The sequence below is a fragment of the Myiozetetes cayanensis genome, unplaced genomic scaffold (genome assembly GCF_022539395.1).
Source record: "Myiozetetes cayanensis isolate MyiCay16 unplaced genomic scaffold, myiCay2020 scf10, whole genome shotgun sequence".
In the NCBI taxonomy this organism is placed as follows: Eukaryota; Metazoa; Chordata; class Aves; order Passeriformes; family Tyrannidae; genus Myiozetetes; species Myiozetetes cayanensis.
The window spans coordinates 33,740,949-33,880,789 of record NW_026086605.1 but is presented as its reverse complement, the minus strand read 5'-3'; the positions used below and the strand labels follow the sequence as shown (position 1 = coordinate 33,880,789).

Below are 139,841 nucleotides of genomic sequence, written 5' to 3'. Positions count from 1 at the left end.
GCAGAAGCAGCACAGCAGCCACCGACCCGCCCTGCCCCGTCTCGTCTCGTCTCCCTCAGCGCACCCTCACGGCTTCCCAGTGATCCTTCAGGACACCCTTTTCACCCTGCGTCCCTCGCAGCTCCTCAGAATCAGAGAATCAAAGAATAGATTGGGTTGGAAAAGACCTCCAAGATCATCGAGTCCAACCCCTGATCCAACTCCAATTACTATATCATGGCACTAAGGGCCACGTCCAATCTCTGTTTAAAAACCTCCAGGGATGGTGGATCCACCACCTCTCTGGGCAGGCCGTTCCAATGCCTGATTATCCTCTCTGTAGAGAATTTCTTCCTAACATCTAACCTAAACCTCCCCTGGTAGAGCTTGAGCCCATGTCCTCTTGTCCTATTGTTGGTTGCCTGGGAGAAGAGACCAACCCCCACCTGGCTATAACCTCCCTTCAGGTAGTTGAAGAGAGTGATGAGGTCACCTCTAAGCCTTCTCTTCTCGAGACTAAATCTATCTTGGCATTATTCTCCTTTCCTAAATAAAGTGTAATATATAATCTCACAATATTTGAAGGTTTGAAGGTTAACTAAATTATATTATTTTTGCAAATTAGTAAAATTTTCTGAGCAAAAAGGCATTTCAGTTCAAGGAAATGTATTCTGATTTTTCTGTTCCTTTCATATAATGATCCGTTCAATTTAGCTGGAGGGGTAAGACACCCTTTACTAGGAATGGAGAAGTGAAACACCCTCGTTCAGAACGAGCAGGACAAGAGAAACAAGGAGTTTCATCTTCCTACTGAATGTTCTTTAGGCCTCAGAAAAAACTATCTGCAGTCAGTCTTTATTCAGCACGGTTCATTGTGTAAAGCAAACCCCATTATTTGTCATACAAATATTTCAATCTTAACATCTGGTTTTTGTGCTTACGTTAACCATTTATTGTTAACCACGTTCCTTTGCATAGTAATAAAAATGCTGTTTCGAACACAGCACTGTGGTTCTAAATGTTCATTCTATCTTCTTTCCCACAATACTTAGAGAGAAACAATTTTATGTTTTTAAGAAAGCCAGTCAGGGCAGTTTTATATACATGATAAAAAAAATTATTTTAAAATAGGACTGTAGTTTCATATTACATTGAAAACTGTTTGGCATTTCACATCAACATTTAAAATTGGTCGTGCAGTGATGCTATGAATGTTTACATGACACCCAGAAGTGAATAAATTATGGGTAACCCCCAAAACCCCCAACCATCTGCAGGGTGTTTGGAGGAAAACTATCAGATTAAAAATAATCATCTCTTTTCCATCTTAAAAATGAAGTGGTCAGACCTGAGATGAGCAAGTACTCTGAAACACTGTGCATTCTGCTGTCATTGCTTCTCTGCTTTGTGTTCCTGACACCATCCAGGAGGTCTCATAGGCAGCAGCCAGTGCTGTAAATGGAGTAAATAAATATTCCTGTAACTTCCCTTTGCTGCTATGTAACTTCCATGCTTGTGAACAACTCATTTCAGCCTCTTGCTGGACTCATCCATCACCTAATTTGATGTTTGCTGCCTTCCTACCTGCTCACTTCCCTGTGCTCTGACCACACAAGGACTTGAAGGATTAATTATTCTTGACTGACCAACAGTTTGATAACAGTTACCCTTTATTTCATTTTAGTGTTAAGATGGAGTAACAGGAACTCGATGCACTAATGGAAAGGCTTTAATATTTGGAAAAAAACCCAAAACACTTCTGTAGCAGTCTGCAATGGCCCATCCCGCTTTTAAAAGTTTTTAAAGAAATGTAAGAGTATTCTCATTTTTTTTCGTTAAAAAAACAAAGGGAATTACCTACAAAAAAATGTAGTCATACAGCTTTATAGTAGAGTTTTGAATCCAAAGCCAGGGATTTCACAAAGCATTAACTCTACCTCCTATGTAATAAAAAGTCACATGACATCATATAACACTGCATAATCAGGCATTAATTGGCAGAGCAAACATTTTTTTTTTTTCCAACTAGATTAAGAAAACCAAGTAGGCAGGAAATTATTTTCATATTTTCTGGAAAAGTTCCACTTGAAAATGTATCTTAGAAGAACAAAACCAGAAAAGCTTTCAGAAAACAAAGCCCCAGAACAGAAGTATAAAAGATACACAAAAAACATCCAACCTTCTTCACCTGTTAGAAGAGACACGTATGAAATTTCGAGCTAGGTGTTAATGCAAATATTTATCAATATGTATTAACACTTGTGATCACACCAAAGTTTTAATACCATTACAGATATTTATAGAAGATCAGCTCTAAGCTCTTAATAACATTTTATTTGTGCAGTTTCTAGAACCTTGATGCATGTTTTCAGACTTGAAAATTTCTCTTGTAACTCCATGTGGTACATGTAAGAAGAGTTGTATCTGAAATAAATTCTGAGGTAAAATTTAGCTGCTTTTAAAAGCACGTCGATTTCCAAGCTTGAAAGCTGCACTGATGTAGTTTTTGGCACACAATAAAGAATGACTTACCAGGTAAAAAGAGCTCTCTGAAGGTGGCATTCATTAACCTTGCAAAATCTGGAGTAAGATTATCCTCTACTGCATAACACTGGAGGATGGGAGGAAAGTTCAAGAATTTTCCTCAGTCTTCAGCAGGTGTTTCTTGAAGGATGTTTACGCTATCTTCTTGAAGCCTTGTGTTATTGTCTGACTTTCTAGGTTGTTTTGGTTTGATGGATCCAGAAAGGAGAACTCTTCAGTGAACTCCAATTACAGGACAGTCAATTTTGTTTTGTCAAAAGCTACTTTAAAGATAACTATAATGATTAGGTTATTAAAATACTACAAATGTGCCTTCAAGTGCAGTAGCATTAAAAAAAAAAAAATCAGAAATCTTAGTATGAAAAAAAAAAAGCCATCTGTTTTTAACCAGACTTATAAAGAAAAGAGCTTTTCTCTTCATCCTGTCCTCTGACAATACATGTGGCAATCCCCCCCCCGAAAATTTGGTACAGCTACTAACCATGACTTAATTTTCAATTTTTTTGCCAATTATAATTCCTTTAAATTATGCTTCTAAACACACAAAGCCTAATGGTGACAATATTACGTACCTGCAGTATTAAAGAGCACACAAAACTCAAATTCCTGGAAATAAATCTATTCCTGAATTTTTTTATTAGCAAAATGTCTAGAAGTAAACTAGAACGAACAGGTAGGTGGCATCAATTAAGTCATGTCTTCTGCTAAATCAGCAGATTTAGAATTCATGTTAAATTGTATCACACTTGGAAAAAGCATATTAAATGCTACACATTAGAAATCTTTTCATTTTCTCAATTATAATAAACCACTTGACCACTTTTATTTGTTATCCTTTTTGGCAGCTGGAGTTTCTCTCTCGTGGAAGGACGGAACACTTTTTTGGCCTCCAGTAACACTTAAGTCATAATAACATAAATGTATTCTCCTGGAAGTGGAAAAGATGGGTTGTACTTTAGGGCAACAAATACTCCAAAATCTTTAGAACAATTTAATAGCTGAAAGAATGTGATGCAACAAAACTCGACACCAGACCTCAGGGAGGGTAGAGGTGACTTTACCTAACTTGCTCATCGAGTTGATTCTACCCTCTCACTTTCATATCCACTTACTCAGAAACACCGAGCAAAGAGTGCCAAACTCAAAGGCTTGTGTCTGATAGAGAGGACAGAAGGTTTCAGCTGTCACAGCCTCACTGTGTCTGAGTGTGATATTTTATGAGTTCTTATGCTTCCCAAAGACAAACTGTCCTTCAGACAAGTCTTTTACAACTCACCTTAAATTTTGTGACTGATGGATTACTACTATATGTAAAGAATCAGGTATGGGCTGTTACACTGAGATGACAATTACTATGTACAAAAGCAAACATTTTAATTTCCTTTTAATCCAGGTTGGAACATAATGCATTGTTTTAATAGAATCTGCATGTCATGCAAGGGAGAGACTAAAACTGGCAAAAGGGCAGCATCTAGAAAAAATGTTCATCTTTCTGTTCTGAGAATGTCAATTAGGAGCAGGTGTTTCTGAAACAGAAGAAAAAAAAAAAAAGATAAATGGATATTCCAAGGGTGTGAATATAATCACTCAGCCATTCTGAAGACCAAGTGTTTAAAAAGGTAAGATCTCTGAACTATCATTATTCCCATTTTAGAAAAGAGTTGTCAGAAGACATTGCAAGGCCACAGGCCTGCAAAGTAGTAAATACGCTAAAGTGAGTCCTGAAGCAGAGTTACAATAAAGAGGCAGAACATATTTCACACAGATTTTTGCTTCTTTTACTACAGGCTGACACCAGGATGATTTTTTTTTCTGAACACTGAAAATTCTAAATATTAACACCTTTCATGTCAGTTGCATTGCCAAATTTAATTTGTTTCTTGGTGGCCACACTTTTCTCTTTGTTCTTCAAATCTTTTGGTGTTGGTCTCAGCAACAGAAACCTATCCCCCTATTTTAAGCTGTTTAGATATATCTTTTTCCATTTGGAAAAACTCAGCCAACCGCATTCTAAAGGAAGTTAAATACATAAATTTTTATTTCACCTTAGACCTGTTGAATCTCCCAAGTGCTTCTAGCAGTTTTACAACTTGTATTCTTGTATCTTCTTCCCAGAAGAAAATCCATGAGGAGTTCCTACCATAGGTAACAGCACAGCTAAAAACAGAAATTAAAATTTTACTAACAAAGCGGCTAATGAACAAAATGACAAATTCAAGGCACATTCCCCAGATATAAGTACTTTGCAATCAATTATTCATATGCATTTGTATCAGAAATGGTATTTAATGCTTTTCTCTCACACTTCAGAGCTCAGCTAGAAATTCAGGCAGAGAAATGTCTGGAGAGACAGGATAGCAGGTGGGTGAAAGGCAAAGGGAAAACACCAGAGTGGTCCCCACAAAAGAATTACTGCACACAATAAGGGTATTGTGTCATAAGACATCCACTGATTACATCTTCTGAACTTACATACTTTGCCCTACTTCATTTGTGCCCTAGAACTAAAAATTAAGAATTGTCCTAACTGGCCATAAGAGGCCTCCTTAAAAATTCTGACAACTACAGAACTGAGGAAAACTGAAAACAGTTTTCTGATCCAAATGCATCTTATATCACAATTACAGGCATCACCAGCTGTTGCAGAATGGGTTAAACTCTCTCCTTCCTTTATTGGCCATTGAGAAAACAAAACAGTAAAAGCCTCAATATACTTCTAAACTACTCCATGTCTTCATTTGCCAAAAGCAGTAAGTGAAAGAGTAGACACAAAAAAAATCCATGTTCCAGAAGTATTAAGATGGAAATACTGTTACTTAAAATAGCTTTCTCTGATTTAACTAATAGAAAATTTCTTTGGAAAACCAAAAAAAAAAAAAAAAAAGTAGAGTAAGAAAGTGAAAATATAAGGTTGCAACTCTCATTTGAAAACTTTACTTCTGAAAAAAAGAGGTCTGAATAATTAATATATATGTATATTCTTGGTTACAAAAAAATTCTCAAAATAACTGGCATTCATTACACTTACTCTCTCATCAATGGCAATATTGTCCATGCACCTTCATGCCTGTCCATCTGATGAATAAGCAGAACCGTAGGGAATTCCTTTAAGAAAAATAAAAATATTCCCATTAAACTGGAATTATATGTATTTTTTTCCTAAATATCAACTAATCTTAAAAAATCATTACTCTGGAATGACTTTCACTGTTTTTGACTGGCAAGTAGCCTTGAAGAACAGACAACTTTAGACGGCATGAAACAAGGTGATCTGCAGTTTAGGGGACATGCTTCTTCCTTAATTCCTTAATTCTCTGTTAGTTCCAAAGGTGACAGACTTCAAATTAAATGCTTTGAATAGGTCCCAGGTGATTAATATATCACAGGAATTTCTTTACCATACCATTAAATCCCATACTGTAAAGAAACACCAAGAAACACGGTAGGTTATCCTACAAAGGCTTCCACTGGACAATCCTGTTACAAACAGCTTATGCTATTTGGAATGACCCAAACTGAAGAGAAACAACATCAAAGCTCTAATCAAAAATATCTAACAAGATGTGCACTTGCATGTCAACTATCAGCGTTTCTGATTTACAGTTCCAGTTCAAGCCAAACTATCAAATATGTTTCTGCTTACTTTCAATTCACTGCAAAACCAAAGAAGTCCAGAGGTTTGTTTTGGAAGAGGCAAATCTTAGTCAAAGTATGCTCAATATCTGCTGCTTGACTAAAATGTAGCCACTTCAAGGTAAAATCAAAAAATTACGTCTGCTTATGGGATTGCAGATACACACATAAAAAAAACAGACCTCTGTCTTTACGAGAACATATTTTTTTACAAGCATATAAAGCCTTCAGTTATGCTAGTATTTGTAGGTAGCCATGTATTTCATGTACAATAGGATTCAGACAAAGAAAAATAGTTAATAATAATAATAATAATATATTCAGTGTATCTATCACACTAAAGGCTGAAGGTAGGCTAATTTCAGATGAAATAAGCACTTGCCCATGCAAAAGGTACAAAGTAAATGACATAATCTAAGTAGCTGTAACATATGCTCAGGTATCTCTTTAACAAAAAATGCCCACCTATTTCCTTTGAGAAGATCAAAGGAGTGATTATAAAGAAAAAGCACTCTTTCTTGAGCTAATCCAATGCTTTTAGAAGGTATCTTTTTTTCTCTTTGGCATTCTCATAAGCCCGGTCTTTTTCTCTACCCAACTTCCTCAAAAACACGAAAACACATGTCCTTCATGTTCCTTAACAGCCACTAAGTATTATTTATGAAAGCTGAAGTATGAAGATGCTGGTGGCACACTCCGTTTCACAGCAAATCATCAACAGAACTGCAATCAAACTCTGGCCCTTGAATCTAAACATTGGAAGTCCTCGTCATTAAAATGAAAAACCTCAGGGGAATAGCATATCCAATAAAGAAAATATAATTCAGAATAAAAGAATTCTTAACAACTAATTAAGAGACTTGCTAACCCCAAACAAGTCTATGTATTATTTCTGCACTACCTGCAATTTCATATTAATCCACCAAACCCTATATGAGAAAGGCACAGTTTGCAGAGAACAAAACAGCACGGTGTAAAAACAAAGGTTTCATGGACTAAAGGGCTAAAATGACCCTCTGTAAGCAACTGGGATGGCAGAGATCACCCCCATTTAAAACAGGGTTTCTAGAGCCACAGCTAGGTCATGTCCTCTATGACCCACTAACACATCTGTCCTTGCTTTGTTTTCCTACAGAACAGAGTCCACTGAGTTTCATCTGAGCACAACTAAACCTTGCAGTAAGTGCATTGTTTCATGAGAACATGCTTTATTAGAACAGAATTCAAACTACTCAGCACTATTCATTATATGTCCTATGTGACATGGAAGAAGAACATAAAAACACACATGGAACTGTGGTGAAATGCAAAACATTGCAGTAATATTTTTGTTGTTGTATTACTGAGTCACCAGCTCAGAGCAATTGGCAATCTTGTAACACATTATAGAGAAACACAGATATCAGAGAATCAAGTCCAAAAATTCAGGACAAAATATGATTTCGATATACCCATTCCAATAAAACCCACAGATGATTTAAAGCACTATTTTACAATACAACTGTAACAAAAGAACTTTGCTTCTGTTTAACAATCAGTCATTTGGGATCTTCCCTGAAGCTGCCTTGTACAATTTTAATCCCTTTATTTCTCCCTTTAGCTGTCTCAAAAACTTATAATTATCACTGATCTAAGTTTTTCACATAGGAAAGATGCTGGCAGCCACCCACTTTTTATTTTCCTGGGTTGTTCTTCAACAGTAGTGGGAGTAAATTTCAGCAACACTGCTGGTTCCTAACGTGCTGCCTAGACTTCCAACAGCTGGAAAATCAGTAGAAGGCCTAGTAAGGTTTTTGTGATCCAGAAATAATTCACCTGTACTCAGCAGTAATCAGAGTTAATTTGATTTGCACTATGTTGATTTGGCATCACAAGATTTTCCTCATCTACTGGTACAAACAATAAAAATTGTAGTTTTGGAAGAAGAAACTTAATCAGTATGAAAGTTATCACCAATTTAGTCTGCTTTTAATTTTATCTTTCGTCCTCTAGGATCCCCCATCTTCCCCCTAGATATCCCATATCTTCCCTCTGCTGTTCTCCTGAGAGCTAGTGATCACCAGTATCCCAAATTAAATCTTATTTTGCAACAAGCCACATAAAAAAGATGTGGGAAATTATCTGGAAATGTTTTGAGTGCTTATTGTAATAAATGCTACCACAGATGTGTATAATTAGACAGTAGGCTAGAATGGCAACAATACATTGCAGTAAAGTGCCCTTTGTTTGCTTTTCACTGGTGTGAATAAAAAGCAGTGAGGGATAGTACCTTCACAGCTCACACTTCACAAGAATTCTAAATAAATGCAATCACACAAAAATACAGATGTGGTATAAAGCACATTTCTATTATTCACAAAAGTAAGAACTAATGGCGAGCCACTATAATTATGCTGCCAACTGATCTGAGTAAGATTCTTTTTTTAGAACGTGTGTAAGGTAGGATTTTAGTGTTGTGAAGTGAGTTTTTACTTAAAAGTAAAACCCTTCTCAATCAGAACTAATGAATTAAAAACATTTCAGGCTGGATATTAGGAAAGATTTCTTCGCTGAAAAAGGCAGTTACAACGTATTTGTGCTCTACGATGTGTAAGGTAGGGCTGAAAGGAGCCCATTTAGCCCTACTAAAACATTTAAAAGATCTCACTAGTGCAGAATTATCTGACTTCTACCAATTCCTTCAAATCTGCTGGGTATCTATGACAGGGAAATGATCCTGTTCACCTTCCAGCACTACAGTGTAGGTAACTTTTACAGTTTCAATAGTTAACGAGCTAGACATCAATTTTGCTGCTAATAAAGCCTGTCAGTTGTCAAAAGGACGCCAGTACCTCTGCAGAATGAGAAGCAAGGGCATCTCACAAAGTCAGAGTTCAAACAGTTAAAACAAAAAGCTGAGAGAACAGGAGGGGGAAAGCAAAGATAAAACCAAAGTCAGCCAAATCTGTAAAGCCCTGCCAGACAATTCAAGCCCTCGAAAACATTCAAGAAAGACAACTCTGAAATAAGTTTTCAAAACTGAACAATGGCTTTCTGCACTTTTCCTGGAATACTTTCAAAAGGCTGTACTTTGAAGGCACCTCACCCTTCAGCAGAACAGAGTTCAGGTGCATTTCAGAACTTGGGCACCCAAATACCGAGGCCCCTGAATGAGCAGTTGCATTAAAACATTTTGCAGACAAACTACGGACTCAACAGGAAAGAAAATTGCTAGAACATGGTGATATTAGACAATGCATGTAAGTAGAATAAGTAACACAAGATAAAACAAACAAAGGTATTAATATGGATAAAAAAGTGGAAACAGGAACTTCATAGACTGACCACTTAAATGGGGTTTTATACTGCAAGCGCTGCCCACATAATAGAAGTGAAGTTTTAGAGACAGATTTGAAAAAATAAATGTAAATATTAAAGTTTTAGATGGTGTTACAAACACAAGTCAGGCAAAACAAAAGCAAAGCAAGGGGAGAAGAAAGACTGGATAAAATTAAGTTCCCGCTATAGAGTAATCTGAAAATGAGGCCATCTGAAACGCTAAATTAATCCACCAATTTGTTTTCTCTACTTTAAACAAGAAATCTAAATTCTACAAGGTATAGCTATGCAAGTTTAGGAAAAAAATTCAACTAGTACAGCAGTATTTATGTGTTGTCTAAATGAGAAATGCTGGTTTAAGGGGGGGGGACAATGGGACAGGAGGAAGAAATCTTGTTTCCAGACTTTCCTACTCATAAACCAAAGATGATACAGGGATTTTAGTAGTTCATGGTAGGATAACATGACTTAAGCAATACAGAGAGAAAATAAAAACATCACAGGAGCAACAACACATAAGAGGTACCCAAAACTTCTGGACAAAGGTTTGTGTGGTTTCAGGAAAATGATGGAAAGCTAAAGGAGAGGATATGCCAAAACACCTTGTCAACAAAAACAGTTCAGTGCCAGGCGAGATAAACTCTTCCATCTTAAGGAATAAGCACTTAAGAACTGAGCTGAGAAGCACATTCCGTGAGGCTACAGGATTTATTTACAGGAGTAAATTCTTGCAGAAGAAAGGAAAACTGTTGCGAAGAAGGAAAGAGAGGGCACACTAACATTTCACAAAAAAAAAAAAAAAGGGGACTTGATCAAATAACACTGAGAAATCAAACAATTTAACAATTTAAAGCTCTTGATGTTACAATACACCTGTTTTAATTTAAAAAATGAGGTTGATCTAGATATTGTGGCAAATCTTGCCGCAAAGACAAACCATGGAAGATGTGGAGATGGACGGGCAAGTCAGAATGTAGCCCAACACTTCACTTAAATATAATATTAATATATAATAAATTAAGCCTTGTTAAAACTGCAATATCCAAAAATGAATCATCTGATCAGTCCCAGATGAAAAGCAGCTTCTGTGCAATAAGAAGGCATTAAAGGAGGCAGAGGAGGAAACAAAGTTTTTATCCTAGAATCCAGAGTTTGAGTGAGTGATCTGAAAGTTGAAACTACAGGTATATGATGGATTGCATTGCATTTATGGCATTAATTATGAAAGGTCTCAAGCAAGTTATGTCTACAGATGTCTTATCTAAATATATAGATTGGTTTAAAAGCAACTCAGTTGTTGTGAAAAAGCTATTTTCCCACTCTATTTTATAACAACATTATTAACTTGCATGTGAATTTTACAATAAGGTCTACAATTCCCTGAGAGTAGTCTCCCACAGATGGCCAAAACATCAGCAGGAAAAATTGCCTGCTTTCCACAGGAGACTCAGAGGCATTCCCAGAGCAGGACATGGCAGCACTGTTTATCCAGCCTCCCTCTCTCTAGGCCCGTGCCCCGAGCACTTTTCAACCCTGCATAAAGAAGAGTAAATGAATTTACCTTAATGAATGGTAAACCCAGCCTACAACTCCCTCTTCCTTTATCCGAGCTCAAAGCGTTGCTGACACGCGCCGATTTGGAAGGGGCAAGCGGACAAAAGTTTTTAATTTGTTACTCCAGGCTTCAATGGGGAAGTTAAGGATTTTCCAGACAAAAGACTAAGACTCAGCTAACCCCAGCTGAATGCCCTCTTTCTGTTGGTTTGCCTTTTGTGCTGGAACTGCTAACAGGGCTAAAAGAAAGAGCCCGATGACTGACGTGCCCCTTCATTCCCGTTACACAGATCTGTGCTCGGAAACGCAGGCAGGATCAGCTGAGCTCCGGGCAAAGCTGCAGAGCAAAACAACATCTTTCCTCTGCAGAGCTCTGTTTGCCACCACTCCCAGCCCGGCTTTGGGAGGTGAAAAACCTTTCCAAAAGCATTTGTGGATTATATGCTTTGTTTGCAACCCACACTGCCTGGAAAACATAAAACCAGCTAGACACGTAAGAGCCAGAACTAACCAGACTGTGAGCACAGAGGACAGATCTCAGTCAGTTTGAGTGTGAGATTTGGGGCTGCACCCTCAGTAAGTTTGCAGGAAACAATCAAGCTGGGTGGGAGTGTTGATGTGCTGGGGGGCAGGAAGGGTCTGCACAGGGATCTGCACAGGCTGGGTCTGTGGGCTGAGCTCCAACAAGGCCCAGTGCCGGGTCCTGCCCTTGGGTCACACCAAGCCCCGCAGCTCCAGGCTGGGCCAGAGGGGCTGGAAAGCTGGGAAAGGCCCTGGGGGTGCTGGGGACAGGGGCTGGACATGAGCCCGGCTGTGCCCAGGGGGGCAAGAAGGCCAAGGGTCCCTGGGCTGTGCCAGCCACGGGGTGGGCACAGGCCCAGAGCAGGGATTGTCCCTGTGCTGGCACCGCTGAGGGACCCCCAGGGCTGTGCCCAGTTCTGGGCCCTCAACAGGAGGGACCCAGAGGGGCTGGAGCGTGTGCAGGGAAGGGAACGGAGCTGGGAAGGGGTTGGAGCAGCAGGAGGGGCTGAGGGAGCTGGGGGAGCTCAGCCTGGAGAAAAGGAGGCTCAGGGGGGACCTTCTGGCTCTGCAACTCCCTGACAGGAGGGGGGAGCCGGGGGGGGCCGGGCTCTGCTCCCAGGGAACAGGGACAGGAGGAGAGGGAACGGCCTCAAGCTGTGCCAGGAGAGGGGCAGGGTGGACATCAGATGGAATTTCTTGCTGGAAAGGGTGGTCAGGCCTTGGCAGGGGCTGCCCAGGTAGGTTTGGAGTCCCCACCCCTGGAGGTGCCCAAGGCAGGCCTGGCTGTGGCACTCAGTGCTCTGGGCTGGGGGACAAGGTGGGCATCGGGCACAGGGGGGATCCATGGGCTGGGAGGGCTTTTCCAGCCTAAAGGATTCTGGGATTTTGTGACAACTGGTATGGACTGCCCTCGCTACCATAACCATGATGTACTTTTGGCATGGCTGCAGACTTTGGGGAGGACAGAACAAGCACCTGTCTTCAATTTAGCACCAAAGGGACTAGGAGTTCATAGTTGATATTTGCTTCTCCTCTTGTGTGAGGGTATTAGCAAGTACAGTAATTTCTTTGGCTTCCTAATGCCTCACCATCTCTCAGATCTAGAGGAGATGAAAGGTAAGCTTCACAAAACAAGGCAGTGAAGAGCACACAGAAAAGAGAAGTGAGCCAGCAGTGAGTTGTTACCTCCCATAGAAAAAATGAAGTGGCAAAGTTAACTAGTCTAGATAAGAAAGAAATTTTGAATGGCATTTAAATTGCCTCTAAACTTCTTAAAATAAATATCTATAAGACAGACTCTTACATCCATTGGCAGATAAAAGTTAAGGTGGCCTTGGTTTTTCTAAGGATAATGTGGGTGATCAACACTTTTTTTTTTAAAGAAAATAAAAACTCTGAGCAGCAATAAAAAATGCCGAAGGAATTGAAAAGCAGCATCACAAGGATAATTTTCTGCCTTAGGATTAGGACAAATGTTACCAGACAACATTTTATTTACTGAATCTATTAAAAAGGTGCCTTGGTCATGAAGAAAATCTGTCTTAGATGACTGCTGTAATTTTAGAAAGCTGCTGACCAGCCGTGACTGTACATCTGCTGAATAACTTGGCGAACTGCCCCCGTTTCCAGTTCTTCACCCGGAATGATTTAACAAGATGTGGCTTTGAATGCAGTGTGATACAGTTGGGTTTGTTTCATGCCAACTCCTGACACCGAGTTTTTCCAAAGCTCTTTCAGAGCTCTTTTCCTGCGGGGGATGGATGGATGGATGGCCCTGGCCATGGAAGTCACGCTATCGGCGTTGTCACTACGACAGCCCTGTTGTCTTGGGTAAGAAGCTTGGGCATAAAAGCAGGCTTGAACCTCTGGCTGGAAGCAGAAGAGGAGAACAGGGCACAGGACTAAAAGCCTCCTGTCTCACCGAGCTCAGTATCTCCCATCAGCGGCAGGCAAACCACCTCCACCCTCTCACTGAGGAAGTTTATCATCTTGCCAAGCTTACCTTGAGGCCAGCTGGGTCATTTACTGCTGGAAGGCTCTTCCCAAAGCTGCCCTGTGCAGATGAGAATCTTCCTCCTGTCCAGCCCGTGTTCACTCATGGCCAGTTTGCACCCACCTGAGTGCCCTCTTGTGAACTGTGCAGTGCCCCAGCAGCGCTTCCCTGCGATCCTGCACTTGGGTGGATGTGGCTGTGGCTGTGGGTGCCCATGCTGTGACCGGGGCAGTGCCACAGTGGGGAGCGTTAATCTCTCCCTGTCTCGACTGATAATGTCCTCCCTGGTAAACCTCAGCCCATCTCTGGGTCACTGCTGAGCTTTGTGCTGTCAGCAGACTCAGTTATTATGGCCTTTTTTTGGCCGTCCAAGCCCGAACCCAGTCTGACAGAAGCATACCAAAAAGAATGCCACTGGACCGAATTAATTACTCTGGTCAGTTCGTGGGATCCCAAAATCATTTAGATTGGAAAAGATCTCCCTGTGCCCGATGCCCACCTTGTCCCCCAGCCCAGAGCACTGAGTGCCACAGCCAGGCCTGCCTTGGACACCTCCAGGGGTGGGGACTCCACCACTCCCTGGGCAGCCCCTGCCAAGGCCTGACCACCCTTTCCAGTGCAGAAATTCCTCCTGATGTCCAACCTGACCCTGCCCTGGTGCCACCTGAAGCCATTTGCTCTTGTCCTGTCCAGTTCTTTCACTGTTCTGACTAGTGCCTTGCACTGAACATGTTCAAATCTTTGAGTTTCTTTCTGCCCGTTATGTGGTGAAAATACAACCCAGAAATTTTCCTTTTCCATATACAAAGCACACGTTCACACTGTGTAGCTTCTGTCCTCCTCTTACTTACCTGGAAAAAGAAACCGTCATGATTTATTTTTACTCTTGGAAAACCCGGTTTGGCTGGATTTTGAGGCTTTCCGAATTTATCTCTGCATTTTTGACACTCCAAGCTGTTCTACAGCCTGACTGTTTTGCTATGTGGGGTCACACTGCTCGAGAACTGGAAGGGCCTGACGTGCTCCAGAAAGGCAACCACATAATTATGGGGTGGCCAGGCCGACAGAGTTGCCCACGCAGGGCGAAGCCACACTGCAAGACCAGAAACTCTGCTTGCAAAGAGGCCAAACCACTTGGGATCCCCAAAGGCTTCCGTGTTTTCTGGGAGAACAAGGCATGTGACACACGGCCTCCTCAGGACACGGCTGTGACAGCAATCAGGGGGTGGCTCTGCCCTCAGCGCAGACCACTTCTGAAGAAGCAGCAGGGACCTGGCAGTGTCCCCAGATCAAAGCAGTTTTGCACCCAGGGTACAAAAGCAAAGCCTCAAAGCGAGTCCCACTCTGCTGACGTGGCCTTGCACCGGAGAGCTGAGATGTGATGCCAACTGACAGAGGATCAACAGCCTGGCTTTCTGGATGCCACCATCTCGCCCACCAGCAGCTCAGCTGTGCTTGCTGAGCGCAAACAGAGGCTGCTGCGTGTGAGCCAGAGAAGTTCACGGGGAAAAGGGTGAAATACCCTCCTCGTGGGAGAAATAAAAGCAGCTCAGTTATTGATGCTATGAAGCACACAAGGAACTCCCGAAGCTGCTGTGCTGGTGCATCACCTCCAAGTGTGAAGGCGTGACCCTAAAGCAGGCTGAGTTGCTCCAAGCCCACACCCTCCACCTCCTCTGAGTCTCCACCACACCCCTCTGTCTTTCTGCCCCTCTTTGTGCCAGATCAGTCTGCCATCAGCTCGCCTCTGCCCTGCCCCACCCCTCCTGCCCAGGCCCAGAGCCAGAGCAGTGACACCCTCACGGAGATCACTCCTGGGCTGCTGGCTGGGCCGCAGAGGGAGCAGCCCTGGGGAGAAGGCCCTGGGGGTGCTGGTGGGGGAGAGGCTGGACCTGCCCCCAGCCCAGAAACCCCCCGTGCCCTGGGCTGATCCCACAGCGTGGGCAGCAGAGGAGGGGGGGATTCTGCCCCTCTGCCCCTCAGGGTACACCCCCCCTGCAGAGCTGCTCCAGCCCTGGGGAACAGCACAGCAAGGACATGGAGCTGCTGCAACAGAGTCCAGAGGAGGCACCAAGAGGATAAGAGGATGGAGCAGCTCTGCTGGCAGGAAAGGCTGGGAGAGTTGAGATTGTTCAGCCTGGAGAGGAGAAGCTTTGGGGTGACCGAACTGCAGACAATAAAATTACCTTCCAGGACCTGAAGGGAGCCTGCAAGAAAGATGGAGAGAGACTATTTCCAAGGGCCTGGAGTGCCAGGACAAGGGGGAATGGCTTCCCCTGACAGAGGGCAGGGTTAGATGGGATATTGGGAAGAAATTCTTCCCTGTGAGGGTGGGCAGGCCCTGGCACAGGTTGCCCAGAGAAGCTGTGACTGCCCCTGGGTCCCTGGAAGTGTCCAAGGCCAGGTTGGACAGGGCTTGGAGCAACCTGGGCTGGTGGAAGGTGTCACTGCCCGTGGTAGGGGGTGGGACTGGATGAGCTTTAAGGTCCCTCCCAACCTAGGCCATTCTATGATTCTATAATTATTTCTTCTCCTAAAGGAATGGGGTTGCATGGGAAAGAAAGCAGAACACAGAATTAGAGGGCAACACCTTTTCCTCCCTGGACCACGTAATTGATATCATTGGGTTTAAAAGAATTATACAGAGAGCTGAAACCTAGAACCATTCCTGACTGTTACAGCTGCAGGCAGGGAGTTCTGTATGATGGGAATTACCCCAAGGCTCGGACTGGCCACGGGAGCAGCTTCTTCACTCCTGAAAAGACCAGGTAATAGCAGACACTCAGCTGGGGATGCATTGAAATATCTTTTTTCTGCCCTTTGACTGCTGAAGAAATACATTACCATTAATTGCAATTACAGGCCAGCAAAGCACTGAGGAGCAGGAAGGATTGATAAGAAAAAAAAGGTGCTTTCATAAGAGGTTGGTGCATTAACTTGCTCGGTCATTTGGAATGTAGCTTGGTTGGAAAGTTGAGGCAACCCTCTGGAAAATCCAGAGACGAAGCAGAAATAAAGGATTTGTTCAGGGCAGGACTAATTTGACTGCACTGCAAGAGAACAAAAAAATGCTACTGAATGGAAACGTGAGTCATGAAATAACCCCCCTCAAGATCACCACACTTGAAAATGGAAAGAAACAAAAAAGAGAAAGGAGAAAGGGAGAGAGAACAATCTGATAATGTTGCATTTGCAAACAGGCATGTTTGTAAATGCTTTAGGCTTCTCATTTAAACACAAAGAAGGCACAACAAGATCAAAAAAGAACATGACAGTACTTGTGGAGGATGAAAATGGCAACGTGGCTGTTGTGTAAATGCTTTGTCTGTAGTTTTGGGATGTGAACTGGAGCTGCCGTGGCTCCTCGTGGAGTGATATTTTATTAATGAGATTATCCAGGTCTTAACAGATACACAGGAAAAAAATACCGTGAAACCCTTCAAAATACAGAACTGAACAATTTAATGTTCAAACCACCTTAAGACAGTATTTTCTGAAAACTGCACTGTTGGCAGTTCCACCCTGGTTTTGTTATAAAAGATGATGTGCTAGAAATTATTGTGGTAGATGTGCATAATATAAACTGTGGAATTACGTTGAAGTTTTTGCATGTTATCCCCTCAGGACCTGTGTTCAACCTGAAATCCAAATTCCTTCTCTGTGCTGGTTTTGAAACGCTTACTTAACCAATTTAGTCCGGCCTTGTAAAATTATAAAGCCCGCTGGAACAATTTGTGAGGAACCTTTTGAATCTAAAAGAGCCACACTAAACAAATGATAAAACCAGGTTGGTTTGTCTCACCGATCCTGAATTATCACTGTTTTATAGCAGTGTCCTCTCTTATAAAACAATTTTTAGCCTCCCCTTTGTGCAGAAACTGCTGTTTAATCTGAGCTCCATGACCACTGAAATGCATGTGCAGCCATTAAGGGTTTGTTTACCTGCTCAACAGTGCTGGCAATTAAAACGAGGTGCCCTGGGGTTTCCACCTCTGCACTGGGGAGGTTGTCCCCTGAGTCACCGTGGAATTGCTCCCTCTTCCTTCACACCCTTCAGCATGGCTCACACACAGGGGTCTTGGTGACACAGGCAGTGACAGAAGCCCCAGCAGAACAGCTGAGCGCGTCACCTGTCAAGAGAGATCGATTTGAGGTCAGCTGGTGGCATTCAGAGATCACAAAACCAACCCTGTATTATCTTCATGGAACAAACAGCACAAAATCCCCACTGTCCACAATTTTTGCTCCATGCCCTGAAAGCTGCCGTTCTGCTTGGTAAGATGTAACCTTTCACAAAAGCCAAAGCCTCCTAGAAGATCATTTAGTTTGCAGCCCCTACTTCTCCTTTCCCAAAGCCAGCAGGAAACGTGCCAAGCAGCCCTGCACGGTATCACTGGGAGACAGCTAAGTCTGCTTAGCCTTGAGAGCCCATAACTTTGCCCAGAAGCTTTTAAACACTTACTTATTCCCATATTTTCAACCATGAAAATTTATTTATTCAGTGAAAGCTGTCAACTGTATAAAGCAACAGCCTGACTGTGTAGGCAGGGAGTAAAATCTGACTGCATGAAAACATAGTTCTCCCCAGGACATCCTGAGGGCCAAAAGCTAAGCCTTTCTCATGAGACTGGAGATGTTTTTGTTAACAACAAGCCTTGCTTTTTGCTACAGATGCCTCTGTTTCCTTAGCTACAAACTGTTACCTATTTAGCAGTGAGGGTTTAGGTGAAAACGGGTGTAATCAGCACCGGGGATGTTTTGCTTCTGCTTTTGCCCAAATCGTTTCATAACCTGATGTGTCACCAGTGTGCTCAGGCTTTTCCACGGGATGACTCTTTTTTTTATTCTTTGCTTTTCTAAGCCTTTCTGAGCTTTTCTGGATAGATTATTACAATGCCTTCATTCCACGCTGCCAGCTATGCCAGCGGGGTGGGACTGAGCATCCGAAGGGAGGGTGCCAAGAGGATGGCCCAGGCTCTGCTCGGGGAGGCCCAGCAGTGGCACAAGAGGAACGGGCAGGAACTGATGCCCAGGAAGCTCCACCTGCACAGGAGGAAGAATCTGTGCAATGACCAAGCACTGATCAGGCTGCCCAGAGAGGGTGTGGAGTCTCCTCACTGGAGATATTCCAGAGCTGTCTGGACACACTCCTGTGCCGTGTGTTCTGGGATGGCCCTGCTGGAGCAGGGAGGTGGGAGCAGATCCCCACTGTGGTCCCTTCCAGCCTGACCCAGGCTGTGATCCTGTGATTATTACCAATACTGGTGGCTCTCTGGATGCCTCTTCTGGCTGGAAGCATCCCTGGCTGCAAACTTTGCGCTCCCCCTCGTTTTTCCACTGCTCCATATTTCCACCTGTTCCTGCTGGGAACACAAAAACCGTGTTAAAAGGAGTTGGACTCCTCTGAGGAGGCTCAGGGGTGTGTCTTATCACCCTCTGCAACTCCCTGACACGAGGGTGGAGTTCCTTGTTCCCCTGTTCCCTGGGAGCAGAGCACAAGGGACAGGACAAGAGGAAACAGCCTCAAGCTGTGCCAGGGGAGGGTCAGGTTGGACATCAGGAGAAATTTCTTGCTGGAAAGGGTGGTCAGGCCTCGGCAGGGGCTGCCCAGGGAGGTGGTGGAGTCCCCAGCCCTGGAGGTGTCCAAGGAAGGACTGGACATGGCACTCAAGTGCTCTGGGCTGGGGGACAACGGGGGGATCAGGCACAGGTTGGTGCCTGAGACCACTCGATGGTCTGAGAGGTCTTTTCCAACTTAAATGATTCTGTGATGCAATGATCCAAGTGGATCCCTTCCAACTCAGGATATTCAACAATTCTATTGAAAAAGCCACATGTCCCAACCCCTGCAGCACTGACCCACAGTCCCCTCACAGCATCACATTTTGAGTGGAATTTGGCTGCTTTTTGGCAAAAAAGGGGCCAAAACCACCTTTGAAACGCCCTTCTGGAGTTATCTTACCCATGTTGGAGGACAAAGCAGGCTATAAGGGGAGCTGCAGCCTCCAGCAGCATTCCTGGTTTGGGATGAATTTTTGTCATGGAAAAGCACAAAGAAAGGGAGCGTGCTGACATTTTAAAAATCTATCTAAGCCCGAGGCTTCTCTGATGCTGGAGATAGGCACATCATATCTCAAGTTTTCACAGAGCTCTGAGAAACAGAGATAGCTCTAAAGTTCACTTCCACATCCCCACTTGCCCGATTTCCAGCATGGCCTAAGCCAGGATTTTGACTGAAGCTTATGTCTTAATATTTAGCTAATTTAAATGCTAGTTAGACTAATTTGTTGAATAAAACGTGGTAGGGATTCCTTTACAAGTTTCTGCTACTGCTTTACATCTACAGAGAGATTTTCTAAAACAGGACACCAGGGACAACAGCACATCTGTTGCCAGTCAAAAAAGTTGGATTTTTTCTTAACACTAAACCTTTGAGTTGGTCATATATTGCAAACTGCAGTGAAGATGCAGGAGCAGTGTTAAATTTCTGAGATCTAGCACATCTGGGACACAGGAGCCCATCTGAGGGCTCACGTTCATAAGGTTTGCTCTGAGTTTTATACGCAGACAAAGAAAACATACCTTTTCTCTGCCTCTCGTTCCTTACTGCAGTCCATGTTCTGCCTGGCGTTATTGGCGCCTTGCACAGGGAAAATAAACCTTTCCTCTCACGTCTGATACGTCGGGTAAACCTTTATGGGTTTATGGAGCTCTGTGCAGTTCGGGAGGCTCCACAGAGGCAAAGGAGGTGCAAAAACAGGCCTGAGGGCTCATGGCTCCCCTCAGGGTTCCCCGCCACACCCTCGCCGGGTGCGGGTGCCCCGGGCTGAGGCGGGCGAGGCCGTGAGGGGGCAGCTCCGGACGAGACCCTGGGCTGAGGGGCGGCTCCTGAGGCGGGTGAAGCCGGGAGGCGGGCGGCTCTGCTTCGCTCCGCCTCGGTACGATACCCCCGAACTGAGGCGTACAAAACCCTGAGGAGGCGGTTCCTTCACCTGGCTACGAGTGTCCCGGGCCGGGGCGGTCCCGGGGGAGGGTGCAGCCGTGAGGGGCGGCTCCGCTGCTCCCGGCTATAAGAGCCCCGGGCTGGGGCGGCGCCCCCGGCGGGTGAAGCCGTGAGGAGGCGCCGCCGCTCCGCCTCTTCCTGCGGCAGCCGCGCAGTTGCCGCCATGGCGCCGTGCGGGCCGGTCTGCTCTCTCCTCCTGCTGCTCCTCGTCCTGCCGCCGGCGAGCGCGGGCTTGAGCGGCTACTTCGGCACCAAGTCCCGCTACGAGGAGGTGAACCCGCACCTGGTGCGCGACCCGCTGTCGCTGGGTCCCGGCGCGGGCGAGTCGCCGCCCGCCACCTGCACTCCGCTGCAGCTCCGCGCCGTGCTCCGCCACGGCACCCGCTACCCCACGGCCGGGCAGGTCCGCCGGCTGGGCGAGCTGCACGCCCGGCTGCTCCGCCGGCCCGCGGAGCCCACAGCCTGCCCCGCCGCCGCCGCGCTGGCCGCCTGGCCCATGTGGTACGAGGAGAGCCTGGACGGGCGGCTGGCGCCGCAGGGCCGGCGGGACATGGAGCAGCTGGCCCGCCGCCTGGCCGCCCGCTTCCCCGCGCTCTTCGCCGCCCGCCGCCGCCTGGCGCTGGCCAGCAGCTCCAAGCACCGCTGCCTGCAGAGCGGGGCCGCCTTCCGCCGCGGGCTCGGGCCCGACCTCAGTCTCGGCGGCGACGGTGAGTCCGGCACACCCGACCCCCCTTCCCTACGGGAGCCCCGCGCCCTCCCTGGGGGAGTGCCGTGCCCTCCTAGAAGGGTAAGGGAATCCCACGCCCTCCCTGAGGGATTCGCAGCTCTCCTGAAGCGGTTGAGGGTCTCCTGTGGCCTCCCTGAAGGAGCTCCCGCTGCTCGCTGAGGGGCTGAGGGAGACCCCTGCCCTGACCGAGGGATTCCCGTGTCCTCCCCGTGGGGCTGGGGAAGACCCCGGGAGGCCTTCCCTGAGGGATTCCCGTCTCTCCCCGAGGGGATGGGGGTGTCCCATACTCTCCCTGAGGACTCGAAGAGGGGCTGGCGGAGTCCTGTGCCCACCCTGAGGGAGCTGCGTGCCCTCCCCCCTCCGAGAAACTCCCAAGCCCTCCCTGCAGGATTCCCGGTTCTGCCAAAGGGGCTGGAGGAGCCCCACGCCCTCCCCGCTGGCCCGTGGCTGAGGGAAGCCACAAGACCAGTCCCATGTCCCCCTTGCCCAGGCTGAGGGGGACCCTGTATCTGCATCCCCTCCCTGGGGACACCGCAGCGGTGGCCGGACCGTCCCCAGGAGGGTGTCGGGGTGGCCGGGCTTTGCTCCCCGTGGGGCTGGCGGTGCTTCTCCTGATGCCCACGTTTGCTTTCAGAGGTGGAGGTCCAAGTGAATGATTCCCTGATGCGGTTTTTTGATCACTGCGCCAAGTTTGTAGCCCTGGTGGAGGAGAACGACGCGGCCATGTGCCAGGTGAGCGCCTTCAAAGAAGGGCCCGAGATGAAGAAGGTCTTGGAGAAGGTGGCGAGTGCCTTGTGTTTGCCAGTGGAGGAGTTAAATGCAGGTAAGTAGTTGCTGTTACAGGTGACTTTGGCTCCAAGTCTGGCTGAGAACAACTTCCAAGACTTGTAGTTATGCAGAGTAGGTAATTTAGAGTGTGCTGTAGGTTGGAGATGCAGTCTCTAAATGCATCAAGCTGTAAGTGTATGTTGGTGTTGCAGTAATGAATGTTAGTTAGTTCCTGGTCAGAAGAAGATGATGTTTGAAAATATATCTCCTTTAGACTAAAGCAACTTTACCTTTGTTTGGAGGGATTTGAGTGTTATTCTTTTAACTCCACTTTCTGGAGTGGGTAGGTTGAGAGTAGGTTGCTACTTGTGTAGCAGTACTTTCTTTATCTTTTGCTTGTTTGTTGGATTTATTGCAGATCTTGTTCAAGTGGCTTTTCTCACCTGCTCTTATGAGTTGGCTATAAAAAATGTGACCTCCCCATGGTGTTCACTCTTCACTGAAGAAGATGCCAAGGTATGTGGGGCTCAGAGCAACCTGGAATAGTGGAAGTTGTCTCTGCCCGTGGCAGGGTGTTGGAATTAGATGACCTTTAAGGTTCTTTCCAACCCAAACCATTCTGCAGTGTGCTAAAAGGGAGAGATATTTGAGAAACCTTCAGAAGATGCCATAATGTCTAGATTTAACTCTCTTTGCACAGTCAGAAGGTGTGTTTTGTTAAATCAGGAGGCACAAAACTTACTCTGTTCTCCAAAGAGCTCTGTATTAATCAAGCAGCAGGACTGAAATATCCTTTATTCAGACTTGAGTGCTGGTGCAGTCTTGATTTGCCCTGGCATAAATTGTCTTTTCCTCATGTGCTTAATTCATATAATACTTATTTCTGTAACATCTGGACAGCCTTCATATGATAAAATCATATGATAAGATTTATTTCAGAGGACATAAAATGAGGTCCTCTAGGGTCTCTAAGACTCTTTTTATGTGGTTTTGAGGATTATCAAGATACCTAAACCTGTTATTATTAACCCAGATAAATGAGACAAATGTTTGTTCTTCCTCTTTGAAAAAGTGTTTGATGTACTCTTTGATGTTCTGGAAGGCTTTCCTGAGGCTGTTTAGGAAATTTCCACCCTTAGGAAAGAGGGGAGACTTGTGCATGGGTAGGTGGCTGGCTAAAGTCTGTTAAATGTGTTTATAAATAACTCAGCAGCGAGGTGAGAAACAACTTTGATGGCAGGAACAGAGGACAAGGAGAGCAGCACGTGCTCTTGCATAAATCCAAGGCACAGTTGTGTCTGTTTCAGGTTGATTTTGTGTCAGATTTGTCCATCTCTTTCAGTGTGTGGCAACATCTGGGGGGCTTATTTTGCCTTTGAGCTCACAGGTTTTTATCATTGCACTACCTTTAGGTCCTGGAGTACCTGAATGACCTGAAGCAGTACTGGAAGAGAGGATATGGCTATGACATCAATAGTCGCTCCAGCTGCATTTTATTCCAAGATATCTTCCAGCATTTGGACAAAGCGGTGGAAGAGAGCAAAAGGTAAATCGAAAGGCTTCAGTGCTTTGGGGTTGAGTTTTCAAATTGGTTGTGGTCAATCCTGAGCTGGATTTCACGTGAATAGAAGCTCAGTACTTTAGTTCCAAACAGGACAATATTAGGAAAGTTGGAGCCAGGTGAATTCTTAATGGAAAAATGTTACTTTAAAAGAGTACATGCAGTTTTTTTATTGATGCTCTTGTGCCCAGCTAATGGAATTCCTTCTTTTTAACTTGCTGATCCACACAGGCCCTTGGGGACAGCCAGCTGCTGTCTGCTAGTGGTGTTCTCTTCCTGCACAGTTTGAGAAGAGACCACTGGGTGAAAACAGTGTCTCGTAAGAACAGGAAAAAGACAATTCCCCTGAAATTGTTGTAAATGGCTTCATTTGTCACGTGATTCAGTGGTTCAGCCCATCAGTCGGGTCAGACCCCTGCCTAGGATGTTTAGTTTCCCACTGTTTAGGATGTTTACTTCCCATCCTTTCACAGCAAAGGCATAATTTGGGAGCTGTTAGGAAGATTATTAGGCTCTACAGGTAACTATTAGGAGACTTGAAGGTGCAGTACCCAGGTGCCCTCAAAGGGTGGTGCCCTAATAAAGTCATTTGTCTTGGATTATTCCTGGGACTTGACAAGTCACTCTGTGTCAGTGGAAGAACAGCAGCAGTGGCACTCCAGGTGCTGTGTTGTGCAGTCCTCAAAACTGCCTTTGTAGTGTCAGGGATGTGCTATTTTTGGGTGGTGTTTACTCCTCTGAGCCTGCAGCAGTTGGGGTTTGGGAGCTGCTTGGTGTTGCTCTTGTCTTGTGTGGATTGGTTTGATGGGGAGAAGTAAAACAGGGATAGAACTGGGATCAGTTTTGATTCAGTTACAGGTTGGGATGTTTGTGGCACAGAATCACCTGCATTTGCTGTCATGTGCTGATGACTTTTTTTCTTTTTTGAGAGAGGTGCTTTAAGTGGTAATTTACAATCTATGTGCACGTCCCTCTTGCAAACTGAACAATTACAAATTCATAGTTCAGTGATCAGTCACACGAATGAATACCTTGGCAGATTAGTATGGAAATGTTTTTAAAATGTACATGATATCAAGGATATGACCATTAGATTGTATAAATACTGTGCCATTAAATGCTCGCTATAAATCAGTGTACAAGTAACTTGAACTTGCAACCAGCAAATTCAGCTTTGGTGTTGATAACTAAGCCCTCTAGAGCCAAGCTGGGTTGAGGAATTGTGCTGTGGTGTGTGGGAGCGGTGAAACCTTTGTGGTAATGGTGGAGTTAAAGCAGTGGTTGTGCTACACCACTGTTGATTTAAACTTCTTAGTCCTTTCTTCAGCCTCCTGGAAGAGCTGAGGGGAAAATCCATTAGGGCAGGGGGCCATTAACACCCTGCTGGGAACAGAGGGTTGCTGTGCCTGTCAGGATGGTCGGGAAGGAGTGCAGGTTAACAGATAACAGAGAAGGAAGGCACTTAGAACTGCTCTGTCCTTCTGAAATCTGAAAAAAAAACCCCACAAAACCAACCGTGAATCACAGACCTGTGCTACGTTAGGAGCTGGGAAGAGAGCAGGTGTTTGAGGTACCCAAGGGAACGCTGTAACCTCATCCCGCCTTCCAGCCTTGGCCGTGGAATTTCACTTGCAATCCCCGGGGCTCTCGCCGTGTTTTGCCACCCCAGAGGGGCGCGGGCAGTGAGTGTGAAGGGTGGGGACCGTAAATCCTGTGGCATTCGGAGCCGGGTGAGCGGGATGAGCATCATCCCGAGCGGGAAGGGAAGGGGAGCTCGCCGGGCGCTGAAGGAGCGCGTGTGACTCCGCTCCGCAAACGGAAGGTGGCGGTCGTGGAGCACCGGAGACACCGGGAATAGCCTGGATTGGGTATCCCTGCAGAGGAGGTGGGGAATCTGCCGCGGTACTGGAGCAGCTCGTGTCTCTCGGGAGCTACGGAGCGGAGGTGCGGCCAATCCTTTCCCGTCTGGGAGAGACACTTAGCCCAGATGCCGTGGCCGTGTGAGAGTACAAATGAAAACAAAACATGCAACGCCAGTGTTAATAACAGAAAATATTTGGGCGTGAGTGCCTCTTCTTTCTCTTCATGGTGGTGTTCAGCTTCAGGGCAACGGGTTAAATATTTTTGCAGCGATTCCTCACTCAGAAAATGGACTTTTGTGGCGACGAAATGTCTCTTAGTGGGATGTTGTTCCCATTTAACGGTGTTTAACATTGATTTGTGTCTGGCTGCTTGCTCTAAAAACTTAAGAACAGGAAATTTACTTCCAATTGCCCCAAGATCTCTTTTCTTTCCGGAAAGCTTAGGTTGGCCTATCCAAAAGTAGAAAGAGAAGCATTTGTGTTCCAGCAAGAAGCTGAGGGATCTGAGTTATCTGTTCAGCTCCAGGCTTGGCAGCAGAGAACAGTGTTGGCAGTGCTGTGTTTTTGTGGAATACTTTATGTATTTCTGCTGAATAGCTTTGTCCTGTTTTCATTCCCAGTTACAAGGAAATTAAAAAGAGCAACCTGGCTTTTATTGTAACCCTTTTTCTTCCATGAAGTGATTCCTGACCTTGCAGCCTGCTCACCTTCTTACCAGCTCTGTAAGGAAGTGTCATGAGCCCGTTTTTTGGGAGAGGTTGGGGAGCAGGACTCTCTTCCCTACAAATCTTCTTACACTGAATTAATTTCTTTGTATTTATCACAAGATTTGCACATAGAATGAAACCAGGTGATTTGCTGTGCTGAAATGGCATTCTTGGGCAGTTATCTCAGTCCATAAAGCACTTTTATTTTTGTGAAGGCGTAAGAACTGTGGTTTTTCCCAGATCTTCCTCCTAGGGATAGAAAATAGTCAGGCTATGCAACTATGTGGCAAAGAAGCTGACTGGGAATTCTGCTTCACTGTTGGTTTTCCCAGCAGTTTAGTGAAGAGTATTCTGCCAACAGTGTGTGTTGATGAGAAATCTGTGTGTTTTGGTAGTTAGTGTAATATGAAGCTGGTAATCTGATTTTTTTTAAAAGCCTTTGCAGCCACACGCTTGGGCAAGGGTGGATTTGCAGATTGGTTGTGGCACACTTTAAGCATCTCAGCTATTCGCTGTAACTGTTTTAAATTTTTTCTTTTTCCCCTTATAGCTTCAAATATTTAACAATTCTGCCTTTCTTGCTCGTGAAAGAATATTAAATCCCAGTTATTATGGATTACCTGCCATAAGGCTCTGGAAATTGGGAGGCATGCTTTGGGCAGCCTTCTCAGTATTTATAGCGTGGATGGAAAATACCAACCAGGCTACACACAGACATTGCAAAATATTCGGGGGTTTCCTCTGAGTGACAGCAGGTTCAAGCTGCTTAAAAAGAAAAAAGGCTCATTTGGATGTAGTTCAAGATGAAGTGAAGATGATCTTTGTGAGTTCTACCAGGCTAAGCTGTAAGGTAAACAGACTAATTTGGCAATTTACTGGTAGTTTTTATAGTCCCCTGTAATTTGCCATCCTCTTTGTGGGTCACTTCCTGACACAATTGGTTTGAAGCCTTATTAGCTGAGTGATTAACTCTTTCAGGACTAGATAAGAGCTGTCGCCTTTTAATTGGGGGTTTTTAATGAGTTTTGTGTAGTCCCTTCAGCCTTTGTCATGAATGAGCCCATGTGTGGCCTGGTTGGAGAAGAAGAAATCTTTTACCTTGTCAGTGTTTGTGGTGGCTCTGAGCAACACCACTTTTTAATGTTTCTGCTGCCCTCTGAGTCCCACCACTGCCACTGCATTCCCTGATCTCTGCTGTTTCCTTGCAGGTTTAAGGTTCCTCCAGCTGTTTTTCCCAGAAGTAAATCCCAGGGAGGGGGGGAAGGATGAATTTATCCTATGGCTGAAAACAGGTTTTGGAGTCCTTAGTCCTGGCTAAAAAGGACAGAATGTGATCTAAGCTTGCTTGTTAAACGGGTGTTAAAACTTACATTCTTTGGAGTCCTTGGAGGATTTTTACATGAGGTTTGTAGGTTTTGCTGTAGAAAATGTTTTCTTAACCCACTATTTCATGGGTTTTGTGTTATCTCTAACTGAAAGTCACGTCAGGAAATACAGTTTGGTTAAAAGAAATATCACTTTGGATATGGAGCAAGTGAACTGTCAGTGGTCCTGGGAAGGGTGGGGATGATCTGCTGCTGAGGATGGGTGAGCTGGTGCAGAAGATTCCAGCTTAAACCTGAATCTACTGGGATTGAGGAGAACTAGAACTTGCCTGGATGATAAATCCCACTCTCTGCTTCTCCACCAAGCCTTATTTTTTTATTTTTTTTTTCCCCATGGTGAGACTTGGCTTTTGGGGTCATGCCGATGAATTGTTCAGCTCTGGTCAGATTGACTTAAAAGGTAAAAATAACCTCTAAAAACCCCAGTGTGGGTGGTTCAGTAGCTGGAGCAGCCACACGTCTGCGGTGAACCCTGAGCTCTGCCCTCGACAGCCGCTGCTGCTGATCTTGCAAGTGCCCCGTGCGATGGGGACAAAATCAACCTGCAGCAATCACCTTTACACAAGCTCTTAATGTTTTATGGCAGAGCTTTGTGCAACTCCATTCAAAGGTGGAGGTTTATTCAGTGGGCTTTCCCCCACTGAGCTCCCAGAAGTGAATTGTAACACCGGTGGCAGCTGCCGGAGGTGTCGAGAACTTTGAAGCTTCCAGCGCGACGCTGAGTCATGACTTGATTGGGAAGCAGATGCAGTGTGGAAACATCAGGCCTTCCCTTTAATGTTTTATTACCATGTGCTACTGTTAGAGGAGTTTTATCAGTGGTTTGTGGCTTGTCCTGCCTTTATCAGAAATGTAGGGGCAGTGGTAACCTTTGCCTGGGTGCATCCTCTGAAGAGGCCGTCTGTCACTGTCCCCATAACTAAAAATATTGCTACTTTAACCTTGATGGCCACTTTTATTGTCATCATTAGATGATACGAAACCACATCTGAACTGGAGTCCTGACCCCAGACACTGAACAGGGAGTGCTTGAGTAGTCTGGGAAATGAGACACCAAGCATGCTGTGTTAGAGCTATTGAAGACTCAGGAGTGTGTCAGATCAGGAAACAGTTCTAATCCTCATGAAAATCATCCAGTGGGACACCTGTGACTGGGAAAAGTTTATTTTGCCTCCCAGGACAGTTTGTCCTCTCAGCATGAGCATTTCGTGACACTAAAGCCAGTGAAGTAAAAACTCCAGTTACAGTGAGAATGAGTGCCCTGTTTAGTCCTTCTTTTGTCTTCAGGAGCTTTTCTATTCTTGTTCTCATAAACCTCTCTGTGTGTATATGTTATAATTTGTTTCCTGCTTTGGAAACCTATGTCTTGCTGGTTTTTTAACTCAGATATTCACCATCTTTTTTGGTGATTTGCTTCCATTTCAACATTCCTGCTAACTGGAAAACAGAGCCAAACTTTGCTTAAAGCCAGCACTGATAGCCAGAATGTTAATTTTAATTTTTTGGGTGGTGGTTTTTTTTTTTGGTCTTAGTATTTCTGAAACATTTTTTGGAGGGGTGGGATATGAAATCCACTCCCTGTGGAATGAATAATGTCTATGTAATGCTGGATTTGGAGTCTTCAGCTGCATATTTACACTACTGGCTTCCTTGCTTAGTAAACTATAAATCTAAAAAGACCACCATGCAGCTGGGAGGAGGTGAAAATGTGCCAAGTTGCTAGAGCTGGGTGATGTTACCCCTAGAGTGCTAAAAACCTGAAGGAAATAGCTGAAATAAGAGCCAAGAAGCTTCTGGGGCCTGGCAGATGTGATGATTTAAATACAAATAATTAAATAAAGGGAAAATTCAGAAAGCAGCTCCAGGAGAGAGTCAGAATTAAGGGCCATTCTTGTAGAAATAAAGCCCGAAACTACTTTTGGTGAGCTCATCGATGAACATGAGTAGTGTCAGTGAAAGGAAAATGTGGCTCTTGGAGCTCTTAGGAAGGATCAGTGAGTGTAAAATCTGGGAGCCACAGTCATGATTTCCAGACATCTTCCAACAGGTTTCCTTATCTAAAGAAATCCTGTGGGTGGGGTTAAAGGGGAAAGGTCCTTAAGTGGGTAGAAATGAATAAAATTCCAAGAAATGGAGGGTAGGGACAGCTGATGGATTTCTTTTCCTAGCAGAGATGAATGTGGAGGGATTTGCATGTGGTACATGACCCAGTAAAAAGGAGGTGAGAAGTTCAGTGGCACTGCAAATATGGCAGCTCTAATCAAGATAAAAAGGATGAGTTGTTTCTGCTGGGAAGGTTGTAAAGGACCTGGTGAGACCAACTGGGCTGGGAAACTGCAGAGCAGTCAAGTAATCCCCACAGGAAAAAATGATCTTATCACCCGTCAGGTAGAATCTGGGAAAAGTTACTGCTCAGGAGTCGAGTTTTGAGGTCACTGTAGCTGGAAAGAATATTATTGCAAAGCTGTGAGTAGAAAGGATTAAATGGGCCACGGCCTCTACAAAGAGAACAAATTGAGAGCAGTGTGTGGAGCTGTGCAGCTCCTTGCCATGGGATGGTGAGAAACATGTGTGGCTTTGAGGGGAGATTTGGCAAAGGAAAGATTTATTAGATGGATGAACCTGGAGACCTCTGAGCTGGAAATTGCAGGGGATCAAAGGAGCAGCCTCTTGTCTCCTTCTGTGTTTTGCTGCTGCTCCTCTTGGTTGACTGACAGAAGGGAGGTGAACGTGTCCTAAAACCGAAAAATACTTCCCTGCAGGTGTGTGTGGAGGGGCAGGATATCCAGGAATTAGTCAAGTGAGCAGGAGAGGTGAACAAGGAACAGAGAGGGAAGGGAAGAGGAAGGCACTGAAGGATCCAAAAGCTTGACAATTTTAAAATGAGTGAAGGGAGTCATAAAGAGCTGGGGGAGAGAACACAGGGAGAAACGCTCATTTTGGAGAAGCAGGAAGAGGAGCTGTGGTAAACGCGCAGCTCCTGGTGCACCAGAGGAAAAACAGAATGTCCTCCAGACAGAACTGCTCTGTGTTCTGAATGCTGCTTCTTTTGGAGGGGAAGCAGAGGCAGGGTTGGGATTTCTCTTGTAAGGGATGGGAGGAGGATGAGGCTCTGGCCTGAGGGGGGAGTCTGTGCACGTGTGTACACGCGTGTCTGAGGAGTGGAGGCACAAGGGCCCGGGTTCCCCAGGAGCAGCACGGTGCAGGGTGTGTCAGACTCTCCAACCATGGCTATGTGGAACTGGTGGGACCCATCCTGTGCCAACACTGAATTCCTGCTTATCTGATCGAACTCCCAATCCACAGGCAAATTTCCCAGTTAACCGCTCTGGCGTTGAGTTGGAGCGGAGGAAACGCCTCCTTTTCAGGCCAAGTGGGGCGTGTCTCCCGAAAGCTGAACGTGTATTTCCACGTGCTGGATCAAGGCACGTGGGCTCCTTGTGCCACTTGGAAATGCTCCCCAAAAGCCATCCTCTTTCTCTGGAACAAGGGTCAGATTTTCCTCTTGGCTGGTGCTTCCTGGCACAGCAGGCCAGCTCTTATCTTCCCTTGGGCTGAGCAGTGTGTGAGCTTTTGTTGCACAAACTCTCCTCGGTGTTCAGGCTTTGTTCTTGGTACGGATCAGTGGCTTAATTGGCTGTCCCGTGTGCTGAGTGTCCTTCTTGACTAGCTGGAATCCTGCTTATAATTTGGACTTATAAATTAGGGAGGGACAACTGTTTTCCTCTAATGGCTGGGCTGCTGTCTTCAATCTAAATTTGGGAAATGGTGGTGGTGATTGGAAGAGGACTCTTACATTTTATGGAGGGCTTGACTCTCTATGTTAACAAAGCCTTGCTTTGTGATCTGCTGCCCTTATCTACTTCCTGATGGGAGGAGCCACTGCTATCTAAAAATCTTACGTCTAATCCAAACCTGTTCTTGGCTGTTGCTTGGTCAGTGGATCATCCCATGGCTGGGAAGAGCACAAGTGAGTGGGTTCACACCAGGAGTCAGAGATGTGCTGAGTATATGGATGCAAACCATTAGTGTATTTCTTACTTTTGTTAATCATATGAGGCTCCAGCTGTAGCCCAACTACATTTATTACAATTTAGAATCATGGAATCATTCAGACTGGGAAAGGCCTTTGACACCACAGAGTCCACTCTGTGCCCCATCCCCACCTTGTCCCCAGCCCAGAGCACTGAGTGACACAGCCAGTCCTTCCTTGGACACCTCCAGGGGTGGGGACTCCAAACCTCCCTGGGCAGCCCCTGCCAAGGCCTGAACACCCTTTCCAGCGAAAATTCCTCTTGATGTCCAACCTGACCCTCCCCTGGCACAGCTGGAGGCCATTCCCTCTCCTCCTGTCCCTGTTCCCTGGGAGCAGAGCCCAACCCCCCCTGGCTCCCCTCTCCTGGCAGGGAGTGCACTGAGGGTGCACTCTCTACAGTTTCTGTAAGAATCGATGCCTTAAACTGGGACAAAATTTAGGAAGCTGCCTTTCAAACTGTCTGTCATGCAGTGATATTCCCAAGCAGGATTTTCTCTGTACCAAAGCAAGCCGAAGGTGTCCCTGAGCCTCGGCTGCCGTGTGTGGCGTCGGTGTGTTTGTTCTAAAGCTCGGGCTCTCGCTCATCCCTTCCGCTCTTTTCTTTTGTAGTTCAAAACCCATTTCTTCACCTCTGATTGTCCAAGTTGGGCATGCAGAGACACTGCAGCCCCTGCTTGCCCTGATGGGTTTCTTCAAAGATGAGGAACCTCTCCTGGCCAGCAATTTCGCCAGGCAAACACACCGGAAATTCCGCAGCGGCCGGATCGTGCCTTACGCGGCCAACCTGGTGTTCGTGCTCTACCACTGCGACCACGTGAACGCCTCCAGGGAGGAGTATCAGGTGCAGATGCTGCTGAATGAGAGACCCATGTCCTTCCATCACTCCAACGAGACCATCTCCACGTACGCTGACCTGAAGGACTACTACAGGGACCTGCTGGAGAACTGCCACTTCAAGGAGGAGTGCGAGCTGCCCAAAGTGAACGTCACTGCTGTGGACGAGCTGTGAGGCTGCTCCGCGTGTCGGTCTCAGTTTGGTTCGACAGGCCTTGTAAATGAGCACTTTGGATGATTTGCTGCTGCTGTGTTGACTTTCCAGACTTGCAGATTTGGTGGGTTGTCTCAGCTCGGTGTGCTGGTTCTCTGTTGCGTAAGCAGAACTACAAAAACAAACGCTGTAACAGGGAAGTTGCCGAGCATTTGTAAAAAGTCTGTGATGCAAGATGAGTCCCCGTGTGTTTGTGTGTACAAATAAGCTGAGTTCATTGGTCAGTCCCTCTATGAATGTGCCACAGATGGATTTAAGAGCTGGGGCAGCTTCTCTTTTATCAGAGCTGCAGGTGGTTGGACTGATTCAGTATTGCTTTGCACTGCCTTTGTTGTTTGCTGCTGTCTTCCTGTGCCAGGCATGAAATACTTCAAACCTGTGAGCTTTTTTTACTCTTTCTCCTGAGCTTGTAGAAGGGAAAGAGTGCACAGTCTTTCTTCACAGCTGCACAACTTCTGCCTGGACAGCACCATCTCTTTTTTGGGCATTTTAAAGCAGGAGGATTTGCAGCGTTCCTGCATGCATTACCTACCTGAAAAGGGGTGAGGAGGTAGAAATCTTAAAAGTCCTCACTGACCCATCCCACATACCAACTTAGCCTCTGGGGTAAGTAAATCATCTTTAAAAAGAAGGAGTAAAAATAAACATAAAGAAGTGAGGGAGTGGGAAGTAGCCATTCTTCCTTTAAGTTGCTCTGGGAGATGCAGCAGTTGTTCTCTAAAATTATCTGGGCTGTTCTTTCCCTGTCACCCTTCATTTCTGGTGTTGAAGGTTTGGGCTGGGACATTTAGGGTGAGCTCTGCTATGACTCTGAACAGCCTTTGGTCCTGTCTAGGTGCTGGCAGTATTCCCAGCAGCTCTGGATGGAAGGGATGTCTGGATGTCTCCAGCCCTCCTGCTGGAAATGGGATTGTTGCTAGCCCGAAATCCAGGTGGATTTTGGACTGTATAAAGATCTGGGTGAGGTTTGACTCCTGCTGCCTTTAAGCCACCACGTTTGGTGCCACTTACATAGGCCTTACATGTTTGATGTGCCACCTTGGTTTTGAAGTGCAGCTGGTTTTAAAGAGATGAATTGCATAGAAGGACTGGTGATCTTTCGAAGCAGCTGCACTTAAAGTAGGTTCACTTATGACTGAAAGCTGGCAAGTATTTCAGAGCTCTGCAGCGTGGCAGAGAGAGGAAAACCGAAGAGATGTGTCTGAAATGCAGGGAGTCAGATAAAATTCCTTCACCACCTGGAAGGGAATGGCTGTGTGAGCAAGTTGCCCTGAAGCAAGTGAAGGTTTGGATTTATGGTGCTGGTAAATCCTGAAGTGTGTTCTCTCAGCCCACAGCTGAGTGTTCCAGAGCTCAGCCCCTAAAGTGAGGTGTGTTCTGCTGTGTTACCTGGGGAGGAGGTGAAAGGTTGGAATAAGCGATTACCACAGCATATCAGGAGCACTGTAGGTTTATACCCTTCATTTGCTGAGGACTAAGTTCCTCTTGTAGGCTCCCCTTCAGAACTGGGAACTTCACTGCTGCAGAAACAAAATCAGAGAAGAGAAAGCCCAACCGCCTCGAAGCTGAGGAGTTAAACTTAGTGTGTGATTTATTTTAATCTTTCTTGAGGACTTACTTAGGCTTCTGTCACTTCTTTTTAATATGGCTTGTGGAAAAGCCCTTTAGATTGACATACCTGTGAGTTAAGGAGCCACTGAACACCTGTTTTTTACTGTTCTTGGAGTTGAGGGTTTTTCTCCCCCTGGGCACACAGGGCCCTGTTTCATTGGTTCACCAGTAGAGATTACTGAATATACTGGCTAAATCTGGTGGGTATTCCAGCATGAACATCCCAGTGAAACACTCGGCCTGTGTTGGCTCTTGCAGCTCCCTCTGCAAGGTGGTGAAAGGGCTGGGGAGGAGTTCAGGGCTGACACCAACGCAGGGATGTAGGTCAGGATGATTGTCAGCCCCCGCATCTCACTTTACTGCTCTGTAAGCTCTGCATGGCTCCTTTTTCACATGATCCCACCTTGAGACCAAATCATCTGATGGTAATTGCTGTGACTGGTGCCAGTTAGGGACTCGGTTGCAACACTGGCAGCGAGCTGCAAAGAAATGAACCTTTGTTTAAAGGCAGTTGACTTTGGAAACAGCAGATACCCGGAGTGAGAAAATCCACCTCTGAACAAATATTTTTTTTTTTCGGTGAGTCAGTCACCCTGTGATGATTCATGGACAGAAGGGATGAAAGCCTGACTATGGGAGATGAATGGAGGATTCTGTTGTCGGTTCAGCAAGACTGATTTTGAGGCATCACATTTGTTAAAAGGTACATCCTTCTTCCTTGTGGAGAGGGGAGCACGTTGCACTTGATGGCTTTTCTGACCGTGTGCCAGGTGAGGTGGAGGGACCAAAAAATCCCTTTCTGCAGCGGGGTATCATGTACTTCTGCCCAGGATGGTTCCTCAGGGGTTATTCCCTGTTTTACCTTGGGGTGCAGGTCCATCATACCTCCAGCCAAGCAGATCTGGCTTCAGCGGTGTCAGCAGTTAACTGGAAAGGGGAATGTGCTGCTCTGGGTGTAGAGGATGCTCTGACTCACCCCTTCAGCACAATTAGAGGCTCAGTGTGGAAACTTTGCACCATTAGAAGTGTTGGGACATGTAAATACTCTGGGCACTTAAATTGACTCTTACCACTGGGCAGGTGACTTCTTCACTCTGACCCTTTCATCTGGTCAACACAGACACTTGTTCAGATACTGAAGTGGGTTAAAATATTCCTATCCAGTGTGAGCAGGGCTTGAAGAGGCTGCCACATCTCCTGGCATGGCACATTCCCACATCCTGCAAGGAAAAGAATGCTTTCTCCTCCTTCACCTGGCCTCTGGGTGCCTCATCTCAGTCTTCTGTCAAGGACTCTTTGCAACCTTTCTCAAACTGGAAGCTTTCACCGATGGAAAATACTGACAGTGTTCTTGGCCACTGGCCTTAAATATGTGTGAAATGTGGTGTAGTTTGTTAAATGTCTAATCTTTGTCGAGCTGGCCAATGCCAATTTGTAATAATAATAATAATAATAATGGCACTAACTGGATGAATTTTGAGAACTTACTGTGGATTTGTAGTGAAATAAAACTGCACCCTTCTTTCATCTCTGATGATCTTCAGTATCATGACTGTGTTCTACTTCAAAATACATTCGGTGAGTTGATACTGCTCGTGTTGGTGTCTCTGATTATTTTAAGTCTTCAATGGTTAATAGAAAATGCCTTAATTGGGTTTTTACTCTCTCATGTTTTGAGGGAAGTGTAAAGATTTCCTCTTGTTTCCAGGAGCCCTGATTTAAAAAAAACAGCAGCGATTTCCTGACAAGGATTTTGCAGATGCAGAAAGGATGTGGTGACTGAACAGCATCTTTGATCCTGTGCTGTTTCTGCATTTTCTGTGAAGATGTATTAGTCTGCAAGCTGGAAACAGAAAATAATTGAGGCTGTCTTGTTTAAAACAAAGAAACCCCCCAAACTCTCTAGGAAAAGGAGTGAAATGCCTCAAAAACTGAGACCCCAAAATCATTTAGAGCCTTCAGGGGGGAGGAACACCAAAGCCCTGAGAGCCAGGGGAAGCTCAGAACATCCAGACTCTTAGGAAGGCTCTTTCTTCCCACCTTTCCTCCTCCTCTGGATCTGCTGCCTTGAGGCCACCCTTGGCTTTGTGTGTCGTGGCTTCCTTGGGTTTAAAAGCCCTGCCCGTGTCTGGTGTTGCTCTGACTGATGGGGGTGTGGGTGTGTTTTGCCACCTTCAGATTCATCTTCAGCAAGAAGACTCAGCCAACTCCTTGGTGTCCAGTTCAGCTGCTGTGAGTGCTGTTTGTCTGCCTGGTTGCTCAGGATTTGGGGGCCAGTAAGTAGAAAGCTGTTTCTAAATTGCTCTGTTTCTGATGGTGATAATGTTTTTGAAGAAGGTTTTTTATTCTTCTGGCTGTGGAATAATACATGCCAGGCCAGAGCTGGGTTCTGCTTCCAGATCTGATACAGGGATGTGTTTGTAAAGGCCCTCTGACTTTATTGCTCTCCCTTGTTTGCCTTCCACAAGTGGAAAATGAAGATTATATAGAGACAGTTAGGTTTATAGCTAATTTTATTTCCACCCAGCTTGCTTCAATACCTTTAAAGAGTTATCTTTATGTAAAATCAAGATAGGGGAGGTTCAGGCTGACACCATATGGAGTTTATGGTGATGGATTCAATCATTTATTTATTTTAACAATCCCTTTGAGAAAGGGTTTAAAGGGAGCATTGTTTTTCTGACATTCTGGTGAAAGGTTTGAGCACACCTCTTACTGTGTTCAGTTAACAGAAACAAATCCCTGCTCTTCAGGGAAGGGATTATTGTTGAAGGAGCTGAATTCCTTATTTATTCAGGGGTCAGAGGAGCTCTTGCAGAACTTTTCCACACCAATAACCTGTAGCTCTCAAATGGCTCCCTGGATGTGATAACGCTGGGTATGATAACAGGTCTTCCAGAAATGGAAGGTGCCCAGCTGATCCCAGGAAGAGGAACCAGGTTGGATCAGGCTGCAGGTCCTTTAGCCTGCCGACCTCTGGCTTTTGGTAGGATGTGGTGGCTGAGCAGATGTGTAGGGATGGAGCAAATATTTCCCACACACTGCTGACTTGTGGCCATGGGGTTTTCCTTGAGTTAAGGACAGTGCATTTGTGTTCAGCTTTATGTATTTCTCATAAGGAATTCCTCTTATGCACAGCTCTCCTGGGGCTCTCCCAACTCAAAGCTGGGATCCTGCCCCTCTCAGGGGACACCCCCCCTGCAGAGCTGCTCCAGCCCTGGGGAACAGCACAGCAAGGACAGGGAGCTGCTGCAGAGAGTCCAGAGGATCAGAGGATGGAGCAGCTCTGCTGGCAGGAAAGGCTGGGAGAGTTGGGGTTGTTCAGCCTGGAGAGGAGAAGCTTTGGGGTGTGACCTGATTGTGGCCTTTCAGAGCCTGAAGAAGCTGACAGGAAAGATGGGAAGAGAATATTTCTAAGGGCCTGAAGGGACAGGATAAGGGGGAATGTCTTCCCACTGCCAGAGGGCAGGATTGGGTGGGATATGGCGAAGAAATTCTTCCCTGTGAGGGTGGGCAGGCCCTGGCACAGGTTGCCCAGAGAAGATGTGGCTGCCCCTGGATCCCTGGAAGTGGCCAAGGCCAGGTTGGACGGGGCTTGGAGCAACCTGGGCTGGTGGAAGGTGTCCCTGCCCATGGCAGGGGGTGGGACTGGATGATCTCTGAGCTCCCTCCCAACCCAAACCCATCTGTGGTTCTGTGATTTGCTTTGCAGTGGGATGTGGATGCTGGAGCTCAGCTGTAGCTTTGGGCAAGTGCATCAGCTCCTTCCATCTGAGCCTCCTGCTGGGCTGGAATTTCAGCCCCGTTTTCAGGAGCTGTGATTTTTTAGAACAGCAATAGCTTGCAGCATACTCAATTAGCAGAGTTGATTACCACATGCAAATGGGAAAGCTAAAGCTTGGCAGGTGTTCTGGAGCAGTTCTTGTGATACAGATCTTGTTTCAGTGTTGTGTTTTCCTCAACACCAGCAATCCATCTGATTCCTTGGAGCACTTCTCTTTGCATCCCACCTGTGCTACTTGGGACTTGTGGGTTTGCTTTTTTTTTTCCCAGCTGGGAGTGGCTCATCTTGCTGATTTGTTCCTTGTGCTGAAATCACTCTGTTATCATTGGCACCTTAATTTTTGGCTTGGTGTTACCCTGTGCCTATAAATACTTTTCCTGGGCCAGACTTGCACACACTGTTCAAGGTGAGGCTTCACTGTCAGCTTGAAAAGGGGTGAAATGACAATTCCTGTGGAAAATTTTCGAGGTTTTTATTTCACACTTCCCCCACACCAAATAGCATCCCAAAAAAAACCCCTCTGTATGATGTATTCCTCCTCCTTGCTATTAGAGGCTATTTACTGCTCCCTGAGGATTTTGGTTATGTAAAAATACCTGTACAAATTGGAACAGCTTTTTATCCTGATGTTTACCAACCTATGACACTGTATAACTATGGTATTTTGAAAGGAATAATTGGGGTTTTTTTAAATAAACAGCCAAGGGCTGAACAGTAGAGGGAATAATTCTGGCCAAAGCCCAGGGAGGTGGCTCTTAATCCTCTCTGATCAAACCTTTGCTTGATGAGCCCAGGGCACAGTTGGCTCTCTGGGGCTGCCAGCACACATGGCCAGGTCAGGTCCAGCCTCTCACCCACCCAGCAATTTAAAACCCCAACCATTGAAGCTCCAGTTCCCGGTGTACCTGCCAGAAGGCAGCTTTGAAAACCTTTGTGGTTTGATGTTCAGCCTGGAACTTTATCCTTGGCCTCTGCCTTCCCAGTTCTATGTTTGGACATACAGTCATTGAGCTGCCTGATCCCCCTGGAGATGCCACTTGGCCTCTGATTTCAGTCTTTGCTTTGCCAGATCTGATTAGTCAGTCCCTCTTCATCTCCCCTCCTCACCTGACTTATTTCTCCTGTGTGCTGGCTCTCGTTTCACTTCAGTTCTTTTGAACTTAAATACCCACAACTGTAACTTGGTTTTCCAGAGGAGGTCCTGCTGGCAGGGACACTTCCCCACCTTCCCTCTTGGGAAAGGTTAATCATTATGCAAGTGGGGTTTTTTTGTGTTCATTTGCTTGCCTGTTTTTCTGTGGCAATGGGAAGGTTTTGTGCTCTGGCTCCCATCTTCTGGCACAGAACCTTTTCACCAGGTGTCACAGGTCATTTCTTGCCCCTTGATCAACGTAGAACAAAGTTTTCTCATAATATAAAGAGCATTACTAATTATGCTCTGCATGTCTGCTGCCTTTATGATCCAGTCCCTGGGGCCTTGTACTTGCAGCCCTCTCATGCATGAAGCACATGCAAAGTCCTGCTGTGACTTGGCTTTGCAGGGAAGCCTTTGGGACTCAGATCTTATTTCACAAAACCCAGAACTGAGAGGGCTGTTCCTCAGCCCTCATAGGCCTTGGTGTGGCAAAGAATGGCACATCTTCCCTCTCTAGGGAATTCAGGCTCTGCCCTGAACCCACCAGCCTGGATGTCTGGGTTTACAGGGGTTGATTATCCCTGGGGATAATCAGAAGGTTCTTCCTTTGCCTTTCTTTTGCTGGGTTTGAGGTCAGATGAGATGGATTCTCCAGCTCTGCCCTGCAGATCTCCCCTGTCTCCATCTCCAGGCCTTCCATGCAGAATTGGTAGCAAATATCATTCCCAGTGTGCTGTGGCCTGACCAGGTGAGAGGTAAATCAAACAGGTTCTTGATAAGTTTAAGTTCTTTTCTTTTCTTCTTCCCCAGAAGGTTCTGCTGCTCCAAACCAGCTTTTGGCACAGGGGCTGGAGTTGGGTGCCAAAGCCAAATCTGGGGGTGTTGCTTCGAGCCTCAGAAGCTTCCAGCTGGATGAGGCAACACAAGGAACATGAGCAGAGGCTCATGTGACCTGCTCCTTAAAGCTTGCAGCCTGCAGAGCAGAGACCTGGAGACAGTTCTCAGGGTGAATGAGGAATTGCTTCCTTCCTGGATGGCCATGGAGAGCTTTCAGGGTGTTTTTAACTGTCATGGTTAATGAGCCACTTTGCCCAGAGAAGCTGTGGCTGCCCCTGGATCCCTGGAAGTGTCCAAGGCCAGGTTGGACGGGGCTTGGAGCAACCTGGGATAGTGGGAGGTGTCCCTTCCCATGGCAGGGGGTGGAATGAGATGATTTTTAAGGTCCGTTCCAACCCAAACCCTTCTGGGATTCTGTGGAAATCAGTGTTCGGATAAAGCACCCAACAGGTGTCACAACTAGTAAATGACAACCTGACTTTTAAGGCTTATCACCTCTAATTAAGAGTGGCTTTTCTAGAAGAGTGGTAAAAAAGGCTTCTCTGGATTATTCTAAAAATTGCAAATTAAAGTTCCTGCAGCCTGGAGAAGTTTCCCCTTCACGTGGTTTCCTGCAGGAACAGTCAGTAACCTGTGTGACAAATCCTGCTAGGAAATGGTAGGGAGGGAGAAGTGCTAAAATCCAGCAGTGTCTTCCAGATCTGAAATCTGTCCCTGCACAGGATTGCAGACAGGTGGAAACACGGGGGGGGACTGTGGGGTTGTTCACTGTGCTGGCTGGAAAAGTGCCTGGTGCTGGAGAGCTCCTGTTCCCACCTGCCTGGAGTATGGGGATGGAGGGAGTGACAGCTGGGGGCTTTGTGAAAGGATTAGGAAGAAGTTAAACTTCAAAAAATGGGACAGGAGATGATTTTTTTCCACCTGCCTGTGCTCTTTTCTAGCTCCAACACTGCCCATCCATGGATAGGCTGGATTTTTCCTTGGCCTTTCCTTAGCCTCTATGAATTCTCCTTCCATTGTGACTGCTCTGGCATCACTTTTGTCTGCAGAGGTCCCAGAATGGCCATTTTATGCCTCTTTCTCTGTTAACCTGCTTTTGGAAGAAGATCTACATGGTTTCTGAGTTCCTGGTCTGGAGCAGCCTGTAGGGAAGGGAGTCTGAAAATTTCAGGAACTGAGATCTTTATTCCAGTATTATAAAAGGAACAGGGTAGGGATATGGGTCAAAGTCTGTGATAGGGATAAGAAATCACACAGGGCAAAGGCAATGGACCTGTAGTAGATAATTACACTCAATAAATAAATAAATATCTTTACTGCAATATGATACACCACAAAAACGATAAGAATTTTTGCTTTGCTTCTAAAGAAAGAGATCTGTGAAGTCAATACTCCTTTCTTTGGAGAGTATTGTCCAAGCCTCGGTAGGAGCATATTTGACATATTTTTAGATGTTGAAGCTGTGGTGGGAGGTCTGTCTTGCAAACAGGAGCTGGGATTGCTCCGGCCTCGGCAGGGAAATCTCAAAGGCACTGGAGGTTTGTAAAGGCAGGCAAAGTAAAAAAAAAAAAAAAAAAAAGAGAAATGAGAACAAAGAGGTGAGTGAGAAAAATAAAAAGACCCCTGTTAGTTTACAGATCTGGGGGGCACAAACATGAAGTTCCACCTGAATGTGAGGACAGGACAGGATCGTCCCCGGGGGAGCAGTAGTGGCTGTGTCACCGGGGCACTAAACCCACCCTGGCAATGCCACACGAGGCTCCTTCCCAGCGAGCTCTGCAGCGCTGAGAGACCCACGGAGGTGCAAAGCTTGTTATTGTGAAATCATCTTGGCAAACTGGTTTTTGAGCTCGGTTTCTGGCTGGCTGTGGCAGTCCCCAACAGCAGTGGGAGGTGCCAGCGCTGGAGGTTTCAGTGGCTGATTTGTTGTCCCTTCTGGAGCTCGTGTTTCTCTCCAGCAGCTTTCTTGTAAGTTAGGGATGATCCCACATGTTTGAATTGTAGAACAAGGAAAGGAAAAAAGTTTCCTGCTCTCATTAGAGTCCTAATTGCTTATGCCAGGAGGTAGTGCCTTACCAACCTGTGTCTGTCTGGGTGCTTCTATTAATCCGTGCTTTGTTTTTGTCATTCATTTCTAATTTGTTATCTCACCAGTGAGGTTTTAGGGCTGCAGATCCAGACTTGACTTACACACAACATTTAGAACTCTTTTTGTGAAAGGCCCTGGGTGAAAGGTGAGGTAGATAAGCTGGAACTGCTTGTTGGGGCAGTTCAGTATCGCTGTATCTCTGCGGGCCGATGCCAGAGCTATTATGTGTGTTCACTGTGGAATATTTAGGGTTAGGTTTCAGAGGCACTGGCCTTAATGCATTTGGGGTTGGATGAGCAGAATTTTACACTCCTGGTGACTGGAGGATGCTCCTGTCACTGGGGTGACAGCCTCTTCACGTAGGGGAACAAACAAAGCCAGAGAATCTGACAGAAAGTGGTGCCGAAGATGGCAACTGTGTCTCCATCACTTGGAAAACTAAGCAAGGTGCTGAACCTTCATCTGCAGGTTCCCCAGTTCTAGGAAAGCAAATAAACCAGAGCAGAGACTCTTGTAGTGGAGTAGTTTGAGTGCAGGGTGGATCTCTCATCTGGCAGTATAGCCCTGGAACACTGGGAAAGCTTGGCCATCCCTCTCTGCTTCCTCCACCCTTTGCTCCTGCTTTGCCAAGCGTACAACAGGGAGCAGGCAGGGACTGTGGAGGGAATGGTGTCACCTGTCACTTTACAGCTGGGCTCTGGGCTCCTTCTCCAGAGGTTCGATGCTCATTTGGGTGGTGCTTTTCCAGCAAGGCGTCATCGAGGTGAGGCAATTCCTGCAAGGATTCAGGAGAACATGACTGTGCCAAGTCAGGGACAATGACCTTCCCCTTTATAACTTCCCTGTGGGAGAACACTGCAGGGGACACCCCTCTCCTCCCATGACACCTTCCCAAAGAATGCAGCACCTGGGGTTGATACCACAGAGCAAAAAGGATGTGTGGCCTTTTTTAACATCCACCTGGTGAAGTTGTTGGGCGTGTTGAGGTGGGTGCTGAGGAGACCAGCGCTCGTGCTTGGCTCTGTAAACACTCACAGGAGTGCTGGCACTTTGGGGTGATTTCTAGGGTTCTGCTGGGACAGGAATTGTGATTAAGAAGGTGATTTGGAACAGGAAGGTGGCTGTAGCAAAGGCCTCCCATGCAGCTGGGCCTGTGGTGGAGTCACACGCAGGCTTTGCTCTCTGGGGGTCCTGTTGGTGGAACAGGTTTGCACCTTAAGAGAGCTTTTTTGTCAAGGGATTTGTTGTCTCTCTGAGATCAGGGGGTCAGGACAGTACAGACTTCCCAGTCCACAGGAACAAGGGCAGGTACCCAGAGCATCACTTTCTTCTGTCCCTCCCTGTAAGGAAAGGAACAATCTCCCATCCTGTAAGCGTGGCGAGAATCCCCACAGATAAAAAAATTCCCTGGAATCATAGAATGGTTTGGGTTGGGAGGGAGCTAAGAGCTCACCCAGTTCCTCCTAGCTGTGTCAGCTGAAGTTCTTAGAGCCTGTTCAAAAGCCCAAAAAGTTCTTCCATGAAAACTGAGTGTCACTAATTTATGTCTCCTGAGGCAAGCAACTGGATTTTCTTCTTTTTTTTTTGCTTAATTTCTGATTCTGTTTCATCAATTATTTCCTTGAAAAGCCCCTACAAATTAAAACTTGAGGCAATAGCCACATATATTTAATTATGAGAGGTTTATGTTACAGAAGTTCATACAATTTTTTTTTTTGCATTATACTTGGGAAAAATAGGGGAGAAAAGCCCCTTTAATCTTTTGTGCCCAAAGTACTGATTGTTCCCATTCCTAGGCAGGTTGTGAGCAGTCAATTTAATTCCTAGAAGGGAAAGAATTTTGAAGTTAGAAATGAGGAATGATGCAACAAATGGAGATAATGTTGACTCATTTTTCTGTCTGATAGATATCTAAGGGGAACATGGAGGTGTTACATGGGTTTGATGCTAATTTTTCTGTTATATTAGTGACACAAGTTTCCTTGTCTTTCCCCTGACCTTTCCACTGCTTATTTTTAGCGAGAACTGCTTTTCCTTCCAAAGTGCCCTCACTGGAACCCGTTGTGTGTCAGGCTGGAATGGTTTAGAGTGGTCAGTGGTTAGAGAGGCCCCTCTCTCTGACTTGTCCTCACAGACACCTTCTTGCTGCCCCTTGTTCTTGTGTAAATGTATTTCCCCCCTTGCTTTGCTCGTTTTACTGAAGGCACACAGAGGCAAAGTGACACAGAAAGGCTGTAAAGACGTGAATTTCAAATTCATCCCACAGAAGCAGAATATTAAATGGGTTTTTTATCCAACTAAACAAAACAAAAACCTTAAAAATAGTACTTTTAGGAAGCAAAATGAATAATTGACTCGTCAGAGATGACTTTCAGTCATTTAATTTGTCTTTCTCCTGGTGGGTGAGATGTAGCCTGTGTTTTGTCCAGGCAATGGTTGGGGGAGGGTTCCTTGTGCCAGGATGTGCTTTTCCAATGGATATTGTGCTGGGGCTTCTTTCCTGTTCTTCCAACTTTGCTGTATTGATTTAATGGCAGAAACTTTAATCTGCCCTTAATGGAAAAAGAAAAAAAAAAAAACCAAACCAACAACCCAATGTAAGGAAAAGCACGAAATGAGTGATGCTTTTTAGCGACCCTGGTATTATTTAGCTGAGCTAATCCCGAATGTAATGCCGTGGGTTTAACTGGAATTACACTGGGGATTAGTCCAGTTGATAGCTGATTGCACTCTAATAGCTGCCTGGCTCCAGGAGTTGGTTGAGTAGATGCTGCTTGCCTCCTTCCAGCCCCATTCTTTCACTTCCACATTTCCCCTGCTCCCACAGTGGGGCCTTGTTCTTCCTCCAGCAGGACCTTTACTGCTGGAATGAAGGACAGGGGTGGAACAGGAGTGTTTTTGTGGAGAGGGACACGCATGGCTGGTGGTGGTGTGCTGAACAGGTACAAGGAGCAGCCCAGGGTAGGTTCAGCACGTTGGACCCGTCTGATAGATATCTTAAGAGCACTTGCTGTTCTGGGCACGATGAGAAGTGAGTTATCTCCTCCTAGAGGAGAGGCAGCACAGTGTGCACAGCCATCCTGATAGCCCTGGGCTGGATGCATGGATGGATGGGTATGGATCAGGAGACAGTGGTCACAGGACACGTGCCATGCTGGAGCAGGCTGTGCATCCCCAGGTGCAGACTTACAGACCCACGGGGATCATTTCTTCCTGTCGCTGGCTCCCGTGCCATCCCAAGGATGTGCCGTGCTTTCCCTGTCCTCTGGTTCAGCAGCATCCTGGGATTTGAGCGTGGTGCTTCAGCTTCCCCTCACCTGCCGAGCTTTGTGTGCCGGTAGACTCCTCTGTGTTTCAGCTTTCTTCGGCATTTTGGCCAAACACTCGGGGACCATCCTCCAGCACTGCTTTGGCTTTAGACATCATCCTCATATTATCATTATCATCATCTTCAAGAGGTGACTTCCCGAGCCGCTTCGTGCAGGCTCCTGTTCCTCCTCTCCCTCCTGGAGGCCGGGCGGGTCGGAGCTGATTTTTTAGGGCAGCTTTCGGGCGATCCGGGAGGGTTCGGCGCGCCGTGCCCGCCGTGCCTCGCCCCTGGCGGGTGGGTGACCCGTCCCCCCCCGGTGCTGGAGCGCCCTGCCCGCTGCCCCGGGAGGGGAGGGGAGGGGAGGCCGGGCCGGAGGAGGAGGCGGGGGCGGGCGCAGGGCGAGAGGGGCCGGCCCAGGGCCGCGCTACGTGTCGCGGAGCCCTTATAGCCCCGGCCCGCCCGGCCCTCCGCGCCGCCCGCACCATGTCGAGCCCGGAGCACACGGTAGGGACGCGCCGGGGAGCGGTCGGGGACAGGGGTCCCTGCAGAGCCCCTCTCCGTCCCGGAGCCCCCGGAGGGACGCGGGATCCCCGTGGGCATCCGGCGCGGGGAGGGGACGGGCAGAGCATCAACCCTCGAGGGGTGGGGAGGATGGCAGGACGCTCTTGGCACCGGGCAGGGGCGTGCCCGGCAGTGCCGCGCATCCCTCCGCAGGTGTCCCGCACCTGCCCCGCTGTGCCCGAGCTGCTCACTGCCATTCCCGCCGGAGCTCGAAGGTCGGGGCAGGAGCGAAGGCTTGAGCCTCGCTCGTTGGGTGGCTCTTTTGGGCGTCCTCTGCCCCGGTCCCACCCAGGGGAAGGAGCCCGGCGAGAGCCGCTCGCCGCCGCCACCGATGGGCTCCCAGAGCCCTGCGGAGCCGGCGCTTTTAAAAATAAATATAACGCGCGCGGAGCGATGAAAAATAAGCACAGGCAGAGCAGAGTTCAGTTAGAAATTAAAATTGCAAATCGCAGTCGCAGCCAGAAGTCGCTTTCCGCTTGCCAGCTGCCCTCCCGTACTTGTTGGATTTGGGATGGGAGCCCCGGGTCCCTCCGGCTGCGCCGTACGTTTTCCAGGTTTTAAATCGGAACCAGAAGAAATCTTGACGTTAAAGTCTTTCAGGCTGCTGTTGCCTGTTGATTTTTCTTTCTTTTTCCTTTCTTTCTTTCTTTTTTTTTTTTTTCATCCTACTTTTTTCAGATGCATTTTGAGCACCCTGGTGATGTGTGCGGGGTGCAGGAACGCAACCAAAACCACGCGGAACAAAGCGCGCCTGTGCGGCCGGGTGTTCTTGGGAACGCGAAAACCTGTGGTTTAGGGATTATTTCAGGGAGGGGAGGTGCAAGCCCTGAGCTGTGCACGGGAGTTCTGTTTATTGCCGTGTGACAGGAGGGAGGCATTACTGAACTTCCAGAATAATCCCTCTCCTTTGCCTCCACCCTGGGCTGAAAAAATGACCTTTATAAGCAAGTTCGTGGCCGACCTTTGTTCGGTGACTGTCAGAACAGGTGCTATCCAGGTGAGCGTTGTGGGTGGATTTTCACGTGCTTATCTGCCAGGTGTCTGATGGACTGAGAAAAGGTGAGATTTCACTAATTAGCAGAGGTTTTGGGAAGGGTGATGAAGTGGTGATGTCCCATTAGCGATCTTCCTGTCAGTCCCGGGCAGATGTGTTGCACTGAGCGCGGGGGGAAGTTCTCTTTCCTCACTCAACCTCAGCGGTTTCTCGGTTTCAGCCACCCCCAGCTGATAGCAAAGGCACGGGATGAGGATGAGGAATTTCCCTTCGATAGGGATCCTTTGATCAGCACGATTATTTATGTGTGCACGATTTCTCCTGATACCTTTTTGTAGCTGCACCCAAGGCAGTTCCATCAGAAAATGAAGATGGGGCACGCAATAATTTGTCCTATTAAGATGGGTGCAGAACTAGGGACTGCCCCCTTCTTAATCCCCGTTCTTCATTCTCCCAGTTACACGAATCCTTATTACCCCCAAAAATCCTCGTTACTAAGAAAATCTCAGTTTTACCACGTTTTCATGACGTGGGTGGTGTGTTCAATCTTTCTCCCACAGACCAGGTTTTGTGAGGCTGGATGTTAGCAGTGTTTTTTCCCCAGCTGAGAGTGTGTCAGAGCTGGGATTTGCAGGTGATGTTGATCAGCTGTCAGCTCTTGAGAGGCATAGCAGTGCCACCTGTGGCAAGATGGACAGCTGTGTTATTTGACTGTGCTCCCGCTTTTGGAAACTGAATCATTAGAAGCCCAGGATCTAAATCCGAAATTCAGCCTGAATGCCCTCTGGAGTTAGAGGATGGTTTGATTTGCATTTATTAATAGAAGCTTCGGGTAGGGTGTAGAGAAGAAAACTTAATTTTTTTTTTGCTTCTGCACGTGTTGTCCTTAAAAATGAACGTGGCTCCTTAATTCTGCCTTGTCTGAGGACCCAAAACTTGGTGTGCAGGAATCTCTCTGGCCGGTTAGTGTGGAAACGCTCTCTGCTCTCTTTGTTTCTGCTCATGAAGTCCTCTGTGTGCCAGGCAGTGCCCTCCCGTTCCCAGACCTCACTGACAGAAAACATTTATTACTGGCCTGTTTCGGGACTGACTTTTGGGGGAGAAGAACGTTCTTTGACGATGACCTTAAAGACTTCACGTTCCTCACACAGCCCTCCTGTGTGCTCGGCGGCAAAATCCAGCTCTCGGGAGCGAAGGAGCTGCAGCGAGGAAGGTGGAGCTGTGGGACTGCCCTTGTTTATTGTGTGGGCTCCTGCACAGCGTGGCATTCAGGGCTGAGGGGTTCTTTTAGCTCTGTCCAGACAGCAGCCTGTTCTCCCTCCACCTGCGGCGTCCCTGGTATTTCCGCAGCTCGGCGCGTCTCCCCGCCGGGCAGCGTTTCCAGGAGGACACAGATGGTGCAGTGTGCTCCAGGCAGGTTTGCCACGGAGCCCAAAGCCACAGGCACGGCCTGGGAAGGGCTGGCCCCTCGCTGGGGTGACTGCCTGCGTGGCTTTGTGTCCCCGTGGGTGCGTGGAAAGTGCAGCCCGATGCGTCTCGTGGGATGGAGGCGTTGGGAGTCCTGCCCCTGGCAGGGGAACGTCCCGAGTTTCTCTTATTTCTTAGGGCAGAATGAGAGCCTGGTGCTGAAGCTGCCCTTTTCAGGGTAAGTGTCCCAGCTTTGTCACCCCCCTGCTCTGGTCACGGCGTCTCCAGGAATCCAGCTGGGGCGGCGTGTGGCATCCCTGGCTTCCACCAGGGAGCTGCTGCTGGAGCCTGATGGGTCACAAAGCTGTAATTTCGGCTGGTTCACTTCTGTTTGTGCAGGGCTTCCGTGCAAATGATGTGGGCTTATTGAAATTTATTTAAAGAGAAGGGAAAAAACCCACAAGCTCAGATGACAGCCCTGAAGAAAGAGGCTTAGTTTCTTTGCCTAAAAAAAAAAAATACTCTCGTGTTGAAAAAACTGGAGCCACGGGGCAGAGTTCAGATGGACTGATATCCCAGAGCAGTAGCATATGTACAGCTTCATGGATTCAGTTGCTAAGCAATATGGAAGAAAAAGCTTATTAAAAAACCCAGACCGTCCATTTATCTCCTCTCACGCTTCCTCTAAACTATTGCCTTGAACACAAAGAGGAAAAGACTTTTAAAGGTGTTTATTTTCCAAGCAGTTAAGAATAGCTCAGGTATTCACTGCCACTCGTCCAGGTGACAGTGCACCCTGATTTCAGGGGATTAGTGTGGGTTGAATTACTCAAGAAAGCGTTTCTCCTGTTTTATCCAGCCAGTCACAAGCCTTGTTCTTACAGCATGATTTATTTTGTGAAACACAGTGCCCAACTCATTGCACCACGACAGTCAAAGGGGATTGTTTTCCTGCTGCTCATCCCATGCTCGGGATTTCTTGGTTTATATTCTATTACTTTGTTTTGCTTTATATCTCTTTTCCTCGGAGATCAATGAAAGGTGAGGTGATTAGTTTGTTAACTGTAGCGCTCTCCACTTTTCTCCCTGTTTCTTTTGAAGCCCCTTGCTATTAACAAGTTCCTTTTCCAGTCTGTTGCCCACACTTTGCTGTTTCATTCGCTTGGGCTGCCCCAAGACCCTGTTTAGTAAGAACATTCTGCTCTGTTGGGGAATTTGAGGGAAGAAAAGCCAGGAAACGCTGCAGGCTTCTAAATAGGAATGCCTTTTTCTTTCCATGGCTGAGCCCTGCAGGGGTTGGGGAGTTAAAGAACCCCCTTGGTGAGGACCTTGGGGGACCTTCCCCAAGTGCAGGAGGGCTTGTCTGGTGCTCCCAGGCAGTGTGGTGGCAGCAAGAGCAGCAGGGCATGTTTTTCCAAGTTGCTGCACAGACAGACCATCTACCAGGATTGTAGAAGGACGTGCAGATGGAAAAGTGGAAGGGTTTTTCTGCTGGGATGGGCAGTTCCTGCCTGAACCACCCCTTCCCCTCTGAGGAGGGAGGCAGACAGGGCAGGCCTGATCCCTGCAGGTGAGCTCGGAGGTTAATCCTTTGCTTTCCCAAGAGGAGCAGTGGCTCTTCGGGCTGTCTCCATCTCCCAGGGGTCACCAGCTGAGCTGCTGCTGCTGCTGCCATCTGGGGTGGTGGCTTTGAGTCAGTATGTCCCTCCTGTCCTGCTCCTGGATAAACACAGACTGCAGCCTCATCTGCTTCTCAGGGTGCACAGATGAAGTCACAGCCAGGTACAAATCCGTGTCAAAACCTGTGACACAGGCAGGGGTTTCCATCCATGCCCTCCCTGGGCAGCCCCTACAAGAGCTTTGAGGCAAGATAAATGATGTTGAAGACCCCACACTACCCAGACATGTGCACTGCAGCTGCAGCTTAGATTTAGGCCATGGGGATTTTGTTTTTCTGGAGGGTTTTCAAGAGAAACACTGGCATACTTGCCTTTACTTTTTTTTTTTTCTTTCTTTATTTTTACTGGGCTGATGTTGATCCTGGAGGGTGTCTCGAAATAGAAATGGAAAGACCTTGCCTATCTGAAACCAGGTGTTTTAGATAAACTTCCAGCTGTATGTGCCTCCCCCACACCCCCAAAGATAAGTGGCGTGCAGGGCCTGTGTTAATGCTGCCCACGATATGCCCTGCCTTGAACTTGCACTTTGGTCACGCTGCCCGTACGCTTTGGTATCTCAAAAAGCCCATTAAGAGAGAGGCTGTGGGGTTCAGGTGTGCATTTACGAATTTACCAGCATCGTGACTAATGGTTATCGTCTCTGACTGGGCTCTGAATCACAGCTGGGGGAAGTGAGAAGTAGTTCCTTAATGGTTTCGCGGCTTAATAATTTCCAAGGGCGAATTTACCCCCGAGTGGATCATTAACAGAAGGAGGGATGCGACAAGCCCGGCCGAGGAGGCGTTCAGTGCCGGCCCCCCCGTCACAAAACGGGACGTTGGGAAGTTGGGAATTGCCTGTGGGGCCGGTAGTTCCTTGCTGGCCCTGCCTCCCGTCCCTCACAGAGCGGTCCTCGCTCCTCTCCTTGCAGCTTGGCTGGGATCCAACCGTGTGTCAAAAGCTTTGTTTGCTGACGCGGCGCCAAAACGAGCTGGAGAAAGGAGTTGGTTTACGTGGGTTGGATTGGATTTGATTTTTTTTAGATGCAGCACTGCGGGGTTTGTCGGGATGAGCTTTTTTTAGGGCATTGCTGGAAAACAATCGTCTCTACCTACATTTCCAGGGCTTTCTGACCTCGAGGTCTTCGCGGCCTCTCTGGCAGGACAAAGTGTTTTCTTCGATATCGAAGCGATTTTCAGCTTCCCCTTGTGATGCAAAAAAGTGTGTTGGGTGGGAGGTCATTTTTCAGACCTGCCCTGCCCTTCTGGTGGGAAGATCATTAGGCTGTGCTGCCAGAGAGTGTGGGAAGAGGGGGGAAAAAAAACCACCCTTGTTTTAGAGGGGCTTTTTAGAGTGTTAGTGTGGGGATCTGAGATGCTTTTTTGCCTCTGGGAATGATGTGGATGAGTCCCCACCACCGTGGCTGGGGCAGCTCGTTGCATCTGCCCCTCACCCCTGTAAAGCTGGTCTGGGACTGTGGGGATGGATGTGAGGAGCAGCCTGAAGTCCAGGGGAGCTGCCCAAACCTGTGTCACTTTTATGTCTTAAATATTGTGTGGGATCTCAAGTCTTCATCTGCTGTTGGCCTTACTCTCCGCTGCTGTGAAATTGGGGATGATGCCACCCTTAGAGGGATACTGGGAGTTTTCATGACCTTCTGAGGGACCAATCAACAATAATCTCCAAGGAAAACGAGTAACTGCCCTTCAGCAAGCCTTGGAGCAGCGTGGAATGACGAAGATCTGTGCCTACACCTGGTTTAGGGAGGGATGATGGAAATGCCAGGCAGCCACTCGTTCAGGAAAGGGTACAGTGTTCTTGGTGCTGCCTTAGGCCAGGCTCTAGGCAACCCCCTGTGCACTCATGTAATTAAAAGCCCATCTTGCAGCTCGTGGGGGTCGGATGCACGGGGAGATGGGGAGGGAAACCTTCATCCTGCTGCCTCTGAACCTGAGTCCTCAACTCGGACGTGTGTCCTGCAGCTCGTTGTGCAGGGTGGCACATCCAGTGGTGTGACAATGGAAACAACCCTGTCTTCATCCAGCAGGAACTCCAAGGGGACTGAGTGAGGGAGGGGTACTGAGTGACAGGGAGGTTTGTTTGGCTCCATCTGCTGATTCCAACAGCAGCCAAGAGTGGGAGCCAGGCGAGACTTCATGTCTGGGACACCACAGTTCATTGTCCCCCCTTCCACTGATTTATGACCCCAGATACCAGAGGCCGTGCCTTTCTTCCTGATAGCATTTGATGAACTTTCCTTCCATGAATTCATCGTAACGATTTTTTCCCAGCCAAGTGAACTTTTGCCCTCCCCGTTTAACCGTGTCCTCTGTGGTGGTTCTGGACAGGCTTCCCTGTGCTCCTTTCTGCTGCTGCTTTTGCACTTTGCAGACCTTCACAGAGAACTGCTGAGGTGGAGAGAGGTCTCCTGTTGCCTGCTGGTGGCCACCCACCATTGCAGAGTCAAGCACACGGGGTTCAAGATGTGAGGTTCAAGACCTGAGTGTCCAAGCTGGGGCAGGGAGAGGCACTGAGACCCAGTCTGGCCTTGAGTCCGGCTTCTTCCTCTCATCAGGCTGCTGAGATGTCCTGCAGAGGAGAAGTGGTTCAGGAGGAATAGTTCTTTTACAGAATCATGGAATCATTTAGGTTGGAAAAGACCTCTGAGATCGAGTCCCCCCTGTGCCCGATGCCCACCTTGTCCCAGAGCACAGAGTGCCCAGTGCCATGTCCTGGCCTTCTGGGACACATCTAGGGGTGGGGACTCCACCACCTCCCTGCCAATGTCTAATCAGCCCTTCTGTGGAGAAATTCCTTCTGAAGTCCAACCTGACCCTCCCCTGGTGCAGCTTAAGGCCTCTTCCTCTCATCCTGTTGCTGATTGCCTGGGAGAAGAGACCAATTCCCCCCCAGCTTCCCCCTCCTGTCAGGGAGTTGCAGAGCCAGAAGGTCCCCCCTGAGCCTCCTTTTCTCCAGGCTGAGCCCCCCCAGCTCCCTCAGCCCCTCCTGCTGCTCCAGCCCCTTCCCCAGCTTTACCCTTCTCTGGATTTGGGAATATGTGTATTTTAAAACCTGATGAAGCTGCTTGAAGTCTTGATCCTCTGTAGCACCCTTTGCTTATGAAACCACTAGAGCCTCTCTGAAGGTGCAGGATTTCTCTCCTGAGAGGGATATGTTGGACATGTTAAAAATGGGTGTCTTATCCCCATATCATTTAGAGCTGAGCTGGGTCCAACCTGTGCTAGCTCAGAGGGTGGAAGGAGATTCTGCTTTCGTCTCTCTGGACTCACACTGCGTTTCTGATCAGCAGAGTTTCTGGTTGTTCAGCTGGTGGTCTCCTGGCACTGCACTGCCAGTTCTCTTTGCATGGTACTTGGAACAGGAATCCTGGCATGTTTTCAGGGATAGGGTGCCCGTCCTGCCACGGCAGGAGGTGGGACATGTACAGGGGCGTGTTTACCACAGAGAGCCACAACCCAGTAATTAAATTCCTCAATCTCAGGTTCAAGTGGAAAAAAAAGAATCGATTACCTGTGGATGCAACTCCTACCTGGAAACCTCTTCGACAGCAAAGTTAATGTGTAGTCAAAATCTGCACCTTTGTCCTCCTTCCCTCTTCTCCGTGGAGTCTGAGGGACTGATCCTCAATTTACCCTTCCCAGAGCTGGATTTGCCAACAGGCACGGGGGGAATTTCGCGTTGAAATCGTTGTTTTTGACGTGAGGGCTTTGTTTGTCGGATATTTTGTTGCCTGCCCCTGCAGCTGTTCCCTTGGGATGCCAGGAATGAAGATGGGGAAGGTTGTTTTTATAACAGCTGGCCTGGCCTTGCAGATTCATCCCGAAAATGCAGGAGCACAGGCTGACTCACGAGTTTTTCTGTGAGGAAATGAGAGTAGTGACATCATCTAATTCCGAGATAAGGGAACGCCTGAGCTGGGAGCCTTCGGAGAGGCAGATTTTAAGGCCCAGCCTGCTGATTTAGACTCACACAGAGTAGAAATCACTGCCTGATTTGCAAAGTGAGCCTGGAACATGAGCCTGATTTTGTTGATTTTTAATTTTATAAAAAAATTATTTATTTATTTATTTATTTGTACCAAGGCTGTATAAAACTTGATTGCGGCGATCCAAGCCACGCAGATTTACGCCAAAAGAAAAAAATACTTGAGTAGCCATCAAAAAACAAAGTCTTGCCAAGAGCTCAGAAATTCTTGTGGCTTAAGAAAAAAAAAAACCAAAAACAAAAAACCCAACAAAAATCACAACGACTTTAGCTGACAGCAGCTTGAAAATCCCGTGTGGTAGCGACGCTTGGCATCTCCAACCGTCTGTCTCCCAGCTGAAAGGCTGCTTGTTTCGGGGAACTGGGGTGGCCCTGCTGCTCTCCTGAAGGTCTCCTGTGTTACAGCCCTGGCAGTGCCCGGGGGTTGAGGTGCTGCCAGAAGGAACGGGCAGCAGAGGTGGCGGGTGCCAAGGAGCAAGCCGGGTCTGCTGGGGTTTATTCCCAGTGCTGGATGAAGAAAGGAAGCCCAGTCCTGCTTCCAGCTTGGGAATTGGGAGTGCTGGCAACCCCTCAGCCTCAGCGGGGTGTTTGGTGACGCGTCCCTGTGTGCTCGGCTCAGGCTGGAAGGAAAACACAGCATCATTCCTGCTCGTGTCCAGGCGGTGGGAGGGGAGACATCCTGAGTGCAGGGAACAGGGGGAACCGCCAGGATGGGAAGGAGGAAGGTGGATACCATGATGGGAACACCAGGATGGGAAGCAGGAAGGTGGATTGCATGGCAGAAGGTCCCACTTCCCTGTCTGGATCTGCACCCTGAGAAGTTAAACAGGCAAAATTTCCTTCTTGGTGGGGTTTTCCCCTGGGAAAGAATGGGGCTGATTTTGAAGTGTTTACTGCCTTAGTCCGTGAAATGGATATTTGGGAAAATCCAGAGGTTTAGGGTTACAAGAGCTAAATCGAGACTCAAGAGATGCTGAGGTTTCTCCATCTTCAGTATGGTCATAATTAAATCTTTGTTTCCACAAGCAAAACCCTCCCTTTTTTTCCTCTCTTGCTCCTTCTGACTATAATCATTTTGCTCTTCTTCATCAGATGTCTCTTTTATGGAAGTTTTTTTCCCCATTGTTGGTGATGGATTACAGCATCACCCTCTTGCCAGAGCACCCAGTGGGAGCTACCCTGGTAGAAGAAATTAATTTTTACCAAGAAACCCCATAAACTTAATTTTTGTGCCTCAAATTCAACTGGTAGGACAAAAGATCTTTTAAACTTGGTGGGTTTGGTTTTTTTGGTTTTTCTTTTGTTGTTGTTGTTGGTGGTGGTTTTTTGGGTTTTTTTGGTTCGAGATGGCAGGATTTGGGAGGGGATTTTTAACAATAAGTTAGATCCATCTCCAGAGGCTGAAGCAAGTGTTTTATTTCAAACTCATGGAGTCACAGAATCTCCTGGAGCTGGAAGGATCCTGGAGTCCAAGTCCTGGCCCCAACAATCCCATCGTGTGCCTGTGCAAGTGAAAGCTTTTTTGATCAGTTGAAAAGCTCCATTTTGCCATTTGCAAATAGGATCAGCTGAAAACCTTTTGAGAGCCTCTGTTTTTATTTTGACCTTATTTTTTTTTCCTTCCTGGAGACACGTCCAGGCTGCAGGACCCGAATAGGGCGTGTATGAAATGCTTGACTGGAAAGAAATGAATCATAATCCTGGTGCACTGAGCTAGCCCTATAAATAAAAACGCAGCTGGGGGGAGTCCTGACCCTCCCCTGGCTGGTGGGTCAGGGTTTCCCTGGGGCCGTGAGCGCTGCCAGCTTCCAGCTGGATGCTCGGAGGAGGAGCCGGAGGTGTGACTGATGTGCCCTTAATAGCCCTCCTCGGCTGGCTTTGTTCTGCTCCGTGTTTTCAGGAGGGAGTCCCTGTCCAGAGCAGGATGCTGCTGCAGCCTGACATGAGCTGAGGCTCCTGGACAGCTTCCAGCACCCTGCCTGGGTCAGCTCCAGCGGGCAGAGGTGCTGCTGTGGCGGCAGGGGGTGAATTGAGGGCACAACGAGGACGTCGCAATGACCAGCGCGGCTTTCTCGTGGCAAAACTTCTCCTTCTGCAGCATCACCGAGTGGCTGCAGAGCAGCCAGGCAGGAAGGGACCTGGGAGTTTGGATGGAGAGAAAACTGAACAGGAGCCAGCAGTGTGCCCAGGTGGCCAAGGAGGCAAATTGATCCTGGCCTGGATTGGGAATTGTGTGGCAGCAGGAGCAGGGCAGTGATTCTGCCCCTGGACTCAGCGCTGGGGAGGCCACCCCTGGAGTGCTGTGTCCAGCTCTGGGCCCCTCAGCTCAGGAAGGACATGGAGGGGCTGGAGCAGGGGCAGAGAAGAACAACGAGGCTGGGGAAGGATCTGGAGCACAAGTGCTGTGAGGAGAGGCTGAGGGAGCTGGGGTTGTTGAGCCTGGAGAGGATGAGGCTCAGGGGAGAGACTTGATCACTCTCTCCAACTCCCTGACAGGAGGGTGTACCCAGGTGGGAGTTGGTCTCTTCTCCCAGTCACCGTCCCTGGAAGTGTTCAAGAAAAAATGGGCACTTGAGGATGTGGTTTGATGGTGCTGAGTTGACGGTTGGACCTGATAATCTTAAACTTCTTTTCCAGCCTTAGCAGTTCTACAATTCTGTGATTGTAAGCATTGTTTGTTTGGTGCATTTCCTGTTATTCGTGCAGCGGTTCTACTCCCAACAAACATCAGCAGTGGCTGGGAGAGGTCCCCCAGACCTTGTCACCTGGTGTCTCCCAGTTTGCCAACCTCATGGAAGGGTTCAGTAGGAGGGAAGACCAAAAGCAGAGTTCAGATTTGGTTTCTTGGGCCCCTGCAGCCTCAGTTACAAGGTTTGGAGTGATGTCTTTATTTTTCCCCAGTTTCCTGGATGAGCTAAGATGGGGTGGGCTGAGCACTGACATCATCCAGACAGGGCCAAGCAGATTTCCAAGGAGAGGAGAGAGTGTGGCAGTGTCCTCTTTAACCCTCTGTCTGGCAGAGGCTGCACAGCTCTTCTCTGGGGACTCTGCTGGGTCATTTATTGCCTTGTTTGGGGCTGAATTATAGATAAGAAGTTCCTGTTCCAAACCTCACTTCCTTGAGCTGGACTATTCCAAGCCATGCTGACCAGTGTCTCTAAACTGTCCCTGCTGCAAGGCCCAAAATCCAGGTGTAAGTGTTGTGATGATGATTGGGTTAATTATTTAAATATGTTTGATTTACGATGGCAAGGTTAAAACCCTGAGAATAAAATCAGTAGGACAGCCCTGCATCTGATTAAAACCCTATCCATCCCTTCTCTCTGCCTCCCAACCACCTTGCAGGACATGCCCTTCCTAGATGAAATCTCTCCAGGATTTGCTCTCAGGCCACTGCTGCTCATTTTTCCCGGTGCCTTCAGTCCCTGCCGTCTTTTTCCAGCTCTGGCTTCCCAAACCACATCCAGGCTGCTGGATTATGAAATGGGAAGTCCATGTTTCCCACTGAACAGCCCATTCCCAGCCAAACAAAAGCCTCCAGCCCAGTTGCTCGGGGTTAGGAGGAGTTTCCCAGGAAGATGATTAACAAAAAATCTGAGGGTTTGGTACCCCCTGGAGCTGCCGGCGGGGAGGGGAGGTCTGATGGTGTTGCTGAACTGCAGAACTGCCCTCAGTGATGCCACCCCAAGCTCCCAAAAGATGCCAGTGTGCAAAATAGCAGCTCTGGGATGCACTCCCAGCACGGGTTTGTGGCACAGCAACAAGTACTTGCAGCAATCTCCTTACGTCAGCCCCGGAGGGATGTGTCAGATCCCACCCCTTCCCCAGGCACGCAGGATATCAGGGGCTCATCAGCACATCAGCACTGTGCAAAGGCTGGAGTCCCTGCTGATGCAGAAGAGAGATTTGAAGTGTGCAGGTTCGCTTCTCCACACAGAAATGTCAGTCCTGGTCGTCCCTGTCCGTCATTCGGTCTCGCTGCTGGAGCCTGAACCGCAGGGACAGGTGAAAATTAAACCGTGGTGTTGCTGGCTCAAAAAATGTTCCAAGTTTTGGCAACCCCCCTGCAAAAAAAAAAACAAACCGTGAAAGCAACAAAACAGAACAAACCACAAAAACCAGATCTTGAGCTGCTTATCTTTTATTCTCTGAGTCACAGGATGTGTAGTGTTCGCTCGCTTCTTCAGGGGCAGGTCTGGAGGTGGTTTAAGTTTTTCATGGAATCACAGAATGGTTTGGGTTGGAAGGGACCTTAAAGCTCATCTGATTCCACCCCCTGCCATGGGCAGGGACACCTTCCACTAGCCCAGGTTGCTCCAAGCCCCATCCAACCTGGCCTTGGACACTTCCAGGGATCCAGGGGCAGCCACAGCTTCTCTGGACAACCTGTGCCAGGGCCTGCCCACCCTTACAGGGAAGAATTCCTTCCCAGTATCCCATCTAACCCTGCTCTCCAGCAGTGGGAAGCCATTCCCTGTGTCCTGGCTCTCCAGTTCCTGCTGAACAGCCCCTCTCTGGCCTTCCCTGTAGCGCCTTCAGATCCCGGAAGGTGCTGTGAGGTCTCCACACAACCTTCGCTTCTCCCATATATATATATTTCTCCAGGATATATTTATATCCTTGTTCCCTCCTGCTACTATCCATTGGATGCCTCAGTTGGAAAGATGATCCTTGCCATGAGTAAGGTCTTGCAGATACTTTATGTGGACAGTTCCTTGTCGAGCTGCCGTTGCTGGAGCTGCAGGGCACGGACAGGCTGTTCCATCTGCAGCCAGCAGGGAGGCCAGGGTGGGCAACTTTAGGAAGCACCAAAATTCGGACCTGTGGCTCAGCTTTGTGCCAGTCCCTTGTTTGCTCTGGGAAGTGCCCACAAACACCTCGGGGTCATTCCTCTGCCTGGCACCCCGGCGCGTTCCGGGCGTCGCTCAGCTCGGCGCTGCCATGTGGCCGTCTCCTGCCCCAGTTATCAACAGCCAGCTCGTGTCAGGCACAGCAGGTGAACGAGCACCTGCAGTTGCCCTTGTTGTGCAGGCACAGTTAAAATCATAGGCGAGTCTGCCTATGTTTCAAAACGTGGAAAAGGCAGGGAGTGTGTGTCTGTGCCCTCCGTCCCCTGCCTGCGGTCCCCTGGCAGTGCTCCTGCAGCAGCGGTGGCACCGAGGCATCACCACCACCACCAGCAGCACTCTGGCCACAGGCTCAGGGCCTTCAACAAATCACCCATCCCACTCACACCAAGGTTTGCTGCGTGGCTCACGAATGGATTTGCGTTTCTCTCCCTCCTCTTTGTTGCTCCCAGTACAAAAACGCTTCGCTTTGCTCTCCTCAGGGATCCACCAACGTGGTCTACCAAGCCCACCACGTGAGCAGGAGCAAGAGAGGACAAGTTGTGGGTACCAGAGGAGGATTCCGAGGCTGCACCGTTTGGCTGACAGGTATTTTCCTCTGGGTGTGAGAGCGTGGCTCGGAGCTGGGGATCGGGGATCGGCGGGAAACGTCAGCGTTCCTTGGGAGCCGGGAATTGCAAAACCCTCACACGTGGGAAGCGCAGACGCAGCGAGATGTTCTCCCTGGCAGCTGCCGCCCAGAACCGATGTTTTCGTGCATTTCCCAGCTGTTATCGGGCTCCTTTGAACACGTCAGAGGCCCCAAGGGGAGCACTTGTTGTTCCCAAGTGTGTAGCTGAGGAAGCCTTGGCTCGAACCCCAGCCAGTCCTTGGCAGCGAAACGCGCCCAGGGCTGTCCAAAATGCGAGTGTTTTCATTCGGGGGCGGTGGGAAGTTCATTGGGACACACAGGTTTGCTGCGTTTAAGGCAGCACGAGGCAGTCACCTTGTCTGGAGAATAAATATTCTCAGCCAGCCGCACTGGAAGCAATTCCCTGCATGTGTTTTGTTGCCCTTCTCCTCTGCTTTGAAATATAAGCTCGTTGTTTGGGGATTAGGGGCTGCTGGAAGTGACAGTAGCGTTTCTCATTTCTAATATTTAGACAGCTCTGTCTTTTGCCACTTGTCCAGTTGTTCCTTTGCTTGTTAAATATTGGCATTCTCTTTGATAGAGGATGTTGAAGGATTTGCTTGGGAGGGTTTGTAAAGCCCTTTCGCCCTCCTGTCAATTTAGGTGGTAGATGTTGGATGAAAACACATTTCTGGTTTGTTCTCCTCTTCAACTTGGATTCAGTTTCAAAAAACCTGTCCAAGGGAATCTCCTTCTCTTTTGAGCGTCACACAAAAAAATCTTGTGCCTAAAAGGTTTGAGCTTCTCTGCCTTGTGATTATTCTTCGAAATATGCACCTGAAGAAGGAGTGTCTGTGGATGCAGAGGGGCCATTGCTGCTGGGGCCTGTCCCACCCCACACAGTTGCTGCAAGAACCTTTCCTTGGGTTCAGTCTGGAAGAGCAGTTGGTCCTCAGTGGGAACAGAAGGAGAAAGAGGGAGATGCTGAGAGACTTACAGGCCACAGCACCCTTCCAAACTTCCCCTACTTCCTGGTGCATCTGTGTCCCACCACGGCCCAGCAGGAGGTGCTTCTGCAGCACTGCTGGGTTGAGCCCCTCCAGACTTTGGGATGTAGCAGCTTTTCTCATGGGCTCGGTCTCAAGCTGTGCCAGGGGAGGCTTAGGTTGCACATTAGGCAGAAATTCTTTACTGAGGGGTGATCAGGCACTGGAATGGGCTGCCCAGGGAGGTGGTGGATTCTCCATCCCTGGAGGTTTTTAAGATGAGACTGGATGTGGCATCAGTGCCCTGGTCTGGGAACCACGGCGGGGTTGGAGCAAGGATTGGACTTGATGATCTCAGAGGTCATTTCCAACCCGACTGATTCTGTGATTCTGCAGTTAATAAGAAGGTTGACCCAGGTGTGCTACAAAGATGAATCCAACTTCCCTTCCTCGCTCCTTCCTAAGGCAACTTCAGACAGAAGGAGTTTTGCTGTGGGTGTCCCAGGACACCCTCACTCTCTCGACCTCAAACCTGACCCTCGCTCCCCTGTCTCCATCAGGCCTTTCTGGAGCCGGCAAGACGACCATCGGCTTTGCCCTGGAGGAGTACTTGGTGTCCCACGGCATCCCTTGCTATTCCCTGGATGGCGACAACGTCCGGCACGGCTTGAACAAGAACCTGGGCTTCTCGGCGGCCGACCGCGAGGAGAACATCCGGCGCATCGCCGAGGTGGCGCGGCTCTTCGCCGACGCCGGGCTCGTCTGCATCACCAGCTTCATTTCCCCCTTCACCAAGGTACCTTCTTTCACAGAATCACTAAGGTTGGAAAAGACCTCTGAGATCATCAAGTCTGTCCAGCTGTTTTCTGACACAGGGCAGATAATTTTTCGCAATCTGAAGTTCTGCTGTCCTGCTTCACAAAAAGGTGTTGAGGTTTTGGGTGGAAAAAGCTGAAAACAGAACGAACTTGTACATTTGTACAGTTGTTTTTTTTCAAGTATCTTTAAAGGAAAGGAGGGAAGGAAGATGAAAGACCCTTATTAGAATTAGTGTAAAAATTTGCCTGTGTCAAGCTCCAGGACACATCAGGTAGCAGGAAGGTGATAGCTGCGGTTTGGACACACAGGATTTTCCCATCTGTCTTCTAACAGGATCGTCAAAATGCACGGAAAATTCACGAGGCAGCTGGACTCCCTTTCTTTGAAATCTTTGTAGATGCTCCTTTAAATATCTGTGAAAGCAGAGATGTGAAGGGCCTGTACAAAAAGGCAAGAGCTGGAGAGATCAAAGGTATGTAGAGGAGTGAGGTCTTGTTTTGCCTTTACTTTCCAAAGCACTGGACACCTCGTTGCACATAGAGGTGGGTTTCTGGAGGCTCTTTGTGGAGCACAAGAGGATCCTGTTTCCCTAATCTTGCTGTCACAGATGTCACTTGTCATACCCAGCACAGCTGAATGCCTGCTGGTTGTTTGCACAGCGTTGTTGGCTCTGGGGCACCGAGTGTTGCCTTAAATAAATTTAATTTGGGGTTTCATTGTCCGTAGGGTTCACGGGGATCGACTCGGAGTACGAGAAACCCGAAGCTCCTGAACTGGTGCTGAAAACGAACGTTGCATCAGTGTCTGAATGCATCCAGCAGGTTGTGGAGCTCCTCCAAGCACAGGTAGGTCATTTTTATGCCGCTGTCACCAGCAGATTTGGAATCCTGCTTTGGGACACGGGCTTTCTGATGTGTACATAAAAACCAGTGTGTGCCTTACAGGTGCTGTCTCTTCTCTATCTTTCAGAATATCGTTCCCCAGGGCTCAATTAAGGACGTTCTTGAGCTGTTTGTGCCTGAAAATAAGCTCAGCAGTGTCCGAGCTGAGGCAGAGAAGCTGCCATCCGTGGAGATCACTAAGGTACTGTCATGGGTTCTGGCATTCTTGAGCTGATCCAAGGGTAGAAGCTTCCAGGAGAGTGTTGCCAGAGGGGCCTGTGTTCCTGTGATGGCCACGTCCTTTCCTGGCTGTGGTTTATGGTGAGCTGAGGTGTGATCCTGACCCTCAGCTATTTTCTGCTCTGTCTCCAGCCTGTGCTGTTGAAAGTGAGTCCCCTTTTAATAACAGCCCCACAAGTTCACACTGACAAGTTGGATATTAGGAAGAAATTCTTCCCTGTGAGGGTGGGCAGGCCCTGGCACAGGTTGCCCAGAGCAGCTGTGGCTGCCCCTGGAGCCCTGGAAGTGTCCAGGTTGGACGGGGCTTGGAGCAAGCTGGGCCAGTGGAAGGTGTCCCTTCCAACCCAAACCACTCTGTGACTCTAAAGGAGCGTGACAGGAGTGCCCTGTGGGTTTGTTTTGCAGCTGGATCTGCAGTGGGTGCAGGTGCTGAGCGAAGGCTGGGCCACCCCGCTGAAGGGCTTCATGCGTGAGGCAGAGTACCTGCAAGTGCTCCACTTTGGCACCCTGCTCAACGGTATGGATCCCCCCTCCCTGCGGGAATGCTGGCCAGGAAGCCACTGTGGGGTGGGATTCCCGCCCCACAGAGGTGGTTTCCTCTCTTGTGTTAAGGTGGCCGAGGTCGCCGTGCTGTGGCCACGGCCCTGGCTCACAGCTCTGACATCCTTCAGGCATTTCAGGAACCCTTGTGCAGCTCTTTCCACCCTTATTTACACCGGGGTAAATAGAGATGCAGCCCCAAGGCCAGGCTGAGCTTGGAGAAGGCACCTCTTCCTTAGAAACAGGAGCAGAGCCTGATTTTTCTCCTCCCACCCCACTCACCTGCTTATCCAATACAAATTGGATAACTTGAGACAAACCAGATTTCCTTATCCATTAGCAGCATGTGCTCCATCCCTGGAAAAGGCAAGGAGTGCTCAGGGAACGATCACCCACAGCTGAGAGAGGGGCGTAGGTGTTCCCATCCTGTTTCTCAGCTGTAGATGCTGTCACTGTGACTTCACTTAGGGCTTTGTAGACCTGGCAGTGACCTCTGCCTGCAGGAATCTGGGATCTTGGCGAGCCTCTGAGCCTGGCCTTCCCTCCAGAAGATCCCACGGTGGGCTGGGGCAGTGACTCGCTGCTGTTGTCAGGATTTGGGCAGGGTGCAGCAGAGGCAAAGCCCAGCGCTGCTCCCTTTGGACTGCAGGAGTGTCTGGGTGGGGGCTTCTGCTCTCAGGCCCGTCATAGCCTTTCACCTCCTTCCCAGGGCGCAGGCAGCGTTCAGAAAGCACATGGCCCTGTTATCAGAGCCTGCCCTGTGGTCTTTGAGCTGCCTGCTGTGCCTGACGAGGTTGCAGAGGTGCCCCTTGATGACCACGTTGCTTCAGAGCTCCGCACTTTGCGCTGGAGGCTCGTCTCAGACAGCATCTGTTTTTGGGGTGCCCCCTTCCCCCTGCAGGCATCACTGAGCAGAGCTCCTCTGAGGTCTGTGGGCGTAGGTTCAGGATCTGTGGAGATCCGTGGGGTCAGGGACAAAGGCAGGACAGGGATGAACTCCTCCGAGCGAGCTCTTTGTAGCAGAGAGCATCAGCGTCAGTCCCTGGGCCACCTCGTCTCCATGGAGGTCTCCACGCTCGACACCTGCACGGGCAGGCCCTCAGGGTGATATTTGGACAGGAGGGAGAACATCCCAGGTGCTCCTGGATGAGCTTTAGGAAACGGTGGAAGGTTCCACCTCGTGGTGCTGGGAACTGCACTGGCTAAGAGAGGTTTGAGGCTGGTCCTTCCAGAGTCAGTCCAGCCCTTTTGCCCTGGGGTGTGAGGGAGTTTTCAGCAGCTCCAGCCACTCTTTTGGGGGAGTTGTTCAAGTTAATGCTCTGCTTGCTCAGCCTTGGGGCAGTAAATCCCACCCTGACTTCCCAGCGGCTGGATGGATGGTGAGCTTTGCGGCCACCAGGGAGGGAGGGAGGGGGATCTGCAGGAGGGCTGTGGGGTCTGCAGTGCTCTGCCCTCTGCTCCAGCAGTGCCTGAGTGCCAGGAGGGGGTGACAGTGACAGCAGAGGTTTTGTGGCCACTGTGACCCGTGTGGGGATGGGTGAGCACCACAGCTCGGGTGGCACCCTGGAGGCCACATCATCAGGCCCGTGCTCGGGAGGTGCCTGGCTGAGGTTTTAAAAGCTTTGGTTCTTGCAATGGTTTCTGTAAGGTGCCTGTGAGTGTTAATTATCTTAATTATCTTAATTGTGTTTGTGTTCTCGCAGGAAAGAGTCACTTGGTAGCTGGTATGTATGTAACTGTCCTTAGGCTGAACACAAATTACTGCAATTGAGATTTTTTTTTTTTTTTGGCTATAATTTTTTGAGATTTATTTTAAAAAATAAAAAAAAAGGAAATTCTTAAGTCTAGACACAACTGTGGCCTGGTTATGATCCACGTGGCCTGAGACATGCCATGTCCTCCAGACCACAAAAATCCCAGTCGTGCAGTTTTGTGATTACCATCACTGGGGTGATCTTTTGTTCAATCTCCATCTTGCATTTGGAAATGGAGCCTGAAGAGCCTCCCCTTCAGCATGACTGGTTGGTTTCATAATCCAGCTGTTTGTTTTTCCTGTGCTGACTTCATTGACTGATCGCTGTTAATGTGATTTAAATGTATGAAGTTGATATTGATTGGATCCCATGTGACTGTAATTCTGATTATTCGTGAAAATTGCTGCCTGGCAGACGAATGATACCCAGTTGTGAATTAAAAGCAAATGCAAATATTTTAATAAGGATTAAAAAAAATCTACAACCCAGTCAAAATGATCAAATTAAGACTCTCAGGGGTCCAAACTGATTTCAGTCGGATCAGAACCAAGTGAATCAGTGATTTGTTTGTGACTGGGAGCTCATGGGGCGGGACTGATTCTTCTGTATTAGCACTGGAATTATCCAAGGAGGAATGGGAGGACTGGGACATTGAGGAATGGGGATAAAACCAACATGATTTCAAGGTATTTAGGGACAACACCAAAATCAGGGACTGCATGTGCAAGTCTAGACTTGCTGTGTCCACCCAGATTAAAAAGGGCCAAGTGCAGAGATACCAAGCAGGAGGAGCAGCAGTATAGAGATAACCAGAAAAAAACCCGAGGAAACCAAGTGTGGTGGTGGAAGAGGCAGCTCAGGAGGTGTGCAGGGAATGGGGTGCTGCAGGGAACACCGTGCCCATGGAGCTGGTTCTCCTGGAGCAGGAGGCAGGGCTTGCACCCAGGGCTGCGTTTCCCAAGCACGTTTACACTCATTAACTTCACAACTAATGGAAAAGAACCAGGGGAAGAGTGGGAGTGCAGGAAGCAATGAGGTCCTCCAGGTGTCTCGGAGACATCTGTGTCCCTGGGACAAGGAGCTTTTGGATCCCGCTGAGGTCACAACTTACCGGCAGCGCTGAAGGGAAAGCGGCGCCGTGACCGAACTCGCGCGGTGTCCTCCTTTTGCCACGCTCCCAGTTCCCGGGGCCGGAGGATGGTGAAGTTGTGCCCTTCTCTTGGCAGATGGCGTGGTGAACCTGAGCATCCCCATCGTGCTGCCGGTGTCCTCGGGGGACAAGCAGCGGCTGGAGGGCTGCGAGGCGCTGGCGCTCAGCTACCAGGGCCGCAGGGTGGCCGTGCTCAGGAGCCCCGAGTTCTTCGAGCACAGGAAGGAGGAGCGCTGTGCCCGTGTCTGGGGCACCACCTGCCCCAGGCACCCCCACATCCAGGTAAGGTTTGTCCCCCGGGAAGCCTGGCTGGGGTGGCAAATGTGGGTTTTGAGGGCTGTGGGTTTCCTGCTTGCCCAGCTCCTCGCTGGGAATCATCACATCCTGAGCAGGCAGGACTGAGGAGCTGAACTCGATGGCCCTGCTGGGTCCCTTCCATCTCAGAATATTCTGTGAATTTTTAGGCTAAGGAGTCAGTGCTCCTCAGTTTGGCTGTTCTGTGCAGGCAGCCAACAGGGGTGTCGTGTTTTTACAGCTCCTCTCTTCCCACTTACTCTCTGGCAGTACAAGGAGCTTCATCCCTCACAGAAGGGGAGAGCTCTGGGTGCCACCCAGTGACTTGAGCTGTCAAAACTTGTGACTCTGCCTAAAAAGGCTAAAGCTGTGTTAATTCTTTTCCCCCTCCCTTGAAACACCTTTTGGAATGAGTCAGCAACAGGTGTACTCCCAGGAGGAAAGAGCAAAGGGTGAGGTGGAGGAAGGTTTTGTGCCATACCTTGTACGCTCCTGGCTGCCAGAGTGCAGCACCCAGCTGGGTGCAGTGGTGGGGACTGGGTGGCTGGCACCTTTTGCAGTTCATGTGGTCACTGTAACGAGGTTTTCCACCTACAATGTGCTGAGGGGGAGGGGAAGATCACCCCACCAGCAGAGTGAAACCTAACACTTTTCAAAGGAGAGTGGGAGAGGGAAAAGGAGGTACTTGCTGCCCCCTCTGCCCTGCATGTGTGTGTGTAATCCACAGATGGTGATGGAGAGCGGAGACTGGCTGGTCGGTGGAGACCTCCTTGTCCTGGAGAAGATCAAGTGGGACGATGGGCTGGACCAGTACCGCCTCACACCACGGGCTCTGAAGCAGAAGTTCAGGGAGATGAACGCTGGTGAGTGCCCCGGGCTGGCACTGGGGGCACGGCTCTCCCTGCCCCAGCTGGCACCGGCAGGGTGGTGTGATCCGTGGGGACGTGCTCCCAAACTCGCAGCACTTGCCAGGTTGCTTGCTGGACACTCCCAAAATGGGGCTGTTCCGGTGGGGTTGAGCAGTAGGAGGCACGAAAGCGGGGCAGGGTCTCCGTGCTTAAGGATGGTGCTTGTGATGGGCTGGACAGCGCAGTGTCCTCCCTGGCAGGTCAGAGCCTCCCTGTCTGCGCTGACAGGGCTGGCCTTCACACATGGGGACAGCTCCCAGGGGCTACCCCACAGAATCACAGAGTGGTTTGGGTTGGAAGAGACCCTAAGGATCACCTCATTCCAACCCCCTGCCATGGGCAGGGACACCTTCCCCTAGCCCAGGTTGCTCCAAGCCCTGTCCAGCCTGGTCCCAGCAGGCTGGCAGAGGTCAGACACCCATGCTTACTTTGGGGAGAGCGTTGGCCTTCCTGAAGGTGCCACTGAGCTCGTGGAGCTGGCAAGTCACTTGGGAAGTTGGGGAACTTGCTGGAGGTGTCTGTCCACCTACAAACGTTACAGGAGGGCTGAACATTATAGGACTGAAACCAGCCCCAAAGGAAGGGCGTGTAACGAGAACAACCTTGGCAGAGCCACGGATCTGTGTGAAACACTCACCCGAGGTATTTAAGGCCTCACTCGTGGGGAGGCAGGACACTCTCATGACTCTGTGTGGAAATGCCAGGTGTGTAAAACGAAGCCAGGGGGCCCTGAGGGTCGGTGCCAGCCCCGTGACCCTCCGCGTCCTTCCCTTCCAGACGCCGTCTTTGCGTTCCAGCTGCGCAACCCCGTCCACAACGGGCACGCCCTGCTCATGCAGGACACGCGGCGCCAGCTCCTGGAGAGGGGCTACAAGAACCCTGTGCTCCTCCTGCACCCCCTGGGGGGGTGGACCAAGGATGACGACGTGCCGCTGGAGTGGCGGATGAAGCAGCACGCGGCCGTGCTGGAGGAGCAGGTCCTGGACCCCAAGTCGACCATCGTGGCCATCTTCCCCTCCCCATGCTCTACGCCGGCCCCACGGAGGTAACGGAGCCCTTGGCTGCTCCCCGGGGCAGGGTGTGGGGATTCTGCTGCCAACCTGCCCCTGCAGCTCCGGGAAGTCCCAGGAAGGGAGTTGTAGCCGTTCCCTCCACGGTTCCCCTGTACTTGCTGTGTCCTCGCAGAGCTCAGCTCCGTGGGCTCCCATCCCCTCACTGGGGACGAGGGGTAGAAACAAGATTTCCCCTTTTCCTGTCGGGCAGGGACGTTCATTTTTTCCACACCCCCCCAGTGGTTTCCCTGCCATCCCTAAATCGGTGGGGCCAAAGGAGTCAATGCTGGACCTGCCCTGAGGGAGGAGGGGAGGGAAGGACGTGTGGTGGGCACCGCCTTTGCACGTTCAGGGTTCAAACTGCGGCCTCCATTTGCCGCCAGATTGGAACAAACCCCGTTCCCATGCCCGGTGTTTCCCTGGAAATGCGTGTCCTTAGGAGAACTGTGGCTGCATCAGGTCCAAGCAGCACAAGATGTGTCTGGGCGGCCTCAGCGCCGCGACAAACCCGCAGCCAGGCTGCTGACACATCTCCTTCCTTCCTTCCTTCCTGCCTGCCTGCGTGTGGATGGCCAGGAGCTCTCTCGCAGCCCGGGCTGGGTGGCCCCGTTGCTGCCCAGCCCTCAGCCTCGTGTCCCCGCCCTCCCCGTGCAGGTGCAGTGGCACTGCCGAGCTCGGATGATCGCAGGGGCCAACTTCTACATCGTGGGGCGCGATCCCGCGGGAATGCCGCACCCCGACACCAAGAAGGACCTCTACGAGCCCACGCACGGCGGGAAGGTGCTCAGCATGGCCCCGGGGCTCACCTCGGTGGAGATCATCCCCTTCAGGGTGGCCGCCTACAACAAGCTGAAAAGGGCCATGGATTTTTATGACCCCAAAAGGTAACGGCAGCAGCGGCGTCGCGGTTCCTTCGGCCCCTCTTCCCACAGCATGGGGGGGTTTGTGGTCACCTCGGGCTCACGGCTCGCCAGGGCAGAGGGAAAACCCTTGGTGTTCCTCTTAAGGAGAGGAGTGGGGGGCAGAACCTGGGAAAGCCCCCCCCTGGAATTATCCCCCACTGAGAGCTGTCACCAGGTCAAGGATGGCTCACGTGGAACTAAAGGTGCCACAGGGAGGATTAAGCAGCACAGTCTGGGGACTGAGTGGCGGGAGGAACGCAGCCTCTCCCGGCTGGGAAGCGTGCTGTGGATGCTCCAGCTCCCCTCGGATGAGGAGCCCTCGGGGGATGACTTGGGCCAGCTGTGCTGATGTCGCTGGCCTCTGTTTTGCACAGGCACGACGACTTCGACTTCATCTCAGGAACGCGCATGAGGAAACTCGCTCGGGAAGGTGAAAACCCACCGGATGGCTTCATGGCCCCCAAAGCCTGGAAAGTCCTCACCACCTACTACCAGTCACTGGAAAAGAAGAACTAACGCTTCTCTCCTCCTCCTCCTCCTTCCCAGAAATACTTGTATTAAGAGTGAGCAATGATTGATTGATTCCCTATGACACAGATCAGTTACGTGGCATTTCCAGTGCTCCGACCGTGGGATTTTCCCACCCGGGTCAGGGTGGTTTTTACTAATCAGAAATACTTCGAGCCTGGTCCTTCTCCCCTTGAAGCTGCTGGGAGCATCCTCGTGGAGCTGGAAGGGAAGGGCAGCAGGTCCCTTCATTCACTCCCAGCTGATCCTGGTGGCAGGAAGCCCAGCACAGCCTCCAGGTGGGCCACACGGATATTTTGGTGCTGCCGGGCCACGCACCAGCTCCCAGTGCCGAGATGGGGCCTCGGCACCGGGATAAATCCCACCTGTCCCCTGCGTGGGGCAGGAATGAAGAAGTGCCTTCCCAGTGCCCCTCTCCTGACGAGGCAGGAGCAGGTGCTGAAGTGAGGAGCGGATGCTGCTGCCGGGCTGGGAGAGGGAAATGGGCACCCTGTGCCCGGATCCAGTCACCACCCTCCAGGTTGTGCCTTAGACAATTGTCCCTAATAAACAGCGGAATCTTTTTAATGCCCTTTCTTAAAAGGATTTTTTACAGTCAGCCTTGACCACCACCACCAGTTCCTCGTGGCCGAGCCAGTTGCTCGCTGTCATTCCTTGTTTCCTCCTGCTGGACCTCTGTGGTCCAACAGAACCCGGGCTGAGCATTCCTGGTGCTCTGGGTCCAGCTCTCCGTGGGGACTGTGCCTTTGGTGCTCCCTGTGCTCACAGCCTGGCAGGAAAAGCAGGCCTGGGACGCACCTGAGACCTCTCAGAAAGCTCTGGGCAACAAGCAAGAATTGGGAGGTGCCAGCAGAGGACAGTCTCTTGTTACTCCAGCCACCTGAATTTGTGATTTTTATACCTGTCCTCCCCTAGTAGCTGCCCCAGATCCGGTCAGGATGTGTTCCCAAGGAACAGGAACCAGCATTCCCTTCTTGTCGTGCTTCAGTGTTAATTCCAAACGGATCCACGTCCAGCAAAACCAACCAGCTTGTCAGGGTAGGGAGCGACACCGCCAGCTCGGAGCCGCTCTGCTGGGGCCATGGCACAGCCTCCAGGCCTTGGGATATGGTGGGAAACAACCCCCCAAAAAGGCTCGTTGGGTGGGGTTTTAAGTCATTTTTTTAAAGCCTTTGGAGCACAGAGCCCAAAGCTTGTGTTATAGTCCAAGGAAATGCTGCAGCCCCCGTGGTGGGAGCTGACAGCACCTCATCTGCTCAGGCCCTCTGGCAGGGACCTGCAAGCCAAAAGCAAGATTCCCACTTTGGATTTTTAAGGAGTGAAGTGGCGCTGTTGCTGCTCATCATTAAAACAATCCAGCATTAAAAAACCCTCTGTGGTAAATCCAGGTGGTTACAGCAAACACTGCTGTTGTATCGTCCTGTTAAACCAGCGTAGTGTCCTGATTACAGTATGAGGGCTGGGGCTTTTATAGTGTATTTATTGAAGACATGAGACTGGAATTTGTACTTCAACTGATGGCATCTCATGATTTAATATATTCTGAACTCGCTGCTCTGCTACGAAACCCTCACTTTTAGTACAAATAAATATTTATACACGTTAAGTAGCTCTCACTTGGATTTTTTCTGGGGGAGAAACTTCGCTTGGCATCTGGGAGACTCGATGCAGTTTGAGCAGCTGGCCCTGGAGGTGTGGGAGAGAGATGAGGCTCATCCCCACCTCTGAGGAGAGGCAGGATCGGAGGGGGAGGATTGGACCAAACCGCTGGAGCCACGGGATTGAAGCGGCCACGTTCCTGCAGGACAAACCACGCTGCTCCCCCAGCCTTTCTAGCAGGGCTTGAGCTTTGACAAGAAGGACTCCTGAGGCGGCAGCAAGAGTAGACAAGTCTGGAAAAGTTCCAGGAGAAGTGGGAATTGCAGTTCATCTGCAGTAACTGCCCTCAGGGGCAATTAGAAATAACCCCTCGTGCCTCTTCAGTCAGCCCGCGGTGATACCGGCACGAGGAGAAGGCAAGATCCAGCCGTGCCAGGAGCCAGGATTTTGGAGAAACAGGCAGATCAGAGCTCAGCCAGAGGCTGTCCCAGCACCTGCCAACAGCCCAGGGTTTGTTCCTGCAATGCTGCCCTCAGTGGGATGTTAAAACTCCCCCGAGGATACACTTTACACTCAATTAACACCAACTAAAACCTGCCTGCTGGGTCTTTACCAAATAGGAAGCAGCCTGAAAAAAAGGGTGGGAGGTGCAGGAGGAGCTTCCCAGCCCAGCATTTCTCAGGTGTAACAATCCTGGAGAGGGGCTGGAAGAGTGTCAGAACAGGCATGGAACACATGGATCAGCTGGAGCACCTGGCACAGGCGTCATTCCAACCTCCTGAGAAACCAGATCCTGGTAAGTAGCACAATTTGCAGGTTTAATTCTAAGGTGGGTCATAGAATCGTGGAATGGTTTGGGCTGGAAGGGACCTTACAGACCGTCCAGTGCCACCCCCTGCCATGGGCAGGGACACCTCCCACCAGCCCAGGCTGCTCCAAGCCCCGTCCAACCTGGCCTTGGACACTTCCAGGGATCCAGGGGCAGCCACAGCTTCTCTGGGCAACCTGTGCCAGGGCCTGCCCACCCTCACAGCCAAGAATTCCTTCCCAGTATCCCATCTGGCAGTGGGAAGCCATTCTCCCTTATCCTGTCCCTCCAGGCCCTTAGAAATATTCTCTTTCCATCTTTCCTGTCGACCCCTTAGGCCCTGCAAGGCCACAACTGGGTCACCCCAGAGCTTCTCCTCTCCAGGCTGAACAATCCCAGTTCTCCCAGCCTTTTCCCACAGCAGAGCTGCTCCATCCTCTGATCCTCTTGGTTCCTCCTCTGGACTGGCTCCCTGAACCCAGAGCCAGCTCTGTCACCCATCCCTGCCCTCGGCCCCAGCACTAACCTGACAGGGCAGGATTAGCATCCCACATCCCAGGCTTTTCCCATTTCCATAGCCCAGTATTTCTGCCGTGCCTGATTTCCTGCACCCCTGTGTGAGAGCAATGTGCATCTCCCCTTGTTTCTTGATCCAAGAAAAGGAGTCTGAGCAATTCTTCGGTTCCTTTTAAACCCCCCTCCCTCCTCATTTGGTTTCAAGATGAAACTGGGTCAAGCTCAGCCCTGCTGCATCCCCAGCCCAGCGTTCCAGGAAGCAGCTGTGCTGGATGGACACTGTCAGCAGCCCCCACACTGGGTGATGATGGCAGGGCTCCAGCCCTCTTGATTTCACTTTATTTTACTTTGCAGTGCGTTCAGTTTTACATCATTCTCCGCTTCCAACGCCTCCCCTCCCCTCCCAGGCAGCAGAGCTGGGACACAACACTCCACCCCAGGGGTTGGAAACGATTCCCTTTACAGATTTGTGTTCAATTAGTGCACAGTTCGTCAAATCAGACAGAGAAAAATTGAGTCCTTGAATATCTCTGACAAAAAAAAAACTTCACCAAAACACTTTTGCCACTCGCACTGGCAACCCCTCAGAACGTGAACTCACCAGAACTGTTACCAACAAGCACAGCACGTTGCTAAATCACATTTAAAAGCCTAAAGCCCTTCCTGTTCTCTTCAGTGTCCCGGATCCAAGCACGTGACAGAGCCAAACACTGCACATGGCGTGTCCCCCCCGTGCCTCAGAGCTGTGACACCTCACGCTGTGGAGCCACACTGGGGCCTCCAGAGGAGACTGAGAAAGCAGCAAGTCCTCAGTACAAAGCACAGGAGCTCAGGAAGCCACGGCCCCAGAGAGCTGGGAGAGACCGGGCAAGGTTCTACTCTAACTGCTCACATCAAGGGAAAACCCAAAATAAAACCAGCGTCCATTTAAAAAAGGCAGAATTCATACAAAATTAAAAGTATTCCAACATTTGTACAGGGGAGTTTTGCTATCTTTACTAAATGGCACCGGATTTCAAGTGGTCACGTGACAGAGAAATCAGTAGCATTTCCGAGTTTGCTTTGTTTCTAGAAGCAGTTTCTATCATCTTGGTATTTGCTGCTAAAAGGTAGAAGTGAACTGAGTACCGAGGAAACCTTTCATCTACACATCTTTCTCATTTGGTTTGCTTCAGTTAAGTAGAAAAAGATTTTTCCATACTCAAGTTATCTACAGATTATGTCTCTATATATATATATGTATAAAAAAAAAAAAGAGGTGTGGGTATTTACAGGTCACAGGTACACACAGCCCTGCCATGGATTGTCCCCCTCACCCCGGTGCCCCTGTGTCCCACCTGCTGGAAGGGCTCCTCAGTGGATCAGCGTGGGACAACCCTCTCGGGCTGGGCTCAAGTCGTTCCACTCATGATCTCCCCGCTGCACTTCCAGTGGCGCGCGATGGAATTTCAATAACTTAGAAGTTGTTGTATCAAAACGATTCCGAGAACCGAGAACTCCCTCGTCCGTCCCCGCCCCCGCCCCCCCCGGCATTGGTTTTTGCTAACTGATTACACAAGTCAAACTAAATCACATCAGGAACTGCAAACACGCCTCTCTGGGCTTAGTCAAAAACAATCTCCATGGCCAGGTTCTGCATGGACATATCCTTGGATTTCCTCATCTTCTCGATGGCCCTGTGGAGGTCCTGCTGCTGCACGGGCCGGATTTCATCCTCGTCGTGGCTTCGAGAGAGAGGGAGAAACGGCAAGGTGAGGGTTCAGGTGCTGTGGAACAGCTAACCCAGCAGTGAGCAGCAGTCACTGGGAACAGGAGCTCTGAGATGGATCCAGCATCACGCTGGAATCATGGAATCATTCAGGCTGGAAAAGATCTGCCAGCCCATGGAGTGCCCCCTGTGCCCGATGCCCACCTTGTCCCCAGCCCAGAGCACTGAGTGCCACAACCTGGCCTGCCTTGGACACCTCCAGGGGTGGGGACTCCACCACCAACCTGGGCAGCCCCTGCCAAGGCCTGACCACCCTTTCCAGCAAGAAATTCCTCCTGATGTCCACCCTGACCCTCTCCTGGCACAGCTGGAGGCCGTTTCTTTTCCTCTTGTCCCTTGTTCCCTGGGAGCAGAGCCCGACCCCCCCCAGGCTCCCCCCTCCTGTCAGGGAGTTGCAGAGCCAGAAGGTCCCCCCTGAGCCTCCTTTTCTCCAGGCTGAGCCCCCCCAGCTCCCTCAGCCCCTCCTGCTGCTCCAGCCCCTTCTCAGCTCCGTTCCCTTCCATGGACACGGCCCCTGTGCACACAGGGACTCCCTGTAGGTGCGGGGGATCCCAGAGGGACGTTGCAGCACCGCGTCACCAGCACCAAACCCCGGCACAAACTGCAGCACCACGACGTGCTGGCTCCTGCCATCTCCAGCCTGGCACCCTGGCACACCCCCCACCTCATTTCCAGAGTCAAAATCAACAATGGCAACTTGGATTCTGAAAGCTGTGGGGGTTTAGGAAAGGCAAACCAGACCCTCCCACGCTGCGAGGGGGTCGAACCGCCTCGAAATTCCCGACCAAGGCCGGGCAAGGGGAGCTGAGCCCTGCGGGGGCCGGGAGAGGCGCGGCACGTACGTGTCCTCCTCGCAGGCGCTGTTGACGTACTCCCGCACGCAGAGCAGCGCCGCGTCCCGGCACATCTCCTTCAGGTCGCTGCCCGAGAACCCGTCGGTCTCCTTGGCGATCTGCAGCAGGTCCACGTGCCTGTCCACCTGCCGGAAACCACAAGGGCAGAGCATGGAGACTCCGGAATCCCTGACAGTCGAGTCACCTCCAAGGATTTTTCGCCTGCCCCCGCATCATCTTCGCCATCTGATGTTGGTGAGAGGTGAATCACCAACTCAGGCTCGGAACCCTCCAAAGGGTTTATTTCACCAAAGGGAACTGATGCTTCAGCTCATCAAACTCTGGAGCTGATTAAGGAAAATCCACCAAAACCCACCCAAAAGCCAACCATCCCGACGCTAACCAAGCTCCTGCGTGACAAAAAGCGGATCCCAGGAGCAGTGACCCGTTCTCCCAGATGCCCACAGAGGTTCCTCAGCAACTCTTGTCGTCTGGACACCTGCTCCTACTTTTTGCAACCCCAAAACAGGGATTTAGAGGCAAAATAACGTGTCTGACTCCATGCACTGGACCAGACTGAACTATTCCCAGTCAAGACTCCACATTTATTCCATCTTTTTACAGCCCCTTCCGGTCCATCAGTGTTTCCTTTTCCTTTGCAGCATCAACTTCAAGACAAATAGTGCTGCTGACTCAATTTGGGAGGAACTACTGATAACATGGATCCCGTATCCTGCCCACAGACACTTCCAGGTGTGCTCACACCGAGCCCTTGGAGGGCAGATGGGACACAAACACCACACAACGGTAGTAACAACATCTGCAGCGGTTTTCCTCTAAAGGAAAGAGGAACTGTGGAGCAAAAGCAGCACTGCCAAAAAAAGTCACTCCTCCTTTCTTGACTTGAGCCAAGAAAGAGTTAAAGGAAGATCTCCCTGCTTCATGAGGTCTTGAAATGTCCTCATGGGATCCAGCATCTTTAGGGAGATAAATATAAATTATCTAGTTATAGAAGGAGTAAATGGAGGCAGAGAAATGAGGTGACTCTGCTCAGAGATGGTGATTCACCCCCAAATCCGAGGCTGCAGCCCTGCTGAGGCTCGTGCTTACAGGGCAGGCAACTCTTAGTGCTTCAGTGTGAGGCCACACCTAAATCCACAAAAGATTCCCAAGTTATCAGCAGGAATACCTCAGCAGATAATCTCTCCCTCCCTCCGAGGCAGGCAACTGTAAAACGTGTTTTCTGCAAGGCCAGTGATGTCACCAGCAAAGGACACAGGAACAGGGGTCTACTTACATTTTCATTTTTCAAAATGAGCTTCAGGATGGCTTCTCTTTGCTTCAGAGCCTGCAGCAGAAGAGACCAAAGTTACCAGGGGACAAAAATGAACACATGTTACACCGAGCCCCGTGGTGGGGCTTTTGGTCCCAGTTCAGCCACACAGGCTGGTCCCTCACCCAGGAGATGTGAGGGAACCTGTCTGAGAGCAAATTTAGTTCTACAGGTGATGCTTGGGGCATTTGAAGCAACACAAATCACACCCTGTGATGAGGTTACAGTGAGGAACAGTTGAGCCCTGAGCAGATCTTTACCAGCAAGGTAAGACACAGGCAGCAAAATCCGGGGTTTGTGTCTCCCAAACTTCACCTACATCGTCAAAAAAGGGGAAAAAAAAAAACCCACAGATACTCTGGCAGCTGAACAGTTGCTGCTCTGTCCCAAAAAAGTATTTCTTCCATTTCCCTCTGCCTTGCAAGTAACTGTAAATATCCCAAGGCTCTGTTACCTGCACATAATTCCTCCTTCTAACGGGGGTCTTGATAGAAAGACAAGAGGAAGTACTAAAATCCACATCCTTACTGATTCAAGGACCACTTGGAGATGAGGAAGGGCTATGGGACAGGTCTGGAAGCTCAGCAGTCACTGGGTTATAAATGCCTTGTTTCCAAGAGGATCCTCCCACACAGAGGGAAAGCCAGTTCAAACAACGTGGGCCTGGGAGCACAGGTACTCTCTTGCACAACCTGTAAGAGCTTTACTCCTCCAAGTTTTGTCTCTTCGAGTTCCAGCAAAAAATGAAGAGTTATTTCTGTAGCCAGAAGGGAATTGTGACAGGGACTGAGCTCCCAATAACACCAACACCTCGGTGACAAAGCCAAGTGTTCAAAGGAGACTACAATACCTGGAAAGGTGTGGCAACAGCAACACTGGTAGCAAGGGCAACCTTGTGACAGCTGGCTAATTGATAAAGAGCTTAATTACTGCCTCTTGGTCATAAAACCTCCCTGAGGAACATCCCCTTAAAAAGGCGGGTTATGGACGTGCTCCTAACACACAAAAAGCAGATCAGAGGAATGCTGTATTCCCTGGGAAAAAAAAAACCCAGGGATGAGCATTTCCTGGCTCTGGCAGGACTCACGGGCTGGTTGATGTGGAAGCGCGTGGGCATCCTCCTCATGATGGCCAAGTCCAGGTCCCGGGGGCGGTTGGTGGCTCCCATCACGATCACCTGGGAATTTCCAGCAGGACAACAACACCAGTCAGCCTGAAAGCAGCTTTTGGGAAGCACGGGTGGACTGGGAGTTTCAAAAACCAAAGAGGTGACTCCTCCCCACTTTATCAAGAACATCGACATCTGCAGAAGTTACATAAGGTGTTTCCTGGCAGCGATTTCAGCAACAGGCGGCTGAGGAGGGAACTGGTGCCACAAAAGCCACCTTTGGGGGGGGGGGGGGGGGGGAGATTTTTCCATCACTCTGAACTTTATGAGCCCACTTTGAAAGTTCAAGCTCCAAGAGGGAACTTAAAAACTTCTGCTTATCACCCCTTGGCGACGTGACTCTTAGTTCCTGGTGCTCTGGGGGGGAATCTGAAAGGAGATGTTTCGGTGAGGTGTTCAAAACACGGGGTATTTTTGTGCTGAAAAAAGAATCCCGGCATGGTTTGGGTCGGGAGGGACCCTTCTGGCCAGGCTGGGGGGCTGCAGGGCAGCTGCAGCAGGGTTGGTGGCACAGAGTCACCCTGCCACCTAGAGCCACCCTGCCACCTACAGGCACTGGGATCACTGCCTTTCCAGCCCCCAAATTGTCTCACTGCAGGGAAGGAACACTTTGACTTGCTCCAAGAAATTGTCAAGTGTATTGGGAAAAAAAAAAACAAACTACACTGTGATTGAAAGATGATGTTGGTTTGTAGTGAAGGGTTCATGCCATTTTATTAATGGTAAGCAAATACTCTGCTTTAAGCTCCTCAGTGTGCGTGTATATATATATATATATATATATATTTGCTGCCTTCTATTCATTTTTGGGGAAATGAACTTAAAAACATCTTTAGCACAAGCTTGAGAGAGGAGGAAAAGCAGATTTTACAAACTAATGGATGTCAGTGCATCGGCCATTTACACGAACACAGATTAAAAAGGCTGAAAATTTTAAACTGGGAGAATAAACATCCTGTTTAAAGGTTTTTAAAACATTGTTCCAGCTGACAGTTCAGAACAACACCATGCCAGGCTTTTTTGCTACATTCAAATACTTCAGAATCCCACAATCCCAAAATGGTTTGGGTTGGAAGGGACCTGAAAGCTCCTGTCATTCCACCTCCTGCCCATGGCAGGGACACCTTCCCCTCGCCCAGGCTCATTACAGAAATATTTATTTCATTAATGGTTTTTGTTGGTTTGTTTTTACAGCACCAGCAACTTTTGTGTTTGCTTTCCACTTCAAAATACAACACTTATTGGAGATCATGGAGGGGACGGGAGCACACGGGAATAGCGGGATGGAAACACAATTTGGCTTTTGGTGACACTCACTTCTCCACCCTTTCAGATTAACTCCAGAGTCTAGTTCTTGTCCAATCCCTGGAGGTTCCCTATCCCTGGAAGTGTTCCAGGCCAGGTTGGACAGGGCTTGGAGCAACCTGATCTAGTGGGAGGTGTCCCTGCCCACGGCAGGGAAGAGGACGGGATGATCTTTAAATCCCTTCCAACCCAAACCATCCCACGATTCCATGACAAACCAACCAACCTGCACCCGGGATGAACACTGGGATGAATGCCCAGAGTTTTCAATAGCTTTTCCTGAAATCAAAGATTCCTTTTCCCGAAATCAAAGATTCCCTTCACCTGAAGAAAACATCGTCCCCACAACGTTTTTCAGAACAGTTTAAAAATTCCCAGTGTTGGCAGCTCAGACTGCACACCTGCATTGCTGACAGTGCTGGAAATAACACCTCCAAGAAAACCCAAAGAAGTCCAAACATGGGACTCCTCAGGGAGAAAAATGAGCTGTTAATATCTCACTTCGTTGCCATGAAGTGCTGGTCATCACTGCCAGGTAACAGAACTATCTGGCAATTCCTGCCATCCTTCCAAAGGGGCTCTCCATGCACAATAGCCCAGAGGAAGGAAATCCCATCCCTTTTCCCCCATCCTGTCCTTACCTGGCAGTTATAATCGGTGTCCAGCCCATCCCACAGGCTCATGAACTGAGCTTTCATCATGGCAGTGGCTTCGTGGTCAGTGCTCGACCGGTTCCGTAGGAAGGAATCTGTGTGGAGGGAGAAAAGCACTTCACTCCCAATCCAGCTGGAGTCCTCCTGGGCTATTCCCTTACCTTGGAAATGCACGTTTAATAACCACTGTCACCAAACCAAAAGCACTGCTTAGGATGAAGAGCAGCAGAGTGGAACGCCCCCCATCTTTTCCGTGGCCTTGCACAGGTGTGTGCCCATCGCACGAGCTTACCCCAAAATCCTGTGCTCCAAACTTTCACCTTCCTGAATTCGTGGAAAGCAGCCTCCCCTCCTCCTTCTTCAGCCTTATTCAACTACTGTTCCAGAGCTCTCCTAAACCCACATTTTATTTTCCCTCATGGCAGAAGCACTGAAGTGTTTTTGGTGATGGGTTTCCTTGTGAACCAAAAATAAGCAGCGACTTGTTCTAACTGTAAATTCCTCCACTCCCACGAGGAAGGAACACGTTATTTTTCCTAATTTGCCATCGTTACTTCAAATTTATTACTGAAACTTTTCTTCAATCCTATTTCTATTACTGAGCCTGCAGTTTTTCATGTCACTCAGCTTGCAGGTACTTCCATAAAAAGAGAGAATTTTTTTTTTTTTTTTACCTATTTCATCAATGAAGATGATGGATGGCTGGAGCTTTACAGCCAGGGAGAAGACAGCAGCAGCCAGTTTTTGGGACTCTCCATACCACTTGTCTGTCAGCGTGGAAGGCTGGAGGTTGATAAATCTGCAGCCTGCTTCCTTGGCTGTAGCTTTGGCAATCAGGGTTTTGCCACAGCCAGGGGGGCCATAGAGAAGGACTCCTGCAAAATTCAGGGGGTTAATGGCAGGCCCGAGAGCGTCCAGGCTTGGGTTTCATCCACCTCTTCAAAGGGGAAGAAAAGCAAGGTAAGAAAACACTGCTCCCATCAAAGCAAAGTCAGAGATGTTTAAAATAACCCTCATGAAATCACAGCTCACGATACCTAAAGGCAGGCATGGGGAGACATTTGGAAAAAGGGCTGGTTTATTGTCCCTGCCCATGGCTGTGGTTGGAATGAGAGGATCTTTAAGGTCCCTTCCAGCCAGAAGCACTCCATGATTCCACCCTGTGGATTCTATTCCTGGGCCTATAAAAGGTTCCATAAAACTGAGCCCCACATTTATTTCCTGTCAGCATCTGACAGGCCCTGTTCAGAGCCAGTTTCTGCCCTGCTAATAAAACTTAGCACGGAGGGCTGAGAAAAGGGAAAAAAAAACACCGAACAACCGAGCCCACTGACATTTTAAACAAATTACCCCCAATTAAACATGACATCTCATATTATTTTTAAAGCTGTCACAGTGAAAGAACTCACAGGGGTGTTTTTCTAGCACAGCTGTAAAGGAATTACAGAATTACAATTTAAAGAGACAAAACTCAGCCCAAAAAAAAGCCTGAAACATGGAGAATTAAGGTGGTTTTTTCCCTGTTTATGTGACTGAAGATCACAAACATGATTTCCCTCTGCAGCACTGACTTCCTAACAACACACAGCACAAGCCACTAATAAAACTGGGCAGCTGCCCTAGATGGAAAGTCTGCTTTAAAAAAGATAAATTAAAAAAAAAAAAAAATCATTTTTTTTCCCTTCAGCTTATTAGATCATGGCAATTCAAGTAATTTTCCAGACAGCTTCAATCTGTGACTTGAGACAGAAAGTTTAGCCTGGAAAAACTAAACCAGCTACACAAGTGCTGCTTTTTCCACCCCTTGGGGCACAGGACTGAGAGGGTCTCACAGATCCAGGCAAGGAATGAACAGGTTCAGAAGACAATATTCCAGGGATCATTCCTCTCCTACCTTTTGGAGGCTGCAAGAGCCTGGAGTTCCCGAACAAATATTTCTTCTTGATAGGCAAAATGACAGTGTCTTTCAGATCTGTAATGACATCATCCAAGCCTGCAATATCACTCCAGGTGACCTAGGAGGGGGGAAAAAAACAAAAAAATATTAAGGGATGATCAGCATAGTTCCTGACCAAAGGAAAAATATCCTAAATTCCCCAAGGAAAAATGCAAAAGCTTCAAAATAAGAGACAAGGGCTTAAAAACCTCTGCTCTCAACGATGCAACTGTAGCTTTATATCACTGGGAATGTTTTCTGTGTGTCCCCACAGATGTGACAACTAATGAAATCCAGAGTCAAAGCCAAGATATTCCGTGCCTGAAGAGCAGGAGGAGCAGGGAAAACTTACATGCATGCTGAGTGGGTCCACGAGATGTGCAGCGATGCTCATTTCATATTCTGTCAGCTTGACGTTTTTCACTCCAATCTGCTTCATCAGCTTTTCAGCCTGGGGGTGGAGAAATCAAACACCGGGAGAATCAGAGTTGGAATGTTCCCCTCAAAAATTGGCTTTTTAAAAAATCTTCCGTGTGGAGTTTGGAAAGAAAAACCTTCTGTGTGTCCCTAAGTCACACCCTAAAAGAGGTTCAGTCTTGTTTCAAGCAGAGAGTTCTGCTGTTTCCTAAAGATTTGTTGTCACCTGAGTGAAAACAAGTCAGATGCCTCAGTTCCCACCCAAGCAGTGTCACCTCAGCCCTCCCTGCCCAAATCCACGACTCAGCCACCATGACCCAAAAAAACCAACCCCAGTGAACATTAAAACAAAGAGTTTGGCCTCCCAAAACCTCCACGGTGCTGCACCAAGGGGAGATGAATCCATTTTTAAGGGAATAAAAGCTACTTCCCAGAAGCCAGTCACTTTTTTAATGTGCACTCAGGGGGTTTTCCCCAGTTTAAAAGGAAAAGTCCTGAGGTGTGTCAGCACTTGCACAGCTCAGTTTCTCTTTCTGCTCGAACTGGCACTAAGTCCAGCATGCTTTGGGGATGTTGCAGCTTCTTATGGAACAGCTGGCACAGGCACAGATGGGGAAAAGCTGATTTTTGAACTCAAAAGTTCATTAGAAAAGGCAAACCAGCCTGAGGTTGCTCAAAAACTGCTGTTTGAATCTGTGACATTTATGTCAGCCAGAAAACGAACCAAACAGCTGCCACAATTCCAAAGGAAACGTTTCCCTTTCAGTTCTGAACTGCCCAATAAAGCTTTTCCCAGAGCAGGAATTGTTTCAATTTTCACTTCTGTTTTTTTTCCCTCCCCTTTCCAGGAAGGAAATTTGACTGCTCCTGCAGGTCTCTGCCATTAAGTCGCCCCGAAAGCAGCAGAGAATTAAGTTCTCTCTGCTCAAGGTTTCCAAAAGCAACCAAGAGACTGATGAGGGTGTGATTTAAGGCAACTGCTGCTCAGCAAAAGGTGCCAGGAGCAGGAGCAGCACCGGGACCACGGACGTGCCAAAAACCAGAAGCGACATCAGCCCCCAGTTTTGAGCAGTTCTGCAGGGTTTTTTCTACCCCTTCAAGGCAAAAATTGTGATTTTGGGATTTTCTGAAGAGAGCCCAGCAGCCTAAATCCTGAGATTTACTAAGAAACAATCCCAGGTGGGTTTTTTTTATTCCGCCCGTCCTGTCGTCGTTCGCGGCCAGTCCGGTTTTCCCTCCCGGCATCCCGACGTTCCAGGGAAACGCCGAAGAACGGAGCGCTACCTGCTTCTGAGCCTCTACTTTCTGCTTCCTGGTGGGGTCGATGGCATCCACCATCCACTTGATGGTGAAATAGGTGACGGCCCCGAAGATGGTCAGGCGGAAGATCAGCCCCACCACCTCGTTCCGGCTCAGGGGCCGCGAGAAGGCCTCGGCGTGGACCATCCTGCTCCCAGCTCTGGAGAGGGGAGGGGGAAAAAAAAACAACCACAGGGAAGGGGTAGAAGGAAAGAAAAAACAACAACAAAAAAATCAAAGGTGAGAAAATGTCTGCCTTGTGTTTAAAGACTGGGTTGTAACAGCTGGGTGCCAGGGGCTTTGGAGTTGGACGGGGCTTGGAGCAACCTGGGCTAGTGGAAGGTGTCCCTGCCCACGGCAGGAAATGATCCTTAATTTCCCTTCCAACCCCAACTATCCTGGGATTCTGTGTGCACATTCCCATTAAGAGTGTCATTTTGGGACCGTTCTTGACCCAAGGATGCTGAATCCTGGAGACAGAGAACTCCATTATTTAACCGGAGAGGCCTCTTCCCTACAGGGAAAGTCACCCCAAGTGCGATGGATGACTCGGATTTGATTAAAATGAGGTTAAGAGCTGGAGGCTGCACCTGGCAGGATATATGTGGAGTTATTAATATCCCTGGAAACCTGGAAATGCTGGATGTGGCACACAGCTATCCAGGGAAAACTCTGCCTGCTGTAGGAGCCAAGCCCAGGCAGCACAGCGCCTTCAGTGCAGGGGACGTGCTGCACAGGGGGAAGGACTTCTAAAACACTGGAAAATGGCTGGGAAAAGCGGGGTCCACCTCCTCCTCAACTGGTGGGGGGGGTTCCTCTTGACAATCCCCAGTCACTCCTTGTGCACTGCCTCGTTTTCCTGCCCTAAGGACAAAGCCAGTGGCAATTCCTCTGGCAACTCCTGACGCTCCCTGGCCGCTCTCCAGAGGGAACTGGCAACCAGGGCAAAGCTGGAGCACCCACAGCCAAGATATCCCTGGATCCCTGTCCCTGTCTTATGCTGACCCCAAGGCTCTGCATAACCACTGACTCTGGAATCTGGAATTCCATTGGGATTGGGCTCAGGAGAAGCACCACTTGATAGACATCAGCCCCAGGCTCCTGTATCCCAGCGGGATCACTGGAATCACTGGGTTTGGGTTTTTTTAAAGCTCCCCTCCCTGTCCAGGCAGTTAAAAATCCAGCCTGTCGCTGTGCCCACCTGCCTGGGAACCAAATTAAATTTGCCTGCTTTGGGATTTAAGCAAGTCATGCCGGGCTGGAGGGCTCTGCGTGCCCTCCTCAGCCTGATCCATTAAAATGAAAGGGCTCTGTGTCAGTGAACGAGGAAAAACCCTTCCCAAAAACCCACGGAAGGAACAACCTCCTCCTTATGCAACCCGTGCCCTGAGCAGCAAGCGTGAGGAAGAGCTGTAACAGGAGATAACCCGGGGCACGGCCTCGCTGAGCAGAGCCCTGATAACAAACGGAAGGCAAATCCAGCAGGACCCGAGCGTTCATTTCCTCAGCGGGCAGGACGGTTCGCTGGGGCGCCAAAGGGAAACCGAAAGCACAGCGGTCGTGCCGCTCCCGGGGAATGCTGAGGCACTGCCGGGAACCCCCCCTGGCTGTGCCGGGCCCGGCGATGTCACCCCCATGCCGTGGATCCCCCCCCGGGCCCGTCACCCCCCCCGCGGGGGCGCCGTGAGGGCCGGCCCGGCCCGGCCCGCCCGTGACCTTCCCCCGCCCCGCGGCCGCGCCCCCGGCCCGCACTCACCGTGGGCCCCGCGGGTCACTCGCGCTGCGGGACACGGGGCGGGCCCGGCGGGGGAGGAGGAGGAGGAGGAGGAGAAGGAGAAAGGGAAGGAGGAGAAGGAGGAGGAGAAGGAGCAGAAGGAGCCGCCGGCGGCACCGAGGGCCCGGCAGCGGCCGCGGCGCGTCCCGCGCTTCCTCGGGCCGGCCGGCGCTCGCCGCCCCTACACGAACGTTCCGCCCGCCGCCGCCTGCGCGAACGTTCCGCCCCAGGGACGATCGGGAGCTCCAGCCTGGAGAGGGATCGGGATGGGACGGATCGGCCGGAACGAGCGTCAGCGGAAGGGAAGGATTCACCGCGCCTTCACCGACGCGCACCGCGGGCACGGCGGCCCCACTTCAGCCGTAATGAGAGCAGGGACTTCAGTCTCTCTGCTGATGTGTGAAACGCGTCTAAAATAATAACGTATATATGACATAACATATATATAACAGATGCTCAACATAGAGATATATGTGTATATATAGTATATCTTTTATATATCACTTATTTTATATATACATATATATACATAAGTGTAAATAAATATCTTTTTATATGTTATATAGAAAGAAACGTAGATATATTTTTACATATTATATAGAAAGTTATCTTTTATATATATAACAAATCATAGATAAGCAATGTGTATATATTACTATATATTGTGTATATGTATATATATGTATATATATACTGTTTATTATATACTATATTACTATTACTATGTTATATATTATACATTATATATTAGTATATATTACATACACATAAATACTATATATGTATAATATATAGAGATAACATGTTATAAATACAGCATGTATATTATATATATGATAGATATATATGACATATATGAATAATTTTATATATACACAGTAACAGAAAAACATCCAGGAAAAGGTTAAAATAACAGGATCTCTGTAATTCCTGTAATTAACCCGAAGTTTTGGCAATTCCCCTTCAGCCCTTCTGCTCTTGTGTCCGTGTTTTGCAGGGAACAAGGGACAGGATGAGAGGAAACGGCCTCGGGCTGCGCCAGGGCAGGGTCAGGTTGGACAGCAGGAGGAATTTCTTCCTGGAAAGGCTGCTCAGGCATTGGAAGGAGCCTTAAAGCCCATCCCGTTCCACCTTCCACTAGCCCAGGTCGCTCCAACCTGTCCTGGAACACTTCCAGGGCCGGGGCAGCCACAGTTTGACCGATTTTGGGTTTGGAGCCGTTGGGTTTTCCAGTGAAACGTGTGGCTGAGCTGGTTGGACTCCACGAGACTGTAGCAGGAAAACTCCTGGGAGCAGGTAAGCTGGAGGCCCCGGGATGCAGCCACTGGGAAGGGGACAGCCTGGAATTCGAGGGGATCTGGGCAGAGCTGAGCACAACGAGGGGATGTTCGTGCCTGTGGGAGCACAGAGTGCCCCAGAGCAGGAGCTATTTCAGGCCAGTGCTGGCACAGGAATCAATGGGCACCGACCAGTCCCAAATATATTTAGCCTGAAAAGCAGCAGAAGGTTCTGGGAACAGCTTCCCGGTGGGAATAATGGTGGCAGAAGATCTTAAGATGCAGCTTGATACGTCTATGAAAGGAATTATATAATACAGCGTTTGCAAAGGCTGGAGGCTGCAGCAGCCCAGGAAATCCCTCCACCTTATGTTCCAGTTTATTTTCAGCCCTTAAAGGCAAAGCTGAGCTTTTTTTCCCCCCCTTCTCCCTGTTCCTTTTCCTGCTCCAGCATCTGCTGCCAGACCCCAGCACCTCTGAAAAGTGTTTAAAGGCGGAGCAAGTCACTGAAGCAACTATTTATTGATTGATTTTTGGTTATTATTGACATTCATTATTTATACACAGACTGTCTTCAGGGAGGTGCCTTTCCCCTGCCAGCCCAAAAAACATTCGAGGTGGACTTACAGAGCTGGTTTTTTTGGGAGACACCTGGTTTACATCACCTGCTTTTCGTGGAAAAAGGGGTGCATGGATTCTCCTCGTCCTCTTGGGACACTCCTTTCTGTGGTGTCTCTTTTCTGGTTGGACAAAAAGTGGTTCAATTTTCCTCTTGTTTTTTTCTTCTTTGCAGATTTTTTTTTTTTAATAAAACAACCAACCACCCTGTAAAGATTTCCTTTTCCAAGGTGTGTTATCCTTGGCCTCCATGGGATATCCCTCACCTTACTACCCAGCAATGGAATGACATGAAGACTGTTTTTGAGGGAGCTAAATTTACACGTGGATTGTCCTGGTAATCCCATTTTTCCCAAAGGTATCATCTGCCAAGCTCCTTCCTGATCCCTCAGCAGCTGGGGCAGATGCTGATCTCCAACAGATCCCACTCCTGATGCTTTGCAGAGATCCTACATCCCAAGCTGCCTTCAAATTTTAGTTTTTATTGTCTCAGGAACCCAATATCTCACCTCTCTGCACAGCAGAGGGGAAAAAAAAAATCTCTCACAAAAGATCCCACTGCCAAACAGTGAGAAAGATGGAAACTGGTCCCAGGCTGCAGCCAGTGCTGATATCCAGAAGCTCAGGCTGCACCAGGTTTCCTGATGGTCGTTTTCCCCCAAAAACCGGGTAATTCCCAAAGACTTGCAGGAGTTCTCAGCTTAGACTGTGAAGAACCTTGTAGGCTGGGGTTTAAAGGCTGATTTAGAGATTTATAGACAGTGCTTTCCCCCTGCCAGGATAATTGCCATCCATGTGGGAAGGGGGATGGAATGGGACAGAAACTCCATGGAAACAGCACATCCAGGGGGGCTGAGCCAGCCGGCACGACCCGGGGGGACTGTCCCGTCCCTGTGCCCATGCCTGGATTGTCCCGAGGACATCAGGAGGAATTTCTTGCTGGAAAGGGCGGTCAGGCCTTGGCAGGGAGGGTTGGAGTGCCCAGCCCTGGAGGTGCCCAGGGCAGGCCTGGCCGTGGCACTCAGTGCTCTGGGCACTGGGGGACAAGGTGGGCATCGGGCACGGGGGGGACTCCACGGTCTGGGAGGGCTTTTCCCACCTCAACGATCCGAGGGCAGCAGGTGGCCCCAAACCCCCTCCCTCCCTCCCTCCGTTCCCGGTGGCCGCAGGGGGCGATCGGCGCTCGCTCACCGCGGCTCCGCTCCTCGCCAAACCCGCCGCGGGGCGACAGCGGAGGACACACCGAGACCCCCCCACCTCAACCCGCCGGGCTCACCCCTCACACTTTCCCCCCTCACCCCCTACCCAGCCCTCCCTCACCGGGGGCCGCACCGAGACCGCTCTTCCCCTCCGCTCGACGCGGGGGCGGCTCGGAGAGCTGGGGAGCTCGGCGGGGGTTTCGGGGCGCCCTGAGAAGGGCTCTGAGGTGGCTCTGAGGGCCTGAGGGGGCTGAGGGGGCTGAGGAGCTCTGAGGGAGCTCCGCGGCCGCCCCGTCCCCTCACGGCCACTTCCGCCCGCGGGGGGAGGCGCCGCCGCGAGCGCCCACGTGACCCGCGGGCCGCAGCACAACCACCGAGCCTCACTTCACCGCCCGTACCCCTCCGCCTGCCGGCACCCCCTCGCCCCCGGAGGGGCGAGGGGGGTGCCGGCGGGCTGAGGGGTACGGGCGGCGCGCTCGCAGCGAGCCTCTCCCCCCCTCCCCACCCGCCCCGCTCTCCGCTCCCCCGCTGGCGGATCCCCGGAGAAGGAGGGACTACTTGTCGCTGCCGGCGGACGCGTCGCGGTGGGCGTGGCGGCGCCGCCCGCCGTCCCTCTCGGAAGCCGCGGCCATGATGGGAGCCCCGCGCCGGCGAGCGCTGCGGGCCGGGGGGATGAGCGCGGCCTGAGGGAATCGCCGCCGCTGTTGCTGCTGCTGCCGCCGCCGCCGCCGCCAGGGGAGGAGGAGGAGGAGGGGAGAGAAGGGAAAAAAAAAGGGGAAAAAAAGCAAAGAAAAAAAAAAGCGCCGAAAGGAGCGAGCGAGCGACCGATCGGCCAGTTCCCGGGGCGGGGTGAGGGGGTTGTTGGGGTGGTGGGAAACGGGAGCCGGCTCCGGTGGGCGGTGTGGGGTGGTGTGGGGCGCGCCCCGCGCCCGCTGTCACCATTGCCGGGGCCCGGAGCGCCGCAGAGCTGCTCCCCCCGCCGTCGCCGCCGCGCTCGCCCCAAACACGGCGGCGGCGGCGGCACCGCCCGCAGGGGCTCGGCGCGGCTCCCGACGCGCTCGGGGGAGGAGGAGGAGAAGGAGGAGGAGGAGGGAGCAGCAGCAGCAGCAGCAGCGGCGGCAGCAGTAGCAGCAGCAGCGGCCGGTGCCGCCGCCGCCGGCAGGAGCCGGGCCCGCCCGGGGCTGAGCCGGCGGAGGAGCATCCGCGCCCGGGGCCGCCCGGTGGTGCCTCTCGGCCGCCGCCCGGGCCCTGCGCGCTGCCCCGGAGCGGCCCCCGGCTGCCAGACATGACCGCCATCATCAAAGAGATCGTCAGCAGGAACAAAAGGCGATACCAGGAGGATGGCTTCGACCTGGACCTGACCTGTATCCTCTTCCTCTCTCTGTCTCTCTCCCCCCCTCCCCCCACACACTGCTCCTTTGCTCTTTTCCCCCCGCACGTCCCCGGCGATTGCATCAGACCCCGGCGCGGCGTTACCTAACGCGCTGCCCCGCGGCCGCTCCGCCGGGGCTCGCCCGGGCCGCCGCGCCCTCCCTCCCTCCTTCCCTCCCTCCCTGCCGCCGCCGCCGCCTCGGCCGCCTTTTGTCCGGGCCCGGCAGATTAACGGAGCTCCAGGATTAACGCCAGCGCTCCTTGCTGGCCCCCACACCCTCCCCACCCTCCCGGCCTCCCCGAGCTCTGCCCCCCACCCGGCCCCGCAGCCTCCGATCTCCGGCCGGGGGTGGCTTTTTGGGCCCTTAAATGTGCCCGTCCCGCCATGACTCGGGCCCGCGGCGCTTTATTATTTATTATTTATTTATTTATTTATTATTATTTTCATTTAGCAGCTCGGATTGCGAGTATAATCGTGGCCCCAAGGCCTGTGGCTTTTTTCCTCGGGTTGCTCTTGTCCTCTGCCCTGATTTCCAGCCCTTCGCTGGGGCAGAGCTGTACCTTAGGATGCTGCGAGGCTCCCCCACGGCAAGAGGTGGCAATCGCTGCTTCCAAATTAAAAAAAAAAAACAAAACCCAAACCACAAAAAACCCCACCGTTTTGTTTTCCTGGTGGATGTGTCACAGGCGCGGGGAGCGCATCGGGTCTCGTCGTCGTCGAGGAGGATTGTGTAGGATACTTACTCTTGGAATAAGTAATTAGCGAGCAATTACGGCTAATGAGGCAAAACCCGGGGTGTAGTTCTGGTGGCCTTTGGAGCAGATGTGCTGGAGCGGCGGCAGGCAGATGTTCGGCTTGGAATGCCTTGCGGGGTTAATGGTGTGTGGGGGCTCTGCTGTGGCCGTGGACAAAGATCAGGGCTGGGTGGGAGGGATTTTGGAGCAAAAACCTCGCTTGGAAGTTGGAAAAATGAATGTTGACAGTAGTGTTGAGTGTTGGGCTTAGCCTTGCAGAGAGATCTTCCTGTTCTGCAGCAGGAGCAGGGGGAAATTTGCTGGGTTTTGGAGTGATTGCACTCGTGTCCGAGCAAGTTCTCCAAATAAATCCAGTTCTTGGGCAGGAGCAAAGCTGATAACAGCTGGAACCAGCATAGAACTCTTGGTGTTCCATGGAGCCTTGGCCTAAAATTTTAGTGGCTTTAAAACAGCCTGAAAGGTTCAGGACTTCAGCGAAGTGGCTGCTGAGCTCTGGGTTACAAAGCAGCAGCTCTGGTACGTAATTCCTGCACTCTGTCTGCCATAAATATAATTTTAGGCCTGAATTTTGAAGTGTTTGCACTTGACCACCGGGGTTATGAAAAAAAAGACTGTGAAGTGGTGGCAAAACCAAGAGCTTTTGGCTTCCCAGTTGGAAGAGTTTGGTGTTTCAGGTATCTTTGCCCAGATGTGCCAGTGGTGGTAGGGAGAGGTGTTTTTGGCCCAAGCTGATCTTTTTAACTGGTCATGTGCTCCCAGCAAGAAAACTGGTGAATGGAGAACCCTGATTTTCTTGCTCAAGGCTGCTAATGGTGTGTCAAATGGAATTTATTGCTTATTTTCTTGCCTTTTTTTTTTTTCTTCTCCTTGTCTCATTAATTTTATTCTTAGAATTTTGTGTTATAAACAGGCCACTAGAGTGGGCTCAGGCTGGCTTTTCTAAAAGGAGCAGCTGGCTGCAGTTCTGCAATGAAAAGTGTAGAAAAAGTGATTTGGTTTTTTCTTTTTCCAAAAATATTTTAGGAATAAGCTTATACTCAGACCTTATTTTTTATAGCTGTGCATTTTAAACAGATAATTAATGAATGGAGACTTCTGCCATTACAGTGCCATGGCTTTGCTTGGAGGCTGATGCTGCTGCCCAAGTGGAAGTTGAATTTTTTCAGTTCAGTGGTGGTGGCTCCGAAATCCTCAGTAGCTGGTGATTGATCACCTGGGCTTTGGGAGGTGGAGATCAAAGGAATGATGGTGGATCCAGGTGAGGTGCCTGATCTCCAGCCTGTGAGCTGCCCTTTCCTTCCACCCATCTTTGAGGCGGCCCGGGTGGACAAAGATTTGTGGTCTTTGCGTTTCTGTCGTGGCTGATTCTGCCCAGGCCTTGCAGGAACACCTGAGTGCCAGAGCCAGGCTGGGGCAGGTGCTGGAGTGCCAGAATTCCCTCTTTGCCTCCCTTGGGCTGTGTCAGATCCTTTTAAAACTGATGCTGGTGCACGTAACAGTACAGGACATTGTGCTTGGAACTCTCAGTTCCTGAGGAGTTGGTTGAGAATTCCTCTTGTGGGGATAAATGTAGGATTTTCAGCAAAGGGAAACAGCAGCTCCTCAAAATCAGTGCACAATCTGAGAATAGTCCTGTGTGTCCCTGAAATCCACATTGACATTACTTTTCATCTAATCAGATGCTCTCTATGACCAGTTTTTTTTAATGCACCTCTTGGGGGGGAAAAAAAAAATTGAATTTAGAAGAAGAAAGGGGTTTGAAGGTGGAGGCATTAAATAGACTTTTTAGTACTTTATTTCGGCTGTTTATTCCTGATTTATTTGGGTTTCTAATTGCTTTCTGTAATACTGGATGCCTTTTTGTGCAGATGGGAGAGAAGGAAAGTTCGGGTTAGCTGCTTTCTTCTATGAGGATGACATTTCTTGATGCTGCAGCCACCAGGATGTTTTCTGATTCACTGCAATGTTTGGTATTTCTGAAATTGTGCACCTTGGTTCATGTCCACTTTGGGAAGCAGTGCCTGGATTGCCTGTGTCTTCAGAGCTTTCCTGAGTTTAGCAAGTGGCTCAACTATTTGAGGCTGGGAAAAAAAAAAACAACCAAACAAAAAACGGTGGAGCTGCTTCTGGCTTTGGTTAAACTGTCTCGTGTTTCCATGCCTTCTGTCAGGGGTGAAAATGGCCAACTAGGCTGAGCTCAGGGCTTGACTGAGGCATGTGCAGCTCGTGACCTACATAGTGGTACAAACTGCAGCAATATTCAGCAAAGATGAGATGTTGGGTGCAGTTTCCACGTCTCACACGTCGTTTTGTCTCGTGCAGCGAAAGGCAGGGAACGCTCCGATGGCGAGAGGGAGCCTCTGACAGTCTCCTCCTGCTCTCTCTGCTGTTTGCAGTCCTAAAGCTCTTTGCATTTTTAATGAAATTTTAAATTATGGGCCTTGACTCAAAATGGCTCAGCTTCCAGGGGGAGAAAAAAAAAGAATTAGTGGCATGAGGTACATACAGCGTTTAAAAATAGAGCCCGTTTAAGGGACTTGGTTTCATTTTAAAATTGAAGTTTTTGTAACAAGTTTTTCGTGAGGGTTCAGAAGAAACTGGAAGAGACCAACTGGCAACACTTTTTATTGGTGGAAAAGTCTTGCTTTGTTCTGGAGTAAACCACGTTGTTTAGCGGTGGTGTTTGGAGCTCGTTTTGCTTCTGGAGCCTGGGATGATCTCAGGTTTGGGACGGAAAGATCACTGCCAGTTTTGCTGGGAATTCATCTAAGAAGTCAGTTTGCACAGACAGCAGTGCCATGGGCCTGCTGGCTGGGGACTCCTCAGAGCTCCAGTTCCCTGCTCACTGTAGGACATGTTTGATCCCGGGAAAACGGCTCTTTGTGCTCTTAGCAAGGAGAAAGGTGCCTGGAATTGTCCAGGTGGTCATTGCTGTAGGTGTGTTGGTGCGTTTTTCTCTTCTCATGTGGGCTGGATCATTTCCTGTTGCTCACAACCCAAAGCAACCCCAAACCCTTTGCCATGCTGCCGTGGAACATGTGGATGGTGGTGTTTGACAGCTGAATTTTTCCCACAACCCCCCAGTTCCAGCAGGTGCTCCATTGTGCAATCCCATTCGGGGTCACCCAGCCCCTTCCTGCCCTGCTTTTTGGCTGCTGCTGCTCAGAAAGGGACTTAAAAGAAGCTTCACAAATAAACAAGGGCAAAGTAAGAAGTGTGGGCTTCCTCATGAACTGCTTCATCTCGGCTCGTCGGGAATTTGTAATCCATGTGGACAGGGCTAAACTCCAGGTTAAGAATTCCCTGCCTTTTATGTGGATAGAAGGTGCTCCTTGGTTTCATGCCGAGGTGGTGGCTGTGTGTTCTCAGGGTGGGCTGAGGAACACTTGTGACCCTTTGGAAAAACCCCAGTCCGAAGTGGCCGATGACTGAAATCTGTGTGGAAGCTGAGTGAAGTGTGGGAAACCTGCAGGACATCCAGAGCTTTGCCATTTAAACGGGAAGAAGGTAGTGCTGAATTCAGTGCAAGCTTTGCCAGACCTGGTATCAGTTTTGAGTGTTCCCTTTTCCGGGAAGAATCCAAGTTCCTCCTCCTCGTGGCCCTGAGGCTGCCGGGCTGGTGGCACTTGAGGAGTGACGCTGTGGGCTCTGCTGGGTGGCTTTGATGGGGACTCCTGACATTCCCACCCCTTTGCTCTGCGGGTGGTTGGTTGGCCACGTGTCAATACTGGGGCCAGCCGGAGGCTTGGAGGGTGGTTGGAGTTTTGGAAATGCATCTTTCTAGGAATCTCTGCCGCTCAGGGAGGCCTTTCTGTCCGCAGGGTAATTCCATCTGACTTCAGTGCCTCGGTGCTGAGGGAGAGGATGTAGCCTTGAGTTGTGGAGCTTATGCAATGCTGGAACTGGCCCTTGCTGCTGGGTTTAATACATGCCCAAAGATTAGTTGGCTCTTGGTGGCTGCTAGGCTGGCATCAGCAGGTTTCTTTGGGACTAAACTCTGGTTTTCCAGCGGCTATCCAGTGCTGCATTCCTGTAGGATGTATAGGAATGGTTTTGCTTCCAACACAGTCTGAAGCACAGCGACTGCTGTGCAGTGAGTATTTGCTAAATGATGTCTTAAAACGCTGTGCAGAGGAGGACAGAATCGTCTGATTTTCTGATGTTCACTGATTTGAACACCTAAATCCTCTTTGTTGTGTAAGCAATGGATACAATCTGCTCAGGAATAATATTGCTGCAAGAATATATTTCTTTAACCCATTGTGTTAAACCCCCACCCCATCCTAAAAACCGTAAAGCCAAAACTGAACTTCAGGATGCGACAGCCACAGAGTTCAAATGTTCTGTGTAAAGTTTCTGTCTACCAAGTTGTTGCTGCTGGTTGTGAATCTCTGGGCAGTTCCTTGAATGGAACTGTGCTTTTAATGGGTTCATGTTGTTGCCACATTAATTCTGCATAAGCTGACAAATCACACCCCCGGTACCTTAGCCCAGGGGCTTCCCCTGCAACGGGGTTAAACACGAAAATGGTCCTCATGTAGTGGTTTAAAGGACAGTAGTTGTGTTCTGACAAAGGGGGAGAAAAGGGAGGGAATAGGCGGTTGAACTATCCAATCCTTTCTGGTTTAAGTGATCTGCAGCTTGGAGCTGCATGGGATGTGGATTTATTTAATTCGAGGGTGGATATTCAAGGTTAATTAATTAGCACATGGCTTTTTTTGAGGGGGAAAAACGAGATGTGGCCTGAGGTGATGGCTGGATATGCCCAATGCCTCATCCTAATCCCTGAGGTAGCTGTGGGCTCCTTTGACTTGGGGCACTTGGGTTTTTTCGGGATTAAAGCTGGGAGTTACCGGAAGGCTGATTTCTGGGCCGGGAGATGGGAATTTATCGGAAAACCAATTCCCGTAGAGCAGCATCTCTCCTGGAACGCGGCTGCTTTGTGGGTGGCTCGCTCTGCTTTGGGTTTGTGTTGGTTTCTGAGTCGGTGTCTCAGGGCCCAGGTTGATATTTCAGATGTAAACAAATCCTCGTTCCAGTTTCTAATTCCAGCCAGCATCCTCTTCACTCCTGTCGTCATCTGCCTTGCCTGGGTCGCTGTCTCGCCTGCAAGGGGCCCTGGAAATTAAAAAAAAAACAACCAAACAAACCAAAAAATCTCCAGCAGTTTTGTAGAATGGGAGTAAATAATCTTGCAATTAGGCCCTGTATCGTGCTGCATAAATCTAGGTTATCTTAATAACGATTTTGAGGCAACAGGGCTCAAGTAGTGGCTCGGTGATTCAAATGGTAATTGACTGTGCAGCTAAAAAATTAAACTCAACTGCTCTGTGTTTGGGATGATGACTATTGCAAAAGCTGGCATTGTTCCCTTTAAAGATGAACTCCCAGCTTCACAGCCCCAGCGTGCAGCAGTGCAGAAAAACTGCTTAATATCCAGTTTTTTTGCAGTGAAGTGCTTAAGAAACGTCTTTATAAACTTAATTCTGCCTTTGTGGAGCGGTAGTAGAATAGCTTTTAATTGCATGATTAATTTTCTTAGAGGCCTCTGCTTAATTCATTGCACTGCCTGGGTGTATATCAGGCTAGAATTGAAGTAGTTGTGTATTTTCTGCTCTTTAATTTCTTGTGTGGGTGAGTCAGGGAAGTAATGTCCTTTTTTTTTTTATATACTGACATTTAAAGGAGGGAAACACCAGATCTCATCAGAATGAAATTATCTTGGAGCTCATGGGTTGAGGAACAGTTTATTACGATGGCCTTGTGTCTTGCCTTTATCTTCTCTCGGACTCACCCCCCCCAGAAATGAAGGTTTGATAAATCCATGCAAATCCTGGGGTTTGTAGCTTCTGTTTTTAGAAAGCTTTTTTTAAAAAGTGTGTGCCACATTTGTCCTCTTCGAAATTCCCTTGTCTCTGGAGGTTTTGGATGTTCTTTGGGGCTTGCAAAAAGTTGAGTCTGAGCCATTTTTCACTTCCTGTCAGTAAATATCAAAGCAGTGACTCTTCTGTGCTGACTTCTCGTTAGTGAATAAAATTCTTGCCTTTTTCTGGGGGTGTTTGAGATTAGGATGTGCTTAAATACACCTTAAAGGAGACCCTACCAGGTGGGGTGGCGTGCTGGGAACGTGGACCAGGGAGACCTCCAGCTTTTCTTGGAAAGGGTTCCTGTTGAGTTTGGTTGGTGGGTTAAAACAGGTGAATTTGGCGCTTCACAAACTCAAACTGAGATGTCTGGTCTAGCTGACAAGGTGCTGATGGGTCAGAGATTGGGATTTCTGATCCTGTGAACCTGCCCTGGCACAGCTCGTGGTCTTTGGGCCTCCACGTGTTGCTGCAGCTGGTTGGGATGCCAGGGTGGGGACGATAAGATGGGATGCAGCTTCTTCCTCCAAAATATGAGCAGAAACAAAAGAACCTTCTTAACTGGCCCTCTCTGCGTGTTTCCATCTCTGGAAAACTGTTGGCATTGGAGGGTTTTGTTCAGTGCTGTAGGTCTGGATGGACTTGAGGTCGAGTTAGGGAGTTGAGGCCCAATCTCTGACTTCTCAACTGAAGAGTTCTTTCTGTCACATTTGGTATGAATAACACAAAGTTTGGTGCATCACTTTTAGGTTCCTGTTTTGCTCTTAGTTTTCTGTGAATGGAAAGGGCAACTTTTTTGTGTCTGTAATATCAGCAGCTATTTTAGAGGGGTTTCATAAGTCACAGAATATCCTGAGCTGGAAGGGACCCACAGGGGATCATCCAGTCCCACTCCTGGCCCTGCACAGGGCACCCCAACAATCCCTCCCTGTCCCTGAGAGTGTTTGTCCAAACACTTCTTGCAGCTCTGCACAACCAGCTCACGTTTCCTCTGTTACCTGCAGGCTTTTCTGTATTTAGGATTCCAGCCCATTTTGAGATGAAGGCTCAAGGCATCCTTTTCTCAGCCTTTGTCAGAACAAGCTCTTCTCTAGAGCAGCCATCACCTTTCATGCTGCTTTTAGCACTTCTTGGATCTGTGCTGGGAGGTTTAGGGTTTTTCCCAATCTTAACAACCCCGTGAGCTGTTCAGCAAAGCCTGCATGTGGACACCTCACAGAGGAAGGAGAGGCTCTTGCTCTGGGAATACTTCCCAAATCAATGTGGGAAACAGGTCTAAAAGCCCTGCTATGGGATGGAAGTGGAGTTATGGATGTAGACAACCTGGCAATCCCCCCTTCAGGCATCTTTGGATTTCCCTCTTTGTGCTGGGGGAATTTGAGTTCCCTTCCAGACCTGTTGTCAGCCCCGTGACCTCATCTGGACAGGTTTGCCTCCTGGATAGGAAGGAGCTGCATTTAAACTGAAAGCTTAAAAAACTCAAAAATGGGGATGGGGAGGGGAAGATCATAGTTGAAATATGGAGCATGAAGGGGTTAATTGCGTTTCTCCTAAATCATAAAATGTTTCAGCCACATCTGAGTTGGTCCCTTTTCTTGTTCTTTTAAGGCACAGATGGTAGAGTTGGCAAGTGCAGCTGGCTGGCTACAAGGAATCCTCCTTTGCTCTGAAGAACTTTCTTCCTGTTCATTTCCTCTCTACTTCCTGATGATCCAGGCTCGTAGAAAAATAGTAAACTCATTTTGTGCTTCGTGCTGCCTAATGGAAATGCTGCCTATTGAACAAAAATTTAGCATGGCTCCAGTTTAAACAGCCTATCTGCTAGGAAGCTTTCCCAGATTGCTCTGGGTCTATTTTCCTTGCTTTTGTTTTTTTTGTTGTTGTTTTAGGGATGCTGTCAAGAAAATGGCACTAATAGGAGCTTGGCCATTTGTCAGGGCTCTTAAATCTGTTTGAGGATGGAGTGTGGACACTTCTCCTAACACTCCCCCTCCCGTAGCTTCAGGCTGTCAAGCTGTTGAACAGCAAGAACAGTGTGGGTTTTTGGGTTTTTGGGTTTTTTTAATCCTTGCTGTTGGTAGATGGACTTGTTTAAGCTGGACTTGAAGGGTTGGAGGTCACTGTTTCACCGCTGAGCGTTGGGAGAAACGGGCTTGCTGTTGTTTTGTTTGCAGGTGGCAGGTCTGGGTTGTGCAGTGAAGTTTTTAACCCCAAAGCGTGACTTGAACAGTCCCATCAGTCCCAGCTTCAGGAACACCTCAGCTTGTTTTCAATTCCCTTCCTAAAGGCAGATTTAGTCTAATGCTTGGGAGGTCTCGTGAAGAGTTCGGTTCAGAGCGATAGGATGGTTTGGGTTGGAAGGGACCCTAAAGCTCGTCCAGTCCCACCCCCTGCCACGGGCAGGGCACCTTCCACCAGCCCAGGTTGCTCCAACCTGGCCTTGGACACTTCCAGGGATCCAGGGGCAGCCACAGCTTCTCTGGGCAACCTGTGCCAGGGCCTGGCCACCCTCACAGGGAAGAATTCCTTCCCAATATCCCATCTAACCCTACCCTCTGTCAATCTGAACCCATTCCCTCTTGTCCTGGCACTCCAGGCCCTTGTAAAATAATAAATATTTGTAAGACTGCAAAGGGCTCTGAGATTTAAAGTTGTTTTTTTATTTTAATTATAAAATCTGTCCTCAGTGTTGGGTTTGAAAAGCAAAGCTCTGTGTAAATTCTGAACCTCTGCAAGCTCTGGCCTGCTTATAAAATAGGAGATGAGGTCGTTTGCTCTTTGTTTTCCCTTTAAAACCACCTTAATGAGCGGAGTGAGGATCCTATATTTGAAATACAGGGCTTCATAAAATTACTTAAAAATTCTAATGCCCTTGTAGTTTCCTGACTGAGAGTGTTGCTCGCTGCAGGAGAGGCTGCAGCTGTCTGTTCTCGTGGCTGTTTGAGAATTAAGAACTGGTAAATATTTCGGTCTGTGTTTTTGGCCACCTTCCATTATTAGGCAAAAGGCTGAATTTGTGAGCAGCAGCATCAGTTACAGGACCAACATGAGTAATTTACTTTTCTATCTCCATGTATGTGAAGTTGCAAGTGTATACTGCATCTTCTTTAATTTGATCTTGGCATAGTGTGAATATATAGACAGCTATTTTTGAAAGTGATTATAACTGCTGATTTGCATAATGATCCAGGATTTCTCTCATAGCAACTGCAAAGACTGTCATCTTCAGCAACGTGGGAATGATTTCAGGCTTTGAGGAGCAGTGTTTCGTTAAATCTCTGAGCAGCATCAGAGCAGAGGCATCTCTGAAGTGGCACCCGGATTATTTGCTTTGGTCTGGTTTCAATATCGACGCTTTCTCATTGGGTGATTTCGCAGATTATTGGGTGGTTTGATTTTAAGGTTCCTCGGGCACGGCACAGTGCCTTGCTTCTGTAAAAGCTGCAGGTTGGTAATCAGTGAGCAGAGGATGGGGTTTTGGGATTTTTGCTGTTGTGTGTCCTGTGGCACAATATAAGAAGGATCTAAAGCTGTTAGGGAGAGTCCAACCTCTAACTTGCAGGGGAACAGGTGTCTTAGGAAAGCCCTACTTTGGCAGAACGTGGCAGGGTTTATTTTATGCTGTTTGAGGAAGCCCATTTCGAATCTGGGGAGTTCCAACACTCTGGTTGACTTTGTTTTGTGTGTGTTGAGCTGCCTCAATCAAGGACTGAGGCTTTTTCCATTTTTGTTTGCCTGCCCTTAAAAAAAAAAAAAACTTGGAATTGATAATGAACTTGTTGCATGTTTTAAGTGATCAGTTCTCCCAGGTTTCTAAAATTAGCAGTATCATCACCAATTTTGTGATGACTCAGAGTTCTCCCTTTGAATGGAAGCCCAGCTTCCAAGTTCCTGTGTAAGAAATCTCCCTCTTGGTAGGGAATATCTTAATTTCAGCTTTGGGGATCAGTGTTAAATTAAGTGAGGTGTGAAAAGGAGTGTCTGTGAACTGTGGAGCGTGGCTGGTGATAGAATTCCATGAAGATGATGCTCGGTGATGCTCCTAAAACCGGTCTGTGCAGTGATCACGGGTTGTCCCTGTCCCTGAAGAGAGGGGTTTTATTCCCCAGCATGGGGATAAAAACATGCAGGAATATCTATCCCCTCCACTTGCTGCAGATCTTGGGGTGGAAGAACTTGGGTTTTATGGCAGCTTTTCCAATGAAGCGATGAATCTTCTGTTTGTACTCAGAGGTTGAGATCATCTGTGCCAGCAGCAGCGCCACTTCCACCACCTTCTTCCATCTCAGGCTGGAAATGCCTTCAAACCAAAGGCATTTCTGCTGTTGCTTGGACCAACAAAAGAGCTGCAAAGCAACATGTCAAGGCTGCCAGAGCTCAAGGAGCTTTTGGGCAGCTCTTTCATTGGCAGGGTGGGACAGTTGGGGTTGTGTGTGCAGGGCCAGGAGAAACTCAGCGCTCCTTGTGAGTCCCTTCCAGCTCAGGATATTCTGTATTGAGCACACATTGAAAAGAGATAAAGTTATCTTGCCCAGCAGTAGGAGTGCATTTGTCATGGCTGTTCCTTGCTTTCCTTTGGGAGCAGAGGAATCCCGGTGCCATGAAAGGGTGTCCCAGGCTGGCAGGGCCGTGTCCTTTAGCAGGAGCCCTGCTGCAGACACAGGGGTGAGTCAGCAGTGGCGTGTGAACTGCATTCCTGCCTAATACTTGCAGATAATCACTGAGGTACTTCAGGACGATTATATTTAGGGGGTGGAGAGATTGCCTTGCCTGTTTCAAAAAAGAAGCAAACCGATCTCAATCATAGTTTTCTAAAATCAACCCCCTCCTCCTCACTGGGCTCGCCAGTGGAGGTTTGGTTTTGAGCAGCCCTGGAGTTTTTGTGCTCTCAGGTTGCAAAGCCCCAGAGCACACAGAATGCTTTTAGTGAATCAGCATCACAGACTCACAGAGATACCTCTGGAGATCATCCACTCCAACCTCCTGCCCAGGCAGGGTCACCTGGAGCAGGTGACACAGGAACATGTCCAGGTGGGTTTGGAGTGTCTCCAGAGAGGGACACATTCCCTGGGCAGTGTTCCCTTGTTCCAGTGCTCTGCCACCCTCCATGGGAAGAAGGTCTTCCTCATGTTGAGGTGACCTCAGTAAATAGATCTGATTTTTTTCCCCCCACCCTGCCCCTTTGAGAGTATTTTCCTTTTTTTTTTTCTTTTCTGGGATATTGTGGAGCACCTTTTGCAATGTCCACTCTGCACTTAAAAAATAATTGCAGTCATCCTGGTACAGTTTAAGGGACCTTAAACCTCATCCAGTTCCACCTTCTGCCATGGGCAGGGACACTTTCCACTAGCCCAGGTTGCTCCAAGCCCCGTCCAACCTGGCCGTGGACACTTCCAGGGATAGGGCCTGGTTAAGTTAAACATTCCTAGTGATTCCTAGTGGTGATCAGTCAAAGGTTGGATGATCTTGGAGGTCTTTTCCAGCCTGATTGATTCTGTGATTTAATTCTGCTCCTCTTTAAAAGCAGAAATGCCTGTGAGCTGTGCGTGTGCCCTTGAGCCAGGGAGGGGAGAGGGGTCACAGGAGAGGCCGGATCCAAGCGGGAATTGGGTTTTCCAAAAAACACGAACCCGCCCCGGTTATTTTGGAACTTTTTATCTCCCTCTTGCCTGCGCGTTTCGAAGCTTTGGTGTTTGGACAAGTCTGGGAGCCTGCTGACTGGAAAGGCTGCTGTTGAGGTGTTCCCTTCCCTTTGCTTTGGGGTGTCTGCTTCGCTTCCATCTTGCACCAGCTGGGAATCCTGGAAAGTATCTCGTGGCTCAGCCTCTGGGAGAGGAAAAACATCTGAGCGTAAACCACAGGCTGCGACGCCTGGGAAAAAAAAAACCTTGGAGTAAAGCTCACAAATGGAAATCCGAGCAAGTTGCAGCGGAATTTGGTGAAGTTTGGGCGTCTGTCTGATGGGTGATACTATAACTGAAACTGGGGTTTGATGTGGTGTGTCAAAATGAATTGATTTTACCCCTGGTTTTGTTTTGTTTTGTTTTTTATTTGACCCTGGCAGGAGTGCTTGTCTTCCACAAAGCAGTGCTGTGGAGAGCAGCTTAATTTATTGGGTTCTTTTGCTGGGGTAGTTGATGTGGCCCTCGCTGCTCAGGGTAGGACCCAAAAGGAGGTGCTTTGCAGGAGAAATGCTGGAAAAGTTGGCAGTAGGGAGAAATCAGGTTGAGGAGGGATTGATGTGGTGTGTAGCTGAAAGCCAGATAATTCGCTGTTAATATAATATAGAACCAGTTTCTTCTTCTTATGGCAAAGAAGAACCGAAAAATAGTGAAGACACTGCTAATTATATAGCACCTTTTGTTAATTAAGGAGGTGTGAACTGCTTGAGAAGTAAAATAGGATCAGAGTGGTGTTCAACGTTTGTTATTTGAAGTTATCACAAGCTCTGTAAGTTAAGCAATTTAATGTTTAGGGGTTTTTTTTTTCTCCTCCAGTGTAAGTGTTTTTTAGGGTTTGGGCAAGTACAGAATAAACTGGAAACCAGCCACAAACCCCTTTCAGCTTCCGTATTTAAGGCAGCTACAAATATTTATTTCATTTACTCAAAAGCTTTCCTATTTTTCTCATTGTCTGCACAAATCATCTGTTGAATGGCCCGAGCAGACCAATGCCTATTAATACTCGAATTACCACGCAGTAAATGCCAATTCTTTCTTTTTTTTTTTTTTTTCTGAGAGTACAAAACATGATTTCCGTGTATTCAGCCCTTAATGTTTTTCTGGAGTCTCGCAGCTAACGGTGTCAATGCAGAGCTCGGTCTGTGCTGCTCTGCTCCGAGGGCTCGAGCTTGTGGGAATTCTGCAGGGGTGGAGTAAAGGAGTTTCATGTCCTACTTCAGGCTTTGCTTTGTGTACAACTAACTGGAATTTTAATACCTTGGAAGCTGCTGCAGAGTCTCCCATCCCAATGATCCAAGTCTTTGCAGCTTTGGGATATTCTGACCATCAAAACCATTCTTGACAGGGTGGGATAATTTAGGTTAAATAATTCAGGTTAAAAGGGCCCTCTGGAAACCACCTCCTTCAAGCCCCCTTGTTTAAAGCAGGGCCAGCTTCAAACATATCATGCTTTGTTCTTGCTCCTTCTAAAATTAGTTTGAGGAGGAGGAGTATGTTAATGCAGCAGGGGATGGGCTGTTGGAGCTGCTGCTTTCATTTCTGGTTTGATTTTTCAGTGAAGCTTCTTCACTGCATTATCATTCCCTAACACTGTTTTAAACTCAGGAGTACTTTCCTTTCTGCAGTTCTGTTAAAAAAAAAAACAAAACAAACAAATGAATCCACGTATCATTTCACCACCAGGAAAATAAATGCCAGTAATTTTCTAGCAGTTTGCTGGGAAGTCTGTAGAGATGTAAACTTACAGCTTTCCTATTTGCCCCTTTTTTTTTCCCTCAGCACTGATTTGTTTGGGCTTAAGAGGTACTTTTACCTTAAGTTCTTTTATCTCAGGTTGCTTGTGGCAAGTGAATTGCAGGTAGTTCAGAACAAGAAATGAGGATAATTCTTCAGCAGTGGGTAATTGTTGGGTTTTGGGGTTTTTTTTGATAAACAAGATGCATAATCCTTTTCACATTCCCATCTGTTGTGTGGAGCCAGTTGGAGTTGTTGCTTTGACTTGGATACAGTTAAATACAATACATTGGATTGATGTCCATTCAGTGCTCTTGCAGACATTTTACTTTACAAATATTTCCTTTAACTTGCACGTCCAGATATTTATCCAAACATAATTGCTATGGGCTTTCCTGCAGAGAGGCTTGAAGGAGTATACAGGAACAACATTGATGATGTAGTAAGGTAAGGCTTGCTTTTTCTTTTTCCTAAACTTATGCAGCTGGAATATTCTTTTCTTCACTCATTTAAGTTGTGCTGAGGAAAGGATGTGTGTTCTGACACACAGGTTTTTGCTTCTTGTGGATGTTGCCTGATTGGTTTTCCTGGAAAATGTTGGAGACTAAGGAAATGGTCAGGCTGCCGTTCTGGAGTGATCTCCAATGCATGTAATCTGCTGCTTTTTTAGTGTGAAAAATTCACTGCAGTGAGTTGTGTTGGAGTGAAAAGGAGGTTCTTTGCTTTTAGGAAGACATCAGTCCATGGCATTTCAGGATAAATTTGGCCTTACCCTTTCTTCAGTCGTTAATGATGTGCTTCATGAGTTAATTTTGAGTCAAAGTAGTAAATACAGGTGACTTTGTCTAAAGGCTTTTTTACATTGGGTTGTGTTGAGTAATCATGGACAAAGAGAAAAATCAGCTAAAATTCGTTATTGCTGCTAAAAAAACCCTCCAGGTTGTCATTTTTACCACCAAATGAAGTCATTGGCTGTGAATTGCTGGCTGCAGCTGCACAGGGGGTGCAGACTGTTTTGGGAGCATCCTTGTAATTCTTCAGTCATCAACACCCAACCTGGAGAGTGTGGAGTGAGAGGCTGCATTATAAACGAAGTACTTGGTGGAAGCTGCCAAAGTGTGTGTTTGGGATCCTGAGCTGGGGTTTTTTGAAGCCATGTGTTGATGCTCTAGAGATCATTTGAGGTCATGAGCTCGGTAGCTCCAGGACAGACGTGATGTTTGGGGCAGGAGGGTAAGGCAGGAGGGTTCCAGGGTTTGACACTCCCACACAACATCCTTGGCTCTGAACTGGAGGGACGTGGAGTTGGTGGATGGACCACTCAGTGGAGTTGTGGTCAAGGGCTCAGTGTCCTCATGGAGACCGGTGAGGAATGCTGGGCTGATCCTACAGCCTGCACAGCAGGGGCAGAGGGGGGAGATTCTGTCCCTCTGCTCCATTCTGATGGGACCCCACCTGGAATGCTGTGCATAGTTCTGGTGCCCCCAGCACAAGAAGGACATGGAGCAAGTCTGGAGGAGGCCACAAAGTTGCTGAGGGGACTGGAGCACCTCCTGGGGACAGGCTGGGAGAGCTGGGAATGTTCAGCCTGGAGAGGAGAAGGTTGGGGAGACCTCACATCACCTTCCAGGGTCTGAAGGGGCTGTTCATCAGGAACTGGAGTGACAGGACAAGGGGGAATGGGTTCAGATTGACAGAGGGCAGGGTTAGATGGGATATTGGGAAGGAATTCTCCCCTGTGAGGGTGGGGAGGCCCTGGCACAGGTTGCCCAGAGAAGCTGTGGCTGCCCCTGGATCCCTGGAAGTGTCCAAGGCAACCTGGGCTAGTGGAAGGTGTCCCTGCCCATGGCAGGGGATGGAATGAGATGTTCTTTAGGGTCCCTTCCAAATCAAGCCATTCTGGGTTTCTGTAATCATGGGCAGGCAGAATTAGCTCTGCTTGGTTTCGCTGGTGATTGTTTCCAGTCTCTGCTGGAATTGTTACCAGAGGTGTGGAGTTGTGGTCTGTAATCACAGGGCTGCACACAAGAAAAGGTCACTCGAGGAGGTTGTGAACTCCCCACCCCGGGAAGTGTCCAAGGCCAGCTTGGTCAGAGCTTGGAGCAACCTGGGCTAGTGGAAAGGTGTCCCTGCTTATGGCAGGGGGATGGAACTGGATGGTCTTAAGGTCCCTTCCCACCCACAAAACTGAGCCTCTGTACTCAGCTTTCACTGGCAGCAGTCAGAGCCACGTTTTTTTGGTGCTGATGGGGGCTTTGCATCTGCTGAGTGACAGGTCTGGTCCCTGAGGGGCTCCATCTTGGGGAATTGTAGGATAGGGCCAAAGGCTGGATTGAAAATCAATCCTAGAATGGTTTGGGTGGGAAGGGACCTTAAAGCTCATCTCATTGCACCCCCTGCCATGGGCAGGGACACCTCCCACTAGCCCAGGGTGCTCCAAGCCCCGTCCAACCTGGCCTTGGACACTTCCAGGGATGGGGAGTCCAAAAAATCCTCTCTGGGCAACTCATGCCAGGGCCTCACCGCCCTCACAGGGAAGAATTTCCTCCTAATATCCAGCATGGGAATAATCCAAATAAATAACAATAGGCAGCAGCCTTTGAAGGCCCTCTTTTTATTCACAGCATTGATTTCAGTTGCTTCTGGATGAAGGAGAATACATTTTATTGAGTGCATAGGTGTGTGTAAAATAGACTTTTGAAGATGAATGCCTATAGAATGATTAAGCTGTCCATAAACACTCTGATAAAAAGGAGCAGTGATCACCTAAAAGCATCATCAACCAAATTAAGATATGGAGAGATGTAAATTAAGTGGCTGTAGGGAACTGGATGCTGAGGCAGTGATATGTTTGTTGCCTCCTATTTTTAAACAAGAATAAAATGTGATCATGCAGCATTTTTCCATGTTGCATTCCTCATCTGCTCTGGTCCTTTTTTATCGTGGAATTATTTCTCCAAGAGCTTTTCATGCAGAAATTCAACGTTGCTTGAGCTCCGGAGCAATTGGCATCGAGCCAGGATCCACCAGTGGGCTTTTTCTGACTATCCTGACAAATTCCAGGCTAATACTGCGTGAGAAGTACGACCTGGACTGCTGGCAGTGGCACTTGGAGAGGTTTTGGATGGAATTTCATCCTTAGAACGGGAGATGGAATTTTTTTTCTTTGTGGATATCACCGGCAGCAGCGGAGTCAGCTCTCCTCACTCTCCTGAGTGTGTGTTAAACAAGCAGGAACATCTGAAAACAAACCTCCATGTCCACCATCTTCCTCAGGCTCTCCCAAGTGTGCCAGGAGCGGGGGAACCAGTGGGAGCTCTGGAATACTTTTTATTCCCGATGAAATCGGAATCTCCCCCCTCGACACGAGGAGCGTTCACATCTGTTCCTGTTCCAACGCCAGGGTTGAACCACGGAGTTCTTCGGGATTCTTGCTGGAATATTATGACTGATAAAACCAGAGCTTGTTTTCGCTCGAGCTTTCCAGGATTTTTTAGCAGCCAGTGTTTCTTTTCGATTCGAACAGCATGTTCTGTCATGGCTAATTAAATTCCTCCTGGCTGATGTGCAGATACACACTGTTGATGATGTTAAGTGTAAACATTTGTGTGTTCTTCCTTCTTGCACGTTGCCAGGTGACACATCATATATAATCGCGGCAATTTTGATGAATCACGTTTGCAGTTTGGCTCGCCCGGGCTTGCATGGGAAGTTTGTGTTTTTTGGGGGTTTTGTTTTTGTGTTTGTGTTTTTTGTTTTCTTTTTTTTTTGGTCCAAAGTGAGGTTGGAAATGAAAGGAGTGTGAAAAAGCGATCTCCCTCCTTGCTTCCTCTCAGAACCCACAGTATCGCACTTGGGTGGCAAATAACGGCCCTTTAAAATGGGATTGAAAGGAACGGTTGGGGCTGCAGCTGGAACACGAAAGTTACTTTAAACTGCTCTGAAAAATGTGTTACCTAGATGATAGAATGGGAGGTGTTCACAGATCCCTGGCGTGGTGGGTGCTTTCTGCTTTTCAAAATAACCAGCCCTTCCTCAGCTTCACCCAGCGATCTGCAGGTACTCCAGGGATCAGCAAATCAGTCCACACAGGCAGTGTTTCGGTTGCAGGCCAGATCTTGGCTTTTCTGAGTTGCAATAATCCCTCTATCCGTGTTGCTGGATTGTTTGGATGAGCTCTGCAGGGAGTGCAGAGCTGCACATGCTGGGTGGTGCTTTGAGGATGCTGCAAATTAATTATTGCAATGTATATTAATACAGGATTTTTTTTTTCTTCCCTTCCTGCTTAAGGTTTTTGGATTCAAAGCATAAAAACCATTACAAGATATACAATCTGTAAGTATGCTCTTAGAGATGCATTTTCCCAAAATAATGACTTCTAAAAATAGCTTTTGGAGGGGAGGGTGGGGGGGTGCAAGTGGCTTCTTGTTGCCGTCCCGAAGCGGAGCTGGGGATGTTTTCTGCACATTTCTTAAAACAATTAAGGCTGATTGAGAGCCCTGGTACTTCATTTAGAGGAGCTGAGCGAGGTTAAATGAAATGCTGGGGTGTATTCACGTTACTTGAACGCTTTTAAATGACTTGGCACCCGGCCCATCTGGAGCTTGTACCATGTGATTAAAAAGTGAAAAGTAATTCACAGCAGGCTTTCTGTTCGTGTATTAATGTCCAGTTGCCAAATGAATATTTTCCTGGGAATTTTTTTTTTTGTTTCTCTGGTTTTTTTGGGTTGGTTTTTTTTTTATTATTTTTCTTTTTTTTTCAACCCAACCACATTGGTACCGTGGCTCTCTTTGCTTCCTCACTCCTCTTGTCTGTCCCTGTATTTATGACTTTAAAAAAAAGCTGTTGGGGCGATGGGTGATGGTTTCTCACTTCTCTTAAGTGTAATGTTTTGCCTCTGAAAATTTAGTTATGCAGAAAGCTGTTACTGTTGCTGTTCCTTGATCAAATTTATATGTTAGCTTAGGCTAATTTCATTTGTATAAATGATTTGCTGATGTCAAGCTGCTGTTGAGAAGTAGGTCATGGTTTTCCTACCCCTCAGCTTTTTCCTAGAAATCTTAAGTTGAAGATTGATTCTCTGAAGTGCTACAGCTTTATTTTTTTTATTTTTTTTTTAAATGAATGTGTTTCCAAAGATCTGCAATTAATGGAAAAATCACTGTCGTCTGAAAATCCAGGCAATGCATGACACTGTAATCTGTCAGTCATTAAAAATAAGCATTTAAAAATGAGGATTTAGCTCTGCCTCTGAGTTAGCTGAAGGATTATGCATCAAGCAGCTCTGTTTCCTGATGCTGGGGAGAAGTGACAGCAGAAGCTGAGGAATTGTATTCTGATTTTTGAAGTTGTCTGGGACAGAAAAAAAGGATACAGGCATAAAATACACTCAGTGGCCATCTTTCATACAAGTTCAGGAGCAAAACTGCATTTTTCAGCTTAGAAGCCCTCCAGAATGTTATCCTATGAATAAATGGATACAATTTCTGGCAGGGGGTTGCTGTGTGTAAACCACGCTTGGTCAGAAAGAAGGATTTTTTTTTTTTCTTCATGTAAAAATGGATTTCCCTCTTGCTCACCTTGAAAACAAATAAAGCTTCCTAAAATTGCTCGCCCTCAGATGAAAAAACTTTTGGAGGATAAAACATCCTGTTAAAGTGTGAGGAGTGTTTTTTTCTTCCCAAGATGTGGCTCAGTTGCAAATGAAGATTTAAGTGATTTACTTGGAAAGTGGAGCTTTTAAACCGTGTGGAGATCCCAGATTGTCTCTTGCATCTTTTTGCAGGAGAGGTTTATACACGTGAAATGCCATCAGGTGACTCGTGGCAGTGTTTGCTCAGGAGGTGGGGAAGGAGTTGCATCCATCAGGTGTTGCAGAGAGCTTCGTCTCCTCAGATGAAGCTGTAAATAATCACCTATTGTCTGTGTTTCAAAGGAGGAGGTGGGAGGGAGTTCAGAGGAGCTACGTGATCATAGTCAGAATTATTTCCAACTGTCACGGGGTTTGAGTTCCCTTAAGGTGGCTGTTCCGGGAAGTTTGATTTAAAAGGATTTAGAGATTTTTCTAAAATTAAGTCAGTTATGCCTCATCCTCACATCTTTTTCATTTCCTTACCAGTGTTGGAGCAGTTTCGTTTTTGCTCCTTGTTTGTGTGGCTTCTCTCCTGTGTTCCTTTAACCCTTTGCTGTTTCTTTATTTATATTTTTCCCTTTCATCTCCTCACTCCACGTGCTGCCAGATTGTTACCCCCCCCCTTTTGGAATCCTCTCCATCTTCTCCAGGGTATTTCCTTGCAGTGTCCTGCAGGCAGATGGTGGAAGGAAGGATTTGATGTGCATGTTTGTTCTTCTGTGGAAGCCCAAAGTCCTTTGGCAGGTCGTGATTGATCAGGAACGTGCCTGGCAGCACTTTGGTGCTTTAAACTCCCTTTAATCCTAGGGAGGGTTATAAGACCTGTGCCAACCCACTCCTCAGCCCCAAAATGCAAAGAAATATTCAGGTTTCATCTGGAGACCTGACTATTACAGGTGTTTTAAAAAAAAAAAACAAAATGCTTTTAAAGTGTTAAGCCCCTCCAGCACTCCCCAAAGCGTGTGTTGGTGGGATCTGTGCTGCAAATCCACAGGATTTGGAGTCAGCTGTGCCTGGAACCCCGCATTTGGTTGTGTTCAGCTCCCAAAAGAGGGCACAGAGAGGGCCATGAGTGTGTTCTGTGCTCGGTTTCTATCCTTGATATCAGCAAAACTATTTCTTCTCCCTCGTGGCATTTGACTTGAGACTCTCTCAAACTTCAAATTGTGAAGGCTTCCCATGGGTGAATTATTTCTTGGGGGGTGTGTTTTGAAGACTTTCATCTCTTCCTACCCATTTGATCTGGGTGTTTCTTTAAGAGGAGGCAGGAAACCCTCTTGGATAAGATGCTTTGTGTTAACTGCTTTGCTTCCTAAGCAGGCTCAGCTCCCAGAGTGCAGGTGCTGAGTGGTGACTCCATCCTGGGTGAACATCCTGCATCCAACCTTTCCTCTCGAAGGCTCGAGTGCAGATGATGTTTCTGGGAGTCCCATCTGCCACCTTCACCTGTGTCAGGTCACTTCTGACCCAGGGAACGTGTCGGCAGTGTGGTGGGAGCTGGAGAAGCTGCCAGACTTTTCCCTACATGAGGGTAGAGTCGGGAAGGCTCTGCAATCCTGAGAAAGGGGAGCACTGAGAGCTTGTGCAAGCCCAGCAGAGTTGTGAGTGTCGTGGACAAAGTTCAGAGCAGCTCTGGAGGCTCCACTTACAGTCACAAGTAGGAGCCCAAAAGTTTGCGTGTCTGAAAGTGTCAGGTCAGCTCCATGTGGCTCCAAAGGCTGCAGTCATAACAGCTGGGGAGGAGAGATGAGTCCTGAAACTGGGGTGGGAATTGGAGTCCTGTGAAGAGCAGAGGTTGCAATCAGAGCAGAAGATCTACGTGTGCTTCATCTGCCGAAATGACTCCCGGCCGTTGTGTTTCAACCTGGGGTCCTATTGTTTCGTAGAATCATGGGATGGTTTCGGTTGGAAGTGGCCTTGAATCTCCCCTCATTCCAACCCCCTGCCATGGGCAGGGACACCTTCCCTAGCCCAGGTTGCTCCAAGCCCCATCCAAGCTGGCCTTGGCAGGATTCGAGGCAGGATTGTTCTTGTTTTCCTTTCTGAGCTGCACTCCTATCATTTGGCCTCAGAGAGCAGCTCCAAGGAACACTGCAAGGGCATCCACTCTTGCCTTCTTTCCCTTTACCCCAACATCTCATCTCAACTGGCTGACTGGCATTTAAAGTTCACTTAAATTCAAGAACCAATGCCAAGTGTGATTTCTGTGGGAATATCTGGTGGGGCTTTCAGTTGTCTCTGGGGGTCCTGAAATGTCCTCGTGATCCCCACCACTCCTCTCTTGCTGCAGAGGCATCTTGACGTGTGTTTTGAGTTCAGAATCAATTGGATGAAGGTCACAGCTGCCTGCTCTCTTCATGTGTTTGGGAGCATAAAGCTGCCTGGAGTGGCAGGAGCTGTTAATAGCACAGGTTAAAAAGTAATTATATATTGCATTACTTGCGTGAATTGAGTCACGTCAATTAAACGTACCGATGGACTGCAGTTAGCAGAGGGTAAGTATTTGCCTTTCAGTAAAACAACTGCTATTTTAGTGAGCAGTTTTACAGATCTGCAGTTTTTCTGTGTGGAACCTCCAGCTGTACTTTCGAAATCCTAAAGGTGAAAACGCTGGGATTTTCCCAGCCGCGCGTTCCGAGGCGGGACGGATGTCGGGAGCGCCTCAGAGACATCAACAACTCTTGTCTGTTCTTCTTTTTTTTTTTCAGATGTGCTGAAAGACATTATGACACCGCCAAATTTAACTGCAGAGGTACGTTTGTCCTGTTTAATATCTGTCCTCTTTAAGCTGCAGTGAAGGAAGGGCTGAAGGAGGAGCCGATGAACAGTCACGTAGGAGATTTGGGCGCAGGGAATGATGTCAGATTGCTTTGAGTCACTGGAAAAACTTGCTGTGTTCTTGGTGCTTTCAAAAAAAAAAAAAAATGGGCCTGACAGTTAAAGATCAGGACCTAATTAGAAATGTGCTGTTGCAAAAATCTTTGCAGAGTGGGTTATAAAGAAGTTTCAGTTCAGCCTGCAAACTTACTGTACAATTTACACGTGCAGCTTTGGAGGAGTCTGGTTCTTAGGAACAATAGAAATGGAGAGCACTTCAGCCACTGTCAGTGTTCATATAAAGCAGCTTTTTGAAGCTCTGGCATAACCTTCAGATGCTTAAAAAAAAAAAAAAAAAAATTAATTCCCATTCACCTCTTAGAGATGAGCTGGGTTTTAGACACTTTGCAGAGCTACTAAAACCAGCAGGGAAACTTTCAGGAGGGCCTTTTGACCAGGTCTTTTTGGTGAGTGGATACTGATGTTGCTGTTGTGTCATCTTGACTCCCCAGGTAACGAATAAATATGGATTTCCCTCCTTTCTTTGGGCACAGGAACATCTCTGTGCACAGTAGTAGAGCTGCCTGTGTAGATGAGAAGTTCTTGTGTCTACACAGTTGTAGGAGATGACCAAATTTTGGCAGCACGGGCTAATCCTACATCATTGCAAGAGCTCAACTTCTTCTTTTCTTTTCTTTTTAAACGTTTTTAATTAATATTATTTTAAACCATCCTTCTAGTTATAAAAGAGAGGTTTAGAACATGACCAAAATATAATTGGCTGCTCTGATGGCTGAATATAGAAGGACTGAGATTGTCGTGTCGAAGCCATCATCACTTCTGATTTGCTCTCACCACGTTGAATGACATGTCCTGAAACCTCACTCCATATATATAAAAGCCAGGAAAAAAGAAAAAAAAAAGAAAAGTATTTTGAGATGTGCTTGAGCAGTACTTTGGGTGAGTGAGGAGAGAAAAGGCGTAAATGAGAAGGACGTGGTTCTAATCTGGCCAGAACATATGTCTGCTCTAATTTCTGCTTTTTGATAGGGAGGTGGCAGATCCCTTCGCTGTCAATCCCAGCCCAAAATGCTGTTTGTGACAGCACCTTTCACAGCTCCTCTGCACATGTAGCTTTTTTTTCTTTCTTTCTTTTCATCCCTGAATTAGTTAACCTTAGATAACCAGATTGGTGACTCAGGACTTCCCTTAGCAGAGGAACAACAGCTCTACTTTGAAATCCCCTGAAGTGAATTAATTGCAGAGGGAACTTCTTACTTTTACACTTAGCATGAAACACCAGAGTAGTTCATTATTCACCTTGGATGCTCTTACATCAAATTAAACCTTGAAAAGCTCTTCATCATCTTTGGGAATTTGCTTTCTGCCCAGGGTTTTTGCAGTTCCCAAAGTACTTCTATGCCTGAAATTACCTTCTGCTTTGCCACAGACTTCCCTTTTTATTACTTTTTTTTCCCATTCCTTTACGTGCTATGGGATTTTTCTTGTGATGTCTGGGAGCTTGGAGAGGATAATCAGGCTCCAGTGTTAGGAATCAAAATCCATGGAGGACCCTGCACCTTCTCAAGGATCCAGCTCGAGGCTGTGAAGTTTAATGTTTCCTTCCTCTTAATCCCCCCACCCCAACATCACAGGGCACCCATTTCATCCTCAGCTCGTTGCATCTTTGAAGAAATTGCCACAAGCTTTGCCTTTGATCCCAGACCTTGGAGAGCACCTTCAGCACGCTGGGACTGTTTGGGATTTTTCAGGCTGTTCTTTCAGGACTGTTTTACTCCCCTTTCCATGGGAACCTTGCTGGCTGTAGTTACTCAGAGTTGGATGGACACGTTTGCAGCTTCTTTTCTTAGGGATTTCGAAGTAAATCCCATCTTTTGTTTCCATCTGCAAAAGGGCATCTCTGAGTTCACGTAAAACAATCCTTTGGGGAGTCTTTGGATCTTCCACCTGGAAGAATTTATTAACATGTGTTCCTGATGGTGAACCTTTGTTGCTTCTTTAGCAAAGATTCTTCACTTCATTGGGCTTCCCTGTTTGGTCTTCTGGGAGAAGTGAATAAACTGTCCTTGTAGATCCTTCCAAAAGGCTTCAGCCATTCAGCAGTTCCAGAACTTCATCCCTCCCATGTGCTCTTCCAAGTCCTTGGGGATTCATCAAAAGGAGCCTTGTGTGTGTGTGTGACCAGAGAGTAGGGCTTACGAAACGACCGCAGACCCTTGCCAAAAAAAAAATGGAATGTGTTCCTTTTGAGCCCAGAAAAGGAAATGGTGTTCCTAGCTGAGAATTTCTGCAGTGAACCAGAGTTGTGTTGATAAGATCCCGAGGCGGATGGAGAAGTGGGGTGGCACTTCATCAAGTGCCTTCTCCTGGTGGAACTAAAACATCCCTTGGGATCCTGTTGCTCAGCCTGGCGTTGTCTGATGTGTGATCCGAGGTGCTCGAGGTCCGGGTGCTTCTCTCTGCTTATTTTTTTGCTCCCTTGAGTTTCCTTTCGTTTCCTGCGTGAAGTTCTGTTTCCATCTCTAGGTGGAAAAAGGTGTGTGTGGTGCATGAATACACCCATATAAAAAAGGAGGACTGCAAACCCCCTGAGTGTTTTATATGTGATTTTTCTTTTGATTACCCTATTTTTAAAATATGGAAATGGCAGGTTTTTGTTTCAAAGCACCTTTGAGAGTTTGCTCCCAATGCAGACCCAACCTGTGCTCAGTAATTTTTCAGCAAAATTCCTGTTGTCTGGCCCTGTTCTCCCTCAGCAGGTAGTTTAATTATTGCTGGAGTCATGGCTTTCCACAAGGCTATTCTTGGTGCCAGCACGCTCTGAAATTCTAGAAGGTTCCCCTTGCAGAGCCTGTGCCGCTCATTTCAACAGAGGCGTGAAATAATTGCTTCGTGGAGCAGGATTCTTGTGGATTACTGGAGAAATTTCTGCAGTGCTTATAATACACTGAATAATATTAGAATAAAAAATACCTAGATGTAAAATGGGGGGGGGGAGTTACTTAACAAGTTAATTTTGACATGTTTGTCACCGAGTTGCTCTGTCAGAGCTTGCTGCGTTTCCCTTGGACATCCTGACCAATTCCTCCTTCTCCTTGCAGTTGCACAGTACCCTTTTGAAGACCATAACCCACCACAGCTGGAGCTCATCAAACCTTTCTGTGAAGACCTTGACCAGTGGCTGAGTGAAGATGACAATCATGTGGCAGCAATCCACTGTAAAGCTGGAAAGGGACGAACTGGTGTAATGATTTGTGCGTATTTGTTGCATCGAGGCAAGTTTTTAAAGGCTCAAGAAGCCCTAGATTTCTATGGGGAAGTAAGGACCAGAGATAAGAAGGTGAGATGCTCCCGATATTCCTTCTGTTCCTCTCTCTGTAACTTGCTGCTTTTCCTCCTTGAGGTCATTTTGATGCTCAAACCCTTAAAGAAATACTTGCCATCAGTTGTTGTGATGTCTGGTTTGATTTCAGCTTCAGTGTTATCAGAGCAGTGCAGTTATAAATGGAAAAGCTTTCCTAAGCAGCAGTAGCAATTAGTCACAACACTAAAACAGCCTGGTTTTTCCATCTCCTGTTCAGGAAGACCTGGACAGTCTATTTTAAATAGCTTTTCCAGCAGAGTTCTGCTGGGTGTTACATCAGGTGGGCAGTCCGTGAGGGAACTTTCTCGTTCAGCATTTTCAGCCCAAATAAGAGGATTATTCCAGCTTGTTTTGCCTGAATGGGTGAGCTGTTCATCTCCTCAGGTTCTCCTAACTTCTGTGGTGGTGTTCAGAGATGGGCAGGCATTACAGTTGAATATCCCTACTGGAAGAATGCACTGGAATGTTGTTGGATGCCCCTTTTCAATAGAAGGGTTAGTGAAGAGCCTTTCTGGCATTGTTATGCCTCATTAACGGGAATTCAACCTTCCTTCTTTGAAATCTTCTCCAAAGATAATAAGGTGTGAATTGCAAGGTCACTTGAACAAGCTTCCCTGCTCATCTTTTCACCATTTCCTTGAGTATGTTGGTCGAGCATCCCAAAGGGATCATCCCAGCGGGATCATCCCAGCAGGACAGCTTTTCAGTCTCCTCAAGTGCAGAGCTCTCTCTGTTCCTGTGATGTTTGCACAAAGTATTCATTTCACAGTGTGAAGGCCCCTGAAAAGCAGAGCTTCGTGTCTGAAGGCTCTTGAGGGCAGAAGTGGCACATGAGGAATTCCAGGGATTTGGCAGTTAATTCACTGGAAGGAGCAAGTAGCTCCTTGGTTTGCTCCCTTGGCAGGATGGAGCTGTTATTCCACGGACTGCTGAGTTGGTTGTGGTGTGACACTGGAGCAGAGGCACTGCCAAGGTCTCCCATCAGAACTCTGAGGCTTCTGGTGAGAGTTCATGACTAGGGGAGGAGTGGCTTGAGTAAACACAGGAGATTCCTCCTGCTGATTAAGGTTATCTCAAGAGCTGCCCCAAAACAGCCCTAAAACCACAAAGCTGAAGAAATGCAGGGTAAAAAAGTGTGTTGTTGCCTCAGTTTCCCTCTTGGAAAAAGGTGGCATTTCTGCATGTCAGTGTGGTGGGGATAAGGGCAGTTGGGTGTTCATCAGCACCCCAGTGGTACCTCGGGCATCTTGGAGATAAGGGAACCTTAGTCAAGAGGAATAGTGAGAGGCTTGTTTAGCTTTACTCTAAATATTGTCTGTAACCAGCAACTTTGTTTTGGTTTCGATGTCTCTACTGGAAGAGTTGATTTTTTTTTATTTGATTTTTTTTCCCCTTCCCAGCTCCACTTGAGCATGGTTATCTTGATGTGGCCAGTGGGCAGCATTTGACTCACATAATCCTTCAAGTAGTGTTTATAAACAGGTATTCCAGTGCAGGTTCTGGGAGCCTTTTCCTCCCTGGTGGCCCATATTTCAGTGTTATATGTCAAGTGCTGCCCTCTGATTTGGTATTTCACCACACCTTTATAGAACTGACTTCCTGAATTCAAAGCAGATGAGGCATCAGAAGAGCTGTTTGGATCTAGGGATGAGCAAATTCCTCTTCTCTTTCTTTTTGCTTTATTTTTCTGGACCGATGAAGGAAAACCGGCTTTAATCAGGCACCACATTTGCCTGGTTCAAAGCAAGAACAAGGTGCCCACTTTGCACGTCACAGCTGAGAACAGCCCAGCTAAAAACGCTGTTGCCATTAAATGCTCATGGCAAAGTGATTCCTGGAGGGTTCAGTCGGTGCTGGCAGGAAGTGGGAGTCTGATTGCAAGGGGAAGTGTGACTAATTGGTCGAGGGAACAACCTGGAGTGCTTCTGGAACAGCCTTTTCCCAAGTGCCTGCTGGGAGAAGCAGCTTCAGGGAGGCCTTTGCAGCGTCAAGTGAGAGCTGTTGTGGGTGAGGTTGAGAGCTGGGATGTCCTGGGGGAAATGAGAGGTTGCAAAACTCAGTCTGCAAAAAGGCCGGGACCAAAACCTGTTGTGGGGTTTGGTTTTTGTTGCCTGGATAAGCTGCCTCTTTTGACTTCCTTAACTCTTTGTAGCGGGGGGGAACTTTGTCAGAAGAAGGGAATGATGGAGATTAGAAAGTGTTCACTGCGTGGGTGCTGCTTCTGCCTTGAAGGGTTTTATGGTGAGGATTGGGCTTGGAAGGAAGCAGAGTGTGGACAGTGCACAGGTATCAGCTGGGAAGAACTGTTTAAGGGCTGGAGATTATCAAGTCAGGGGCATTCTTTGACCATTATATGAGGGAAGGCTGAGAGAACTGGGATTGTTCAGCCTGGAAAAGAGGAGGCTGAGGGGTGACCTAATTGTGGCCTTCCAGGACCTGAAGGGAGCCTGCAAGAAACTTGGAGAGAGTCTTATTGCAAGGCCTTGGAGTGCCAGGACAAGGGGGAATGGCTTCCCACTGCCAGAGGGCAGGGTTAGATGGGATATTGGGAAGGAATCCTTCCCTGTGAGGGTGGGCAGGCCCTGGCACAGGTTGCCCAGAGAAGCTGTGGCTGCCCCTGGATCCCTGGAAGTGTCCAAGGCCAGGTTGGACAGGGCTTGGAGCCACCTGGTCTAGTGGAAGGTGTCCCTGCCTGTGGCAGGGGGTAGAACAGGATGATTTTAAGGTCCCTTCCAGCCCAAACCACGCTGTGATTCTGTGGTGGTGGTATAACTGAACAGGAAATACAAAGCCATTATTTTGTGCGAGGAAGTCTCAGAATGACTCTCTGAGCAGGGCAGGGATCCCAGGGCCGATGGCAGAGCTCAGCAGTTGTGATTTCTGTTCGTTGGCTGTGCTCAGGTGACAACCTCTGCTAAACCTCGTGCCCCAAGCCTGGTGTGAGTCTGCAGCTCTGCTCTCACAGTAGGGCATCTTATTGAAGTGAATGTGGGAATATTACTTCCAGAAATGTTTGTTCTTCGTGATAGTGCCCGTGCTGCGTTGAGAGGAGAACCAGGAGCAGCACCTGACGGTTTTTGTGCTGTCTGCACTGCTCCCTGGTGCCCTGGGAATCTCTGCTACAAGATTTAGGGAACCTTGTCTAACATCTGTTTAAAAAATGATGGTGGTGATAGGTGGGAAAGAGCAGCTTCTCCAGGAGAACATACTTGAACTACTTCCCTGTCCTTATTCTCCTGGAGTAAAAGTGAGCAGGGGTTGATTGTACCTCGTGGAATATCCCAAGATATTCCAGATCCCAGGAAAGCAAAGCTTGAAAGCTCCCTTAAGGAGTGGGTGTGATAACTGCTGAGGACATCTGAGCCAAAAACCACGGGCAGCGTAGGAGCCTTAGGAAGGTCACTGTACAAGTGCTGCAGGGAAAGGTCTTTTGTGTAATTTAGAAGCAGCTGAAGTGATAAGGAGACATAATTATCAACATTTTTTTTCATAATGGCAGGAAGTGACTTATTTTCATGGGTGCAGAATAGAGATTGGCTCAATTCAAAGTGCTCTGGCCACTCTAAGCTTCTGGCTGCTGTGAGGTGAAGCAGGTGGAACTTAAAAGTTTACAGAAATACTGGGGGGTAGGTCTTGTGCCCAAAATGCTCACAGACTCACATACAAATCTTTGCCTTGTTTTTGTTTATTGCAATCCCACAACTGGTTTGAATCAGAAAACTTACTTATTGTAATGCTGTTGTATGTGATGCAGCTTATTGTGAATGTGAGGCATTTTCTGGGAAATGAAATAATTTTTCATCTTCCTCACTTTGGCTTGAAAATATTGGTTGTAAGAGCTTTAAAACTGTTCCCTTACTCGAAGCTTTAAGCTGATTTAAAATCAGGAACGGAAACATTTGTAGGTTATATGTTCTCAAAGCAAATACTTACTTTAGAGTTGTAACAACTTTGGGCTTTGGGGCTTACTGTAATGAAACTTCCCAGCTTTTGGGGGGGAAACATTTCAGAGGGATGTTAGAAAGCAACATTTGTCTTGAGTAGGGTGATATTAGTAAACATCAGAATCCTTTGACTTAAACTGCTGTCAAAATGGAATTCCTCTAGTGGTGCTAAAAAATGAAGAGTATGTTCAAGGCACCCTCCTGCTCAACACCTCACACTCCCCACCCCAAAAAAAGCAGGAGCATGAAACCATCTTGGACGTGATCCTCAGGGTGTCTGTGGTGTTTGGTTTTAAGATACGAGAAAAATCTGCATTCTTTGCCTCATGGAGGTGGATTTGCCACTGGAGGTGGATGTTTGGAGAGCTCAGAATCATGGGATGGTTTGGGTTGGAAGGGACCTTAGAGCTCGTGTCCTTCTACCCCCTGCCATGGGCAGAGACACTTTCCATTAGCCCAGGTTGCTCCAAGCCCCGTCCAACCTGGCCTTGGACACTTCCAGGGATGGGGCAAGAATTTCTTCCCAATATCCAGTCTGATCCCACTCTGTTGTCAGTGTGAAGCCATTCCCCCTTGTCCTGTCACTTCAGGCCCTTGTCAATAGTCTCTCCCCATCTTTCCTCTCATCTCCCTTCAGGTCCTGGAAGGCCACAATTAGGTGACCTCAGAGCCTTCTCCTGTCCAGTCTGAACAATCCCAGTTCTCTCGGCCTTTCCTTGGAGCAGAAGGGCTCCATCCCCTAGGATGTACTAAAGTTACTGGAAAACCAGTGCCCTGCTTGATGCTGGAGGGTGCTTGCTGATGAATTCCCTGTCCCTTGGTGGTTCATTTGCCCTCAGGTGCATCTGGGGTGATCTGCCAGCGATGCCGATGAACGGTCCCGGTGGTTTCTGACGCTTGTTTTCCCTCTGTTTAGGGAGTGACAATTCCCAGTCAGAGACGCTACGTGTACTACTATAGCTACCTGTTAAAGAATCACCTGGATTACAGACCAGTGGCTCTGCTGTTTCACAAGATGATGTTTGAAACAATTCCCATGTTCAGCAGCGGAACTTGCAGTAAGTACCCGGCCCCCGGTGGGGGAACACCGGCCTTGAACGTGGTTGTGGCACCAAGAGCTGCCACACCTCGATGGACAAGGTCATGTTTACACACCTCACCTTCCCAGATCTGCTGGGGTTGGTGTGGTCTGTCCGCTGGGATCCTCCCAGGTGTGGGAACTCGAGGTCTGGATTGTTTTACTGCAGGTTTGAAGCTGAGCAGTGTTTAATGGTCTGAACATCAGTTCACAGTAAGGTTGGAGATAGACCTCCAAGACCATGCAGAGCCATCACCACCTTGTTGACCCATCACCACCTTATTAACCAGCCCAGAGCACTGAGTGCCACGTCCCTTGAGCACTCCCAGGGATGGTGACCCCACCATCCCATATATCTCTATTTCAATATTTGCTCCTTAACTTTTATAAAAAGCCTCTTTTTTTTTTTCTTTCTTTATTTTTTTTTTAATTTTTTTTTTATTTTTTAAACGCAGCAACTCTTGGGAAACATGAATCGCTGCAAAACATTTGCTTAATGGCGTGTTGGCTTCAGTTGCAGCAACATCATTCTTCCCATGATGTTTTTAAAAAAAAAAAATAAATGAATCAGTTCAACTGGGTAAATATCTAATTAACTCTGGAATAAACTTTTCTTGATGTGGAGGCTTCTAAAGGCTGGGATACACCTGTGAATGATTAATCTGATCTGCTGGTACGCCGTGTTAGGAAGGAACAGCAGATTTCTTGAAGCTTTGTAATATAAATACAAAACTCTCTGCTGTCCTGTGGGCTGCGTGACAGGGCAGGGACCGCCTAGTGCTGCGTGTTCATTTTTTTTTTTTTTCTTTTTGGTGGTGGAAAAAATCTTTCTAATGGTTTTGCTATGGGGAATTACAGCAATGTGTAATTAATTCCAGCGCCTCCCGTGGCTTTGATTAAAACGGGCCCCGTTAATGTTGTTGTGAGGCACCACCTGAGCACGTAACGCGCATCAGAAACAATCGAGCGACTTGTCAGGCTGGGCTGAGGAGGGGGAGGAGGAGGAAGGGAGGAGCCTCTGCCAAAAAAACCTCTGCCTCTAGGGGAGAGGTGTGGAGGTTCCAGATTTCTGCAATTACCACTTATTTAATGTTTTGGATAAGCTGTGCTGTACTTGCCAAGTGAAGCTGCGGGCCCAAATCGCTCGTGTGAGCGTTCACTTGGGTGTCCACGGCAGGCCCTTGGTGGGCGGTTTTCATGGGACAAACAACAGGTTTGCCAAGCACCTGAGGAGACAGATGAACTGTCAACTTCAACATCTTTCTGTGTTGCGAGATTTTAGGTTTCTCTGGAGTTTTCAGTGATCTTTCAGAACGTGAAAGCCGTGGGCTGGGTTGTTTCTTTAGTTGCGTTATCGACTGCGAGGGGCGGAATTTTACGTTGAACTTCCTGGTTCTCTGACTTCCTGGTTATCCTTCTGCTGTTCTGAAGTCACTGACCAAGAAGGGTTGTGCCTCTCAGGCAAGGTGAAAGGGTGACAGGGTTTCACAGCTCTGAGGATTTGAGGGAGATAAGGGGAGAGACCTGGGGCTGTTCAAGCCTGGAGAAGAGAATGTTGTGTGGAGACCTCACAGCACCTTCCAGGATCTGCAGGGGCTACAGGGAAGCCAGAGGAAGACTCTTATAAGGAACTGTGGTGGTGGTAGGACAAGGGGGAATTGCTTGACACCGGCAGAGGGGAAATTTAGGTTGGGTATATGGATGAAATTGTTCCCTGTGAGGGTGGGCAGGCCCTGGCACAGGTTACCCAGAGAAGCTGTGGCTGCCCCATCCCTGGAAGTGTCCAAGGCCAAGCTGGACGGGGCTTGGAGCAACCTGGGCTAGAGGAAGGTGTCCCTGCCCATGGCAGGGGGTGGCACTGGATGAGCTTTAATGTCCCTTCCAGCCCAAACCATTCTGTGACTCTGAGTCTGTCACAGTTTCATAGCTGGGATAGTGTGGATGTGCTCCACAGGGATTCCCACAGCTCTGCAGGGGTGTCTGGCAGTTTCCAAAGAAACTCTGCTTGGACTGCACCAGAAGCCTCTCCTAATGTCACTGTTGATTGAATTTGGAAGTTATGCTGTGGCACTGCTTTGGTGATGGTGATATATCCAGGCCCAGCTTGGTGCTGGTTGGTTTTGTGTATTAGTGTTCAATTTTATCCTTGGTTTTGTTTGTGTAAGAGCAGAAATCAGTTTGTGCTGACATGACCACCCACTCTACAATTGGAAGAAGAGATGAGAGAGAACAAAACCCCTCAGTCAGATCCATATGATACAGAGAGGAGGAGCAACACACAAGGAACATCAAGTAGCTGTCACTTCATGTAGTTACTTCTTACTATATAGTAAACAACAACTTTCTAGGAGCTCTGCTTGCCTGAAAGTATTGCCATGAAGGACAGAAATCTGTTGTTTGCAGTAGCCTTTAGGAATGTTTAATGGCCCGTGGTGCTTAACACTCTAAAAGATATTTACTTTACTTTGAAAGTATCACGATTCTGCTGCTAATATTGTGCTTTCTGACACAATTCTGAGGCATTTCTTACCAACTGACACTCTGTTTTGCCACGCAGATCCTCAGTTTGTGGTGTACCAGCTCAAGGTAAAGATTTTCACCTCCCCTTCAGGACCCTCGAGACGTGAAGACAAGTACATGTACTTTGAATTCCCTCAACCTCTACCAGTGTGCGGTGATATCAAAGTGGAATTCTTCCACAAACAGAACAAGATGTTGAAAAAGGTTGGTTTCCTTGTTTTGTTTTGGGTTTTTTTTCTGGAAAATGGTGTTGAGCCTGCTGCAGGGGCTGGGACTCTGGTTGTTCTTCAGGGCTGTGCAATCACAGTGTTTCATTCTTTGATGTCCGGTTTTCCCAAGGAGCGGATCCCACCACAAAGTGAACGCTGGGTTTTTTGGAGAGTTGGTGAGATTGAGTACAGAGGTTGGATAAAAATGATCCTGGATGTGTGTTGCAGTCGTTTGGGTAGTAGTGAGTAATCTAATTGAGGAAGAAACATTCTCAGCCTAAAAATAGACTTGCATACTGAGCAAGTTAACTCCAGCTGTTTTCTTCACTAAATTTTCCTAAGGTTTTGAGCAGGCACAGAAGATCCTGTCTGTGCTGTTGGCTGATTCCAACCCATCTGTCAAATGCAGTTGAATCTGTGAGATAATTAAGTTCCTACGCACTTGGTAAAAGTATCTGCAGTCTCTTCAACCACCTCTCTGTTCCCAGCTGCAGTGCCTCGACTTTAGAGGTTTAGAAATTCACTCAACACTGAGGATTTTATCAGCTGTGGAAAGAAATTCATCTAGAACTTATTTTGAAACCAGGTTCTTAAGGCTGAATGGCTCATCTCTGAGGTTCATCACTCCTGGGGCTTGTGGAACGGGTTTGCATCTAGCAAAGTGAAAGCTGAGGATGAGGATGTTGATTAAGGGCTGCCTTTGTGTTTGCTGCTTCAGATTCCTCATCAGTTGTTACTCACGGTTTAATGGAGGTTCTAAAACTTGAGAGCACCCAGTGAGTGTGTTCTGTGTACAGGCAGGGCCTAAAAATGAGAAATGCTGGAGTTGGGAGATAAAACATAGGTGATAAGTCTCTTAAAACTGAGCATGCAGGTTGTACCTGCTAGCTGTGTGTAAATACACGTGCACACCGGGCTGGGGGCTTGTTCAGGTACCAGGTGTTGTCAATGAGTTTCATCTACATGCTGATGTCTGCAGAAGTGTTTAAACTGTTTCTTAGTGGGACTGCCTTGTGTCTGATGAGATGTTCTGGTTGGTCAGTGCAGCACAGTGTCTGTAAAACAGAGCATTTTGAAAGCAGAAATTCTGCTCTCAGGTCAGCATTAAGGTTTATTGGCATTTCAAACAGTAAATCTTTTGAGAGCAGGAGCACCCAGACCAGTGCTGTGGGCTAGACACGAGGGAGGCAGGGAGGAGATGATACAAAACCCAAACATCTGAGGCAAGGCCCTGGTTTATCTGCTCTCTGTCCTATCTGGAGTGTGGATTTGCTGTTCCTTTACCATCTCCAGTAGCACTTGGAGTTTCTGAGGAAGTGGTTGATGGTTTGGTTTTGTTGTTTTTTGGGGGTTTTTTGTGTATTCTTATCAAGCACCAGAACTCTTTGGGTTCTGTGGATTACAGGTAGTGCAGAGATGCTCCTTTTCTCAGTGTTTTTGGCCTGTTAGGGCCAAGAAGTGGTGAAAGCTCTACTTTTCACACCTGCAGGCTTTTCTGAGATAGAAACCCTTCACCAGACAGTAAAGAAACCACCCTGCCAATCAAATACCTGTTGAATTGAGTGTCTGATTGCCTCAGCTTTCAGTACCAATGCAGGCTGGAAGGAAGTAGGTTTGAGCTGTTGCCCAGTTCTGGTGAGATCACCTCTCTCAGCTCTGCTGGAAACACAGACAGGAGCAGATCCCTCCACGTGGTCCCTTTGACAGCTTGTTCCATAAAAAAGGTGGGAACAGGGCGAAGGTGAATATTTGTGACAGAAAAACCTACCTTGGCTCCGAGTTGGCACATTTCTCTGTCCAGGTGTTGCACATCTCTGCCTGCTCCTCTTCTGGATCAACTGACTTGGCAGCTTTTACTCAAAACCCCAAAAGTGAGGGGGATTTCCAGTGGGGAGACCTGTGTTCCAAACATCACCTCCATGCAGGGATCCCCTGATTCATGAGGGATTCATCCCCTGTATAATCAGGAGCAACAGGATCTTCCCTTCCAGAGATTCTGGTCTAGTCACCAGCTTTATGAAAGGTGGAATTACAACTCTGTTGCCTGTCTCTGGTTCTTGTCCTTCCAAGGTTTTCTGTTAGCAGATTTATAGGTAGCTGTGCAAGTCTTGAAAGACATCACATATTTACCAGTCTGCATTTTTAACTTTAATCTAATAAAAAAATTATAATAAGATCAATTAAAAGTGTAATTCCTGATCAGGCTGGAGAGAAGCAAAACTTCTGTGTCCTCTTGCTGGGTCTGGGTTGGTGTTTGACAACACTGACCTCAGCTGAAGGTGCCCCAGATTCCCTCAGCATTGCTTGCTTCCAAATTCCTTAATCCTTTGAAGAGCAGTAGCATTACCTGCAGAGCTCTCCAGTAGGAAGGGTCCTCCTCCTCACGTTTGATCAAGCTCTTTTTGGGTAAATTATTATGCACAAACCAAATCAAAGTGCAACAACCAAGGGACTTTAAGCACCTCGTGTTGCAGACCCAGTGTGACCCTTAAAACAGCCACATGTCCTGCCTTTTAATGACAGAAGTTAATGTTGGTGGCTGTTGAGAGCTGACCTCAGCCAAAGGATTGTTGGTAAGGGGGTGCCTGCTTTGGAAAAGTTTCCCAGCTCTTCCACAGTCTGTGCCACCTGGCATCAGTTAGGAAGTCCAGAGCTTTTGGTCTTTTCTTGTCTAATCAAGTTGTTTACTTTACCCTCAGCCCATTTCTTCAGTGTGATGGAGCTGCTTCCTTTCAAGAATGAAATGCATGCCCACATGAGAACAAAATGGCTTGAGGCTCGAAGTACAGTTATTATGGATGAATTTCTGATGGATACAAGTTAGCAATCTAAGGGATTATTTTTTTTTTTATTTTGGAGCGTGGCTTTTTGTTGTTCTGCCTTGTAGCTTGACTGTTCTTCCATCTCAGACTGCTGCCAGAGTCTCTCTAGGTTTGCTTCCACATATCTGTGCAGAGCCTTTTTTCTTCCAGTTATCGATGCTGACATGATAATTTTTAAGTATTTTGGAATACGCTCAGATTGCTCGGTTCAACGAGAGCCTGTTCAAAAATAATGCAGAAGATCTCCTCATCTTCCTGCCTCCAGAGCCTGGGGGTGAAGGAGACCTTTCTCAGGAGTCCTCCCAGTACGGATGAGAGGGAGCTGTGGCTGTGGGTTTAATTTGTAAGAGTCGGTGGTGTTTGAGTCCCAGGCTCCAGCGTGGGCAGGGCTGACAGCGCTGTTAGAGCGGTTGCATTTCATCTCCCCGGTCTGCAGATGAGAAGTTCGGCTGCACAGCTCAAGTTTGGGCAGTCGCTGTTTGGCAAACGCTGAAGAGTGAACTCTGAAAATGTCAGAAGACTTTGAACTGTTGATCTGAAAACGGTACAAGAAGTTCCCTCGGCCATGACTGGGGGAAGGCTGAGGCCAGCGTGGAACAGGCTGAAACAGGATCTCCTTGTCTTGGACAGCATCTCCAAACCCCTCCGTTTGCTGCAGAGTGATTGGAAGGGCCTGTAGATCTCTCTGCAGAGTTAAAACTCTCAGGAGGAGAGAGGAACTCCTGACTGCTGGCTTAAATAAATGGGCTTGGATTTGGATCTCAGCCTGCAGTTAGAGGCAGGTACCAGCTCGAGAGGGAGGAATGTTTTTCTGTCAGTGAGAACTGAGGAGCTGCACGAGGTAGGAGTAGTCCTGTGTGTCAGAACAGGGGGATTGAATCAGCTGCTTTTTTTTTTTTTTTGTAGATTTTATGGTACAGAAGAAGTACAGCTGTGATTTTTTTTTTAAGACAGATGTCTGTGATGTAACTGGAAGTGAAGCAAAACACATTGAGAAACAGTCTCTAATACTCCTTTTCAGAAACCTATTCATTAAACTGTCTTATGTGAGCACTTGGTCTTGGTATTTTGATTTGCTATATAAAGCCCAAATTCAGTTCATGCCTTGATTTTTAAAATTCCTATCTTTGGCCCATATTACATCATCTTTCTCCGTTGTCTTGCATGAAATATCTTGGAATCTGATGCTTTAGCTGAATCCTCACTTTGAATAACAAGGTTTATTCTTCAGTGCAAACAGTGACACTGTTATCACCCATAGGAGCTAATTCCAAAAATCCTAACCAAGTCTTCCCTCCATTTGAGTGGCCATGCCATGTTCCAGGACCCATGAACTCACTTTATTGAGCTAATTAAGTTACTGTAGTGGGAAAGAAAGGAAAATAACTCAATGCTTTACAAAGCTGGAGGGAGATAAAAGGAAAAATGACCAGCTCAGCTGAGTTGCATTGTTTAGTTTGAGTCCCTGAAGACCTCTGGAAATTTATCCCAAGGAAAACAGATTAAAAGCTGTCTAGCAAGAAGTTTGTCAACTGTCTTGTCCTCTCCAGCCTCTGTCAGTGGAGCTGAGTCCCTGCAGTTGCTTGTTCAGGCAGGCCCTCCAATGCCGAGTAAATCCTTCCTGGTTCTGCCCCACGTGCTGGAGTTGAAGGTGAGGCACGACAAGCCCGTGCCTTCTGCTGGCATTGCTTCACATCCAGTGGCCTGGTTTTCTCTTGGCACTGCTTTCTCCCACTGGTTAAAGCCGTTTTTCCCCCCATGTGCTGCACGCCGGGGGTGACACGGGTGGCGCTGAGGACCCGCGCCGGTGGCAAAAGCGTTCCCAAAAAAGGGGCTTCCAAAACAGCTGTAATTTTACAGCAGGTTCATTTGGCAGATCAGCCTGATTCCCAAAGGTGCTGGAGAGGCTTGTGGTGTAGTGGGTAACTTCTTAACTTCCAGAAGTCTTTCTGCCTGAATTATTTGACTTCTGTCTCTGCCACTGCCCGTGGTTACAGGTTGGGAGTCTCTGAGGTGCTCACAGAAATGCACGCAGGCTGGAAGGCTTTTTGTGGGCTTTACCTAAAACACTGCAAGTGGCTCTGCTGGCCTTTGGTAGGGAAGGCAGGCAGGTAGAATTTGTTTGATCAGACGCTTCTGAATTCCCAGGATATGTGTACTTGTTTGTATTAATTGCTGAGGAAGATGAACATGAGGGAAGGTTCTGGAACGGACCAGCAGATGTAACAGGGGATGCAGAAATACTGACCATGGTGGGGAGAGAGGTCATTTGCATTTGGATCTTTTGCATGAAAACTCAAATCAGAGTCAAATGGAAGATTTCATTTGTGAAGAGCAAGTAAATCCAGCTCAGTTTCAGAAGGAGAGACAAGGACCAACCTGTCAATGATCTTGGAAATGTCAACTCTGAACTGGCAGAAGATGGAGAGCTGAACCAAGGGTATTCATTCAGAGCATCCTGTGGAGCTGCTGAGGTGAAGCTCCTGGGCATATCACCCTCAGAGCTTGCTGTGACCACTATCAGCTGGTTCTCCAGCCTTTAGAATCCCTGAGACACCGATGTTTTACCTCAGAGCTTTCTGTTAGGGGAGTAGATTGTTCTGTGTTATCAATATTTAACTCACCTGAGCTGGCTGGCTCAGGTTTGTCTGTTGGGTTTGGCAATTGCCTGGCGAGGCGTGAAGCAAACAAAATCTGTTTATGCCTTGGGATTGCAAGTTTAAGACTTACTTAATTTCTTGTCATCTGCTTTTGTTGTAGGTGTGATAGTTGTAAACTCCAGCTTTCGATAAGGAGCAACTTCTGAAAGCTTGAGTGGTTAAAAACGAGCTTGATTAATGTAGAGTTTTCTGTGTTGAGCAGGAGATTTGGTGACAATGCCTTTGCATGCAATGTAACCAGTGATGTACTGTTGTCCAAACAAGTTTTGTCTGTTGTTACCTATTTGTTTCTGACCAGATGATGATGATGATGATATAGTCTAACAAATGTGCCACTATAGTGAATACTAAAGCAAGCTTGTTTTTTTGTGTTCTTCCTCCCCCAGGACAAAATGTTTCACTTTTGGGTAAATACATTCTTCATAGGACTGGATGAAAATTCAGACAAAGTAGAAAATGGAAGTCTAGTTGCAGATCAGGAACTTGATGGTATTTTCAGTACAGAGCGCTCAGATAATGATAAGGAATATTTAATCCTTACGTTAACAAAAAACGATCTAGACAAAGCAAATAAAGACAAAGCCAACAGATATTTCTCTCCAAACTTCAAGGTCAGTATATACGTTCTGTGTGAACAAAGCTGAAAACCTGCATGAGTTGCCCTTTTGGTTTGTCTGTCTCGCCTCGTGGAGGGACCGTGTGAATCTGCTGCGTAGAGATCGAGTCCCTGTGCTGGTGTTGCCACCACCACTTAGCAGCTGAGTTCTTTGCTTTGGAGGTTTATCTGCTTTTTTTGGGAAGCTGAGAGATGTTGAGAACTGGGGATTAAAGCCTTCAGGTTGTTTCAGGTATTTCTCAAAGCCATCAGAGACGAGTAGTAGGAGAGCCAGTGAGAGCCAGGTGGCATCTCCCCTGTAGCAGCTGCGTTGCACGAGCTCTGAGCTTGGCACACTTAATGCCTGACTTCATTTGTCTGTGGTGGTTCCAGACTCTTTTTGGTGGTACCCAGTGACAGGATGAGGAGCAAGGTCCATAAACTAAAACACAAGAGGTTCCACCTCAACACGAGGGGAGAATTCATTGTGTTGAAGGGTGGCAGAGCACTGGAACAGCTGCCCAGGGGGATCGTGGAGTCTCCCCCTCTGGAGACATTCCAAACCCACCTGGACATGTTCCTGTGCCACCTGCTCCCCTGGGTGATCTCCAGAGGTCCCTTCCAACCCCAGCTGTTCTGTGAGTCTGGGGAATGCCTTAACCTGGCAGTTAAGCTTTGAGGAACACGAAAATCCATTGCCAGCAGCATTTGAAACATTTTGTAAGGCATTTTGTAAGAACTTGAGCATTTTCTGCCTGGCTCATAAAATATCAGCCAGACCCCAGCAGTGCTGGTTTGGAAGGTAATGGGTCAGAGCTGCTCGTTGGAACGTTGGCGTGGGAAAAGTCTGATCCAAGCAACTCACCCATCAGAGCGGGGTTTATTCATTCCTGTGCGGTCTCCCCGCAATTCCAGAGCTCTGGAAGGTAGGAGGGTTGAAAAGCTTGGTCCTGCTGCTACAACTCATGCAGCACCAGTGAGTGCTGCAGGCAGGCCCAGCTCCTGCTCTGGGCTGGAAAACCTGTCCCTGAAGAGAGAGAGGAACACTCGTGTGATTCAGTGTTGCTGTTAAAACATTGCTTTGTTACCTGTGCTCTCTCCAAGTCCAGGTTTCCTTTTTTTAAATGTTGTTTTTTCCTTCCCCAGGTGAAGCTATTTTTCACAAAAACAGTAGAAGAGCCATCAAACCCAGAGGCTAGCAGTTCAACTTCTGTAACACCAGATGTTAGTGACAATGAACCTGATCATTATAGATACTCTGACACCACTGACTCTGATCCAGAGAATGAACCTTTTGATGAAGATCAGCATACGCAGATTACAAAAGTCTGAATATTTTTTTTATCGGAGATAAAAGAAAAAAAAAACATACATAAAAAAAAAAATAAACCACCTACCATGAAGAGAGATAAACTTGAATAAACTGAAAAGGAAAAAGAAAAAAAAAAAAAGGACCTTTCTAAATGGCAAAAGGACATAGTGTCAGATTACCAGTTATAGGAACAATTCTTTCCTGACCAATCTTGTTTTGCCCTATAAATCTACAGGGTTTGACACTTGTCCAGTCGGGGGGAAAAAAAAAAAAAAGGAAGGTTACCTAGCTCTTATATGTATATACCTTTTTGTGTCAAAAGGACATTAAAACTTCAATTAGGAACTATAAACATGGCACTTTCCCATTTTATTCCAGTTTTATAAAAGTGGAGACAGACCTAATGTGTATGCGTAGGAATTCTTCCTTTTTGTGTTCTGTCACCAACCGAAGTCTCAAAACCGAAAAACAAACAAAAAAAAAACCCACCAACCAACGACGAAACCAATTCACAGGTTCACACATCCTGGCCCCTTTTTTTTGCACTTGGTGTGGCAACGGGGAAGTCTGCAGTTGGCTAAGAGATGTTTTCTGGAAGGTTTTTCCTCCATTCTGATGCGTGTCTTTTGGCTGGGGGATGGAAAGGAATGCTCGGGAAGGAGCGTGGCCTCTGTACCATGTCCGGCTGTTCCATTGCCCTGATCCATCCGGGACAACAGACGAGGAGTCGCCGCTGTCGCTGCTTTGTCGTTTGTGCATTTTTAAATTTCTTTTTATTTTTTTCTTTCTTTTTTTTCTCTGTTTTTTTTTTCTTTGTTTTTTCCTCAGTGTAATGGTGCTAGAAAAGGCAGCTAGAGGGGAGTGATTCTGTACCTGGGAGGGTGTTTGGGGCGGGGGGACAGGAGTGAACCTTCCCGACACCCGCGCCACCGAAGGGAGATGAGAAATTCTTGGGGTCACACAAAAATAAAATAAAATTTAACAAAAAAAAATTTGTTAAAAAAAAAAAAAAGGAAACACACAGCAACAATGACTTAACCATACAAATGTGGAGGCTATCAACGAAAATAGGAGCTTGAAAACAAATGGTTACAAAATTTATCGGGTTGTTTTGTTGTTTTTGTTGGTTTTGGGTTGGTTTTTTTTCCTGAATTGTAATGGCTGCTCCATCTCCTGTGTAATCAAGGCCAGTGCTAAAAGTCAGATGCTCTTAGTGCAGACATCAGTCAACATCTTACATTTATATTAGTAGTTTTTCAATCATATTCCTGCTGTGAATACTTCATGTGCTGCCTTGCAAGCTTGTTTTTTCTTTTTTTTTCCTTTTTTTTTTTTTTTCCTTCTCCTCCTCATGAATATAAAAATATTTTGTAATGGTGCACAGGAAATGTCATTGGAGATTCTCCAGGTTAGTGTGTTTTGTTTTGTAGGTTTCTGATGCATTTATTCAATCAAACCTCTGTCAGCCGTTCCACCCCTTTGACCTTACACATTCTAATACAATGAGTTTTGCAGTTTTGCACACTTTTTAAAAAAAAAAAAAAAGAAAAAAAAAGAAAAAAAAGAAATAAGAAGTCAGTAACTGTTAGGGAATTTTACTTGAATGCTCAGTACCTACAATGTTTGAAAAACAGACCTTACACCCGATAGAGAGGAAACCGGTGTTGCAGTAAATTCTCAGCACTGCAAATGAAGATTAAAAAGCAGAACTTGTCCCAAATAAATTGCTTGCTATCAAAAAAAAAAAAAAAAAAAACACCAAACCCACAAACCACCCAACAAATTAGTTTTCTACACTAACTGACTGTGTTGTGTTACTTGTTTGTAGGGATAGAGCCAAGGGTAGGGCTTGAGGTTCCCTTTTGGTGTGTAAATTGTCATGCCCAGACTGCAGATGACTTCAGAGTACAACTGCTGTTGCATCCGAAGGTGGAGCAGCTGCCCAAATTGTCCCTTCTAAAGTACATTGTGAAGAGCTGACCCCAAATGGATGCTTTTTTTAGGATATAACACACACACACACACACATGCCCCCCATTGACTAACTGGTGCTGACAGTGAAGTTCACGAGCTGTGTTCTCACCTGGAATTACGTATGGAATCTGTACAACAGCATTAATGGTTGCAATTAGAACGAGACGAGGCAGGACTTCCAGTAATTACTATTGGTAAAGGAAGGTATAAAGGGCTTTTCTCTTTTTTTTTTTTTTTTTTTCTTGTCTGGTATCTGTCGGTCAGTTTTTTTGCCCATCAGATTCGTGGTTCTAACTTCTAACAAAGCTGGTCAATGCTTCCTGACTTTAAGAGGTTGAATTAGACTTTATTAGCTTGAATGGATCAAGATTGCTGGTTCCAGCACTCGTTATTCCCAGTGTGAATGACAAGCAGGAGGTGGTTCCCTTGGGACACGAATATTGAACTCTTTACCCTTCCGATCACGTTTCACCTTGTCCGGTTTATAACAGTTGAAAGTTGTGTTGGCTTAATAATAAACAAAAAAAACTGTCGATGCTTTAAAAAGTATTTGGATGTTGGCACTGCTGCGTGTCCCGCTTCGGATAACAAAGGTGGGATCGGTGTGGTTCCAGCCTGGAACGCTGAGGGATCTCGGGAATCATGGCGCGATGGATGGGCTTTTGCACTGTTATTTTTCCTTTGGAATGTGAAGGTTGGAATGAGGGTTTTGATTTTTTGTTTTGTTTTGTTTTCCTTTTTTTTTGTTTTCCTTTTTTTTTCCTTTTTTTTTTTTTTTTTAATGTTTCGATGTCTTTGAGAAGCCTTGCTTACATTTTATGGTGTAGTCATTGGAAATGGAAAAATGGCATTATATATATATATATTATATATATAAATATATATTATACATACTCTCCTATACTTTATTTCAGTTACCACCCCCATAGAAGTTGACAAGAATTACTATGACTGAAAGGTTTTTTGAGTCCTTATTAAAACTTTATTTATGACAGTATTCATAATTAGCTTGAGCTGCATTCTGTAGGTAATCTTTCCCTTGAGTTTCTGGACTTGTACGCTTCGACCTTTTGGGCTGTGCAACAGCTCACGTGTCTGAAACTACTTGAAGGCATCACCTTTGGTAAGAGCTTACTGTTAAGGCCCCGAAAGCATCCCCTGCTCATTTGGCAGCCCCAACTCCAAACTTTTGTCACAGCTGCTGAAGGGGCAGCTGTAGAATTCAGATTTAAAACCCCCCCGCCCCCGTGGCACACGTCCTAAACCAAGGTGGAGTTTACACTCAGCATCATTCCAAAAAAAAAACACCACCCCCCCCCAAAAAAAAAAAAACCAACAAAAACCCCCTTTGTAACGATCAAAAAAAAAAACCAAACCAAAACGGGATGCTGGTGTGCGAGTTCCACGTTTAGTCCTAGCAAATGTGTGCAATACGTTAACGATGCCTGTGGTTGCCACGAAGTGCCTCGTTTACCTTGGGAATAAAAAAAAAAATGCTGTTAGGAAGTGTGGTGCATGCAGATGGTGGGGTGGGACTGTGCACTAAAAGGGGCTCTCCGACTGCAGCGTTTGGCAGAGCTGCCTCTCTCTCTCTCTCTCTGCCCGTTCCGATTTCCAGTCTCGTTTTTTTTCATATAGCATATATATATATAGATACTAAAAGAAAAACGAAAAAGAAAAAAAAAAAATCAGTCTGTTAAGCAGCCTTACTCTGATTCAGCCTCTTCAAATACTATTGTGCTGTGCAACAGTGGCTCTGTGTGTAACTGAGAATACACAAAAAAAAAAAAAAACCAAGTATGACATGTACAGGATAATGCCTCATACAAATCAGATGTCCGTTTGTTATTGTGTTTAACAACCCTTTATCTCTTAGTGTTAAAAAACTCCACTTAAAACTGATTAAAGTCTCATTCTTGTCACTGCGTGGGTGTTTTATTGAAGTGCTCTGAGGGTGGGGAACAGGCAGCTGGAATGTTGTGTGCCGGTGGGAGCCGAGGGTGCTCCTTGTGCCTCCAGGGATTTGAAGGGAACTGCAGCTCAAAACCCTTCCTTTTGTGTTCTGAGGCTTTAACGAAGAGCAGGCAGATTGGGGTGCAGGGATATCAAACCCTTCCAGTGCCTAAAGGGAGCTGACAAAAACCATGGAGAGAGATTTCCAAGGGGCCTGGAGTGACAGGACAAGGGGCAACGGCTTCCCGCTGCCAGAGGGCAGGGTCAGATGGGATATTGGGAAGAAATCCTTCCCTGTGAGGGTGGGAAAGCCCTGGCACAGGTTGCCCAGAGAAGCTGTGGCTGCCCTTGGATCCCTGGAAGTGTTCAAAGAGAGATGAGTTTTTCCCTGTGGAATCACAGGGTCGTTAAGGTTGGAAAAGCCCTTTGAGCTCCTCGAGTCCGTGCTCAGCAAACGAATCGAGTGTGTAATTTGGGGGTTCTTCTGGTTGCTGTTTTCCAACTAGACTTTAAACTGGCACTTAAATCATAGTGTTGGTGTTGCCCTGTTGTGTGGGGTTACCCCCAGAGCCTCTAGGAATGTGAGACCCGTGGCGAGGAACCGGGGAGTTCTTCTGCACCCACGGGCGACTTTGGGTGACTCTGGCTATTCCTCCTGCCTTCCCACTGGTGTTAAAGCCAACCCTGTATCCCACTTGGCTGTGCAGCTCCTAAAAAACACACAGATTTGAGTGGAAGTTTGGTGCTGTGGCCGGTTCTGCTCTTTGGTGGTTTTGAGAAATGGCAGTTTTGGTGCTGGGGGGGTGAGGAAGGTGGAGGGTTTGGCAGGTGAGTGGCACAGGTGACACCATCTTATTTAAGCAGGTCCCTCTGGCATCTGCAGCTCGCTTTATTCAGGTCCCTTTTTAGGCAGCCGAGGAGGTTGGTTAATAATTAATTGCAATCTTTTTTTTTTTTAAAAAAAAAAAAAAAAAAGCTGCAGCCAGAGTTCCAATTTCCACTCCTCCGAGCAGGAGTTATGTTGGTAGCAGACTTTTAAACCTCTCCTGGATATGAACTGCTTGCTACGACCTCTTTGGCTTCTTCTCCACCATATTCTTTGGCATCTTCTCCAACCCCATTTTTCCTCATCTGTCCTTGGTCATTCTGTTCCTTTTTTTTTGCCTTACAATCCTGTGCTGGGCAGATGAGAAAATCCATTTATTTTGAACTGATGGTCGTCATAGAATAAAACCTCGCACTTGGGGGTTTTTTTGCCTTTTACTGCCTGTGCTTTGAGACTTTTTCTTGTTGGGCTTTTTTTATATATATATATAGTGTTCCTTTATTTTTCCTTGTGTTTCTTCTCATTTTCTGTTTTCCTTCCACACCTTCAAACTTTTTAGCCACTGCTCTCTCCATTGCAAAATAGGACAGATAATTATTTTCTGCCTGCTTCTTATTTCTTTCTTTTTTTTTTTTTTCTATACCGAGCTTTAGTCTGAAAGAGAAAAGCTTTTGGGTTGCTTTTTTTTTTTTTTTTTTTTTTTTTTTAAATAATAGCTCTGAAAACATCAGGGATGTGCAACTTCAGCAGATGTGTTTGCCTTGGTGAGCTGCTGATGTGCTGGGGGAGTTTTATCCAGCCTAATGGGAACTGATGAGCACACTGGCTTGACTTGTGATGAGCAACCTGAATAAAAACAACAACAAAAAATAAAAATAAAACCAAAAAACTTGTTAATTAACTGCTGGGCTACGGGTTTCCAGCTGCAAATGTTTCTCTCTGGGCTGTGCTAGTGTAGAAAAATAGCTTAGCGAGGTGTATTTTTACTTTTTGAGGGCTCGTGGGCTTGGTAACTTCGCCGTCCCATCGCTAAGATGATGTGAAAAAGGTGGCACTTTGCATCCTTTGTTCGTGGAGGAGTTTTTAAGCTGTTAAAAGGGGATATTTTAGAGGCTGAAGCTCATCCTTTAAAGTGCCCTTTGCGGCACTCAGGCTGCTCAAGGCTCGACTTTTCTTTTTTGGCCTTCGGTGAAGCGGTTTGTGGTGGTGGTGGTGATGTCATGCGGGGTTCGGAAGATGAGGAGGCTGAAAGCAGCTGGGAAATGCCGGATTGAGGAATTTTAGGGGGACACACAGAGAGATCGGGGCTGCCCCGTCCTCCAGAAGGTTTGGGGTTTTTTTTGCTGCAGAAGAAAACGGGAAGGATCCTGTAATGGAAACCTGGGCACGAATGAAGCATCCGAAGTGGAAATTAATGAGGTTCGAGGCTGAGGCGGCAAAGCCTTTTAACGCAGAGCAGGGTTTGGTAACGGGAGAGAGAGAGAAACCTCGTGGGTGGAGGCGTGGAACTTGTGAGAAGAGGGGTGATGGCACATGTTTAGAGACGGATTTGCTGAGGTTTTGCAGGGAGGGGAGAAGAACAGCTGATGAGAGGTGGCTGGGAGGCATCTGGAGGGCTGAGTTTAGGGCGGCAGATGCGCTCCAGAGGTTGGCTTGGGGGGATCCTTGGCTTTGAGAGTGTTTGAAAGTATGGAAACGGGAGGGCTGGGAGCTGCGGGCCGGAGTCAGGGCTGCAAGCACCTTAGGAAAACGTCGGGATTTGCGTTGGAGGCTGGTGAGGGGCTCGTGGAAACGTCACCCAGCAGGGAAAGTGGACTGATAACATCCACTCCCCGGCAAAAAGGGGAGTTATTTCACCTTCCCTGAGCATCAGCGCTTGGGAAGGACGCGGCTTTTTCACGGCTCTTCCTGAAATCTGGATGGACAGTGAAGTATACACGGTGGGTTTTTTTGAGAATCTCAGGGTTCAGCGTTGCTCAGATCTGACTTAACAGGTGGGCTGCTGGTGCAAAGCAACCTGCAGCTGAGGGCTGAGGATCTGATGGCTTCTGGGATGAACTGCAGCCCTGCTGGGAGGGGAAAGAGCTGGAAGCAGCTGGGAACCACTGAACTGAGAAATACGGGCTAATAATAAAAAGCAAAATGGGGAGGGGCTTCTGCCAGGCTGGGGTTATTTTTACCCCAGGTTGCCCGACCTCTTGGCTCTCAGTTTAGCTGTTGTGCTGAAGGGAAGGAAGAGCTTCGTACAAGAGCTCCCAGCTCGTGTATTTGTGCCTTGCTTTAGGAACCTGGAAGCCTCTGGGATGAATTCCTCACCTCTTCCCATGGAGCACGGAGGGGGGGGTGGGGCAACTGGTGCTGTACAGGTTGCTTTCCTTGAGGGAAAAGGATTTCTTGACATGCTTTGAGCTTCCTCTCACCGTTTGACTTCTGATGGCACCTCAGGGTGAAGCCCAAAAACCCTTTTCTGGTTGGATCTGTGCTGCAGCTCTCCAGGGAATTGCCCTGGATTTCCCTGAGGGTGGAAGTAAAAAAGGAAGATGCTGCAAGGAACACGCTTTGCCTCCTTCATCTCCACAGCTCCAGGGGAGTAAGAACAGACCTGCCCAACTCTTATGCTCACGTAGGATAAAACTCTGCCTGTTTGATAAAAAACCTGAGCTTTGGCAAAATATCTCTTGGCCAATATCTGGAAGGTCCCAGCTCGTGACCAGGAGCTTAGCTGGGGTTGCTTGCTCAAGCTGTGTGCTCAGCAGAGATTTTCCCTCTCCCTTCATCCTCATCCCTCTTCTTCCCTGTCCTCGGAGCCAAAAAAACTCTGGAGCGGGACATTTTGATTACTTTGGTTGGGAGCAGTGCAACAGCAGGAACTCCAGGCTCCTCTGGGAAGGCAGGACTTGTTTTGTAAGGATCTGACACATTTCACAACACCAGCAGACAGATGGGTGAACACAATCTTGTGCACGTGCACCCCCTGGGGTGGATATTCCCTTGGGTCTTGCCAGAGGAGGTGGGAAGAGGTGGCATGAGGAGGTGGATGTGCCCTGGAGTCACTTCCACTGGGCTATTGATGCTCTCAGGCACAGGGTGTGACCCTTGGGGATGGTCCTGGGCAGGGCTAAGGCCTGGACTCCTTGTGGGTCCCTTCCAACTCAGCATATCCCCTGATTCTGTGAAGAGGGAGTTAAGCACCGTGGCTGGGAAAGGAAATCAGTTTGGGACCCATTAAGCACTGGGGAGTGATCTGTCCCCATCACGCTGCTTGGCTTGCGTGTGCTGGGCTGGAGCAGACTCATCTCAAGCCGTGCATTCATCGCCTTCAGCAGAGCTGGTGAAGTGCTGCCCACTTCCCACATGGAGCACTTCCTTAATGAAGAATCAAGAGAGCCCCCCGGGGGACCAGATGCAACTTGGTGATGGAAAGAGTTGCACAACAGGGTGTTTGATTAATGCCTTCTGACTTGCCCAAAAGTTGAGGTCCTTCAGACAGAGCAAGCTTGGCCTTGACTGCAGGGAGAGTGGGAAGGCAAGAGGAGAGGGACAGGCGAGCTGAGGTGTCTGGACGAGGAGGTGGAAGGGAGATAAAGGCATAACAATATCTGAAGGGAGATATCTTTCTCAGGAGAGAAGAACTGAATTGGCCATTACAACCTACTTGTTTTTGGGGGTTGGGGGGGTTGGTTTTGTGGGGTTTTTTAGGTTTTTTTTTGCTGTAAAGCCTTAAAATATAAGAAGAGCAGTTTTGAGTGCACATCTGCGTAACTGTGCGGCCGTTTGGGTTTGGGGCTCGTGGAAATGGGTGTCCTGCCTCTGCCTGTGGCTGGAGGGAACTGTTCAGGGATGAGTAAGAACATACAAGACCAGCCCGTAACCAAAACCAAGTTGGTGGCCGGGGACTTCCTGAGCCTGAGCCAGCTTGTTTTGTTGGGCGGCCTTCGATGCTCTCACCTTCAAAGCTCTGCTCCCATTTCCCCTCAAACTGAGGTACAAACTCTTTTGCATCCACCGAGTCTCCAGACAAGGGTCTTGGGAGCTTTGGAGTCCATCACTCCTGGAAGAGCCAGCAGGAGGCCCAGCCCTTCCTCCTCTGCCCCCCTCCCCGTGCCTTTTTGCAGACCTTTTGGCAAAGACACCCCCCGGGCTGAAACTTCTTCCAGTCAGGACTTCGCACAATTCTTCCACCAGAAGGACTCCTCCCAAGCTTTGTGCTGGGGCAGAAAGCATCTCGGAGGAGCCCGTTTGCAGGGTGGCTGTGCCCTCGCCCTCCCGGTGCAGCTGTGCCCACCGGGCCTGTGCGGACTTTGCATTCCCCAGGAGGCCCCAGTTTTGCGTCATCCTCCTCCTCTTTGGCGCTCGGGGGGATGGTAGAGGTGATGGTTTGGCGGTGGGACAGGCAAGGGTGGTTTTCCCGGGGGTTTTGAGGTGGCAGAGGCCGCCGCAGGTGCGTGCCCAGCAATGAGGCATTTCTGCTAAAACGCTTTTTCTGTCTGGCCCGGGCATTGAATTCAAAATCACAAGATCAAAGTCAGCACTTTCTATCTCAAGCATCTCGAGCACGTGTTTCCTTTTTTTCTCTCTTTCTTCTTTTTTTTTTTTTTTTTGTAATTGAAGCCCATTAAGGAGTTTAATTGGAGAGACGGTTGCTCTTGAATAATAAGCG

At 48.1% G+C, this 139,841-nt stretch overlaps 4 protein-coding genes and 1 long non-coding RNA gene across 6 annotated transcripts; 3 read left to right on the top strand and 2 right to left on the bottom strand.

Moving 5' to 3' along the window:
- Positions 1-4,569: 4,569 nt before the first annotated feature.
- Positions 4,570-11,156, bottom strand: LOC126634863 (uncharacterized). The gene is made up of 3 exons (XR_007627462.1): positions 11,036-11,156; positions 5,552-5,628; positions 4,570-4,680 (listed from the first exon to the last, which is right to left on the bottom strand). It is a non-coding gene; the product is annotated as an uncharacterized LOC126634863 (long non-coding RNA).
- A 9,536-nt stretch (positions 11,157-20,692) lies between these two features.
- On the top strand, positions 20,693-35,840 carry MINPP1 (multiple inositol-polyphosphate phosphatase 1). The gene is made up of 5 exons (XM_050305658.1): positions 20,693-21,253; positions 21,908-22,096; positions 22,460-22,557; positions 23,454-23,587; positions 32,202-35,840. Exons 1-5 carry the CDS (start codon positions 20,710-20,712, stop codon positions 32,599-32,601), a joined length of 1,365 nt encoding a protein of 454 aa, XP_050161615.1. The 5' UTR covers positions 20,693-20,709; the 3' UTR covers positions 32,602-35,840.
- A 9,936-nt stretch (positions 35,841-45,776) lies between these two features.
- On the top strand, positions 45,777-71,148 carry PAPSS2 (3'-phosphoadenosine 5'-phosphosulfate synthase 2). Its single transcript, XM_050305648.1, is given in 13 exon segments — positions 45,777-45,910; positions 59,361-59,466; positions 61,035-61,270; positions 61,627-61,765; positions 62,020-62,138; positions 62,263-62,376; positions 62,820-62,931; positions 65,935-66,140; positions 66,880-67,015; positions 67,838-68,074; positions 68,077-68,105; positions 68,767-68,996; positions 69,389-71,148. Coding segments are annotated over 13 exon segments (1,827 nt in total). The 5' UTR covers positions 45,777-45,889; the 3' UTR covers positions 69,531-71,148.
- Positions 71,149-72,767: 1,619 nt separating this feature from the next.
- On the bottom strand, positions 72,768-85,134 carry ATAD1 (ATPase family AAA domain containing 1). 2 transcript variants are annotated; one of them, XM_050305678.1, is made up of 10 exons: positions 84,934-85,134; positions 83,163-83,337; positions 81,814-81,912; positions 81,420-81,540; positions 80,200-80,400; positions 79,514-79,620; positions 77,487-77,576; positions 76,364-76,414; positions 75,106-75,212; positions 72,768-74,189 (listed from the first exon to the last, which is right to left on the bottom strand). In XM_050305678.1, exons 2-10 carry the CDS (start codon positions 83,322-83,324, stop codon positions 74,069-74,071), a joined length of 1,059 nt encoding a protein of 352 aa, XP_050161635.1. In that variant the 5' UTR covers positions 83,325-83,337; positions 84,934-85,134; the 3' UTR covers positions 72,768-74,068. The 2 variants fall into 2 exon arrangements, with proteins under 2 accessions (XP_050161635.1, XP_050161634.1); XM_050305677.1 differs by having other exon boundaries at positions 75,076-75,212; positions 84,934-85,129.
- Positions 85,135-89,191: 4,057 nt separating this feature from the next.
- PTEN (phosphatase and tensin homolog) lies at positions 89,192-134,324 on the top strand. Its single transcript, XM_050335506.1, has 9 exons — positions 89,192-89,409; positions 103,814-103,898; positions 107,742-107,786; positions 111,795-111,838; positions 115,026-115,264; positions 120,149-120,290; positions 122,868-123,034; positions 128,908-129,132; positions 130,263-134,324. Exons 1-9 carry the CDS (start codon positions 89,331-89,333, stop codon positions 130,446-130,448), a joined length of 1,212 nt encoding a protein of 403 aa, XP_050191463.1. The 5' UTR covers positions 89,192-89,330; the 3' UTR covers positions 130,449-134,324.
- Positions 134,325-139,841: the final 5,517 nt, after the last annotated feature.

Bases quoted from the DNA above. Each gene is read 5' to 3' on its own strand.
- ATAD1 (XM_050305677.1), bottom strand. From the start codon at position 83,324: ATGGTCCACGCCGAGGCCTTCTCGCGGCCCCTGAGCCGGAACGAGGTG. The intron at 76,415-77,486 runs GTGAGTCCTGCC...CTTCTGCTGCAG, and splicing joins GCTTCCACATCAACCAGCCC to GCTCTGAAGCAAAGAGAAGC. The intron at 75,213-76,363 runs GTAAGTAGACCC...GGTTTCCGGCAG, and splicing joins TCATTTTGAAAAATGAAAAT to GTGGACAGGCACGTGGACCT.
- PTEN (XM_050335506.1), top strand. From the start codon at position 89,331: ATGACCGCCATCATCAAAGAGATCGTCAGCAGGAACAAAAGGCGATAC. The intron at 115,265-120,148 runs GTGAGATGCTCC...CCCTCTGTTTAG, and splicing joins TAAGGACCAGAGATAAGAAG to GGAGTGACAATTCCCAGTCA. The intron at 120,291-122,867 runs GTAAGTACCCGG...TTTGCCACGCAG, and splicing joins GTTCAGCAGCGGAACTTGCA to ATCCTCAGTTTGTGGTGTAC.
- MINPP1 (XM_050305658.1), top strand. From the start codon at position 20,710: ATGGCGCCGTGCGGGCCGGTCTGCTCTCTCCTCCTGCTGCTCCTCGTC. The intron at 21,254-21,907 runs GTGAGTCCGGCA...GTTTGCTTTCAG, and splicing joins CCTCAGTCTCGGCGGCGACG to AGGTGGAGGTCCAAGTGAAT. The intron at 23,588-32,201 runs GTAAATCGAAAG...TTTCTTTTGTAG, and splicing joins GCGGTGGAAGAGAGCAAAAG to TTCAAAACCCATTTCTTCAC.